Raw genomic sequence first — 114,899 nt, 5'->3', positions numbered from 1 at the left:
CATTGGCCCCATGATGGAGGCCAGACTGGTCTTAAGGCCCCATTTGAAGATAAGGAATCTGAAATCAAGGAAGTAACCATTATGGCCAACTTCATGCAAATAATAACTGGCCAGACCTGGGCTCAAACCATGCTGTCCAGCCTCTCTGTCAGCTCCACTTCCAGCTCCAGCCCCCCCACTGAGTCATTCTGGAATTGGGGGGAGGGCCCTTTGTTCCCACTGAAGTTCACTGGCTCATAGGAGGGTGGGGGGCGGGCATCCACTGAGGCCGGGGGAGGTGGGTCATGGAGGCGGGAGAACCAGGTGGTATTTCATTTACCCACCTTCTATCCAAGCAGCAAGGTCAGCATAACTGTTCATTAACCCGGGCCGATTTAGCCTTATAGCACCATGAGCTAAAGGAGAGTCGTGGAGAAAAGGGACAAAGAGGAAAAGGTTTCAGGAGAAAAGGCCCAGAGAGCTGCCCACAGACAGACCTTCAAGGGAACACCCCCACCTGGTGACGGGTTAGCAGATTCTTGCTTAGGAAACAAAGCCACATTGTGATTTTCTCCACCCACTCTCAATGATGGAGAGATGCAGTTAAGCTGGGGCTAAATCCAGTCAGTATCAAATTGATATTAAATATATTACAGATTCCCAGAGAGATTGGCAGGGGCTGTGCATGTGTGTAATAGAGAGAGAGAGAGACGGAGACAGAGACAGAGAGAAACTCTGTAAATCCAAGAGAGAAATCCTCTCTTTTACAACCACAGGAACTAAATCCCTGGGAGAAATGTCCGTCTCCTGCCAGGAGCACCCAATTCATTATAACCTTTCATCAGAAATTAAATATGTAAACAGGTCTTGGACAAGCCCTTGGTAAATCATAAAGGAGAGAAAGTTGTTCCTCCTGTGACACACCCTGCCCATTCACCCACCCTCCACCCCCCATCCCCACCCCTGCATTGTCACCACACTACACAGGGGTCACCCCAATTTGCTGACGTCCCTGCCCCCCACGCACCTGCTACACCTTGATGACGATAATAGTGACTAAAATGTGCACAGATCTTTAGCGTTTACCAAATTCTCCATTCATTTCACAAACTCCTTTAACTCGTAACTGAGTTAGGACAGGCTTGGCTATGCGGCGGTAACAAACCTCACCAATCTGTCACATGACACAGCAGGGGTTTGTATCTTGCTCATCGAAAGTCCACTGCGGGTCTGGGTGACTCTCCCGGGCAGTGGCCTCCAAATGGTGGCTCAGCAATGCAGTCTGCTGGGCTCCCGAGGTACCTCCATTTCATAACATGCTGCCGGATTGATGAGGCAGGGCCGGACAGTCCTTGAAGGTCTTGTGCTGCTAAGTAGGTGTTTTGGCCCAGAAGTAATACGCTTCACCTCTGGCTCCCAGACCATGGGCCAGAAGTAGTCACAAGTCCCTGCCTAACTGCCAGGGGGGTGGGGAAGGATAGCCCTCCTGTGAGCTCAGAAGAGACAAAAAGCAGATTTTGGACAAGCACTAGAATCCTCTACCACCAGGGGCCGAGCTGGGTGGACACAGGCGCTCTCTGGGACACTTCAGCCAGCGTTGTCAGGCTGTGGTGAGAGGAAAGGCACAGTCGGGAAAAGTTTTCCAAAGGAGGCGGCATCAATGCTGGGTCCCAAAAGGTGAGGAGATGCTTTCCAGGCAGGGCTGAGCCCATAGGCAGTTTGCAGAGGAATGGGGAGGTGGGAGAGAAGGCTGGCTCAGAGGACACAGAGACTGGGTGGTGGCTGAGAGAGATGCAGAGTCAGGGAAAGCTTCTCTTGAGATGGGAGAGATTTGCTAGGGCCAAAGGATCAGGGAGGCTGAGGAGCCAAAGAGAAGGACAGCTGCCAAGCAGGCTCCCTGAAGAGGAGGGGATGAGCTGATCCACAGTGGAAGCCAACCCCGGAAGGCAGCATGACTAATCCCACCTACAAACGGAGAAAATGAGGCCCCTTCCAGTTGTCATTGGTGCCTTCATTTATTCATTTAGTACCTGAAGTAGATGAGGACAAAAGATGACAAACACATGGTCCCTGTCCTTCAAGGTCATATAATTAGGAGCAAGAAAAAGGCCTTATCAGAGGGCAAAGTACAAGTGCTATGAGCTTATTTGGTTGAGGGGTCAGAGAAGGGGCTAGATTCTGGTCTTGTGGGATGGACTGCCTTTTGAGAGAATGCAGGCAGAGAAGAAGTTCCAGGGAGAGGTAAAGAAGCAGGAAAACCTGTGCAAGTTCTGAGAACTCACTGCACACAGGGTCCATGAAGGAGAGCAGAGGGAAGGCCGATAGAGGCATTGAGGTTCCTGGAGCATCTTGAGGGCTGGCTTACACCAGGCAGCGAGGGGTGGGGCCAGCCTGGTCCTGGCTCTGGGACAACGCCCATGCCCACCTCTTCCCACTCAAGGCCCGGAAGAAGGGCCTCAGAGCCCCAGCCAAGCAGTCCTAGAAGCTACTCCTAGCTCAGGGTCCCCTCCTGGAGTCTACACTGGGAAGGGGCTCCTGAGTGGGCCACGCCATACCCTCGTAAGCAGTCCTCTCGGTACTCCGAGCACACACCAGCCCTGCCCAGCACACTCACAGGGAGCCCCACCTTGCGTGCTTGGAGAAACCACGCGTGTTCAGCCTCCCTCTTGGCTGGTGCTCCAGGGCAGCCCCAGCCCAGGGTTGGATGGGAGCTGCTCCATGCCCTCCCACCTCCTCCCTCTCCCCATCTGGGTGCTGGGAGCTGGAGGCTTGGAGCTAGGAGTCAGAAAGTCTCCATCTCAGGGCAGAATGGGGCAACTAATTTAAAGGGGCATCTGTGGAGCCCCCCAATCTGTTGCTAACACCCTTCTCTTTGCTTTGTGGTCCATCAGTGTGCAGTACACCAGGCATCCCCTTTTATGGACACCAAATCCATAAAAGTGACCTCAAGGGTCCCATGTGGGGACCAACGTTTGTTGAAACCTTGGTCCTCATTACACCTCACAACCACCAGCTTACAGATGAGGAACTGAGAGGTCGGATGAGGCAGAAGCTTTCCCTTGGGTCCACACTGGGGAAGAACAGAAGCAAGTTTCACACTGTTTCTGTCTCACTCCTTGACCTGAGCCGCCTCTCCAGACACACAGGTTCCAGAAGGGCTCTTGAAGCCAAATTTCAACAGCCCAGGTGCGCGGAGCGCTCAGACACTGTCCTAAGTGCTCTGCGTAAGATGGCACCTTCAATCGTCACCACAGCCCTATGAGATGCAATCAGCACGCCATTTCACAGACGGGGGAACCTAAGGCACAGCGGGCTGCGGTCCTGTCCCCTGTTCTCTCATTTCCACCGGGAAGGCACGCGCCCGGAAGGCTCGGCACTGAGGTCTGCAGAGAGCGGCGCCTCGCCGGGCGCGGGAGCCAGGCGGAGCGGCAGTGGGCCACCAGGGGGCGCCACACCCCACCTCCGCCGGGCCCTGCAGTGGGATCCAGGCGGCGCCACGCCCCGCGGGCCAAGGGGACGCGGAGGAATAGGCTCGGCGTCCGACCGCGCGCTCTGCTGAGGGAAGCCTGCCACCCGGCTCTCCGCGGCCCCACAACCCTGCGTCCTCGGTCTTGCGGGGATCCCCACGCCCACCCCACTCCCGCATCCCCTGCTCTGGCCACCCCAGAGCAGCCAGGGTCTGAGCCCACCCAACAGTGCCTTGCGATCTCCGTCTCTCCTGCCCCCGCGACAAAGCACCATTTAGTCTATCTACATTTTCGTACGAAAGTGTAATAAACACATTAAAGAACAAGGAAAGGAGAGAGAAAGATGCCAGGAAGCACCGAGACGGCCCGCGGGCACACACAGCTTCCCCTACGCTCTCCCACCTGCCGTGAGCACAGCGGTCACCCAGCCCGCAGGGTGGGGTCATTCCCGCCAGGATGCAGTGACGACCTCCCCGTAGCGGTCACCATCTGGGAACCCCCATTCCGGACTGCAGGAGGTCAGGTTCTCCAGTTCCCAGAGCACCTCCTGAGGCCTGGCCCTGAGACAGGAGCAGGCATCAGAGAGAAACCGATGTGTGTACCCCGGGCACTGTCCACCGGGGGGAGTGTCCAATTCCCTTCCTGCCTGCAGACTGCAGCATCAGTCAAGTGCTGGGCACCAGGCCTGTGGGGGTGAACAAGACAAACATAACCCCTTCCCCCTTGGAATTTACAGTTTAGGAAGGAAGGCAGACCTAACCAAGAAGGCACACAAATTGTGTGGTTGCAATTGGCTAATAATCAATTACAGGTGCAATGGAGCCATGAAGAAGAAGCACAGACAGGCAGATAGACACCAGCCCAGGAATGCAGAGGGAAGGGGGGATGTGGTGGTCTCACAAAGTGATGGAGGCCAGTTCCCTAGCAGATTGGGGATCAGGAGTAGAGGAGGCGAACCCCAGTTAAATCTGGAAGGATGGGGCAAGTTTGTTGAACAGGGGCCTTAGAATGAAGGGGTTCTGGGCAGAGGGGACTGCAGGAGTGCAGACTCCGAAGTGAGAACGCTGGGAGAACCTACCCCTTGCCCGGAGGGCAGGGGGTAGGTAATGCAAAGTTATAAGTTGCGGGGCAGAGTGTAGCGGGAGGTAGGCTCTAGAGGGAGAGTGTACCGTGCACACCTCCTTTACTAACTAGATGCCGCCTGTGGGTACCAGGAAGCCACAGACAGGCTTCTAACAGAGGCAAGATGCAACCAGATTTCTGGGTTTAAGAGGTCACTGGGGCTGCATATATTCTTGGGAAAGGGAGCCTGGCTGGCAAAGGTAGGTTCTTAGGAAGGAGGCTTCCTTCTTGTCATTATGGCTGCTGGGGACCCTGGTACTCGAGAAGATCAGAGCTGGGATGCTCCAGTGGGTCCAGAACTGAGAGCAAGACCGGTGAGAACAGGAGCATCCCAGGTGCCTACAAGCTTCTGCCGCCAGGCTGCGATCTGCCCAGAGAGCTGGGCGTGAGCATGAAACCGGGCTGGAGCTGCTCTCCGCACCAGAATGTGCCTGGTTATAAAGCATTTGCTGGGAACTGGGCTGTCTCGGGTTCTAATGGGTACACATGACATTTATGTTTTTAAATTATCTGAAAACATTGGGAGAGTTTCAATCTCAGGTTTGTTTTTGAAAAAACCTTGGGCCAGCACTCCAGCTGGATGACAAGGGATGGAAGCAGAGTAGAGAGCACCCCTGCAGATGGTCCCTGTCCTCTTAGGGATGCTGCAGCCCCCACATCACCTGCTTAGCCCCTGTGCATATTTCAAGTTTCACACATACACACACCCTCAAAGAGGCAAGCGAAGCCACCAGAAATCCAAGTGACGGTTGGAAAGGACCGGTCTGGGACTGGGATCTGGAGGAGAGAAAGGCCGTGTTTGAGAAGTAACGACCTTGTAGATGACTGACAGGTGGAAGTTGTGAGGAACCACTGGTGGCTTCCAGGTGACTGATCTGGGCCTGCTAGAGAATGAAGTCCAAACTGAACCCCCATCTTTCTCCCCAAACCTCCTTTCCCTGACTTTCCCATCTCACTTAATGGCACTCCAGTCTTCTAGTTGATTAGACCCAAAACTTGGAGACGATAGAAAAATAAGCTTTTTTAAAAGTCAACTTTATTGACATACAATTTGCCTACAACAAAAAGCACTAATTTTAAGCCTACTTACTGTTCAATGAGTTTTGACACATGTATACAACCACGCAACCACCATTTTAATCCAGTTCTAGAACATTTCTCTGAGCCCCAGAAGATGTCTTAATACTCCTTTGCAGTCAATACCCCCTCTTCATGCGAACAATCACTGATGGGCTTTATTTCACTGCAGATAACTTTACTTGTTCTAGAACTTCATCTAAATGAGATCCTATAATACATACTCTTATGTGTCAGGCTTCTTTTGCTTAGCACGATGTTTTGGAGATTCACTCATTGGGCTGTGTGCATAAGTAATCGGTCATTCCTTTCTATTGCTGGTTAGTATTCCATTGGATGAAGACACTATAATTTGTTTATCCATTCACTTGGGCATTTAGGCTGTTAATTTTTTTACTATTATGAATAAACCTACTATGAACATTTGTGCACAAGTCTTTTTGTGGGTCCATGTTTTCATTGCTCTTGGGGAAGTGGAAGACCCCAGTAATGATCTCTTATGTAGACTACACTAACCGTAAAAAGATTGCTAAATTGAAGTACATTACAATTAAATACTTCTTTTCATCAAAAACACCATGAAAGCGTGAAACAGCAAGTCACAGAGAAGAAAAAGAGATTTCCAACTTATATAACAGATGCAAGACTTGTATCTAGAATCTGTATATAAAACTCCTATACACGTAAACAAGAAAAAGATACACCCAATAGATAAATGGGCAAAAGACTTGAACAGATACTTCACAAAAGAGGATACCCAAATGGCCAAGAAATATATTAAAATGTACTTAATATCATTAGTCATCAAGGAAATGCAAATTAAAACTACAATGATTCTACCACATCTCCACCGGAATGGCAAAGTTAAAAAGACTGATGATGGAGCTGGCCCGGTGGCGTAGTGGTTAAGTTTGCATGCTCAGTGTCCCAGGATTAGCAGGTTTGGATCCCAGGTGCACACCTAGCACCGTTCATCAAGCCTTGCTGTGGCTGTGTCTCACATACAAAAATAGAAGAAGATTGGCCCAGAGGTTAGCTCAGGGACAATCTTCCTCACCAAAAAAAAAGACTGATGATACTAAGTGTTAGCAAGAATATGGAGCAACAGGGAACTCTTCTACATTGCTCGTGGGAGTGTAAATTGGTGTGATCATTCTGAAAACATTTTGGCGTTTTCTACTAAAGCTGAACACATACATATCATCTGACCCAGAAATTCCACTCCTAGGTGTATACCCAACAGAAATACATCGTACATGTGAAGCAACATGTATAAGAGGCTTCATAGCCCCCACCTGGAAACACCACCACACACATACACGAACACACATATACATATACAATACATACAGCAATGAATACAAATGAACTATAGTAACCACAGCATCATGGATGAATCCTCCAAACATTTCAATGAGTGGAAAACTGAAACATCAAAGAATACAAAGCCAGGGATTCCCAAATCAGGCAAATTGAACTGCCCTGTTAGAAGTCAAAAATTGGTTACATTTGGGAAGGGAGGAAAGTTCAGTAACTGAGAAGGGCGTGAGGCGGCTCCTGTGACTGTAGCAATGTTCTACTTGAATTCCTGGTGGGTACACTGTTTTGTGATAATTCATTGAGCCGTACAGTTATGCCTTATGGACTTCTGAGTATTCCAGTTCACAGTATAAAGTGGCAAAACGTCATGTGTGCATCTCAGTTGAGCACTGTTATTACTGCACCATCACCACATGGATAAAACACAGACCTGTCAGAGGAAAACGCACACCTAAGATCTGATTTTCCAAAGGGTTACTTAATCAGGGGTTTTGAGTAAATTTTAGATTGACGTCAACATTCATGGTTTTATTATACAACAACAGGTCGCTATCTTTTTAAATAAATGGTCTTTGTATTGAAATGCCCTCAAATGGAAAGCATTTCCAGTTGTAAGACTTTTACCAATTTACCTTTACATTTATGATTTCTTTAAGTGAGAGCCAATATTCCACGTTGCAAGGCACCACTGCCCTGTAACTTATTTTAGACAGAGATGGCCTCAAGCCAAAAGTCTGATTTTTTTTAACTTAACAAAATAAAGAAAAGAAGTGACTTTTTTATTCCCCACTTCCTCAGTCTGCACTGTCTGATAGGGGAGAAAACAAATTATGTAAGAAAAAATAGGATTGTCAATTTTAACATTCAGCATAAATTATAATAACATTTTCATCTTTATTGTTCGAAATTCATCTGGAGCTTAAAATATTATAAGTAATAGCTTTTTACCCCAAACTATCTGCATATATTCGTTCTCTTGTCAGAGCACAATATTTACTTGTTAAATGGAAGCTTAATTATTAATACATAGTTTAATTTTACACTCACAAGCTACCTACTTTGAGAACAAAGATTTTGTTTTTTTAGAAAGCCAGGTCCTCTATCCATGAATTTTTAAAACTAATTTAATAGGCTTACACACATCTTAGAGTTTAAAAATCACACTCTTTGATACAGCTTTCTATGAGATTGCAAAGATGACCCCCTCAGGCCGGAGGGCACTGGAGGGCGGGGGGGGGGAGGGGGGGAGCGGGGCAAGGACGCATGTTCACGAAGCCTTTGGTTGATAAGGCAATGAGTCTGGAATCGACAAATCACTGTACTGTTCCTGTGAATCCCGCTGGAAAATTATTCCACATCTTTGGATAAAGAACCTCTTATGGCCGTGATTCATCTGTGCTGAGTGAGAATCCCTAGAGACACGCCCTCCCGTCTCCTCCCACCTCTCTGTGCTTGGGTGCTGTTCAGGGAGAACATCATCCACACTTAAACCCTGGAACAGATGTCCTCAACCCTGGCACAGCTGGAGAGCACCAGGAGGCGCTCTCCACCCACATGGTGCTGCCGGGACTTAGTGGAGTCCACTAGGGGGATTTTCTGGGGTGCAAAGCAGAAGGCACACCCAGAGAGGGGGCTACACATCTTGACACATACACAGCAAGCACCCCCTTTTTGTTCTGGCTCATAAATTGTGGGCCCCGTTCTTTAAATGTGAATCATGCTCCACACGAGCACAGGTAGGAAAAGGAAAGAGACACCTGTGCTCAGAACTGACTCCTGTTGAAACAAGTAGGGGCTGGAAGCATGAAAGCCCTACATCCGCCATTTGTGGATCAATACACCCCTTCTGCCTTCCTGTCCTCACCCAGGTCCAAAAGAGCAAACACACAGCCCAGCGGGTGTGGGCGTCTTCTCTGACCGAAGCTTTATCCTCTAGGTCCAGAGAGGCCTCAGGAAGGAGGCCAGCAGGTGGCGGGAGCTCTGAGGAGGGCAGAGGCCTCCGCCTGGGCTTCGGGCAGCGCTGGAAACCTCCCAGGTGGGGGCTTCCCAATTCAGATCACAGGAGATTCACACTCACAGCTTTCAGATGGAAACCTTAATTTATCCAGCATGAGGAGAGAGAAAATTTTCTAGCTCTTTCTTTATCTTACAACCTGTGATAGGCTAAATCATGGCCCCCAATGATACATCCACGCCCTCATCTCCGGAACCTGTGAAAGTTACTTTATATGGCAAAGACTTTGCAGATGTAATTAAATTAAGGATCTTAAAATGGGGAGATTGTCCTGGATTATCTGGGTGGACCCTAAACACAATCACAAGTGTCCTTTTAAGACAGAGGCAGAGATCGACCACACACGGAAGAGAAGGCAATGGGACGACGGAGGCAGAGACTGGACTAAAATGGCCACGAGACAAAGAATGCCCACGGCTACCAGAAGCTGCCAGAAGTCGGGGACGGGTTCCCCTCAGGGCCTCCAGAGGGAGTGCAGCCCTGCAATGTCTGAATTTCAGCCCAGTGATCCAGGTGTTGGACTTCTGGCCTCTAGAACTGCCAGAATACATTTCTGTTATTCTCTGTTGTGGTCATTTGTTACAGCAGCCGTATAAAGGGATACACCACCTCTCAGCCAGAACCCTAAATTCTTCGAGCAATCTTCCTCAAGATGGGTTTCTAAAATTTTGGTTCTCAACCCAGTTGGCCGGCAGGCAGGCATTTCCTCTGCATATATAATTTAGTGATTATAAAGGAAAATCAGCACCGTCTTAGCTTTGAGCTGGCAGGGGAGGATGCTGTGCTCCCAGCATCCCATCAGCTGCGGCTCGTGCTGGGCCAGCCGGGCATCCTGTGCCTCCACTCCCCACAGGTCTATAATCATCATAAAAGAGATTCTATGTTTTATTTAAAAATGACTATGCTACAAACCCTTGCACAAATATTTTTCAGGAAGAAAGCTTACCCATTAAATTTCTTATTCCTCAGAGCCTCTACTTAGTTTACCTACTCTTAGATTAATTATAAAAAGGTCAGAGGGGACACGGTCCAAAATTACTCATCAAGTGGTTGTGAGCAAATTCAATCTCCTACCACAAATACAGTTTGGCACTCTAGGTGAACATTCATAATTTTGTATAACAACCTTCTTAACTACACTTTTCTCTAACAAACATACAGAATAAAACAAGCATTACAGTTTCTATGGCCTTGAGATTAAGGGATACATTCCAAAGAGAATTAACGTAAGCCTATAGTGAAACTGAGGAAGGTTCGGGAACTCTCCTGCCGATAAACTACTTAAGGCGATGATGACAAAATGAGAACAAACAGACAATTAACTTTAAAAATTTTTCTCTTTTATATGAAGGAAAACCAGTATGAGTTTTGTAAAAAGAATGCACACTTACTATAAATTATTCAAGCATTTCACAGAGGTTAAAAAATTCAAATGCCACTCCTCATAAATAATTAGCATTTACACTAGGAGGGTATCATTCTAAACATCTTCTTATGCATGTGTTCCAAAAAGGCTGAACAGATATATTGAAATATTTTGACAAATACGTGATTGTTTTACATATGCTATTGGTAATGTTATTGCATTTAATTTAATTTGCATTTAAAACTTGAAAAAGAAATCAAAAGGAATCTGAAAGAAATAGAAAATTTCAAATAAATGTTTCTTCACCTCAAGAGAGTTTTTTTTTTTAAGTCATTCTATAATTATAAAAAGAGATTTTGGAGAAAAAAATACATTGATATTGGAGTAATTGCTTTTACATTCCATACTTCAGTTCAGGCACTGTCATTTGCTTCCCTGAGATGAAAGATAAGGACATTAGGTCCAGACCATCCCTTGCCCCTCCCTCACATCTTCACATATTGTGATATTGATATTTTTACATAAATAGTATTTATATTTTAGTTTGTAACTATATTTGTAAGTATTAATATTATTTCATGTTAAATGTTTCCAAATCTGACCCCAGTGTCTCCACTCCTGAAATCTTCATTTTGATTCACAAAAATTTAACTTCAAATAAGAACTTTACTCCTCTCAGCTAATGATATTATTTCTTAAATATTTTTATTCTCAAAGGAACTTATTTTCAACAATATTTCCCCTTCAATTTTTCACTCTAACTTGCGACATTTTTTTTCTTGAATATTTAAGTTTTTCCGAAGGCTTAGAGAAAAATTAAAAGATTTTACCCAGCGTCACACAGCTAGTGTACAAAGTCAGGATGCAAACACAGGTCTAATTTCAAAGCTCACCCTGTTATCTATCCATTATCCACTGCCCTCATTCTCTTATACACTTACTCATTATCCATTACTCCTCACCCATGTAGCTTCGTATCTATCCATCTGGTACACCCATCCATCCATAAACACCCACCTACCTACTTCTTCATTACTCAATTCACACACACATAATGCAGACTTCCATACATATATATGAAGCCATTCATCTATCTAGACATTCCACCTATTCCAGCGATCAATCCACCCATCATCCTTCCATTCACCTATCTATCCATTTATCTGCATTCATTTACTCCAATATCCATCCATCTACCCACACACGGATACATACATAGATACGTCCACTCATCTGGACATTCATCTATCCATCTCCTCACCCACAAAGCCATGCATTCACAAGCTGGTCTATTCCATCTCCCATGGATCCTTTTATCCTTTCTTTAATTCATTTACTTATCCAACCGGCTTATCAATTTCTCCAATTACTGATAACTCTGAAACCCAGACCATCCATAGAATAGGCAGTGGTCTCCTTCTAAGATTCTCTTCTGATCTCATTCCATTTCCCAGAAATCAAGAGAAGACCACAGCATTCCATGAACACAGTAAGGAGATCTGTGAGCTCACACCCTAATTTGTCTCTCACTCATATGAAAATTCTTGCAACAGAGACTGTGGGTCTTACGGTATCCTATTAAACATGGAGCCCTCTGCTAAAAATCTTCCCAATAATTTAAACTTTTAATCTTCTTACAGTAACCCATCTCCGCTTTATTGAAGAGTCATCAGCAAAGATTACAACCTCAGATCACGAGGCAGAAAGTTTGCCCATGACTCCTTTAGACCTCTTCCATCATTGGCCTGATATTTTATTTCCATCAATCCACTCACTGCTTAGGTCTCTGGCCACCCAGCCAGCACTGAATGTGACTTGCCAATTTACACATAGTTTGACATCTACCTTCCCCACTGGCTGGTAGTTTAAGCAGCCTGGAGGCCCCGCTTTAAGGCACCTCAGTAAGAACTTGACATGAGAGAAGCTCAGCTGCTCACTCAGATGAGTGATTCACAGCTAGACTGACGGGATCAAGGCTAGTCATGAAAAATACAAGTCAAAACAAATCAAGAGGAAAGGGTACAGAAACAAAAATAAACTTTAAAGACTCTCTTGCAGAGTAATTTGCAAAGTAAAGATAAGGGAACTATAGTCAAACCTAGAGTTGAGAAAAGGAGAAAGAGGAAGAGGAGAGGACATTAACAATGATGATCATAAGGAGTTCAAGGAGGAAGAGAAAGAGAGATACCAGTACCTGACAAGATAGTGAACCAGCCCTGTCTTCTGGTTGCCTCCAAAAAACACCAGTGATAGAGAAATTACTAAAATGAGTTGGAGGAACTAATATAAAACGGTGACTAACCCCTGGGAGACTAACACTGGAGTGAGCTGCTGTGAACGGTTGGTAGCAGTCTGAGGTGGGGGTGGCAGGTACAGAGGTAGGAAGAAAGGGTGGAGGAGAGATTTGAAGTTCTGTTCATTCCTCTCTCCCGTATTCCCAGGGAAGGTGACTGGTGGCCTCTGCCACTGGAAGAAAGAGATCAGTGGAAACAGCTTGGCTGCTCAGCTCAGAGCCATGCTGAGCTGAGATTCTGATAAAATCCAAGGCAGGCTGACCAGATGCCCAGGCATTTACTCTTCCATCCCACTCTCCTCCAAACCCTCACGGACGGCAGAAGAGCATCTCAAGGATGGTGGATGACCTCCTCACAAACGGTGGCTGACTAGTCTAAAGATTTTGTCTTCCTTCAGTGCTGCCTTTCTCAAAGAATTTAAAGAAGACTCTCTGACTAGAGAAATTGCTCTGTGAAACAAAAGCAAAAGGGATGTTAAGTAGCAGTTCTGGGGTTCCAGGGGCTCCTCCTCCTAAGGCTCATCCCCACTCCTCCTCCCATACCAGGAGGGACAGGAACAGACTTCATCAGATGCCTGACCCATTACCAGACGGGACAGCTGGTAACCACAAGGGAATGTGAGCTCACAAGACAAAATCAGCAGAGAGCTGAGGGGTAAAACCACCATAAAAGATGTACAACAAACTGAACACAATGCACACTGCAGACAGATCAACAGTGTCAGAGAAGCATAATAAACAGAACAAATATATTCAAAGATATAGGGGAGAATATTGGTAAACTGAAGAAGGAATGAGGAGCAATAAAAAAGAACCCTGTGTCTCTTCTGAGAGACTAGTTCATTCATTTAGGACACCAAGAAAAACTAGACACAGTTTTTAAAAATATACTTGAAGATATTGGAGAGAAAACAAAACAGTAAAGAAGTAATGGGTCTAGTCTTGGAGAAAACAGGAATCCAGAAAGACGTGCCCAACATTTGGACCGCTTCTGCCCTGGGAGCATTCGCCAATTCTGGACAAGTCAGCTGACAGCCTGAGCAGCGTTAGAGTCAGTCTCAAAGGAACGGGGTAAAAAGCTGGAGTCTAGGACTCACCAGAGGAGACAGCCTCACGTTGGGATGAGAACCGAAAGAACTGCAGCAGAGTTATCAATTTGGCCTGCAAACAGACCTGCTTTCACAGGCATTTCAGGCCAGCTTCACATCCTCTCAGTCTCTGAAACTGGATTAAAGAAATGTCAGTTTGCTACGATTCCCTAGTGCTTGGCATAAACAAATGCAAATCCTTCTTAGAGAAAGACGACGTCTTCCTAGGCCTAGGAAAGATTACACCTCCCTAGGCATCAAGGAAATGCAAATTAAAACTACTGCGAGAAATCACTACAAATCCACCGGAATATCTCAAATTAAAAGACTGACAATATTAAGTGTGGACAAGGATGTGAAACATTGGAACTCTCATATACCATGGGTGCTTTGTCCAACTACTTTGGAAAGCTCAAAATATTTGCTAAATCTGAAAATATACACACTCTATGGCTTAGCAACTCCACACTTAGGTATATACCCAGAAATACATACATATATACTTGGTATATATATTCACCAAAAATAAATATATACAAGAACTTTCATAACAGTAATATTGTAATAACCAAACACTGGCCACAACCCAAATGTCCCTCTACAATAGATGGATAGATAAACTGATATAGTCACACAATGGAACTACACAGCTGTGAAAACGAATGAACTAATACTATAAGAAACACCATGGGTGACTCTCAAAAACCCAACACTTAATGAAAGAAGCTAGAGGCAACTCAACTTACACAAAGTTCAAAGATGGGCAAAATCTATCCCTGGTGAGATACCTGAATAGCTCTTTCCTTGGGGGAGCAGTGCCATGACTGGGAGGGGGCATGATGGAGACTTCTGGGGTACTGGTAATATTCCTTTTCTTGATCTGAACGGTGGTTACATGGATATGTTCACTCTGCAAAAATTCACTAAGCTGTACACTTACGATTTGTTTAATTTTATGCAGGTATGTTAAGTTTCCATCAAAGTTTATATTAAAATATGTAGGTAGAGAGGTAGAGTGGACATATTTTTCTCTGTTCCTCCTGCTAAATACAACTGAACATTCTAAATATTAGGTATGAAACAAACATAAGAAAACTCTGAGAGGTGGAGAGAAGGCAACCAGCTTTGGACCTTGGAACCCAAGGAATGACACAGCGACACCTTCCCTGGGGTTTTCTTTTCAACTCATGTGTCCTGGACTCGGAGGTGAAGAAGCTGGCGACTCAGAAACGCCACTGAGCACTCAAAAAAAGCCCCAAATAAGACTTGCTTTCTCTAGTCAAAAGAGCAGCTTAGCAAGACAGGAAACTTTTAGACAATAATTGTTCTACTCCAGCCAAACACCACAGAGAAAACTGTGAGGTACCCCCACTACCTACCTATCCCAGCAAAGTCCAAGCAGCAGTATAGACTCGCACCACCAGCAAGCTGTACCAGCGTGCCTCAACCCTCCAGCTGGGATGGGGTGTCAGAGATGGCCAAGATGGGAGCTGGGCCTTTTATCCCCACTGGGCAGTACCAAGGTCTCCTCCCTGCAGGGTCAGTGAAGATCACGTGGGGAGTCTGGGCATCCACCCCTCCCCCACAGTAACAAGGCCCAGCTGATTTCTGACAAAGGTGCAAAAGCAATTCAATAGAGAAAAGATAGCCTTTCCAAAAAATGGTGCTGAAGCAACTGGACATCTATAGGCAAGAAAAGAACCTCCAGCTTAAGTCTCATACCTCATGCAAATTTAATTCAAACTGGATCATGGACTGAAATGTAAAACGTAAACCTATTTTAAAACTTTTAGAAAAAACATAGGAGAAAAATCTTTGGGACTTAAGGCTTAGTGAAGAGTTCTTAGACATAACGCTAAAAGATTCGTAAAAGGAAAAATCAATAAGATGGCTTCGTCAAAATGAAAAACTTTTACTCTGCAAAAAACCCTGTTAAGAGGACAAAAAGAAAAGCTGCAGAGTGGGAGAAAATATTTGCAAACTGCATACTTGACAAAGGACTAGTATCTACAATATATAGAGAAATCTCAAAACTGAACAATAAAAAACAAACAATCCAATTAAAAAATGGGCAAAAGACATGAACAGATATTTCACCAAAGAGGACATACAGATGACAAATGAGCACATGAAAAGATGTTCAGCATCACAGCCATCAAAGAAATGCACATTAAAACCACCATGACACATCACTACATACCTCTCAGAATGGCTCAAAAAATAAATAAACGGTGACAAAACCAAATGCTGGTGAGGATGAGATAGAGAGATGCTGGAGAGATGGAGTCCCTCATATGTTGCTGGCAGGAATGTAAAGTTGTATGGCCACTCTGCAAAATAGTTTGGCAGTTCCTTTAAAAAAACGAAACATGTAGCTGCCATATAACCCAGCAACTGCACTCCTGGGCATGTATCCCAGAGAAACAAAAACTCATGTTCAGAAAAACCTGTAGACAATTGTTCGCAGACATTCTATTTGTAATAGCCAAAACCCAGCAATAACCCAGATGCCCTTCAATGGGTGAATAGTTAAGCAAACTCTGCTGACCCATGCAATGGACTATCACTCAGCAGTAAATGGGAGCCAACTACTGATACATCGAACCTGGATGAATCTCCATAGAATTATGCTGAGTGGAAAAGGCCAATCCCAAAATGGTACATACTAGATAATTCCACTTATATAACAGTCTTGAAATGTCAAGATTATCGAAACGATCAGTTTAGTGGTCGCCTGAGGTTAGGAAGGGGGTGGGGCAGGAGGAAAGTGGGTGTGGCTGTAAAAGGAAATCCTCCTGGTGATGGAGACGTTCTGTATGTTGACTGTATCAATGACAATATCCTGGTTGTGATACTGCATTTAGCTTCGAAAGATGTTACCATTGGGAAAATCTGGATAAATGATACACAGGATCTGTCTTATTTCTTACAACTGCCTGTGAATCTGCAATGATCTCAAAATAAAGTTCCATTTAAAAAGTGTATATAACAGCAAAGGGCTGAGAATAGCCAGGACTTTCTTGAAGAAAATTAAAAATACAGGTGCAGATATAGAACTATATGACTTGAGGACTATCTTTGGAACACAGTTTGGCATAAAATTAAACATTTATTTGGTTCTACATCACAATTTATCCGCTCCATACGTATCTTGGAAAAACTTGAGGTGCCTCAGAAGGCACGTAAAGCATGTTCATAGCAGCATGGTTGGTAATAGCAGAAAGAAAGCTGGGTACATTTTCCAATGTTAATTTCCTGGTTTTACTAACGTACTCTGGCTATGTAAGATGTTATCACTGTGAATCTAAAATTATTTCAAATTAAAAAAATTTTTAATGGGACACATTTAACTGAAAATGATTTTAAAATTGGAGCATACAGTGGAATACTAAACAACAGTGAAAATGAAAAACTGCTACTATATGCGTCAACAGACCCATCTTAGGAACACAATGTTAAGAAAAATGCAAGTCATAGGAGAGAATATACGGCTTGATACCTTATGTAAAGTTCAAAAGATGCAAACAAAACAAAGTATTGTTGAAGGACATATCCAAATGTGATAAAACTCAAAGAAAAGCCAGGGTTCTGGATTTCTGCATTGGGAAGGGAGGAGAGGAAGGGAGTGCAGGGGAGGGAAACAACTGGAGGCCTTGAAAGCATTACAACGTTTGGTTTCTCCAGCTGGGTGGAGGGTAAATGGGTGTTCAAAACGATGGGTTTTCTTTACAACTTACATATGCGTACTCAGCAGGAAGCTTTACATGATTTTAAAGAATGGAACACAAAGGTGCCATGTGGAAGAAACTCATTCCAGTGGGGTTGCCAAACTGAGGGTCACAGTGCCATATTTCATATTTTTTTGCCACCTGGAGAAAGCCTGTCTGTTCCAGGGCAAGGCCCAAAATAAGGGGAGAAAAGAAATGACAAATGGTGGGGAAAGAGAGGGACATGGAACTGAGCAGATTCTGATTTCCACAGCACAGCATGATGACCACATTCTGTGAGCAACGCCAATATCTGCTCCAGCTGTATGAGCCAGCCCATGTCGCTGCGCTTAAAGTAGGTGGCGTTGGGTTTTTGTCATTTGATCTGGAAGAATCCTGGCAGAGTCCCACAAGGTATCCTGGCCCATAGTCAACCCAGCTGGGTCTGCTAAGCACCGCAGGATGACTTAGGGGCTTAGAGGTGCCCAGAGGAGCCCGTGTTCCATCCCTACCTCCCCTACGGCCATATCACCTTGTGTGTGGAGCACCAGATGATCAGAGAAGGTTCAGGACTTGCCCAGGCTTACCTAAAAGATGATACTCTCTCTGTCATGCCTCAACTGCTTTGTCTTGCCACCAATGATGTCCTCAGGACAGAATGACAGGATACAGGAATACAGCCCCAGGTGTTGAGAACGTACAGGTTGGAGGAGTGTCGCCTGGTTGGGTGCCTTGACCATAACCCCCCTGGCTCTTCAGAGAAGGGACCACTCATAGACGCAGGAAGCTTGGGAGTCTCCTCTCCTTCTAGAGCTTCCTTCAACCCCGTGCTGAACGAGGTTTCCTGAGAGATCAAGGACTCCAGAGCAAAAGGAGAGTGGGAGTTTGGAGGGTGACCCTGAGCCCGATGCTAGGCATGGTGGGGTAGACATTCCAGAGTGATGACCTACAATCCCTGGGGCTCCAAACCCAAGGTGACTGAGAAACAGGACAGTTGTTCTGATTGGGGTTCTAGACGTTCATTCAAACATTCAACAACTATCTGCCAGGCTCTCAGCTAGGTCCTTGGGATCCTGTAGCGGAGCCTCAACTCTTGCTTTCATGGAGCTCACTCTGGTTTTTAACAAGCAATGGGAGAAAGAGAGACTCCAGGTAAACGACACAGGGAGACAGGCAGGAAGACATCCTAAGCACGCCTTGTAAGTCAGAAAGAGGGGAACAAACGTCCCCTGGAAAAACACTGGTGATGAAGGTTGCTTGTCACCCCTCTGTCTCTCTGTATAAACACACACACACACACACACACACACACACACACACACAGAGCTTGTTCCCAAACGTTTGAGTTATAATCCCAAATAAATGTTCATTGAACATTAAAGAACAAGATCATGTGATGGTAGGACAGTAAGAAGCAGCTTTGTAAAACCTCCATTAACCAGAATGCCTTATGCTCAGGCTGTCCCTGGAGAGCTGCTAACGCTTGGCATCTGCTCCTTGCTCTCACCCACTCACAGCTTAGTCTGTGTGCCTCAATGGGTCAGGTGAACAGGGAGGCAAAAGGGAGGTTGCCGTCCTGTCCTCCACGAGCTCATAGTCCAGATACACCTAATTGCCAGGGCAAGCAGCGCCCTTGTCAGCCTGGTGGCCCCAGGGTCAAAGAACCCAGGGCACTGTCCGGGAGCCGGCCACGCTGATATTCCGCGGTCATTGCTTCTTCCCTCCCATGGGGCAGCAGATTTAAGATAAAATCATGTGTAGCAGTGGTTGGCTTGAGGCAGGCGCGCCCTGCACTGGTCCTCCTGTTTTGCTGACCTGAGGGGACACCTATGATCCCACAGAGATGCCCAGAGGAGGGATCTGGGCCTAAGAGGGGAGGGCGAGCCAGAGGCCATACGGGGTGACAGTTGAGCCATCTATGCCCACATGGTACACCACACCCCGGCTCTCCCCCACCTCCTCGGCTATGCTGTGCATCGGCGTCGCGGAAGGTGGAGGAAGGGGTGGCATCTAGGTTTTAAGACACCAGAAACAAATGTCCCCAGACAATTTCATGTCATTTTTCTGGATTCAAAGGAGGGGCAGAGTGGAGAAGACAGACGCAGAGGGGCAACGAGAGACCGCCCGATCGGGGGTCCTCTCGAAGGGAAGGCAAGGCCGTTCTCTCCCGCCCGAGTGCGGGCTCGGGGTGGGCGGGCGGACGCCCCCCAGCCCCGCAGCGCCTTGGGCCCCGCATGACATCAGAGGCTGGGGAGCGCGCAGAGCGCAGGCGCCGGCGCAGGAGGGAGGCGGGAGGGGGCGAGTCGCGCGGCTCGGGAGAGCGCTCCTCCGCCCCGCGCCGTCCCTGCGCCCCGCTCCGCCCGCGCCTCGCTGTCCGCGCCGCGCCTCGGGCGTCCAGAGCGCGCCCCTCGCCCCGCAGCGAGCGCCGCCCGCAGCAGCCCAGCCCAGCCCAGCCTTCCTCCTCCTCCGCCTCCTCCTGCTCCTCCTTCGCCGCCGGACACGCAGCCGCAGGCCGGGGCCGGGACGCAGCTGGGGAGTCAGGGACGCGCGCAGCCCGCCCTTCCCCCTTCGGCTCCCGCACCGCCGGCCGCCTCCCCTCGCCCTCCTCCTCTCCCCTCCCTGCTCCTTCGCTTCTCCTCCTCCTCCTCTCCCGGCCCCGGCTACCAGCACCATGTCCGCAGGGGGAGATTTTGGGAACCCACTGAGAAAATTCAAGTTGGTGTTCCTGGGGGAGCAGAGCGGTAAGTACCCCGCTTATTCTCTTGGCTGGGCACCGAGTCGACCCCCGCCGCCAAATCATCCACCCCATTGGGACCCCCAGCCCTGGTTGAGAAAGGCCCGTCCCTGCCCGGGTGGAGGGGAGGCATGGGGATGTGGAGGTCGGGGCCGGCTCGGGCGGGGCCGGGCATGGGAGGGGCTCATGGTAAGGACCGGGTAGGCGCTGGGGCCAGAGGTGGGGGTGAGGGTGGGATCTGGGGTGGGGGCCTGGGGTGCGGGTGCAGGTGCGGCGCGGCCGGGAGGTGGGAGGGCGGCGGCTGACTCGGCGGCGCCGGCCGAAGCGTGAAGGCGCCGGGCTCGCTGGCTCGCTCGCACTGCGGCACCGGCTGCGGGCGACCGCGCAGGTGGCGGGGTCGGGGGAAGGACGGGCGCCCCTCTTCGGAGAACGAGGCGGGGCTGGCGTCTGGCCGCCCCCACCCGGGTGCACCGGAGGGGCTCCCTGCGGCCCCTGCCCGGAACCGTGCGCAATTGCGGTCTCGTCCAGGCCCTGGGGCAGACGGCCGCGAGGGGAGGACCCGCACCTGTCTCCTCTGGGAAGAGCGGGTGCAGGCCTGGGGGAGCAGGGCGCCTACCTCCCCTGGCTTACGTGCGACTGAGCACAGAAGCTTCTAGACCCGCTGCCCTTCGCCGGCGTGTGTTAGCCTGTTTGGGGCTATGGGCGATGACAGCGAGGGTTCCCCAATGCGAAGTAGATTTGGGGGATGGTACAGGGGTGCTTCGTACCAAGAGGCCATGAAGCCAGGCGCTGGGCAGAGAAAGGACCAGGCGACACGCCCTGCCTGGCTTCCCACCACCGCTCCCAAGAGCGTTGGCGGTGGATTCTTCCCACCCCCACCTTCCAGCTCACCGCCCTTCTTGGGGGAGGGGAGGTCACTGTGGCAGCTGGCCAGGGGAGGGGGGAGGGAGAGACAAATGGCTTCGCTGCAGCCCAGCAGCCTCCCTGGGGAAAGCGTCTCTGAAACCCAGGTTGGCCCTTAGGTGGAGAGACGAGACTGAAGAGCATGGACCCCTCTGACACCTGTAGAAAGGCGTGGTTCTCAGAGCATCCCTCCAGAGGCCTCTTACCTGGGGCTGCAGGTGGCAGACTGGGCCCTGACCACCTCCCTCCGGGAGGAGGCGGTCCCTGGGGGCAGGAGCCCCCCCAGGCTCTATCTCTACAGACTGGTCCAGTTCACCTGGTTTGGCACCTGTCAGTACAAGGGCCCAGGACACAGGCAACTTTGGGAGAACCTGGTGGGCTCAGGGGACAGTGCTCTCATGCTGTGTGCCTATGCGCAGTCACCTGGCAGTCTCCTGTCTGCTCCTGCACATCACCTGGGATGGATGGTTTGGAGAAGGGTGTCAGGAGGTGGTCGGGCCCTAACATAGGGATGGGTCCTGGGGCCAGGCTGGGCATTTCAGAACAAGGTCAACTCAGCCAGCCCTGTGTCCTGGACTCTGAGTTTCTGATCTTAATAGATCCCAGTTTCAGAGCTCACTCTTCCCCTGCCTGAGGGATTTCGGGGGTCTTCACATCCCATTGCTAATCTTACTGGGCCTGGAGCCCTGGGAGAGGACTCTCCAGGGATCAGGCAGCCTGGAGTTGAATTCCTAGCTGTGCTGCCTTGTGTGGATTTCGAGGCCTCTCTGAGCCTCAGTTTCTGTCTTGATAAAATGATTGCTGAGGGCAATTCTCCTCCTCCTTCACGTTTCCCCAGTGCCTCTCAGAGGACCTGGACCCTGGTAGGTTCTCAGTAGGCATCCATTTATTCCACGTCTGAACATGCTTCAGTGAAGGACCTGGGGTTTCATGAGGAAAATGTCTCTGGTGAGTTTGAGTGAAAATTCTGGGCTCCCTCAGAATTCCTGATGGGCTGAGCTCTGCAAACCCCCTTTGCCCCTAAAATCACAGAAATGAGACCTTAAGCCCTCAGCGATGGAGCACGCACCTCCCTGGCATGTTTAGATGAGAAGTCTGAGCCCCAGGGATGGCCAGGACTTGCCCAGTGTCCCATTGTGAGTTGTCAACACTTTTGGGGCTGGAACTCACATCTCCTGTTCCCAGTCACTAACGTGTCATTGGGAAATAAGATGACCTTGAATTGGTGAAACCAAGACTTGGGGTGTCTTCCTGAGAGGAGGTGAGGGTTGCTCCTCTCTGGCCAGGCTTGTGACTGGGTTGGGTGACCTGGGGCAATGCTGGGCTAGTTGATTGGGGGCAGGGTTTGTGGGCCCTTGGAACACGGTCATTAGGGATGAAAGGCTCTGCCATCAGAGAGATTGGCTATTGGCCATTCTGGCAGGGAACCCTAGGGCACTGACAAGCTTCCTTCCACTTGGATGTGTCATTAGTCGGCTCTTTACCTTGGATTTTACAGCGCTTTTGGGGTCCCTGAGTTAGGTAGGGGACGTGTGTATCCTGATAGGCTGGGGAATTGCTGTTGCCCCTGCTGCTTCCATCTTGCCTGCACAGCGTTGTGCATGTGTTGGTCCTTTGTGCCACTGCAGCCTCTGCAGTGGAGGGAGCCCCTGAGGTCTGGCCATCACCCCCACCCTGGCTCTCCCTCTTTGTGTGACTTTGGAGGTCACTCACCTTCTGTATGTGGGGGACTTGGGCCACCTGAGCTTGACAGAGCCTTCTAGAGCAGCATGGGCTTGCCTGTGTGAGCTGAGTCCCCTAGAAAGGCCCGGGGAAGAAGCTGGAGGGATGCGGCCTTCTTTTGTTTCCTGTGCCTGGCATAGTGGTGACGTCTCCTTAGGCCAGTGGGTGAGGACAGCTAGATTCCCAAAAAGAGTACCAGCCTGAAGCCCAGTGATGAGGAGGATGCCCTGGGCCAGATAATTCCACGGGGCTGGGCATCAGGCCTTCAAAGGTAACAGGACGTGGTTTGAGTGGGAAGCCATTGAGGAGCCACTCTAGAGAGAACACCTCCAGCCCCCTCTTGGCAGCAGAATGACTGCTGTCCCCTGGACCATGGAATACAGGCTGGCCGACGGTGTCAGCCTGGCAGGGGGTGGCATTGTGGGGAGGGTGCTGTGGACCCAGGATGAAGGATTTCCTGCGGTAGGAAGGCTGTGCAGTCCTGCTAGTGCTCAGATGGCTGTCTCTGGGCCTGTTGGCCATGGCCTTGTGCTGATGGCAGCAGTGGGGGATACAGGGGAGTAATGGACACCAGTCCCAACTGCGGCAGTTGGTGGCATCCAGAGAAGGCAGGCACGAGCAGGTGTCGAAGGAAGGAGAGCAGGCCTCTGGGCATACGTCTTCCTCCTGAGTTCCGATGGCATTCTCTGGGGGCTCAGCCTTCACGAGGCACAGCCCGGGGGTGGTGGGGAGGGGGATGTGGGATTGTCTGCTGAACTCTGGCCTCTCCTGATCTCCTTTCCCTGAGACTCCTCCAGTCGAAGCAGGAAGACTGATGGACACAAGTTTGGTCTGCTTTCCCAGGATGAGGCCAGCCGGCCAGCATCTCCCTCTGACCAGCCACCTCCCATCCTGTCCCTGGCAGTTGTGCTGCTGGAGGTGCCATCCACATCAAGCACGATGTGAATGACGTCCCTGGAGTTGTGCAGCACAGTGACCCTGCATGCAGCTGCCCTTTGGTCGCTTAGTCATTTGTTCAGTCATCCCTCCCTCTCTCCCCCGCATCCCTCTCTCCCTTCCTCCTTCCATCATCCGTTCATTTATTTAATCAGATCTTTGAGTGTATCCCTGCCTCATGGAACTTATGGTCCACTGGGGAGTACAGGCATTTGTGGGCAGAATTACAGTAAAGGTCTGGGCGAGCCGTGACGAGGGAGGAACAGTTGCTGTAGAAGCACTTAGCAGGGCATCCTACCCACCTTTGGGGGCAGGTGCCAGAGATGGCTCTAAAGGCTTCAGAGGAGGAGATGCTTCTGTAGGCAACCAGCTGGTGCTGCTTCTTTGGGCTGAATGCAGGGATGAGGTCTTGCAAGGGGCCCACTCTCTCCGGGAGCTTTATCTGTTCTCCAGGCTCCAGGGGTGGGTAGCAAGAAGACAGGGTGACTGGTGTCTGGCTTGCTTTTACTGAGAAGGGGCTTTCCCCCCACTTTTGGCCCATTCCTCCAGGTTAAGGAGCATTCAGTGGCCCCCCACTGCCTGGAGGGCTCACCCTTCACCCCCCACGGCCTGGCCCAGCCTGACCCCTGCCCTCCCACCACCCACACCTCCCATAAGCACACAGGGAGCCCTTGGCTGGCTGGTGATTGTGCCTGAAGCCCATCCCAGAAGGTTCTCCTCCCCACCCCACCCCCAGACCCGCTCGCTCTGCCGTGCCCATGTGGGCACTCACTGTGGCATAGCTTTGTTTTTTTCTGAGCTTTTCTTTAAGAACAATCACACACTGCCCCATGACCTCTCTGTTATCTTAGGTACTCAAGATTTTTAAGCGTTTATTAACTTTTTTAGGTACAGAAGCCCTAACTGAATTTTAAGCCCCTTCAGGGTGAATTTCAGCACTTAAGCCCAGATCTGAGTCATCTTTTTCCCTCGTCATCTGCAGGAGGTTTGTGCTCATTAAATATCTGGATTGGAAAATGATGAGATTATCTTTGCTATGTGATATTTGCTGATGGCCCATCAGTAGATTAAAAGTGAAGGGAGTCAAGGCGGCTTTGAAATAGGCTTCTTCATCCTGACACCTGCCGCCTTCTCAGGAGAGAAGACTTTTACCAGCAGTACTTGAGAATCTTCCACAGAGGACTGGCTCACTTAGCCTTGGCCATGCCCAGCTCACAGTTCATCTCGAAGAACCCTATGGCACCCCCAGCCCCATCCCCATCTCTGAAGAAATATAAGAAAGCAGCAAGGCCACCAGAGGTGGGAAAGAGAGGACTCATCGGAACCCGAGGTTGCCAGAGCTCACTTTGAGGTCACCGGGCTGCTCTGGGCCTCAGCTGCTCGGTCTTGCTTCTCTCCTTCCAATTTTTCTCCCTTCCTCAGTGGCTGGAATGAGTGGGAGAACCTTGAATGTTGGGTACCAACCCAGAACCTTTGCTTTATTTAAAGAGGAGTGCGTGAGGTGAGAGAGAGCACCAGCCACACAGACCCCAAGATGAGAATTAACCTGCCCTTGGTATAAGAGAAGAGTGGCACCCTCAGTGCTGAGGATAGATGCAGGAGAAATAACCAGAACAGACAAAAGAGAGTGTTAGACTGTGTCCTGGTTGTGCGGATATAATTGTAATGACCATCTTTTGCATGATCTCATTATCATTATCATTTGCAGCCCCCAAATTGAGTCCCATTAAAATATAACAAAATAACCTCATTGTCCTTTTGTTACTTGTGACATCCCTGAAGTCAGCCCATGAATATTTATCCTTATAGGTGTTGCTCTGACACTGCGGACTCACCCAGGGCAGGCCTGAGGCTGGTACCATCTGTGTCCCGTCCAGGCTCAGTGTCCCTGTCCTCCCCACCGCGTGTCTTCCACTGTTGCTGAATGAATGAACCATTGAATGTGAGGGCTGTCTGGTCTCAGTATAAATAATTTAGAGAAGTTGTTGGACAGAACCATTGAGGAAGGTGAGGGAAGGTCAGGTGGAACAGCAGAATTCATAAGATCAGGGCCGGACTACTGGAAAAACTGTGCTGGGCGTGTCCTCAACTGTCCGTCTGTCTGTCATCCTCTTCCATTTCTCACCACAGGGAAGGGAAGATGGGGAGGTTGCCAGGGAGAAGTACCAGGCACACCCTGAGATGGGCAGCTGTTGTTAGAGCCAGAAAGACAGGCTGCTGGGAAGTGGCTGCAGGCGGGGCCTGGGGACGTAAGCCCTGAGGGGACTGAGATGGCAGACCAGTCTCTGCTTCCTGGAACAGGAAGGGTGAAGGTTCATAAGGCCCAAGGACTCCTAAGGTTCTTTTCCGTATCTTGAGCCTTGAAATTTCCAGTTCCCTGTTCTTTCTGTAACTTTTGCCCTAAACTAAGTGGAATGTTTTTTAAAAGTAAATGTTAGCTGCTGTGACTATTGTATTGTTTTAATAAAGTGACTTATTTTTAGTAGAAAAGCATATTTATCCTGGTCTCTTGGTAACAGGGCCAGTGGGAGCCCGAGTGACTCAACCATGTGTCCTGGGCCAGGTACCACCTGTTCCCAGGTGGTGACATACCCAAGGGACAGGCTGGGGTCCAGGAGAGAGCAGATGATACCTCACCCCTGAGGGCGGAAGTGAGCCTTTAAAGCAAAGTTTGCTTCCAGGAAATGCATGAGAAGACTGGCAGCCTGGAGCCCCAGCAGGTGCCCTGGGTTGGGGACAGAGAAAGACTTCAGCCATTTGCATTCTATGCTGCAGACCACAATTTTCTCCTGGAGCCTGGACAGTCGAGGAAGGGATGTGTTGCCTTAGCCGTGTTTCCCCAGAGAAAGAGGCTTCCAGTATTGGGGTAACCGGCTCACCCACTTTCCCCTGTGACTGAAGATGCGGTGAAGGCAAGTCACAGAGGCTGGCTCGGCCATGAGCTGGGACGACATTCTGAGGGAAATGGGGAACTGGTGGAGGATCCTTAGCTGGGGAGTGGCTCGGTCACATCCACACCTAGAAAGAATCCATCATTCTAGGGACTTGGAAAGGAGGATGGTTGGGGAGGGGTCCAGAACAAGCCTGCCCTTCCTGGGAAATGGAGCGGACCCTCCTGGGTTCGTGTGTCCTTCCTCCAGGTAACCTCAGATAGCAGTTAGGAACACCCACTGTGCCCGAGGCTCCGCACGGGGCACTTTGTATCTTCCCAGCACCCTGAGACAGATGCAAGATTCTCCCCATTTTGCAGGTCAGGAGCCAAAGGCTCAGTGAGAGTCGGTCACGCCCAAGGACTCACTGCTAGTGTGGCAGGATGGAATTCGAACCCAGATGACTATGAGAAACATAGTAATCTGTTAGGCCTTGTGCCTCAAAGGCAGGCTCAGGCCGGGTAGTGGGGAGGAGGAGACACAGCACTGAGGCCTTCTGGACACGAGGTCTGCCGTAAATGCTGCTTAGGAATTAGGTGCCAAGCTGTTTGCTGAGGAGGAGTCAGCAGATTGCAGTACAACGGTGGGTGGGAGGAGCCCTTTGATGCCCCTAGGCTGGCGAGGGTGCTGAGGCCCCGAGCAGGGAGGAGGGCAGCGGGTTCTAGGCAGGAAGCAGGGTCTCTGTGTGGGAGTCTGATGGAGCTGGGATTGCATGGCAGGCGCTCCATTCTTACACGGAATGAACTGCTTATCTGGGGTGGTTTGAAGGGAGTTGGTTGTTAGAGAACATGGGGGCAGCTGAAGTCCTCCCAAGTCACCCCTTGGCCCACTCCCATGGAGGAAAGATACTACCCAGGTTCTTGTTGAGAACTAATTACTAGGAAGGGGAGCACCATTCAGACCGAGTGGCTGGTTCCCATCTGCTCTGGGGTAGTCCTTCCCCTGGCCTCATCTTCCCTCCAGGCCTGGCGATGTCAGGGCCCTGGAGACCCTGACTCTGTCCTGAGTCTGCCACCAGCTGGCTGTGTGGTTGGATAAGCCCCAGCCCATCTCTGGCCTTCTCAAAGTGTCCCTGGAGGCTGCTGGATGGGGTGACTGCTTGGGCCAGTGGAGCTCTGAATCTGGTTCTATAATTCGGCACCAGCTCAGAGTATGATGCCAAGCCAGTAGCAGTCCCAGCCTGGAGACGGCACTGCTGGCTAGAGGGGTTAGAGGGGCTGCAGGGATCAGGGTCTCTGTCACCTGTGTCCCCCAGAACTTCCCTGGGTGGGCCCCAGTGCAGGGTCCTCCCCAGCCTGCTACCCCTTCTCCTGGGAGGCATTCTTGGCCCCCCTACCTGGGCCTATCCCTTCTGGGTGTGCTCCCAGGGTGCTCTGGCTCATCTTTGATGATGTGTTTGGCTCTTGTTGCCAGGCAACAGGGATGGGGCTGTCCTGCCCTTCCCGCTAGCAGGTGTTTATTCCACACAGAGAGGACCTATGATGAAGACAACAGAACAAGGTGACAGCTCCCAGGTACTCCTACTCCAGGACACTTTCGTCTTTAGCCAGGTGGGTGGGTTGTAAGCAGGAAGGGCTGGGAAGGGGCCAGCACCTAAGGGGGTATGCAGTGTCCCCACCAGACCAAGCCGGCTTCTTGACCCCGCCCCAGCTCCTCCTTCAACCCCATCACTTAGTGCTCTGGAGTCCTGGGCTTCCACCCTAGCCCTGCTCCTCATTGTTGGGCTGTAACAGGACCACTCATTTTCTTTACCAGAGAGCAGTGTAATCGTTACCTTGTTGGGTGTCGCAAAGATCAAATACATCCAATATATGACATGTGGTAGACGCTAAAGTGATAGTGTTACTGAAATTGTGACAGCAGCCCGCTCTTTGCAGATGGAGGGAAGGAGAAGTAGAACCCTGTGAAGTTTGGGGAATCACTGGTGGATCATTTTATGTAGTGAGATGCAAAGTATGCATCCTTGTGATCTGACAGGTGGAGCTGCATATCCCATTTTGTAGATAGATGAAGTGAGCTTCTGAGAGGTGGGGCTACTCCACAGATTGCAGGGCCCGGAGGGTTACCACTGAGCTGGGAGGAGCCCCCAGGTCTCTGACTCCCAGGCTGGCCTTTGCCCCGCTGCCCATCCTGGCAGGAAATGGGACAGACTCACTGTGTCCCACTCTGCCAGGGCCCCAACAGCTGCTCACGGGAAGAGCACCTCATCTTTACGGCTGTTCCATCACCGAGGACTGCAGCCCAGGTGGGCCGCAGGGGCAGAGGCTTTGCAGTGCTGTGATTAGAACAGAACCTGGCTGGAGCTAAGCAGGTAATAAATCTCAGCCAGGATTAATATGAATATTAAGCACACAACCAAGGCTGTGGGCGTGGTCTTCCCGGGGGAGTCAGGAAGGCTTCCCAGAGGAGGTTTGCACAGTGAGCAGGATTTCACCAGCGGACCACAGGGAGCATCATGGGCTTCCAGGAACTAGGCATGGTTCAAGGTGGCTGGACTGTGCCGGCGGGGTGGGGGGGCGGTGGAGGGGGGCTTGCTTCCACGTGCAGGAGTCTAGGTCTTCCCTCCAGGCGATGGGGACCCACTGAGGAGTTTTGACCAAGGAGGGACGTTCTCATGGATTAGAAGCCAAAACATGGGATATGGTCCAATTGGAGGAGGATATCCAGGAGGCTCCATCCAGGCCAGGCTGGGAATGTTCAGAGGACGCCGTTTAGAAGAGGGCTTGTGCCAGGTGTAAGCCTGAGCCCCCCACCCCTAGCTGTGAAGTTCAGCCCCACTGGGGATGTGTATTTTCCTGATTCGTTTTCTGTAGAGTGAGGACTTGGGAACAGTGAAGGGTTGTCTCCTCTACAAGGCCACACCAGACTCAGAGGTACCAAAACTGGCCACCTGGAGATCCTCTGTCCTTCCTGCCTCCACAATGCCCTGGGTCCCCTGACCGCTTCTGTCCTGCCAAGAGGATACTCCAGGACTGCTGGCAGCCTTCTAGACTCTTCCTCTCTGCCTCCTGCTCAGGGCAGGGTGTACCACTGGTGAGAAGCTAGTTACTAGGTGTCTGAGCTCCCCAGCCCTGTGGTCACTAGGTCTGTGAGCTCTCTCTGCCCTATAGTCGTTGGATGTGCAGTCTTCCCCAGCCCCCTGTGGCCGTTGAGTGTGTGAGCTCCCTCAGCCCTGTGGTCATTGGGTGTGCAAGCTTCCCCAGCTCCCTCTGACCATTGGGTGTGTGAGCTCCCCAGCCCTCTGGTCACTAAGTCTGTGAGCTCCCTCTGCCCTGTGGTCATTGGGTGTGCAAGCTTCCCCAGCCTTCTCTGGCCGTTGGGTCTATGAGCTCCTTCTGCCCTCCTGTGCAGCCTCCTGTCATTCCCTCTCTTGCTGGGCTCTTCATCCAGCAGACACTTGACATGCTTCCTCTGATTTCTCTCGTGAATTCCCTTCCTCTTCTCTGCTGTCTTCCAGCTCCGCAGCAAGCTCAGGGGTCCCTGAAGACTGGAGGGAAGGCAGTGTTGTGTAGCGGAGAGCCCTCTTCCCTGCCTTCGAGACAGAAACCCACTCTTAAGCTGGCTGACAAGAAGCAAAGGGCAAGAGCCGGAGTGGAGGCAGGGGGCTGCCATTCTGAACCCAGCCCTGGCCCAGAGAGGGCAGCCCGTTAGATCAGCTGGTGAAGTCCCCTGCCCATGGGCTACCCCGTGGTCTGTTCTCAAGACCTGAAACCCTACCCTGCAAGACCCTGGTGCCCTCTGCTCCCGGCCCCTCCTGTCTTCTGCCCAGACAGTGCCTATGGAGGTTACTGAGCACCACCTGATATTCCTTTGCTGGTGTGGGTAGTGGGTGGAAAATCTCCTAATTATCTGTCATCAGTGATCATAGCCCATTTCAGTCACAGTCCCACATTAATTGTCTGTGAGGTCAGGGTGTGCAAGGAGACCTGTCCCCTTTGCTGGCCCAGAGGAAAACTGGCCTGGAAGCTGGCCACAAGCAGCTCAGTTGAGCTTTGACATGTTAAAACCCATTCTGGTCCCTCCCGCCGCCCCGCCACTCCTGGGGCAGAGGCAAGACCAAGAGACCCATCCCTGGTTCAGGACTGGAGATCTGCGACTGAGGCCCCCACACCAGAGACCAGTCCCTCTGGGGGTGGTGTGCTAATTCTGGAAGGTAGAGAAAATGTTCTGTTCTGACCCTGTTGATGAGCAGAGAGTAAGCAGCACACAGAGAGTAAATTGAAGCATTTAGAACAAATGTTTTTTGTCTATTTCCCCGTCCAGTGAAAGGAGATAGCTAGGAGAAAAGAGCAGGGTGGAAGAGAGAGCCGGAAGTATTGAGATGGAGTGGGGAGGCCCTCCCACTGGACACAGACAGACCTAGGTGTGCTGCAGATGCACGGCCTGTTGGCCACGCCCTGGGGCCTCAGAAAAGCCAGGATGGGTTACAGCTCTAGGCAGTGGCGCTGTCCATCCAGAGGTTCTGACCAAATAGCATTAAAGGCTGAAGGTTCCCATGGAGGCATTGATGCATCCTGGGGCACAGGAGTGATGGGACCAATTCCGTATTTGTGTAGAGGACAAGGTGAGGAGCGGGGCTGCTGCCGTAAGTGAGGGCTGATGACCTGTAGCAAGCAGAGCAGGAGGAGCGGGGAGAAGGGCTCTTCCTCTGTCCTGAGGGTTGAGGGAGGACAGTCATCAGCCCCCTGCCTCAGTGTTGCCAACACCAGGCTTCGATGAGCAGACTGGGCTTTGTCTCTCCCTTCTCAAGGCCGACTGGCTCTGCCCCACCCAGACCTACAGTTCCCAGCCGGGGGCTGTGAGTAGGGTCGACCCTTGGGGTCAGGAGATCTTTGTTTAGTTCTGCTCTTCTCTGGGTAAAGAGCATCTCTAAGAAGGACTTCTTTTTAGGGAGAAAAATCCACTCCCAAATTAGCCACTTATTTTTAGGATATTAACAGATCCTACTTGTAGCACCAGGATGTGGAAATTTACCCCTGATTCTAATTAGTTACATTCCCCCTTCCCTCCCCACACCCAGGCAAAACACTGCAGTCTGCTGCCCAGATTAGAATGTGAAATGCAGACCTGAAAAGGTTCCCAGCTAGTCCACCCACCCTAATTCTCTCCCACCTACATCAGAAGAGGGCAGATCCCCAGATGTTGGGCCAGAAGCAGCCAGCTCCTCTCCTGCCTCCATCTTGTAGCAAGAGGGCCACTCTAAGCCCAAGTTCTGGTCTGGACAGCAGTGTCGGCTCGTCATACATCTCAGCTTGGGGGAGGGCTGGCTGTGATGTTGGGGAACTGGACAGGGTGGTGTGCAACTGCCTGGTGGTAGCTTCAGTCTTAAAGCAGAGAGACCTATGAGGTTCTGTTGCAGGTGACCAGCCACTTCCGCACCATAGGAGGGAGGCGGAGGTGGAGTGAAGAGTAGCAGGGGCATCTCTTAGGAACCTGTGGGTGTGAGATGGTGTGGGAGACCGTGACCTAAGGTGACCCTGAATGAATCACACCCTTGCATTGTCCCCTCCCTTGGAGTGCAGATGGAACCCGAGACTTGCTTCTAGCCAATAGAGTATGGGAGTGGTGATGAGATGTCACTCCCATGAGTTTTTCTTTAGAAGACTCCTCTTGCTGGCCTGGAGAAAGCAAGCTGCCATGTTGTGAGAGGGCTTGGGAGGGGGTCATGTGGCAAGGAACTGTGGGTGGCCTCTAGGAAATAAGAACAGCCCATGGCCAGCAGCCCCCAAGAGAATGGGCACCTCAGTCCTCCAGCCACAAGGAACTGAATTCTGTCCACAACCACAGGAGCTTGAAAGAAGACCTTGAACTCCAGAAAGTACTGTAGCCCAGCTGATACCATGATTGCAGCCTTGAGAGACCCTGATACACAGTGCCTAGACTCCTGCCCCAGGGAAACTCTGAGAAGATAATCAGTATATGTTGTTTTAAGCCACTAAGTTTGTGGGGCTTGTTACATAGCAACAGATAACTAATACAGATGTGGTGAAGATTTTCAAGGGAGGAGACGCCTTAGAGATGCCCTCATTTTGCAGACAAGAGTTGGAGCGGCCAGGAGGGGCTGTGACCTGACCCCGTTAAGCCGCTGGCTGGGGCCACCCAAAGCAGGCATGAGGGCAGCTCCTGAGGGCCGGCCCTTGGTTCTTGCTATGCTACTGCTCTCTCTTCAGGTGGCCTTGAGCAAACCCTCTGCTTCTTGGGCCTCCGATTTTTCCGGTCATGTGCAGAGCTGGATCAGGCACTCTTTAGCCGTGACTTGGTATTTTGAGGCCACTCTCGTCTCTGATCCTGCTAGAAGCCAGGCTTCTGCGCCTTAGTGCAGTTTACTTTCTGCTGCTCCTTGGTACCTCCCATGTTGCGTGTTTCCCCTGGGGCTTCAGGAAGCAGCGTCTTCCTGTCCCGACCGTACTTCGGTAAGCCTTACAGGCTCAGAGAAACCTTTGAGCTGGAGCTCTCCACTGTGCACTCGGAGAAATGTTGTCTGGTCATGACCTGGGTGTTGTGTGACCCTGGGCAAGTGGCCCCCCTTCTCTGACCTCACATCTCCTCAGCTCAGTCAGGGGCTTGGACAAGATTAACCCTGGAGTCCTTGATGGCTCACACCATCTCTGGTCCAGCTTTCAAGAGGGCTTCTTAGGGACCCAGGGCTTGTGGGAGGGGGACAGGGTAAGCCCAGCTGCCATCTCCCTGTCCTGGTTCTCAGGCTTCCAAGTCCGGGGGAAGACCTGGGTATTGACCCCGTTCTCTTTGCTTCCTCTCCCTGGCCTGGCCCCCTGGCCACACTGATGCCCGACCAGCGGTTGTCCCTGGTCCACAAGGGCTGGACACCCAGCGCTCCTCCCTGCTTGCCAGGTGGTCCTATGCCCACTCCCAGGTGCAGGGTCCTAGAGATCTAGAGTGCCTTTTCTACCCCAGAAACAACAATCTTCATCTCTAAACCGTACCTGGAAGACCCTCCCTACTCCCCAAGTGAATCCTGAGCAGGTGACCTTGAGTTCCTCCCGAGGGCCAGAGGAAGCTTCTTTCTGTTGACTGAGTGGGGAGGTCTGCACGTCCACTCTTCCCTCACCAGCTGGCTCTGGGGGGTGTGGCTGGGATTGTGCCCATTTCCTCCTTGTCAAAGCAGCAAGGTCAACAGCAGCGAGCAGGCTATGTGAGGGTGTAGACAAGGACAGGAAGAGAAGCGAGGCCAGCGAAGTGCCAAGAACAGCTCCCGATGCTCACAGAGACCTCCGAGTCAGTACCCAGGGCTGTCCAGCCTAGGGGTTCTCCTCAGGGGGGTGGGCATCTGGGAAGATGCCCTGCCTACATTAGCTTGCAATCTGCCTGAGCGAGCTTGGTCTCATGGCCCGGCCATAGCTGTGCCCCCATGGATGGGGGCTGTGAGTCTGTTTTCACAAGGCCCTCGGCTGATAACCTGGGAACACAAGCCGTGCCTCCCAACACTCTCTCTGCCCGCTCACTGCTCCTCTCTTCTCTCTCTGTTAGTAAGGCTGTTAACATTAGCACCACCAGCAGTTTGCCTTGAGAAGAAAGGATAAACATGAGCACGTATATTACTTTGCCAGACTCCATGCTGTAGATGGGCCAAGAGTTCCTATCAGTTAAATAAACTACCAAATTGCATTAACACCAGCCTTGTCAGAAGATCAGCTGCTGGTAGGAATTCAGCATGTGCTTCCTTCTTCCAAACATACTTATCCTCACTATGAATGAATGCTTCACAGCACCCATGCAGCTACCCAGACACGTAGATGTGATTGGCCTGTGTAGAGTCTGGCTGGAGTGGGGCTGAGCCCCAAACCAAGTGAAATAGAGTACATTCTGCCCACTTGGGTCTGGCTATCGAGGGAAGCCATGCCAGAGGGCAATTGTGTGTGCTGTGGGTGGGGTCTCCTGTTCTGAGCTGAGGGTGGAAGATGGTTAACACTTAAAACTATCTGGTGCTGATGCTGCTATTGGGACCTGGAGGGGAGACTCTACCCCTTTTTGAAGCTGACAAGAGTGTTTGAGATGACTAAGTGAGGCAGGGAGGGTCCAGACAGTAGGTGAACTGACTATGTTTGGGAGGAACTCTGCAGCCCACATGGGCTGTGTGGTTAGATCGCAGGCAGTTGTCCTGGACAAGGTTCTCAGTTTCACAGCTAAGGCACCAGGAGGACTAGAGAGTTCTCACACATCAGGGCTTCAGAGCCCTGCTGGATTGAGCGCGTGTGTGTATGTCTGTGTGGGTGTGTATGTCTGTGTGTGTTTGCATGCATCTCAGTGCACGTGCACCCGTGGTGGTTACACATGGGCTCTGCCCACTGAGCTGATGTCTCTAGGCCTGCTCTGTCTTCTGGCCTGTGGTCAGAAGGGCTCACAGCAGTTCCCCAGTGCCCAGCTAGGTCCTGGTTTTCTGGGAAGACTAAGTGGATGCCAAGTACGGTTATAGTCTAGTTCCTTAGGAAAATTTCATGTTGACCAGAATGTTTAATTGATCAGGACAAGCCATTTCCTGAATGTGCCAGGAATCTGAGAGACATAGATATGTGCACTTGTGTGCATAATTTAAAAAATTGCTATTTCTTTTTTTCCTTGAACTTTTTATTTTGACATAATTTTAGGCCTTTAGAAAAGTTGCAAGAATAGTACAAAGACTTCCCATATGCTTTTCTCCCAGAATGTTAACTTTTTACTGCTCTTATAGAATTCATAAGACTTCTGTGAGGTAGGCATTTCTGCCCCCATTGTACATGTGAGGAAGCTGAGCCTCAGAGAGGATAGTAACTAACCCAAGATCACACAGCAAATAAGTGGCAGAGCCAGGATTAAGCCCCAGGTCTGTCAGACTTCACAGTGCATCTGCTGACAGTGGGTGATATAAGTGTGAGATGGAAATCTTCTTCTCCTTCTGCCCAAAGAACTTCCTTTCTTGAGTGGTAGATCTGCTGGCAATAAATCATCTCAGCATTCGATTGCTTTATTTCATCTGCATTTTTGAGAGATTTTTGCTGGCTATAAAATTCTGTGTTGATAATATTTTTCTTTTAGTACTTCAAAGATGTCACGTCATTGTCTTCTGGTTTGCTTGGTTTCTGACAAGGTAAAGATTTTTCTTCTATGTTTTCTTAGATCTGTGATCCAATATATTGTTGTTCTTTTTTGTTTAAACAGTTATCTTTTAAAGAGATTTAAATAATACAAAAAAAATCCTACATATTTACCAGTGCAGTGACCAGTCCCATGGTCGTTGTTCCTTTGTGTAGACCCACATTTCCATCTGTGTCATTTCACTTTTTCCTGGAGGATTTCCTTTAACATTTCTCATTGTGAGGCTCTGCTGGTGAGGAATTCTGTTAGCTTTTGAGGGTTTGAAAAAGTCTTTATTCCCCTTTGTTTTAGAAAGATATTCAATAGTATATATCTGAAAGTTATAGAATTCCAGGTTAATAGGCCTTTTCTTTCAGTACTTTACAAATAGTACTCATTGTCTACTTGCTTGCGTTGTTTCTGAAGAGAAATTGCTGTCTTCATCTTTACTTCTCTGGATATAAAGTGCCATTTCCCCCTGGCTTCTTTGATGATTTTCTCTTTATCACAGATTCTCTGCAATTTGATTATGCAGTGCCTTGGTGTGGTTTCTCTTGTTTTCTTTGCTTAGGGTTCATTGAACTTTCAGATCTGTGGGGTTTATAGTTTTCCTCAAATTTGGAATATTTTCAGTAATTATTTCTTCAGATTTTTTTCTGTCACCACTGACCCCGCAACCCTTTGAGGACTCCAGTTACACGTATGTTAGTCCACTTGACGTTATCCCACAGCTCACTGGGGTTCCAATCATTTATTTTTATTCTTTTCTTCTCTGTCTTTCATTTTAGATATCACTATGTCTTCAGGTTCACTGATCTTTTATTCTGCAGTTAATCTGAGATTAATCTATTGTTAATTCCATCCAGTGTATTTTTCATCTCATGCATTGTGTTCACCTCTAGAAGTCTGATGTGTGTCTTTTTAAATGTCTTTCACATCTCTATTTAACTTTTTGGACTTATGAAATGCAATTATAATAGCTGTTTTTCAGTGTCATTGTCTGCTAATTGTAACATCTATGTGAGTTTTGGGTTAGTTTTGATTTTTTTTCTCCCTATTAGGGATCTATTTTATTGCTTCTTTGAATGCCTGGTAATTCTTTATTGGATGCTAGACATTGTGAATTTTGCCATGTTGTGTTTGGTATATTTTTATATTCTTATAAATATTTTTGAGATTTGCTAGCTGGGACTGGAGTGGTGCTCAGTCTGGGGTTAATTATTACCCACCGCTGGGGCTCAGCCTGTCTGAGTTCTCTTCCCACTGTCTGGTGAATGATGAGACTTCCCACTCTGCCTTGTAGGAACAGGCACCATTCCCCAGGCCTGTGTGGATGCCAGGCACTGTTTCCATTAATCCACTTGGGTAGTTCTTTCCCAAGTCTCAAGGAGTTTCCTTACACTTTTGCTGATCAATCCTCACTGAAGACTTGAGGGAGCTCCTGTGCAGACCTCTGGTGTTCTCTCTCTCTGCATCTCCCTCCTCTCGGGTACTCTGTCTTGTGAACTCTAGCTGCCTTGTTTTCTCTGGACTCTTTTTTTTTTTTTTTTTTTTTAAAGATTTTATTATTTCCTTTTTCTCCCCAAAGCCCCCCGGTACATAGTTGTATATTCTTCGTTGTGAGTTCTTCTAGTTGTGGCATGTGGGACGCTGCCTCAGCGTGGTCTGATGAGCAGTGCCATGTCCGCGCCCAGGATTCGAACCAACGAAACACTGGGCTGCCTGCAGTGGAGCGCACGAACTTAACCACTCGGCCACGGGGCCAGCCCCGTTTTCTCTGGACTCTTGACTCTATCTCCTCAACTCAGGGAGTCCACCGGGTTCTACCTGGCTCCCTGCTCCCTGTGCTGTGGCCTGAAATTTTCTCAGGGCAACAATTTGGGAGCAGGTGCATGGCTCACCTCATTTGTTTCATGTCTCTCAGAGTTTACAGTCCTTCACTGCATGATGTACAGTGTCTTGAAAATCATTGTTTCATGTATTTTGCCTGTCTTTTGGTTGTTTCAAGTGAGAGGATACATCTGGTCCCTGTTACTCCATCTTGACCAGAAGCTGAACTTTGGGGCCCTTGGTTTTTTATTTAGTCATTTATTTATAGGGACACTGGTCTGGACCCTTGCTATGGACAATTGACTTGGGCAGGGGGTGTTATCTGGTCTGGTCAGCATGTCTGATTTTCATCACCGATGTTCATCCAGTTGATGATATAAACATGTACATTTTCCCTTTAACTGGCCACACAATTTCTGCACTCTAGACTCTTTTCAAGAACTTTCTACTATCCAACTCTTATAAAAGCTCAGTATTAGCATCTAGTTTGGTTTTCTCTCATGAATACTGTGATTCTTTTAGTTGGTCATGTTTCCTTTTTTTGTTTTTTTGCTTTGACTGCCAGGGAGCTCAGGCTATTTCTTAGTGTGGCTTCAATGACTGGGTAAGATGTTATATGACATATTTCTGTAAATGAACTTTTTGCTCCAGCTTTCTCTTTTTAGCTTACTTATCCTTTGCCTTATACGTCTCTCAGAATTCTTAGTTGCAAACAAGAGAAATGTACTCTTGCTATCCAGCTGATTTGAGCAGACAGTGAATGTATCAGAGCAATAATTGGGGAGTTCAGAGTCTCTGGGAGGGTCAGAGAGTGAGGCCTGGAGCAGCAGCCTGAGTCACAGCAGAACTGGTCCAGGGGAGACATAGTTCCTGTGCTGAGTACTCACAAGAGCTGAGGCTGAAACCTATATGATGGCTGCTTCTGTATGCACAGCCCGGGGGATCACACACCTCACTAGATCCATGTTGGTCATTTCTCATGTGAACATGGAGTCTCATGTGAGCATCCGACAGGAGAAGCCTAGCTCATGTTCCTAGAACATAGCTGCAAGAGAGGCTCCTGTTGTGGGGAGGATGGCTTTGGCCCTCCCCAAACATAGTAGGAATAGTCAAAGGGATTGGGAGGCTATTCAGTATTATTATTGATAGGTGGCTACTATATCCTCATATTGTTTTAAACACTTATATTTTCAAAAATCACCAGTAATCCTTTTTGGGAAAAAAAAGAGGGGGCTAACCCAGGCTATCAAATACATGCAAGCACTCCTTGTACCCTGCAGTCACATGCCAGACAGCACAGCCTCTCCCTCCATGCCAGTGCACCCTCCCTGGCCTCAGTGCCTCTTGGCCCTCCTGCCAGAGCAGACAGCCAGAGCACAGCCCCTTGTTGGGCTCTCAGGCGCCAGGCCAGGTGGGGATGCGAGAGGGGCTGGGATGAAGTGTTTGAGGGTTATTGAGACCCAAGGGTCAGAGGGACTCCACCCACAGCAGGAAAGGTGCCGCTCTCTTGGTACTTTCATCCAGCCATGTTTCAGGCTTGGCAAGCCTTTGTCACTAGCCTCAAAGTGGAAGCAGGCCTTAAAGACCATCTAGGCCGACCTCACTGGAATAATGACCTCTTAGCCAGTGAGTGGCACAACTGAGATGTATGTTGGTGCAGGGGCAAGGGAGTGGATGACACCCCACAGCCCCTAACCCAGGGCAGGCTTTCCTGACGTCACTGGGCTTGGACAGAGGCGAGGGGGCGGATGGAGGACAATGAGGAAGTAGGAGGGTCAGGAATGGGTCAGGCTCCCAGCAGGAGCAGGTGAAAGGGCCTGGGCCAGCCCAGCACCCCCCACCCCCCACTGTCCTGCTGACCCCTCCTCTGGCTCCTTTCTCCCCTCCTCTTTCCTCTGTTCTGTCTTCCCTGGGTCCCTCAGTGAGGCTCAGGTGGCTGAGCATCCTTTGGCAGAGGGAATTAACACACTTAATTAAAGTGTCCAATGAAGAGCTTTGCATATTTCTTAATTACCGCCTGAGTCTTTGGGGGGATGGTTTGAAATGGGATTTTTCACGTGTTTCCTCATTTAGCCTACGGTGAGCCAGCCGGCCCCGCAGGGCTCAGTTAGAAGCTGGCAAAGCCCTGGGCTGGAGCTGCCTTTCTGAGCACAGGGTGGGATGTGGAGCACGGAGCCTGGCCCCCAGCCCCCAAGGCGTGTCCACTTTGCAGGAAGGATGGGGCTAGATTTTCTGTTTTGTGGAAACAGAACAAAAGGAAATAAGGATCAGACAGAAGTAGCTGGTGTCTGCACCTGTTCCCCTAGCCCCACAGGGCTGGGGCGCTGTGCCCCCCATGGTCATGCCAGTAAGGGGGTACTTTGTGGACAGGGGGGTGCAAGGGAGTGGTGGAGGCCTCTCCCCAGGCCTCTCCTGAGCAAGCATACTGGACCAGGGTAGCCTGGCCCCCCTCCCAGTTCCAGGGCAAGGACTGAGCCCTCGGCAGGCAGGCCCTTCCAGCACACACACAGCATTTCCCATCTGTGTTCTGGAAACTGAGCTGATGGGATATCTGAGTCAGCCGGGCCCTCCTGGGAATGGATTGCTGACCTGAGCCTTGGGGAAGCAGGCTTGCCTTTTCAGCCCCAAGGGCTACCTTCTGATAGCTGCGGACAGTCTGACTTGGGCCTGGCTGATGGGGGGCTATGGGCCAAGGATACAGACCCTTTCCCTGGCATGGGGACTGCTCTCTTGAATGCTCAGGCATCTAAGAGGTGAGCAGCTGGCCCAGGGCAGCCTAGAAATGGCAGTGAGTTCCGCTAGGTCTTTCCTGCCTCCCATTCTGGGCCCCAGCTCTGTGTCCCTGAGGAAGACCAAGCGGGACCCCACTGTCTGTCCAGCAGTGCCCCGGAGCTGGTGTGGGTGGACATGTGGCCGAGAGCAGATTTGGGGCCAAGGTTCTGGTTTGGCTGGGTGAGGGGGCTACCCCATGGGTGGTATGCACTCTGCCAGGTCTTAGCAGACCCTCCACGAAGTCTCCAGCTAATTTCTTGTGTTCTGCCCCGTTTCTGGCCCTCATGGCAATCTCCTTCCACACCTACACTCCGCACGGAGATGACAGGGCGGAGAGGGGTCCTTCCTGGAGGGAGACAGCGTCAGAGCAGGAGTCTGGGGGCTCACAGCCCACTCAGCTCTCAGCCTGTGGCCTGGAGACAAGCCAAGCCCAGGAGCCCTTGTAGACACCCCTAGGAGGATTTGGCTTCATGTGGCAGCCATTAAGAAATGTGCATAGCTGACGGTTGTATGCAGAGACACCTCAGCCTCGCATCACTGGCTCTGTGCGGTCCCTCCCCTGGGAACACTGTTCTTCCTGAGGCCCCGTCTCCACCAATCAAGACCCAGCCCAGATGTCGCCTCCTTCAGGAGGCCACTGCAGTTCCGCAGCAGAGGGTGGCCTTGCCTTCTTGTTGGCCTCTCCGTAGCCCCCTCCCAGGTGGCCTCACATCTTCTGTATTTGCACATCAGTCCAGCTCCACCGCCTGCTGAGCTACTGAAGGGCAGAGGTGCTCCTGCTTTCTCCTTGTGAACTCTGCCCAGCACCGGCCTGCACAGAGTCAGTCCCCAGGGGGTGTCTGCTGAGTGGGTAGAGAGGCCTCACGTCCGCTCAGCTACCTACAAACCACCCGAATGCACAAAAATCTCCCTGAGACCTGCACTGAGATGGGGCCTGGGGCCCGTGGGAGGTTGGTGGAGTGAGTGACCCCCATGGGTGAGGTCCAGCTGGGTGCTGATAGCTGGTTGTGAAGGGCCAGCATTCAGTCCACTCTGCACTGTGGAATTTCCAGGATGCGTGGGACTGAGCTCCTCTGGACAGCCCATGGGTTTGCAAGACCCCTGGGCCAGCAGCTCACACTCGAGTAAGAAATGACTGTTCCACGGTGATGTCAATAATGGAAAATAAGCTTAGATCCTCAGCTCACGAGATTGAATGATTGTTATTAATAATTATATAGTGATTTTTTTTCTGAATATTGTGCTGGTATTTGTCCTTTGGTCTGACAGTTTTGAAGTGTTTACAGGTGACCTGAATCCGGGGTGGTTACTTGGTGTTTGCTCCTCGTCCCGTTTGCTTGGGCTCCAGGAAGGGCCCATCATCTAGTCACAAAGGCAGGTGACCGGGATGCGTCCTGGGCTCTCCTCTGAGTCTGACCAGGGACTGGGTCCTGTCACCCTCTTCTGCTCTCTATTTCTCCCCAGCCCCATGGCCTTGGCTTTAACTGAGATCTGCCATCTCTCCCTGGACTCCTGCCCCCATCTGCCCCTGTAGGACATCCTCCCCCGTAGAAGTAGAAGTTTTCTTCCTGAAGCATAGGTCTGTTGCCTTGATTACTGAATGCTGTGTAACAAACCACCCCAAGACGGAGTGGCTCAAGACAATGAGAATATTTACTTTGCTGAGGAATCTACAGTTTGGGCAGGTCCTGGCAGGGAAGGCTTGTCTCTGTTCCACTCGGTGTCAGCTGATGGCTCCCAGGCTGGGGGCTGATGGCCTCCTTTTCTTGCCATGTCCGTGTCTCCATGTGGTCCCGCCTCATGGAGGCTGCGTTGGGCTGGGTTGAATGATGCTCCAGCCTGCAGAGTGTGAGGGACAGACGGAGGCTGTGCTGCCTTTTCTGACCTAGCCTTGGAGTCACACTGCCATTTCTCCACAGTCACGGGCCCGCCCAGACTCCCCCATAGATGGAGGATCAGGGGGACATTGTGACAAGAGCAGGTGAGATGGGGAACGTGGTGAGCCATCATGGAAATTATGAACTGCCCCTCCTGTTCCCACCACCTCTCTGTTGAAGGCCCTTCTGAGGCTCCTGCACCCTTGGGAGAGAATCCCAACTCTTCATGTGGCCCCTGCACCCCCGGCTGTGCCTGACCCCTCCCTCCCTCCACAGCTGGCTCTTGAGATAAGTTCTAGTTTAAATCAACCCACCGGCCACAAGGAGCTTCTTGACCGATGTTTGTCACTCACTCTTCTCCTCATACACCTGATCTGGCCCCATTTTTCTGGAGACAAAGATCAGATGTAGGGGCTCCTAAGTGTATGTCCCCCATGGCTCCTGGACAGGCTTCTGATCCCACCCCCCACCCGGCCTATAATCTCCTGACCCTTCTCAGGAGCTTTTATCTCTGCCTCAGTGTCTGTGCTCATTCTCTTACACCGTTGCCTCCACCTAGAATACCCCTTCTCACCCACCCTCCCCTCTCACCGCTTGGCAACTGCCCTACCCCTTCCTCCCGGACCTTCCAACGCCCCGCCCCCTCCCCTGACTGCCCCGCCCCCTGGCCCCTGCCTTTGTGATCTGCTTTGCTGCTGGTCTGACCTTTCCATAAACCAGGACTGCGCGTGGACTTGGGCGTCCCATCCAGGTTATACACCAGCCCCACCGCATACCAGCTCTGTGTGACCTTAGGGAGAATAACTCACTCATCGGGTCGTGGGGAGGATCTGTGAGGGAACCTACTTCAGTAAAGCCCCACATTTCTTGTCTGGCCCTGGGAGAAGCCCACTAAGAGCCTCCTTCTTTCTAGAGGCTCCTGTTAGACGCTCAGGAATGAGTTTTCTCACCCTCATTTGGTTGAAAGAGGGAAAATGCAAATCCCTGCTTAATCGTGTGGGACTAAACTGCCGAAAAATTACAAGAATATTGCTGAGCCATGAGCAGAGAGAAAACGGGTTCAATAATGATTTGCCTGCTTATTTTTAATAAAATCCTGCCGGTGGAGCTGACTCTTTGCCCTCAGAGAAAGCTCCGCTTTGCTGCAGTGTGTTCGAGAGCTGTTGTAAGAGGGATATGGAACGTGTGACCTTGAGAACAGAGCTGTGTGGGAGGCAGCTCTCTCAGAGGCTGCTGGGGGGAGCGGGGGGACCTCAAGGGGAGGTGGAGGGCCCCTCCCACCCACCCATCCCCGCTGCCCCTCTCGGACATCCCCTTGGCTATAGCCCAGTGGTAGTGCCCAGTCCCATGATGGCTCCGGCTGTCCTGCCACCCTTCAGAGTGAGACTAGCGGGTGGCCAGGTAGATGGGCTGTGCACACTCTCTGTTTCCAGATTCCAGTACCTTCCACCCAGCGCTGTTGTGGAGGCTGGGGTGAGGGAGAGGCTGCTGCCGTTTGTGGAGGAGAGGGGCTTGGCCCAGGGCAGCCCCTTCACTTGCTCAGCTCCTTTATGTGATGCCGAGGCAGAGTGGGGACAGCTGCAGGTGAGGGGCTCCTGTTAGTGAGCTCTGCTCGGGGGCCTAGGAAGCCCCCCCGGAGACAAAGTGTGGAGGACGCCTTTCCTGAAGTTCCTGTTGGCACTCTGCAGCTGGTCAGCCCCCTCGGGCCAAGGCCCCGCGGTCAGACTTGCTCAAGCTGGGGCTGGGATGGGACCCCCGCAGCCCCGTTACCTGCAGTGAAGAGTGCAGGTGTGCGCCACGGGGAAGGACGAGCTTCTGGATGGGTCTCAGCGGGGAGGCCACGCTGACTAGTTCAGACAGAGGCTGGGCCATTGTCCTGGCAGCCCTAGAAGGGGTTGGGTGGCCTTGGGAAGCTCTGAGGCAAGGAAGAGGAGGGCTTCTGCTCTGAGAAAGGAGAGGAGCGGGCCTGGAGGAAGAACAAGCAGTCGTTTGCTTTTGCAGCAGGTCGCTGATGAGCCCGTCGTTCTGTCCAGGCCTCAGGTGGGGTGCTGGGCCCCAGGAGTTCAAGACCACCCACCCTTGATTTCTGAGCCCTCCTTGTGCCCCACAGGGCACCTCAGTTCCTGGTTCTTGACCTTCCGGGTTAGGTCAAGCCCTGCTCAAGTGGAAAGAAGCCCCTGCCTCTAGCCGGTCCCAAGGAAAAGGTGTCTTGGCTTGGCGGGGCTCTGCTGGACTTCCATGACTTCCACGGTGGTGGCAGTAATGACCTGGCAGACTCCTGACAGCCAGTGTGACCCAGAGATGCCGAGGAGGGTCGAGGATAGGATCTCAGTTCCTGGTTGGGCCACCCACCTCATCCTGGCCCTGCTCAGCTCTGGGCCTGAGCAAGTAGCTGTCGACTCATTTTCCCTTGTAGAAAATGGGGTGACATGAGTACCCGCTGCAGAGTTGAGGACTAAACAGGCTGGTGCTGATGGCTTGGTACAGTGTTGCTGCAAGCACAGAATTCCTACGGCTTCCCGCGGGCAGGTGTCCCGTCTCTTATGTTCACTGCTGTCCTGTAAGTCTGTGCCTGGAGCATGCTCCATAAATACAAGGTTCACCTGTTGCCTATTAGGGTTATTGTGGGAATATTCAGAAATATTGTCACTGGCCAGGATCCCGTCCTTCAAAGTTTCTTCTGCACAGTCCCAAGAAGCAACTTGTTTTCTTGAGGTTTTCTCCTTCCGCCTAGCCATTACCCCACAAGCCAGTACTACTCCACTGCCCGTGGCTGGTGTCTCCAGAAGGGGTGACTTGGCACTTGCAGGGATTTCTGTGTTCTCAGCTACTCCACCAACCTCCTGTTCCTTTAGTGGCTTTTTGCAATTCTGCTGTCTCTCCTCCCCGCTGGCTCAGCTGCCCCAGGGAAGAACCAGTTGAGGGAAGGAAACTGGCGTCTTCCTGCCTTCTCCCCACACTGCTCCCTAATGCTCACCCTTCCCCTGCCAGGTGTAAGATGCGGTCTGTCACTGCCTCGGGAATTACCAGTGGGCCCTCCAGTCCTTCTCTTCCCCAGGACGTGGTAACTTTCCACTGTCTCTTGGAAAAGGAGGATGCTGTGTTCTCTTCCATTCTGTCTGCCTCTTGCTGGCTCTGGGTTGTTCCCCTTTTCACTCTGTGGTCCCCTTAGCAGTTTGCAGCCCGGCCTTTCTGTGTGGGAAGCCCCCACTGCTCACCCTCATGTGAAATTTAAGGGGAGGTTTAAAGCATTTGGAAAGGCATCATAGACTAAATGCCTCTCGGGAGCTCACAGGGCGGTTTCCAGGTAAAATTAGAGGAGATCTTCGGTGCGTTGCTGCTCACCCCCGAGGTGTTCAGAATGGAAATGTGGCTGTGCTGACATGAGCTGCCGTGCTGTAATTCAGGCCTGGCCCTACCACCCAGAGTTGGTGTCAGACTCCCCAGGCTTAAGGGCACAATCTCCAGCAAGACTGCCACCCACTTCAGATGCCAGCCACAGGTGGGGGTCCCCAAGGACGCTGCCCTTCTGACCAACTGGCTACAAATCTGAGGGGCTCTCATGGCCCTCGGGTCCCATAATTCACCAGAAGAACCACAGAACTCAGGGAAGCACGCTACTTAGGATTGCAGTTTATTATAAAGGACACAAGTCAGGAACAGCCAGATGAAGAGAATGACGGACCAGGTCAATGCAACAGTGGTGGTGGTATTTTTTTTATCTGATATTCTGGAAACAGCCTCAGCTCTTACTGACCTGCTACCTCCTTCCCGTTTTAAGCATTTCCTCTGTGCCTGGCACTTTTACTATCTTATTTAATTTGTGCTACTGCCCTTTGAAGTATTTGGTGCTGTTATACCCATTTTAAAATGAGGAACTGAGGTCCAGAGCGGCTGTGACCACCTCGAAATGACACAGCTAAACAGTGCCCCGGCTAGGATTTGAATCCGCCTGACCAATTCTGGGTCAAAGATGGGACCATCTAAATATGCCCCAAACATAGTCTGTCAGATATTCCTCTGGCTAGAAGATGATTGCCTACCCCTTTCAAATGTCGACTGTTGGCGATGCTCACTCTTGTCTCTCATGTGGAGCACTATTAAACCTTCGCACCTGGAAATGCACCTGTCCCAGAGGAGCCCAGCTGGATTGCCTGCTCCATCCAGGACTGACCAGCCACCAGCCAGGCCCAGCCTGTGGACACCCTGTCTGAGAACCGGGCAGCAACAGGATGGAGAACTCTCGGCACTGGCTCTTTTGCTTTGCCAGCCAAGGTTGTCTGTCTCGGGCAGCCTGGAGCACAAGGCGCTCTGAGCCAAACTCAGCTGGGCCGGTCCTGCCCTCGCTCCCAGGGCCATGGCAGAGACTTGTGAGACAGTATAGAGAAGCACCCCATGCTGGGCCTGACCTAACAGATGTTCCCTCATCAGCCATCACCTTTCCTCCCCTCCCAGATGGTCAGAAATGCTGCAGTAGGCGTTTCTGCCACTGCCAGGCCCCAGGGGACCTGCACAGGGTAGGTCAGAAGCCAAACCCTGCAGTTTGGGAAATTAGCAGCATTTGTAGGACTCCCAGGAGACCTTGGCTTCTCAGCCATATGGGTGGTTCTCGATTGGGTGTGTTACCGCCCTTCGAAGGCATTTGCAAATGTGGGGGAAGTCTGGGCTTGTCACAGTGATTGGAGATCCTGCTGGCATTTACCAGGGATGCTAAACATCCTGCAAGGAGCTGGACAGTCAGGCAGACACTACAAGAAATAGTCCTGCTGTGAGAGACACTGGGGAGTGACCCATTTACTTCCCCTGCCCCCGGGGGCCTTGGGAAGCCAGCCTCCCCCCAGGGCCCAGGCTGAATGGACAGGCAGTGAAGGGCCTGCCTCGTCGCAGCCTGTGATCAAGGGTAAGGCTGTGTTTCCAGTGAACAGGGGCCATGTGAGAGGAGCATTTCTCTTACACCCACTTGCTCTGAGTCTTTCCTTGTGGCCCTTGCTTCAGTCAGGCTCTTGTGGGCCATGGAGGACCTGGCTCTGGGTGGTGAGAGTTCACAGGGCAGGCCTCCTCCTTGGTGCCTGGCAGGAACCCCACTGCAGCCCACTCTGTAGACTCGGCCGCCTCGCCTCGGGTCCCTGTCCGGGTCGGCCTCCCACTTCTGTTGCTGCAGCTCTGGCCTTCTGTTTCGCTGTCTGTCTCCTTCGCATGAGGTGTGCTCAGAGGAGCCTGCTCAGGCCCGTGGCTGACCCTCTCTTCTTGTTTTGCAGTCGGGAAGACGTCTCTGATCACGCGGTTCATGTACGACAGCTTCGACAACACATACCAGGTGAGGTCCTGGCCCACCCCGCACCTGCCTGCAGACGGGACACCACCTGGGGACCACACCAGCCTCTCTGCAGGCGTGCTCATGCTGGGAGGAAAGGGGGGGCCCTGCATCCAAGGGTGTCCGTCTTGCCTTAGAGGAGCTTCCTGTCTGTGCACGGGCCCCAACCCAGCAAAGACCCTGAGCCCTTCTTTTGTTCTTTTTTTTTTAAAGATTGGCACCTGGGCTAACAACTGTTGCCAATCTTCTTTTTTTTTCCTGCTTTTTCTCCCCAAGTCCCCCCAGCACGTAGTTGTATATTTTAGTTGTGGGTCCTTCTAGTTGTGGCATGTGGGATGCCGCCTCAGCATGGCCTGACAAGTGGTGCTGTGTCTGTGCCCAGGGTCTGAACCCGTGAAACCCTGGGCTGCCAAAGCGGAGGGCGTGAACTTAACCATTCGGCCACGGGGCCGGCCTCATCCCTGAGCCCTTCTGAAATACACGCCTCAGTAAAGGAAATGTTTCCCAGGGAGAAATTCTAAAATAGAGAGAAGACAGGTTCCATGTGTTCTCTTGCTCCCCACGGGCAGGTGCAGACATTCCCGTGTTTGGTTACTTGGGGGGTTGTCATGTGGAGGAGGCAGGCGAGATGCGGAATGAGGGAGGGGAAGTTAGAGCAGGAGAGGACTTGCTCCTCAAGCCTGGTTCCGTTTGCCAGACCTTCACACACATGTATACACAACCCCCCCAGATCTTTACACGCGCACACATACAACCTGGACCTTCACACGTACACACATGAACATGAGACTTTCACATGTGGACACATACGTACCCCAGACCTTCACGTGCATGCGCACACATACACTGGACCTTCTTACACACATGCAGATGTGAACACTGGACCCACACACACACACAAACACACACTCACAGTTGCCGAGGCACTTCCTCCCTGGGGAGACTGGTGTGATGGGCTTGCAGTGCTCTGCATGGGCAGGAGGCCGGACAGAATGACCTCGGTGGCTCCAGGTGGCCCCAAGGCTGAGCTCCTGGGGGTCAGTAACATTCACTTTCCTGGCCCCACTGGTGAGTGGGGGGATTTTGCCAACAAAGTGAATTTTCCCTGCAACTGTAGCTTTTCACAAAAGGCACCAAATTTTATCTTTCAACTATTTTTAAGAAAAAAGATACTGTTTTCTTCCTTAAGATAGAGACAAACAATCATGCGTTTTTCTAAGCCAGTGGGTTCTATGAGATACTGGTTCCAGAGAGATGTTAGTAGGTGTTACTTGAGAAGAAAGCCTGGCAGGAAGGTTAGTGCTTGTGTGGATTCAGGGAACAGTGGTGACAAAAGTGAGTCAACCTCTCTGCTGCAGGACTTCTCAGAGCCTTTACTACAGCAGCGTGTGGTTTTGATTTGCTGAAAGAGGGATGTGGTGTGCACAATCTCCCAGATGTATTTGATCATGGAATCCTTTTGTCATCGAGTCCTCCAAGGACGTATAATTTATAGAACACACTGGGGACTGCTGTGCTGAGAGGTCCCTCGCCTTCCTGGACTCACAGAGGACGAAGAGCACAGCTGACTGCAGAGTACGGTGCTGTGTCTGCTCTTTAGTCTGTCTGTCTGCCTCTGGACCCATCATCTTCTTTGCCTCAAATACGGCCCTCCTCTCTGCCTCCCTGCTTTTCCTCTGCTGTTGTCTGAAATACCAGGTAACTAGTGGACTCGGTGTGAACTGACTCAGGGTGAGAACATGAGGCCCTGGGAGAGGGGCCCCGGGTGATGTGCACAGCCCTGGGCGTGGGCTTTGGAATGTCTCGGCCACGCTCTGTCGTCGTCATGTCCGCTCCGGGCCTGGGCTTGGTACCACTGCGGGCTTGCCTGAGGCCTCTCCTCTGATAGGGGAGTTCTACTGCATTCTAGATTACAGCTCTGACTGGCTGGTTCTGAAGTCTGACTTGGTATTCATTTATGTGTGTGTATGTGTGTGTCTATGTGTGTATAATCTCAGATATTTTATTAGTGTTTTTTTAGTATAAAGTTATTTATAATGCCTCTTGTTGGTATCCCATTGAAAACAGTGAGACTCTTGGCTGGTTGGTGTTCTTGATAGTAATGGGCAGCAGAGTGGCCTCAGGGCCTTTGCAGGGGCCCTCGTTGATGTGGATCAAAGCCTCAGCTCCTCCCTGCGTTGTTTGAGGCCCTCAAAATCTCAGCCCACCTCCATCTCTGGTATCATCTCCGTTGCCCACTGCTTGTCCTGCATCCCATGGTGCACTGGGCCTCCTGCTTGCCCATACAGTGACACCATCACACCTCCGTGCCTTACCTCATGGTGTCACCTCTGCCTTCCCTCTCCTCTTCTCTGCTGTGAAAAATTCTTCTGACTCATCAAGGCTCAGAGTACATGTTTGCTGTGCGGGTGGGGCCCTCCCTGTGCTCCATGCCCCCCGGGGCCCCCTCTCCCCAGCACAGCGTCCTCGGGTCCTCAGGGCTCATTTGGCCTCCCTGCTCTATAGGAACTTCCGTGTGCCCTGGCTCCCGCATGGGCTCTGGGCGTGGCTGAGGCCAGGACTCTTGGATCCACTGTGGCCTTCGGGGGCCCAGCACAGGGACCGTCCGTAGCTGGTGTCCAGTCCTGTTGATACCACAGTGGCTTGGAGAGGCGCCATCTGCCCTGGTTTTAGACCGCTCCAGATGGAGGGGCCACAGAGGCCGCATGTCCTGGAGATGTCCTCGCCCAGAGGGAAGCACGTGCCCTCCCCACTGCAGGCTTTCCTCACATTTTTTTTTATTGCAGCGGGTCGAATTTCTTTCCCAATACCCTTTAGTGGTAATTAGGCTGGGAGGCCGGGGTCCAATTCTGTGCACACACAGGCTCATTTTAATGAATTCTCTGGAGATGGAGAGGGGGAAATGTTATTTGTCTTTGTCTTTCTTAACATGGTGGCAGGGACATTTGGGAAGTAAACAACATCCCCGTGGGCTCTGGGGGATGTTCCTAGTCGTCCCCCACCACAGTAACCACTCTCCACCACCTCCCACAAACGTCCTGTCCTGTCCATCAGCCAGTACAGCCCAGCGGAGCCCCCACCTCGATTAGCAGAGATGCCCAGTCATTTCCCAAGATGGAGTCACCCTCCCTCCCTCCCATCCTTTCTGGGTGCCTCCTGCTCTGTCCCGGCCCCCCTCCTCGTTCACTCGTTCTGACAGCAGTCTGTCAAGGGCTGCACTCTGTGTCTGGAGAGACAATAGGAAAAAACGACCTGGTCACAGAACCTGGCCCTGCCCTCACCCAGGGCACGGAGGGCAGAGGGGGTTCAGCCCCATCCTGGGTGGCAGTCAGTGAGTTCCCCCTCGGCCTGGGGCTGAACATGCCTGAGGCCCCGAGGGGCTAGCCTGATGCCCTGTGAGGACCGGGGCATGCAGAGCTGGGTTCCCTTGCTAGACCTCTCAGAGGGTCCTGTCTGCCTGGCAGGGCCCGAGGAGATGCCACCTTGTCGGCCTGCGGGCCTCAGGAAAGCAGGTCTTCTGTCACCTCCTGCCTAGCACTCCTGCACATGCGCACCTTGTCCTCCTCTTGACACATCTGTTCCCCAGCCTCTCACTGCCCCACCCATCACTGCATCTAAATCCACTCACTTGAGGAAGTGAAAAATCAAGACTCACAAACAGCCTGGTGAGTGAGATTCATGTCTGCAGTGACTCTCTTGGATAAAATCCCGACTAAGTACTTCCTTTCAACATTTATTGTGGAAGACACCTTCTGGTGCCTGCGCTGTGATAAGACGTGACCCTCTGGGTGGGCCTGCCCCCGCCCCCGCCCCCCTCTCTCCTCCCAAAGACCAGATGAAACACACCTGCAGGCCTGGGCCTCGGGCCACCGGTTTGAAACCTGCACCGGAGCCAGAATGGGAGGTTTCAGGCCTCGGCAGGTGGCTGTAGGGGGAAGAGAGGGGAGGATTCAAAGCAACACTCTTCTGGGGTTTCCCATGGGTCCCTCCCGGGTTCTCTGTCCTGGCTGCACCTTAGCACTACCTGCTGGGGGGCGGCTGGGAGATTCACAGGCTGGCTGAGGCATGAGCATTTTTAAAATCTCAGAGGTGACTGAGGTGAACTTATAGCCAAGGCTGGAGCCGCCAGCCATCCCTGGACCTCCCACCACAGCACAAGTTAGGAAACCAGCCTAACTAGGAGAGGCCCTCCCTGCCCGAGTTCACCCGCCCGCTCCCAGAGTGGAGGCCCGTTTCTGGAGGACCGTGAGGCTTTGCCTGTGCTGGGGCCTTCCCTAGGTCCCATGGAGCCTTGGGGAAGGGAACAGGATGGCCGTGTCCACTGCACCCTCACAGACCCAGGGGTTGCTTGAGGAGCTCTCACCCCTCAGCCAGCTGCCTGCTCCGCCCTGAGGCTTTCCCCTCTCACCTCCTGAATCTCTCTTAGTTTCCTGGGGCCACCATAACAAGTTACCACAAACCCAGTGGCTTAAGACAGCAGAAATTCATTCCCTCACAATTCTGGAGTCCAGAAGTCTAGAATCAAGATGCAAGAGAGCCATGCCCCCTCCGAAGGCTGTAGGAAAGAATCCTTCCTTGCCACTTGAGCTGCTGGTGGCTCCAGGCGTTCCTTGGCCTGGAGCTACATAGCTCTAATCTCTGCCTCCATCTTTACGTGACTTCCTGCTCTCTGTGTCCCTCTTCCTCTTCTTGTAAGGACACCAGTCATTGGATTTAGGGGCCCACCCTAAATCTAGGATGATTTTTCATCTTAAGACCCTTAACTGATTACATCCACAAAGACCTTTTTTCCAAATGAGGTCACGTTCTGGGGTTCCAGGTGAATATAATTTTGGGGGGACACTCTTCAACCCTCTATGGGGTCCTTGCACCTCCCAGTTGGTCCCACTGGGGACCAGACTCTCTGGCCTGGGCCTCAGCATGGTCTGGCCCCACCTCACCTCCAAGCACAGACTCCAGGCCCCCAGCCCTTCGCAAGCTGCCGGCCCAGCATCTGACCCAGGGAAGCCGTTTCCTGGGAGCATAGCTTGGCAGCAGGTCTCTGTTCTCACAAGGCTTTTCCAAATGATCAGATGTTTCTTTGTGTAACATTTGTAAGTTGTTTTGATAAAGCAAATAGGTTTACTTCGGCCTGGTCAGTGACCCTTTGCAGCTGCCCATCGGGCCGCTCCGCAGCCCCCAAACCAGCACTTGCCCCCACCCGGACGATCCACCCCTGCAGTACAGAGTTAGCCTCTCAGAGGAGCCGAGCTGTGGCTGGGCCACACAGCAGCCCATCCCAGGCGCTCAGTGGGGGGCATTTGTGAGGGATCCTGGTGTGTGGGGAGCTCTGCTTTGTCCGGTGTAGAGTTTGGTGCTCTGAGGTCTGGGGCAGCAAGTTCTGCTAACACTTGTCCAGCCACACTCAGCCAGGTGGTCTGGGGGTTGCCCGGCTTGGGCAGCCAAGCCCCACACCTAGAATGTCCCCATGCCACCTTTGCTGGTGGGCCTGAAGTGGGGCTGAATGAGGAAAAAGGACCTGGGGATGGATCAAGCCAGAATTTTCTTTTTGAACACACACCCACACTCTCATGGACGCTGGTCTCTGGTCCCCTCCCCCACCAGGGCCAGGGGACAGGAAAGGGGTGGGGACTTTGGGGGTAAGGTGCTGATGGTACTGAACCCCTTTTTGTCTGTGGGTCACTGGAGGGAGATGAGTAAAGCCCCCACAGAGCTCACAGCAGCGCAGAGACAACCAGGTGGTTGTCATTCCCTCTGATGGACAAGGGGAGGAGCCCCGGGGTTCACCTTGATGAAGAGGCACAGTCTGATCAGAGGTGACAGTTCAGTGAATAGGGTCTGGGGGAGATGGCTTTTGTGGCCACAGCATGGAGCACTTGATCAGGAAGAGGCAGAGGCAGGAGACTCAGATCAGCCAAATCGCATGCTGTGCGGGCACCAGGGGAGGCGGCTGGGCCCTTAGCCCCAGGGCATAGGGGTGGGGCATCCATCTCACTGTCGCCAGTCCATCAGCCAGGGCATGTATGTGCACATCTTGCTGTGCTGGGCACTCAACTTTGAGAGGCAGCCAGGCTGCAGATCTGCAAGGAGCCAGATCCTGGGTGGGTGTGCTGGTAAAGAGGAGGGGGTGGGGCCTCACTCGGCGGCCTGGAGTGTGGTCCAGCGGTGCACATCATCACGAACACTGCTGTCATCCGCCTTCCTTCCTGCATATCCTCCCATTCTGCAGCAACTCTTGATGCTCCTGAAGAGTGGGAGGAGAACCCTATGCTAATGGAGTGGTCCCTGGGCATGTGGAGCTTCAGAGAAGGCAGGGATGGGTGGCTGTTCTAGTGGGTGAAGAAGGCTTTCTGGAGGAGAGGGCGGGGAGCTGAGTGGGAAAGGATAGGGCGGAAGTGATGCAGCTGTGTTGGAGAGAGGAATGACAGTGTGCTGACGGAGAAGCATTTGTGGAAGCCCAAGGTGTCACGATCCAGTGCTGTGCACGCATGGTGGAGGGGGCTCTCTCTGTTCGAGTGGAGGGTAGGAGTGAGGCCTGTGGGTGGATTATTGGCTGCATTTTGACTTTCATGTCTTAGGCACTTTTGCCTCATGGCACCTTGCTCCTTCCTTCATTAAAAAAAAATATATATAATACGTACATTAAAAATTTTATTTTACAACTGTGTTGTTATAACAATGAATATAATCCAGGCTGGATTCCTTGTTATTTATTCATTATTGTTATATTCATTTTTCTTTTGATTTAAAAGAAGTTAAAATTTAAAAAGTTAAGAAACATTTTTGTGGGCCCCTGAAAGTACCATGAGCCCCAGTCTGTGCCTAGTGGAGACGATGGGCCTAGATGGTTGGGACTGTGGAAGGCCCTGGAAGCTAAGGGGCTTGGGCTCATGGGCAGGAAATGGAGAGCTATTGAGGGTTCCTCAGGTGGGCATGATGAGATCACAGTCACCAGAGTTTGTGGGAGACAGGTGTAGAGGGGTGGGCCAGGGCAGGGGTGGCAGGTGGCGCGTACACAGCCTTGGATGCAGCTCTGTGTGGAAGGGCAGGGCAGGGGGTGGGGGGGTCACTGAGCAGTCGTGCAGGGCTGTGTGGGAGATGAGCGAGGGGCCTCAGCCAAGGAGAGAGGCACGTGGACAGTGGAAGGAGTGAGCGAACAGAGTGGTCTGTGGGGTGCAGAAGAGGGAGAGGCCTGAGTGGGCCCTGGGTTTCTGTCCAGACACCCTGGAAGAATATCAGTGCCATCAACACAAAGAAAAATGAAAAGTGGGGTGGGAAGTAATGATGGGACAGCCAAGGGAAGACATTTGAAAACGGCTGTGTGGACGGGCCGGGCCCGGGAGAGGTGGGGCAGAATCTGGATTCCTGAAGCCCTAGGGCTGAGGAATTTTCTGGGTCAGAGTGTAGAGAGGAGGTGGAGGACCAGAAGGAGGGGCCTTTCTCCGTAGAATCCAAGGTGCCTTGTGTCCCCATGTGGTGTTCAGCTAACCACCCAGCACCTGGGGGAGACAGGGACAGGATCTTCGGCCCCTAGTAGAGGTGGTCAGAGTGAGGTCACACACCACGGAGAAGGATTCAGCATGTCCTTTTACAGCTCCGCTCTTTTTCTCTCCTGCAGAACAATGCTGCCTGCAGAGGCCTGTGTTCAGATCCCAGGTCTGTCACTTAGGTGAGACTCTGGGCCACCGTCCTGGTTTCTTAGGATTGCATTCTTTTTAACTTGGAAATTATTTGGATGGGATTTAACCCCTATGTCACCTAGACCAGTGGCCTCAAACTTTAGCAGCAGAAATGTGGTTCATTTGTATTTAAACCATAGCTCATATAAGTCTTAAAGTCTAGATGATGGAAAATTACAGACCAAAAACACTGTCGATACGAATGTGCATTACTGTACACTGTAGAGAAAAGCAAAACAAGACAACAGCAACAACTCTACGACAAACCAAGGTGATAATGAGGAAGTCAGGCTAACAGCGCGTCCTTGTGGGAAGTCAAGGGCCTCCCAGCCATCCCTGCGTGTGCACTTGTGCAGTGCTTTGCATTCTGCCAGGTGACACTGGACCCCAGGCTTCTGGCAGAACCTTAGACTCCAGTCCTTGGTCAATTTGGGCAACATGATGATTTTATTATACTAATATAATGGAGTTCCATCTTTTGCAAACGTTGGTTCTATGGTCAAAATGAGAGGCAACAATCTTATATAGTGAAATCCCCCTGAATGCTTGTCAGCTTGGCAAGATGACCATGCCCTCAGGGACCCCCCCCGAGCACCGCCAGCCATCCACGTGCTCCCTTTGGACATTTCCCTGGTTCTGGTCTGAGGGTAGGCTTGCCCATGCTCTGACATCTTCTTTTCCCTCCCTCCTCTCCTCTGCCCTTCTCTCCCTCTCTTTTGTCAAGCATATACAAATTAGGAATGTGGTCACCTTCTAGTACAGAAAGCTAACTAACAGTGGCTTAAACAAAGAGGGGCTTTCGTTTCCCAGGTGCAAGAAGTTGTGGTGGGACTTGAGGTGGCACAGCTGTGCGGTGATGCCATCGGGCAGGCCCCAGGCTCTTGCAGTCATTCCGTCCTGCCTTCTTGCTGTGTGGGTTCTCATCGTCGTGCAGGCTGGCTGTTGCTGCTCCAGACATCACCTCTGCCTTCAAGGCAGAAAAAAAGCAAGAGCTTCCCTAGAGTCCTTTCCCCGTCTAGCAGACTGCAGCTTATGTCTTATTGGCCAGAAGTGGGTCACATGATCACCTTTAGCCTCTAGGGAGGCTGGGAAAGCAGAATTTCACTTTTACAGTCTCTAGGCAAACAAGGGAGTAAGAGGTTGCCAGTGGGCATTGAGTGAATCCACCAGTAGCACCTGCTACCTTTCATGAGTTAAATGGACCCAGGAATGCAATTCTCTGCCCTAAATTTTAGTAATCTTTCCTAGTTCACATTGTAGGTTACGCTTAGATAGCTCCTAGACACTCTCAAAAGACCACCACCTGGAGCATCCTTGGCCCTAATTGTTAAGGAGAGGGCTTGCACACTTGGGTCCATTTGTGACCCTTCAGGAGACCTCTCAGAGAGCTTCAGGCCACACATCCAGGGGCATCTGTGTGGCTTTTGAAGGAATTGACTAATTTTGATGAAACTTAATCCCTTATTTAAAGTTGGATGGTCCATCTTGTTTGGTTGATGTTTCAGACCACAGGAAAAAAAAGAGCAATCAAGAAATAGTTAAATTGGGTGGTGACTAGCACAGACCCCTCTCCACTGGGAGGAAAGTGGTCACCAGGATTGTGCAGACTTTGAGGCTGTGAGGTGTCTGAAAGAATTCAGGTACCTTTGCTGTGGCCTCCCGAGCCATCGTCCCTTCCCCCAGAGCACATTGTGGAGCTGCTGGCAAGGACAGACCCTGCCCAGCGTGTTTTCCAGAGGCTGCTGTCGCCTTCCCCCACAGCACCCACTTGCCAGTCTGAATCCTTAAGTTTTGCCAGCCTCATTTGCATGCTAATTTGCATGACTTTACCTGGATACTCTCATCTGATGGTTGTTGGCGCAGAGCACAGACAGCCCCTTCATTGTTGAGGGCTTGTCATGCCCAGCTGCTTTCTGCCACTTCTGGATGCTTCCCCAGCCATGGGCCAAGGCCTGGCGGGGGCTAAAAGAAGACACACATACACTCCTTTTCATGATTTCTCTTTCTGGGAAGAGAGTCTTGAGTCAATTTATGTGAATTACCATGCAGATTTCCATTGCAGACTTTATTACTGAGTCTTGTCAGAATGTGGATGCAAAATTATATTTCATAATAAATGCACATAGCAAAGATGATTTCAACAAGTGCCTCAGGAAACATCTCTTTCCTCGGGGATCCACTGGGCCAATGGCGCTTTTGTGCAGAAGGAGGCGTGTAATGTACGTTGTTCTGCACTACGTGCCGGAGTCCTTGTTGCCCCTGTTTAATACCACCTTCAGAAGAAGATGAATGTGGATGCAGCTGTGAAATCTGTGCTTGTGAAGTTTCCTCGTATTTTATATAAAATGAAGTGCCTGCCATTGATCATGAACAGTAGTTTACAAGCATGACGATATTAAAGGAATAAATAAGCATTGCTGGGTTTGGGGCCATCTAATCATGTAGAGTACAGCCCAGCCTCCTCAGAGGGGCACCGTGCAGACAGGAGGCTCAGACAGCACTGCAGAGGTGGGGGGCAGGGGTTGTGCAGATCCTGGACTGGCAGGAGAGTCCCCACTGTCAAGCCTGCTGCTCCTCTCATCTTGTTATCCTCTTACATCCCTGTGGAATAGTTACCAGCAAGAATACCTCACAAGAGGAAATGAAGTACACAGAATGAATGCTTTCACCAACATACCGTGGCAAGCTAGTAGAGGGATGTGGTCTCCTTTAGAACCCGACTCTTTGAGGGTCAGCCTTTCCTAAAGCTCAGGGAACACTAGTTTCCTGGGATGTCAACAGGAATTACAAGCACAAATGTTCCTAGGGCGAAGCAGCTTGGGAAACATTGGGTTACATGAAGTTGTTCATGTTTCTTCCATGCAGGACTTCTCCGAGCCTTTCCTATGCCTTTGTGCTCTGTGGCTCTCCACTGGGGGCTAGAATATGCAGCCTTTCCCAGAAACGCTTGAGCACAGTTTACTTTTATGCTGTAGATCACCTCATGGGGCTGTGTTGCCCATAACCAGACAGAAACATGTGGGAGGGTCTCCTGTGGGGTGGGTTTCTGCAGCTTCTTTTGGAGCTCTCTCGGTCAGTTGGTCAGTGCTCATTTTTGTTTATATAGAGTTCCTTCATGTAGTCCAACTCACTTGACCCAACAGTCCTTGAAGGAAGCTGTAATTATACCCTTTCCAGAGATGAAAGCTGAGGGCCAGAGAGGCTGTCGGTTTTCGAGGACACTCCCAATCCAGTGTTCTTCCCAACTCACCACAGAGTACTCAGACCCTGCCAAAGCACTGGCAGAGAGCACTGAAAACAGCTGGGGCCCTCTGGGCACATGACCCGACCCAGGTCCATTTGTGTGGGGGTGGGGCACCCTGCTACCTGCATGCCAGATCCTCTGGGGCTGGCCGTGGTCTGCCTTGGGAGGCATTGACAGGGAGCCTAGGTTTGCTGGCAGAAATCTGTCTCCTCTCCACCATCTTCCCTAGGGCCTATGAAGGCTCCTGGTCACCTCAGCCTCTCAGCCTCCTGGCGTGGCCAGGGCTATGTGCATATCATGGATCTGGGCTTTACCCTCAAAACAGAAGTGACTCCCTCCCCACCCCACACTCATCCTCACATAAGCATGATCTGCCCATTCCTACCACATAAACATACTGCTACATGCAAATAAATACACAGCTGCATGCACACGTGTGCCTCTCCACTCACCCGTGAGTCTACTCACATGCCCTCATATGCACGTTCCCATCAATACACGCTCACACACCTGTGTGACTCATGCTGGCCTTTGAGAGGGTTGTGGGTTGTGGCAGGTAACGGAAACACCATGGTTTCTGGGCCTTTTGTAGGCGAGCGTGGCCTACCCAGGTAGCTCATCGTTCTTTTCGTTTGGTGTCCCCATATTATCCTTTTGGATAACTTCTGTTGATCTCTTTGCAAGTTCACTGACCGTTTCATCTGTCTTTTCCTACCTACTGTTAAGTCCATCAGTAGTATAAAAATTTCAGATAGTGTATTTCTCAATTCTAAATTTGTATTTGATTCTTCTTTATACTTTCTCTGCTGAGATTTTAAAATCTGTGCCTTCATTATGAGCATATTTTTCCTTATGTATTGAGCATAATTATATTAGCTGCTTTAAGATACTTGCTACTTTGAATATCTAGATCACCTCAAGGTTGGTCTCTGTTTATTCTCTTTTTTCTTGAATATGGCTTTTACTGCATATGTCTAGTAATTTTAAGTTGTATCCTACACATTGTGATGAAGACTAGATTCCGTTTGTTCCTTTGGAAGAGTGTTGGTTGCATCCACTTCTCACTTCTCTTCCCTGTGGTGGGCAGCAGCTGAAAGTTCTGTTCAGATTTGTCTGTCTGTCTGGTTTTCAGTCTCAGGTAGGCTGCCTGGGTCAGAGATTTGCACAGCATTTATCTGCAGAAGTTGGGCTTCCCTCTCTGTGATTTTCTCACTCTAGGATTTTCCTTGCTTTCTGGCTGCCGTGGTAGCTTTGCGATCTGTCCTCTCATTTCTCAAACAGTTGCACCACGGCTTTCTTGCCAAGTTGTAGCCACCCCTCAACTCCCACCGGGACTGCCCTCAGGTAAGCGAGTGGTCCTAAAAACATGAGCCTCACCCAGTGCTGTTCCCTTCTCCTCCTCCAGTTTCTACCTGCTTTTGGTCCCTTTCTAGTGCCTTGAGAGAGATGTGTGTTAGATTTTGTTCAGAGTTTGTTGTAGTAATCCACAAGAGGGTTGGTCTGATAGGAGCTTGGCTATTACAGAAGTCAGCCTCTCCGCTTCCCTCCATCTGGGGTTTGTTCCCCATGCCTCCCATCCTCCAATACCCCCCTGACTCCCCCCTGCAAATTACGTATTCACTCAAGGACTTGGATAGTTGCCCTTTCTTTCCTCACGAAATCAGTCAGAAGCAAGGTCCCCCTCCTCTGGACCCTTAGAGCCCCACAAGCTACTTTCCATCCATCAAGGCCCACAGTTCTGCGTGCATATCTTAGCTTCTCCACAAGGTTGGAAGTTCAAGGCTGAGTCTTGAATTGTGAGTAGGTATTAACCATGTGGAAGAACATTCCAGAGAAGGGAACAGCTCCTTATGGGCAGGGACCAGGGCTTGTTCTGCTTTGTGTCTAACACACAGTAGGCACTCAAGAATGAGTAAGTGAATGAGTATTACTTACACTGTTTTCCAGAAAGGAGCTGCCCAGGGGAGATCGTGACCATCTTCTCCCTGCAGATCTGCCTGGCTGGAGAGATGGGCTCCAGCTGGCAGTAGTGTGGGGCCAACTGCTTGTGCCTATGTCTCAAAAAATAGATGATGCCAAGGAGCTAGAAATTCTATGGTAATGAAGTCCCAGCCAAGGCCATCTTAGAAGTTTTTGTTTCTGTTCTGTCCTTAGAGAGCCAACTTTGGTGGTGGTTGTTTTTAAAATGCAAATGAACTTCCTCTTAAATGTGTTCTGCTGAGCTATTATGGCTAATGACCATAAGATTCTGACAGTAGGGAGCCAGCCACCATGTGACCCCATGCAAACTCAGTGACAGCTTCGGGGCACGGTGACAGCTTCAGAAATGAATGGATTTCAGGAAGCAGAGGGAGTACAGCTGAGCAGTCGAAAGCAGGGGCTTTGCAGTCATGGAGACGTGGGTTCAAATCCTGCCTGTGTCACCACCGCCCATGTGACCTTGGTTTCTTCATCCGTGAATAGCACCTTCTGCATGCCCGGCTCTCACCCTGGGCAGGGGACCTGCCTCTCCGCCTGGACGCCACAGCCTCAGACTGACTACAGCATGAGCTCCGAGTCTAGGCGGTTGTTTGCAAACTTGACTGCCCATCTGAGTTATCTGTGCTTGTCTGGAATTCTGATTCCCAGACTGACACCCTAGAGATTGTGATCCTCTCTGCCTGGGTGGGGCTCAGGAATCTGCATGCTTAGCAAGCTCCTGAGAGGATTCTGAAGCCAGTGGTCTGTGTTGAGAATCCTCAAATCACTGACCAATGGGAAAGACTGACCAGTATGAGGTTTTTCCAGTTTAGTAGAGAAACTGTTAAATGAGGGACCTGAGGCTAAGCTGGGGGCTCAGAAACTGACTTGCAGAGCAGCTGAATCTTGAACTCTGAATAGGTTTTAACCATGTGGAAGAGCATTCCAAGGGAGGGAACAGCATTAGAAACAAAGTGACTTATGTATGTGGAGTCCTGACCAGAGTATTATTACTAAAGTATAAAGTGCCAGCTGGGCAAGGGAAAATTAGGCCATAGGAGGCAGGGGGCAGGCCCTTAACAGTTTGTAGGCCAAGCTGAAGGTTCTGGACCATTTCCTAGGGAGTGAGGAGTGCTAGGGTGAGATTTCTGTTTTAGAAAGTTAACACTGGTGCTATATGAAAGACTAGTTATAAGGGCAGAGCCTGGGGGCAGAGGGACCTGGCAGGAAGCTGTTGACGTTATTCAGATAAAAGTTGGAGGTCTTATCTGGGGCAGTGGTGGTGGGGATGGAGAGAAGGGACAGGTGAGACACTCAGGAAGCAAAGTAGTCAGCTCAGTGATTCATTTGATGTGAGGGAGCGGACGAGAGAGCAAGTGAAGAGGGGGGACTCAGGAGGGCCTCCAGGGGCTTGACACCTACGATGGTAGAGGTACCACTCACCAAGGTAGGGGGAGTAGAAGAAGCAAGTTTGGAGGGAGATGATGGGCTCCGTGTGGGTCACACAATGTTTAGTGAGATGTCTAGAGGACAAGTAGATGGAGATGTCTAGTCAGCAGTTGGATACCTGGATCTGTGGCTCAGGACAGAGGTGAGGCCTGGGATGTAGATTCGGAAGCCATCAGCACATCCCATTTGAAGCTGTGAGATAAAGGATGTCCCCTGATACAAAACAGTAGGGAACACCGATGTTTTATGGACAGAGAAAGGAAGATGATCCTGCAAGAGGCCGATAAGGAGCAACAGTTAGAGAGGCAGAGAAAGCGAGAAACAAGTAGTGTCAAGAAAAGGAAAGGAAGAAAGCATGTCAAGGAAGAGGGTTGGTCAACAGGGTCAGGTGCATCAAGTCGAGTCTGGCCTGTGGACTGTCCTTACAGTTTGCAGATGAAATGGCTACTGGCGACCATAGTGAGAGCAGCCTCAGTGGGCAGAGGGGCAGAAACCAGCTCACCCTAGTTAAGCAACAGGTGGGAGGAGAGGAAGAGGAGACCGTGGGTTTGGGGTCCTTTTCCAAGAAGCATACCAAGTGAAGAGAGGTAAGAGAGTGGCAGATAGCTAGAGAGCTCCTTAGTGACAAGGAGGAATTTTTTTTAACGATGTGAGAACGTTGAGAACGTTTCTTGGATGAAAGGTAAGAGTAGAGAATGAGAGGTTGAAGATAAAAGAAGAGAAAGGCAGTGACTGAGAGAGCGTCATCTGGGAGGACCAGAGCCCAGAGGACCCCAACAAAGAAGCTTGCTTTGAACAGGAGAAGGAGCAAATACTCAGAGCCCTGAGGGATGTGGGGATAAGGCTGGACACATGGAGACAACTTTGCAAATATCTTTTGAATCATGGCTCTGCCACTTCCAGCCGTTGATGCTGGGCAGCTAACTCAACATCTCTCATACTCAGTTTTCTTAGCAGTGACATACAAATCTAAAGAACGTAACTCATAACAGGTTATCAGGATGAAATTAAGTGATGCTTGTGAAACACTTAGCACAGTAGCTGGCAAATGATAAGTACTCAGATGTTTAGTCATTGTTACTGTGGTTATCATTGTTTTTATATTAGAGCGTAAAACCAAGGAATTGAAGTGGTTTATGCCTAATGTTGTTAAAGTAAGATTTGAGGCCATCTTCTGAAAGTGAGCCACGCTAAGGATGGAGCATGAGCAGAACAAAGGGCCTGAGAATGTTCTGAACTATTGCTGATACAGATGGAGGTAGGAGGTGATCAAGGACAAGTCATATGATTTTTGTATTTACTCGTAGATTTACCATTTCTGGTGCTCTTATATTCCTTCTTTAAAGATTCAAATGTCCATCTGTAAAGTTTCTCTTTAGCCTAAAGCATTTCTCATAATGAGGGCTCACTGGTGACAAATTATCACAGATTTCCCTTATCTGAAAATGTTTTTGTTTTGCCATCATTGTTGAAGGAAATTTTCACTGGCTATAGAATTCTAAGTTGACGTGATGGTTGCCATTTCTTTTGAAACTTTAAAGATGTTGTTCCATTATCTTCCATTGTCTTCTGTCCTGCATTGTTTCTGATGAGAAATCAACCATCATTCTTGTCATTGTTCCCTTGAATATAATTTGTCTTTCTGTTTTCTGGCTGCTATTAAGGTTTTCTCTGTATCTTTGGTTTTCAGCAGTTTGACTGTAACATGCCTAGGTGTGATTTTCTTTGTGTTTACCCTCTTTTAGGTTCACTGAGCTTCTTGGTACTGTGCGCTGATAGATCTTAGAAAAAATTCATTGGGGAAATTTTTAGCCATTATTTTTTCAAAACTTTTTTTGCTGATTCTGTCTGCTTTCTTTGTGAGACCCAATTGCATATGCGTCAGATCACCTGATATTGTCCTAGAAGGTCTTGAGACGCTGTTCATTTTTGTTGCATCTTTTTCCTCTCTGCACTTCAGTTTGAACAGTGTCTTTTGGCTTCTCTTCAAGTCCACTCGCCTGTCCTCTGCAGTGTCCTAGCTGCTGTTATTCAAATCAAATGCATTTTTATTTCAGATATTATATTTTTTAGTGTTAGGATTTCCAGTTTTTGTTTTAGAGTTTCCATATATCTCTTGAAATTCACCCATCATATTCATCTTTTCCTTTATATTTTTAACATATTTATTACAATTATTTTAAAGTCCTTCTCTGCTAATCCAACATCTGGGTCATTTGAGAGTCTGTTCCTCTTGATTATGGCTAGAATTTTCTGCTTCTTCACATGTCTAAACCTTTGTTGTTGTGTACTGGACATTGTGAATAATAAGTTGTAGAGATTCTTAGATTCTGTTACCATCCTCTGAAGAGTGTTGAGTTTTAATAGACAATTAAATTATGGGCAACTATTTTTTTTTGGAAGGGGTTGCTTACCGTGTTTAAACTTTGTTAAGATAGGTCTTTTTTGGTTTCTCCCTTAGTCCTCTGGTGTAACCCTTAGTCCTGAGATGATGTCCTTCCTCCCAAAGTTGGCCCTTCTTGGGTTCCAGTGGAAAGCCTGAGGTGTTTACCACATCCTTCTAATTTGGTGGGACTAGGGAGTTACCTCAGGGGAAAGATTGGTTAAATGTAGGATCTCACTTTGTTCTCTCCCCTTCCTTAAGAGATTGTAACCCCTCCATTTTCTGCCTTCTTTTGGTGACTCTTCAGTGCTTGCAAATTGTTATTTCTTGTATTTGTCCAGAGTTTATAATGGCTATCTGTGGGAAGGTTAGTTTGATGCCAACTACTTAGGCATTATTGGAAGCAAAACTTAGGAATGTGTTTTTGAGCGGAGCCAATGGCTCAGCCATACCGCAGGACTATGCCTGTGTTTGGCAGTCTGTACAATTGTGGGAAGGTCTGCGGTGGCTCAGTGCCTGGTTTGGTGGGGAGTGTGGTCAGAACAGGTCTGAGAGAGTAGGCAGTTGAGGAACTGGACATATATCTGATGTAGGAGCAGCATGAAAGGGGGACTAAAGGTGGGAAAGAGCTGGAGAGAGGCAGTTGGCATCTTTCAGTCTTAGTTTCCTCATTACCACCAATTTGGTCAGGCTGTTGTGAGGGGTAATAGAGAGAAAGTATGGGAATGTCCAGTAAAGGGTGTTTATGATTCCAGAGGCCACTGGGTTGAGCTTTGCCAGGGCTTGGTCCAGATGGCACAATTCCTGTCATGTCATCTGGTGACTTGTCTGTCCTCATGGAAGCAGAAGTGCCTTCTGTACATGTGGGGTGAAATGGGGTTGTCCTTGTCACATTATCATCAGTAACGTCACCGTTACCATCCTTGCTGCCTACATTTGAGGGATACATTTCCCCATGGTTCTCTGTTGTCTTAGCTAGGATATAGTTCGGCTGTGTTTACAGAAACCCAAAATAGCAGTGGCTTAAGCAAAATAGCAGTTCAGTTCCCTCTCACACAACAGTCTGCGTATTCCAGTCCAAGGCTGCTGTGGTGTCTTCCCAGAGTCAGGGCCTCAGGCTTCCTTTCTCTTATTGATCTGTCATTAGTACTCTGTCACCCTCATCTCTGTGGGCCACTATGACTCACCACCACCTATCTTCACTTGAAGCAGTGGGAAAGGGAAAGGGGGCAGCTGTGGGCATCCTCCCCCTGTAATGAAGGACCCATACCAGAATATGCGTACATCACCGTCACATCCCATTGACCAGAACTTAGCCACCCAGCTGCAAAGGAAGCTGGGAAATGTAGTCTTTATTTGGGGCAGCCATGAGTCCATCTACACATTCAGAGTCCTGTTACTGTAGAAAGGGAGACTGTATATTAGGGGACAGCCAGCAGTCCCTGCCACCAGTCCTGAGCTCTGCACCCAGTTTTTAGCTCAAGAGTCACTTTACAGGAGCGTGGCACTCCTGGGGGAGCCCATTCACACTGATGATTGAAAGATTTCCGCCATTTTTCCTCAAGGGTATCAGAAGATAAGGATTGTCACTCTAACATCTACCAATGAATGGGTGTTGTGTGACCGTTAAGGAACAAGGCTGAGTCCACAAGCCACTCGTCAATTCCAGACCTGTTCCCCAGTGGCTACTCCATGCAGGAAAGGTGTGCGAAGCTGGGGTGGAGAGAGCCCAGGTGATGCCAGGGTTTTAGTGCTGAGCCTCCCAGCTCTGCCACGGATTGTCAGAGTCACCCTAGGCATGTCCTTTAACTTCCCTGGTCTTTTCTTTTATCTCCAGAGTAAGGGATTGGGTCATATCCAAGGTGTTTGTCCACCGCCCACGTTCTAGAATTTTATGATTCCTGTATTATAAGGCAAGCTCCCAGAGGGCTGCAGCCCCTCTCACTCATTTCTGGAATGAGTTGGGGGTATGAATGGATGTGCACATGCTTGTAGTCAGCCTGGGGCACCTGCCAACGTGGGTTTTTGAAAATTTCCTTGGGCTTTCCTTGGCTGTATGTTTTAGAGTCAGAAGTCACTGAATAATTTTCCATACAAATAAACTTATTTTTTAAATTTTATTTTTCTTTAAAAATGTTTTTTTTTCTGCTTCTGGAACTATTATATGTTCCTTGTAGAAAACAGAGAAAACATAATGAAGGAAAAATTTGCCCATAATGTCACTATTCAGACTGGCATTATTAAGACTTTAGCGTATTCCTTTCACTTTAACGTCTAAGAAAATATGAAAAATACTTATATCTCTACTTCAATTAATCAAATTGGGATCACAATATGCATGATGTTTTATAATCTGCTTTTTTTTGCTTGATGACGATTTTCCCCAAAACCTTAAATATTTTTCGAGAACATGATTTTTAATGGCTGCCAAGGATTCTCACCACATGGGGGTCCCGCACTGTACTTGACCGGTGCCCTGCACATGCAGGCTGCGTCTGAGTCCTCATTACTACCAGTTACGGAGCAATGACTACAGTTCACACTGACGGCATCTTAGCTCCTGTACAGACACTGGGTGCAGGTGAGGCCCAGCGAGATTGGGTGGCCCGCCCAAGGCCACACAGTGAGTAAATGACAGGTCCTGGCCATCTGGCCACAAGGTTGACTGCACCCTCCCCAGCTGCATCTCCCTGATGTCAGGACAGTGTGGGCACAGGTGTCGCATAGTGGTGCTTGGGACAGCTGGCTCCCAGTGTGTTGGTTTGGGTGTGAAAGAGCTGGTGGGCTTCCCTAGCAAGATGCTGCTCTGGGTGGCCTGCGATGCCCCTGAGGGAGGCGGCTGCGCTCTGGCCCGACACAGCCGGCAAGCTGCCCTGGTCCCCTCCGCCCCCACCTGCTTGGGGCAGTGGTGACCCCAGCCCTGGCGCCTGGCTCCAGGGCTGAGGGGAGAAGCTTGGGAGCCTCCAGGAGAGGCTGCGAGAGAGGGAGGCAGGCAGCACCAGGCTGGGGCAGGGAGACCACCCGCTCCTGCTCCTCAGGGCCCCCCCGGGGAAAGGGGCACAGGAGATACGCATTCCAGTGGCCTCCTTCCTGGGGAAGCCTCCTCACCCCGCTCTCTCCTCCCCTTCCCATAGCACTTTTCTCTCCCTCTCCAGGAAGTGTCACTCTTGAACAAACCTGCCCTCATCCTTGTTTAACTCAAACTTACTTTCCCTGAGAGGGAGGATTGGGTTCCCTGTTGAGTGGAGGAGGAGGGGCGGGGACAGCAGAGCAGGACCCACCTTGGCTTCGTGTGAAGGTTGCCTCTTTGGCTGGTTGTGTCACTACTTTCTGTCTTGACCTTTCTGTGCTTTTCTCGAACAGGCAACCATTGGGATTGACTTCTTGTCAAAAACCATGTACTTGGAGGATCGTACGGTGAGAACTGGGAGGATGGGGAGGGCTCCCTCGCCCGTGCCTACCCGAGAGCTGGCAGTGCCGGGACCCCCCCCCCCCCCCCGCCCCAAGGCCCACTCCCACCACAAGGATCTCACTGCCCCTGCTGACGCCCTGCCCTCCCTACAACAGGTGCGGCTGCAGCTCTGGGACACGGCGGGCCAGGAGCGATTCCGCAGCCTGATCCCCAGCTACATCCGGGACTCCACAGTGGCCGTGGTGGTGTACGACATCACAAGTGAGTGAGGGTCCTGGGCGGCTCCCAGGGTCTCCAGGCTGCAGCCTCAGTGTGTGTGTGTGCGCGCATACGCGCTCATGTACTTGCCCTCTGAATGCAGGAAGGCAGGTGCTCGGGGGTGGGAGGTGAGCTGCCTTTGAACACTGTCGTGTTTTCCCCCTTCCCCATCCTTCTGTGGCAGGCACTGGTGTACAGGACTGAGTTGGTCCTGCTCAGGGCAGGGGTCTGGGTAGAGGAGAGCACAGACTCACAAGGCTGGCCCTTCTCCCAGCCCTTCTGTGTACTCCCTGGCCCTGGCTACTAGAAAGATCTCTATAGAGTGACTTCTTTGTGTCTCTGTGTCAGGATGGGTGAAGATGCTGGTCCCTGGGCCAACCTTGACCTGGCAGCCATGGTTTTGTCAGCTGGCATCCCAGCTCTGTACAGGGCTCCCTGGGAGGGGAGGTCAGGTGGGTCTGGCAGAGCTGTGGGTGAACTGCTCTTCTCACACACTGTGGCTCTTTGGAAAGCGGCTGCTCTTGAGAGCAACTACACAGCCCTGAGGGAGGCCTGTGGGGCTGGGGGGTAAGGAGGCGGGGCCTGGTGCAGAGCCCCAGCTGCCCAGGCAGGTATAATGGAACACACCCGTAAGCCCGTGGGCCGCAGTCATGCCTGTGGTAGGTGGATACCCCGGCACTGCCCCTGCCTGCTGCCCCTGGCTCTGCCCGCCCCCTCTTCATGACTGCACACTCCCTGCACACCTGAGTGCAGGTAGGAGCTGGGCCCCTCTGGGCCTGGCCTCCTGTGCCTGATGCTGAGCAGAAGGGAGATCAGGCTACAGGAAGCAGGCTTCCCAGGACAGACCGCCTCCCCTCCCTCGGGCGTGCAGGCTGCTGCGTGGTGGGCCTCATCCTGCAGCGACTGCTGTGCAGGTCTGTCCCGTCTTCTGACTGAGGAGAGGGCTGCCCCGAAATGGCCAGGCCTCTCCTGCTTTTTTCTGCTCCTCTCGCCGCCTTTGCCCCTGTCTTACTTGCAGGGCCTGAGGGTTCTCTTCAGAAACCCCTCTGACCTTTCTTGAGCCCCGCTGAACTCCGCTCAGTGGGAGGCCACTCTGGAGAGCCCTCCCCTCCCAGGGGCTGCTGTAGGCAGCCCCCCCACTGTTTCCAGGCTCAGCTGAGTCCAGTGCACCCACTTCCCTCTCTGCTCCCCTCTCTGCTCTGAGCCTCCAAAGTGAGGTCGGCCCCTCAGGTGGGCCCCTAAAACCACTGGTCCATGCAGCAAATCATGACACAGTGAGCTTCCAGGTGGGGGTGACTTCTGTCCCCAGAGGGTGGCTCAGCAAAGGCGAGGGTCTCTCCAGGCCCCCAGGCAGCAGCTCCACAAACACACGTGGGCCTCCTCTGGAAGACCCAGACCCACTGGTCTGTGTGGCCTGTGCTCCCACCCCACCCAGCTGTCTGAGCGCGCACTACCTCCCTCCCTCCTGCTCCTGGGCTCACAGCCCTTCCCACCTTTCCCCTCTCCCACCCGGCTGGTGCTCACTCCCAGTTTTATCCCTCCTTTCCACCTCCAGATCTCAACTCCTTCCAGCAGACCTCTAAGTGGATTGATGACGTCAGGACAGAGAGGGGCAGCGACGTCATCATCATGCTGGTGGGCAACAAGACGGACCTGGCTGACAAGAGGTAGGTGCGCCATCACGGAGGTGCAGGGGCTGGCCAGCCAGGCCCGCCCTCCGTGTCTCTACAGCTCCTCCTGGACAAGGAGTTCTGGGATGTGTGGGTGGTGAGCACTCTGACCTGTCCCCATGCATCTGGGAAAGGCCCCCTGGGTGCACTGGAGGTAGCCAAAGCACCTGGTAGGCCCCTGCCTGCCTACAGGAGTCTCATCTCTGAAGCCGCACCTTCTGTGGCTGGCAGGGGCACTCCTCTGTGCGCAGTCTGCATGGAGCCCTGTGCGCCTGGCCCGTTCCAGCAGTGCATGATCTGGAGCTCGGCCACGGCACAGCACAGCTGCAGACACAGCAGTCCCTCGGGCTCCCACCGGCCTCTGCTTGTACTTTGTGTCTCTGCCACTGTGAAGTGCCTGCACCGTGTCAGTATGGATGTGAAGGTCCTGGAGCCCAGGTGTGAAAATGCACAATTTTCTGGTCCATCGCTGTGTCTGGGTGTGATGCTTCCAGGGCACGGGGCTGACTGAGGTGCTGCTTACATACATTTATCCACTCATCTCATGGGACCCAGCTTGGCCAGAGAAAGCAGCAGGTCATGGACTGTGGCTTCCTGAAATGTACTCTGACCTTTTCAGGAGTAACCTGATTTAGAGCCTGCTCTATTAGAATCCTGTCCTTGAAGTGAAAAAATGGGGCTCAAAGCCCAGCTCCTTTGCTAAGTAGGTGACTTGGGGCAGTCACTTAACCTTAACCATTTTCTCCTTTGGAAAATGAGACTGATGATACCACCCAGAGGCAGTACGTGGCTCAAAGCGCTGTACAAGTGTAGGCTTGGCCGTGGCGACTATTGGGAAAGGCAGGTGTGGGCCTTCTGCTAAACTGGAAGCTGCTACAGAAGGAATAGGGAAAGGAGCTGGTGTCCTGCTGTGCCCTGTGCCCCCTTCATCCTGGAGGGAGCCCCGGGGTCAGAGCCCTGTCCTCAGGGCTGACTGAGGGGCCTGGTCAGCTCCCTTGCCCTGCTGGGCGGGCCCTCCTCATCTCGGGCTGCTCCCTCCACCTCCACCAGGGGCTGATTCTCCCCTCTTCCCTCATCTGCAGGCAGATAACCATCGAGGAGGGGGAGCAGCGCGCCAAAGAACTGAGCGTCATGTTCATCGAGACCAGCGCAAAGACTGGTTACAACGTGAAGCAGGTAGGAGGCACCTGGTGCTGACCCCTGGCCCAGCTCGGCCACACGTGGCTTCCAGCATGGTCACCCACGGGCTCAGCCTTGCCGTGCCCTGAGGGGCTGGTGACTGAGTTGGGGCAGCCAACCAGAGCACCCACAAACCTATGTACTGAGGAACAAACCTCCAGAGCTGGTAAAGCATGCAAGAGAGAGGGAGCACCCACCCTCAGGGGGTGGTCAGAGAACGTCATCATTAGCCACCACACAGCAACCCCTCACGTGGCCCTGCCGTATGCTGTCAGCATCCAGCCACCCACTTCCAGGTGGCTGAGAGGGCAGCATTTCCCCAGCATCTTCCCTCACTGGGATTGGGGTGCAGGCAGCTCAATCTGATCAGCATTTTGGGGTTCGTGCCTTGTGCTTGGCAAGTGCTCAGGGCTGTGGAGGGCCAGGCTGGCTTCGAGAAAAGAGCCCACTCGTGGTGCGGTTGGAGCTCGCAGGAGGGAGAGACCTAGTGAACCAAAATCGTCAGAGGAGTGGTGGAGAGGTGGGGCTCGTGCTGAGCCCAGAGCAGGGGGACTTCTGGGTCCACAGACCCCCAGGGAGTCCCTGAGCGGAATTCAGCAAGTCAGCAGCTGGGTTGGAAAGGTCTAGGCCTTTGTCTTCACTAACCTCTAACCGATCTCTAGCGTTGCTTTTAGCCATGAGTGCGGGCCGCGAGCCTCCGTGCTAGGCGCAGCGCCTGGGGTTTATCACGATAGAAATCTCAGCAGTTTGCTCATCATCTCACAGTGCTTCCAGGCTGCTTGAACTTGACACGTGTCCCTCCCTCGGCATCACAGTGGTCATTAGGCCGACTGCTAGCTCTTGCTGTTTAACGTGTTCATAAGGAAGCACGAATGCTGCTCCATCACACTTTGTGTCTTTAAAGATTTTAGAAGTGTGTTTCGAGGCTGAATGGTTTCCTTTATGCTTCTGTGTCATTGATCTTACACACTTGAAAAGAGTCCGTAGGCTTCACCAGACTGCCGAAGGGGTCTTTGGGTCAAAAAGGTTAGGAACCCCTGCCTTCAAGGAAGAGATGACTTGGCAAAGGGACGAGGAGGAAGGACATTCAGGCAAGGGCAACAGCATGAGCGAAAGTGCCTGTGGCATGGGAAGGGGACGCTGAGTGAGGAGCATGGCTTGGCTGCGCGTCGCTTCTGCCCTGCCGCCCCAGAGGTGCCCTAGAACACTTGGTGAGCTGCCTGTGCAGCAGATGGCCTGAGTGTAGGGATGGCTCACCCCACGTGGCAGTGCTGGTGGCAGTGGGGAAGGTGGCAGAAGAGCAGGAGGAGACAGTGGAAGGCCCGGAAGCTCCCAGGACTCAGTGTCCCCACCCCAATTGGAGTGCCCTCAACATGGCTCCATTCACTCCCACCCCCTTCCCAGGCTCCTGCAGTATAAGGCTGGGGCTGCCATGGTGTCTACTGGAGGAGGGAGCTGCCCCTCCCCGGAGGCATGCAGGAGACACTGGGCTGCTGCTCTCTGCAGCCCTCATGGAAAGTCACGGGGGACAGGAGAGCAGAGGCACTGCCAGGACATCCACAGGGCAGGGAGCCTCTGCCCCAGGGTCAGGGTCAGGGAGATGCTGATGTTTCCCTTTCTCGAGTGCTCTGGAAGCCAGGCGATGGTCTCAGCAGGAGTTAAATGTGGTCAGGTCACACCTGGGCGGTTCAGAGAAGGAGTCTCATGCAGTGCAGACTCCTGGCATCTAAACATGATCATATCTGCTCTCAGAGATCCATGTGTGACCCCAAGAGCTTCCTTCCAACCGGCACTTTGGCCCTCGGCAGAGGCTGTGACCATTCTGACAGTGAGAATGGGGCTGCCTGGGGCAAGGCCGTGAAGGAAAGCCCAGGAGGAGTGACCAGGCCCTCTGCACCCTCAGCCGCTTTTGCCTGCCCCACTCCAGAGTCCCCTCTACAGCCCACCCACCAGCAAATTCCCTGTTCGGACCCTCACTGCCTCTGGCCCTGTCGCTGAGCCTGGGTGCTCTGATAGGGCTGGGCTCTGGGTGAGGCCGTGAATAAGACTCATCCTGTCCTCGGAGGGCCCGCACAGTAGAGAACTTACAAGCCCAGAGCCCACTGAGATCCTGCAATTGGTGTTTGTGGGGAGGGGGCAACATGCACAATCTTCGGGTTCCTTGTACTTGTTGTCACCTCCTAGGTTCCCTGTCTGCCAGCACCCCACCTGACACCCCGCCCATGGCTGCCCCAGAGCACACACACCACAGAGTTCTCCCCGTGTGCTTACATAGACTTACACGCACAGAAACCCCACACGGTACACATACCTTCCTCAACGTGTTTGCACAAATTCACACGCACACTGACACCACACATCCACATCCACACACACACCGTCCATAGTCCATACACGCACCTCTATACTCAGTATACACATCACACTCACACCCGCACCCCAGCAAACCCACAACATCACGTTCGCACTCTCATGTCCTTATTCTCTAATTAAAGTCTCTCCACTCTGACTGTGTGGCCCTGGCTGTGTGGCACCCCATTGCCTCAATGCCCGTGGACTTGCAGGACTCCCTGTGCAGAGGTCATTTGTCTCAAGGGCCGGTTGAAAGTCAGTTCCCCACACCTGGTCCCCACATAGGCAGTGGGACAGAAGCTCACTTAAGCGCTTGTCTCCCAGGGCTTAGATCAGTTTCTGCACTGGGCTAGGTCCCTTGCAGTCACCATAGCCCACGCTCAGCCCTTCGTGACCCCGTGGAGAGCCTGCCGGGGTGAGAGGCCTGCCAGGACCCAACGCTGTAGGTGGCGCTAGGGGTGGGAGAGAGAAGTTGGGTGCGGCCTGTGCCCCCCAGGGCACGGTCAGCAGAACAGACAGGAGGGTGAAGTCCAAGGTCAGGATGGGAGGAGTGAGAGGGTGGAGACAGGGAGGAGGGACAGGCGCAGGGGCTCATGCTGCATCTCACCCTCTCCAGCTCTTCCGACGCGTGGCATCGGCTCTGCCTGGAATGGAGAATGTCCAGGAGAAAAGCAAAGAAGGGAGTATCCTTTTGTTTGACGAGTGGGTGAAAGATGTGCTGGAGAAGTCACTTATCTGTCAGCTGGTTCACTTAGTATTTCAGAACAGCGGCCTCACCTGCCCCTAGCCCGGCCTTTCCTGCTGATGGGGGTGGTTGTGGGGCCTCTTCTGTGCAGGGGTGAGGCTGAACTCCAGGGGCTTTGAGTCCCATCCAGCTCAAACCATCTAAGCTGCTTCTTCCAAAACAGTGTGGGACACCAGAGGGATGTGTAGGGAGTGATGGTGTGGGGCAGGGAGTGAGAAATAGTAACTCCGCCCTTCTTTACGGTGAGCGCCGCCTTGCATGTCATGGGGACAGGCAGACTCTCCACCGAAGGGAGGGCTTCTAGACACTGAGATATGATTTCAGCCTGGTTCAGCCTACTCTACACGAGACGGCTCCCCCAGCGGGTGCTCCTCCCCGGTCCTGCCAGCTCCCCTGGCCCAGCCCTGCACAGCCCCGAGCTCCCCACAGCTCTGTGGGGCAGGGTCTGCACGCCACCCACACAGTCCACCCCAAACCTCAGGCAACACCAGAAGCTGAGGTTGAGGTTCAGAGAGGTGTTCCGGTTCGCCCAGTGGAAAGGAAGGCAGGCGTTTATTATGTATTTACTAGTTTATTTATATGCTGCCATGTTATTAAAAATGCATTTATGTCTATACTCACACACATGCACACAAAACAAGGTAAAAATGCACGTGTGTGTACACGCACACATAAGAAGATTGAGGTGTAGTGAACATAAATGTACGAAAACAAGGAAAAGTCAGAGACAAGTCATCTCAACATATACGCCATGGCTGAGAGGCCAGAAAGTGACCAGGCGGGAAACGTGACCTTTAAGAGAAGCGCAGCTTTTTATGGGACTTAAAGTCGAAAGAATCTCCCCCCTCCCCACCACCCCACCCAGCCCCATAGCACGCCACAAACCCACCCAGGAGGAGCCCTTCTGTGCATCCTCAGCTGTGATCAGGCCTGGCATGAGAGGGTTTTCAGTCTGGGGAGGGCAGCCTGGCTGTGTGTTTTGAACCTGCTCCCCTCCCCTGGTGGTTCTGATTGGTGCTTCTCCAGCCCACAGTCCCAGGGCACCAATGGAAAGGGCGCGGAGGGACTATGCTGAGGCCCTGCCCAGGGATGTGGCTTCTCAACGGCGGCAACCTCAGGTCTAAGTGACGCACTCTTGACTACAGCTTGAGGCGTCGATGTTGCTGCGGCTGACTAGGGCAAGGCCCATGGAGCCCTGTGCTTTGAGTTGGCCAGCCAGCTCTCCACCTCCAGTGCACTTTGGGGTGGGGCTGACAGGCAGCAGGCCGAGGCCTCGGCTGGGAGCCGGCATTCCACCACCTGTCACCAGGAAGCTTCTGAGAAAGGGTCTGTCCCGCCTGTGTTTAGATGGTTGTCCCATAGCCCAGGACAAGCTTGGCTTTGAGTGGCTAGGGGTGAGGTGTGTGGGAGGGTCAAGAAAGAGGAGGAGTGGGAACTGGTGACCCTGCATCCTTGCTCCCCAAGGCAAGCAGAGAGCCGAGTCCCTGGGTGTTTGCAGAGGGACAGAGGGGCCGCACAGGGCAGCTGAGGGGTGCATAGGGGCGTGAGCTGGGGTGGCAGCCTCTCCGTGAGAGTCGTCTTCCTTAGCCCAGCCCCTCGCAGTGATCGACATCAAGCTGGACAAACCCCAGGAGCCCCCGGCCAGTGAGGGCGGCTGCTCCTGCTAATGCAGCCGGACCTGCCGGCTTCCTTCGACACTACTCGCTTGTTGTGTTGCTTCCTATTGGTTAGCTTCCTAAGGGGGGTGGGAAATGAGCTTATCAAGAGGGGAGGACTTTTCTTTTCTCTCTGTCTCTAGGAGTAGGGTGGGTGGGGAGGGAGGCTGGGCATCAGGGATCACGTCACTCTTAACAGCTGTTACTTAAACAACTATTTTTTGGTTTGGTTGTAATATATTGTACTTTATTAAGATTGCCAAAAACTGTTAAAATTTAAAAAAAAAATTTAAATCATGTGTATACAACTTTTTGCCAGATAAAAATGTAGTCATTTTTATTTGAAAGATGTGCTTTTTTGTTTTTGTATATTTGTAAACTTATAGAGAACCTTTCCCACACACCTCCTCCTTCCCGTCCTCTTTAAACTCTTCGTCACCTCTGCCCTCCTCCCATCTCCAGCCCCGTAAATTAAAACAATTAACTGGGCAGCTTAATTTGGCTCCAATCCTGGGCCATCTGGCCCCGACCAAGCAGGCCCCACCAAAGAGGCCCTACCAACCTGCTTAAATCAGACGCTGATGGAACAACACAGCCTCTGCAGAGGCAGCTCTGTCTGTCCTTCCTCAGCCAGAGTGGGACATCAGCCAGGGCCCTGAGCTCAAATTAAGGCCTTGTGGCCTGTAGGGAGCCCAGCCGCAGGCCACATTGGAATTATTTTTGCCTCTCCTTTCCCATCCCTGAAAAGCCTCGAAGGGGGAGGCACTTGCCACAGGCAACCTTGTGTGCTCTGTGGTCCGCCCAGTGATTGGCTGTGTAAGAGGTCATCAGAAGGAAGGACGGGGTGCTGTAGGCTGTGTCACTGTGTGGTTTATAGACTTGGGGCACCATGCATAGTTCTGAATATGTTTTAACCAACCTGCCCAGTGATCAGAACACATGTCTTGGTTGAATCTAAGGGAAGGGCAAAAAGAAACTCAGTGTGGGCCCCCCTGAAACCCTCCTCTTTGGCCATCAGGGAAGCCGGAGCCTGTATCCCATGGTATTAGTCTGTCTGTGAGTGGGGAAGGGAGGGTTGTCTGCAGAACCGCCACCTTGAAGATGCATGTTCTCAGATCCTCGGTTGCTGATACTGTTGAGTGCTGTTCTGGAAAAGCTGACTTCTTGATGTGTTTTCACCCCACTGGTAGAGTGCAGTTGAAATGTTTGTGCACATACCTTGGTGGACACTGTGTCAGCACTGGTTGCCTGAGGGTCGGGCTGAGGTGAGGTCTCCAGAAGGCTGCCCAGAGAGCCATTCTTGCCATTTTTGACTCATTTCTGAGAAGGGCTTAGTCCCGAAGACCTGTAAATTCTCTGAAGAGAGCTCTCTCTTCTCACTAAGTGATATAATCCACGTGGCCCCCATTCCAAATAGACCCAGACTCACCAACCCTGAGCCTGCACAAAGCCAGGCGGTGGGCACCAACTCTGGTGGAAAATGATAAACCCCACCCTCCAAGCTGGCTTTGACTCTTCCTCCAGGCCACTGTTGGGCATGTCTTAAGTGAGCTAAATGACCATCTGGGTGTGGTAGGAGGTGAATTCCTCCACAAAACAGGGCTCCAACAAGTCATCGCAGTGAATCTTGGAACTTCTCAGAGATGAATCCAAAATGGCAACCAGTAACTGCATCAGAACCTGGCAGGACTCTCTGATCCTTGTCCAGTGGGCCTGTCACACACTGTCAGCTAAGGAGACTAGACCTCAGAGCTGATCCTTAGAGAGGAATTCACCTTCAGGTGAAGAAAAGAGGAAGCCAGAGTCCCACGCAGCTCCTCTTCCAGAAGGCAAAGACCAATGTACGAACATAATTCCAATGTCGCGTGTTTAGTTTTTATATGTGTGTACAGAATTATATATAGAGATAGACTTGTGTATACACCTTCCACACACATTCTCACAGAGATACATGTGCTCAATGTATATTCTTGTTTTCCCTGCTCTCAATTTGGAGCTTGCATTGTGGTAACAGTTTTGGAAATTCAAAAGTACTGCAACGTGTTGAAATAAGAAATACTTAATATTGTCCAAAAAACTTGTGATTGTCTTGCCATCAATAAAATAATACATAGATGTGTTAAACTACAGGCAAAAATAGCCCACAGGAATATGTGCACCATTTCTCTCTCTATGTACTTATATGCACGGGTGTGCACGCCCATGTGGGCCAGTATCCCCCACCATGGCACACCCCCAAGTGGTGCTTGTTGGAAGAGTGCTTACTTACCTCGGGAGAACTTACAGGAGTCCATGTTCCAGCATCTGGTCTGGTTGGCATGAGGGCCATTGCTTGTGGCCTCTGGGATGCCCCATTTACAGGGATCTGCATTAGATCCCAGTGAATGAATGTATGGTGGATTTTTATTTTCTTGGTACTAAAGAGTAGCTTTTCTTAAAACATTCCTGTAAAAAAATAAGTAGAAACTCAGCTCCCTTCTCATATGTGAAGGCACCGTGAACTTTTTTTCCAGCCTAGAGCAGTAAGAGACACAGTAGATATTGTTTGGCTTGACATGGCCTCGGTGAGCCCTGCCTGTCTTAGCATGCACACATCTTCTTCTCTCGAGTCCAGGCTCTCCCCAGCCCCAGGGCCTCTGCAGGTGTGGGCAGTTGCCTCCTCTCGTCCTCCCATCTCAGTGGTGCCCTGCTATTCCATGACCCTCTTTTCCGCAGGCCTGATTTCCACCCCTCATTTTTGGGGTCTGTTAGGGCAGTCAGACCTAAGCACACTGGTTCCTTGGCTCTCGTTTTGAACAGGTACCACCACTGTCCTCTTGCTTGTAGGTGGGATCTTGACTCAGATTTAAGGCTCAATGATAAAATGATCAGGTTCCTTTGAAGAAGATGTCATGAAATTGCCTCAGCATCCCCAGTGAGGGTAGAACATTTTTGCTGAATCCATATGGCCTTGCACAAGGCCAAGTGAGGGAATTCTTTTTAGGAAATGACCTCAATTTAGCCAGTAGTTCAGAGCCTCTCCCCAAAGACTACCCTAACCTGGGAGAGGAGCAGGGTCATCTTTAGGTCCTCTTTTTGTCTTTGGGGATCTCAAAGAAAACCTGTCAATAAAGCTCCTGTTTTGCAAGCATCTGAAAAATTGAGCATAAGATGGAAAAAGCAGACCGCATACTTATAAATGCATACAAGTGCCAGAAGAACGTGTGCCGTCAGCAGCGGGAGGGCTCGACCTGCAGTTGTGTAGTCCAAGGTTAGCAGGCTTGGTGATTATAAGCTAGTTTCTTTTGGTCAGAGGCCTCCCTGTGATGACTGTCAACACTCTTTTCCTGTCAGCATCCTCAAACATTCTGTAATATTCCCAGGTCCAAGGAGCAATGGCCAGATCAGTTCAGGCATCTCAGGCAACAGAAACAAGGATTGAAAGGTGGTAGCTAAGGGTGCAGACACAACTTGAGTGCGTCTCTGTCCTCCCGGTGGCCAGCTAGTGCTGGGAGCCCCTGCCCTCTAATACCAGGTGTGACAGTAATGGCACCGCTGGCTTCGGTGTCCGGCAGGCAGAGCAACCTCTTTCCTGCACACAGTGGAAGGCAGGTGAGGATGTCAGGATGTGAGACAGGTAGCCAAGGACTGAGGCGTGTCTGAGCCACATGAGGGGCGGCTGAACAGAAGTATGGTGCATCGACCAGGCAGGGTTGTGTGCTCACTGGTTTCCAAACTACCTCTCCCCCAAGAATGTGAGGCATTGTCACCTGGCTACAGCAGTGTGAGGCAGAGGTCTCATAACCCTTCCTGTTCCACAGGCAGGAAAACCAAGACAGAGAGGGGTGACTTGCTTATGATCACCCAGCAAGTTGGAAGCAGTGAGAACCAGGGTTTCCCTTCTTCATCCGTCGCTGACCTGTGTGTCAAATGTGACTGTGCACTTGCACTTAAAGGGCTGCTGTGCATGGGTGCTCCTCAGACCATCTCTGCTCTGGTTAGGACCTAAGATTCTGTCCAGCGTGTCTGAGTGAGCCGGGAAAGAATCCACGTACATTTCAGGCTCCTCTATTGCAGAGGAGAGCCCGTCCCCAAGTCCGTTCTGATTGTTGTGGGCACCCCACAGACCAGGGCACCCTTATATTTTTGTTTGAAATGAACTATGTAGGTGTTCCAAAGCCCTGGGCTCTCAATGTGTAAACTCCCTGGATGCCAGGCCCCTGTGTGGCTGACCTTCCTGGCAGGGCATGGTTTTTCCTTCCAGTGGGGTTTTGATGGTTCCTTCCGGTGGGAAGCCTCCGTACGTTGAAGGCCAGCCTGTATCACGTGGTGTGTGTCAAGTTCTCCCCTCACTTTCCCTCACCCATCCCCATAAAAGTGATTGGCCATGACGAGCACAGAGGGTGGCATTTCCATCTCTTACTGGCTCAGCAGGCATAAATGGGCACATTGACTTTACGTAAAACTGTGTAAAATGTGGAAGACTCAGCATGTTGATCAAATAAACTGTCCTAATTCTCAACACAAAGCTTCTTGTCTAATGTTTCTAAGTGGTGCGATCATATATGGGGGGAGAGGGTGTGCAAAAATAGATTTCTTCAAGTGCGTGCTCCACGAAGACTCTCCTCTCTTGTCTGGGTGGTATGTCCACCACCCAGAGCCCTTTGCTTCTTCCTCCTGCTCACCTGGGCTCTCCACCAACTTGGAAGGGGGGATGATACGACACACTCAGCAGATTAAATCCACACTCGTTTCATAATCTCCACTCTGCCTAAAGGCGGATGGGAAGGGAGACTCCAGGCAGAACTGAGCCTGGGGATGTGCTGTCTGCTCTCATCCCTGCTCTCCACTGCCATGGCTGGGGGTTAGGAAAGGTGGGTGCAGGGACTGGATCTCTATTCCTTCTGGTGATTTCCACAAAGCCATTTCAAGGCAAGAATTTCAGGTGAACCATAATCACCTTTCAGGTAACACCAAGTTGCCACATACTATCTCCAGCTTCACCCCACACCAGTTAGAGAACATCCCTGAGAGGTCCCTACCGGTCTCAGTCACCTCCAGACTAAAAGATGCCCTGAAGGTCAGGAGAGTTGTGGGACTGATCCAAAGAGGACACAAAGGCCACGATCAGGCACAGAACTGCCCTGGCCTGAGAATGCTGGGATCCTGGGGCTGTGGAGTAAGCCAAGTTTGCCAGGTCTCGTTCTTCAAGTTCAACTTCATTAACTATCTTTCCCCTTTAAAGGTTCTAAAGTTTCTAGAACACCCTCCAATCTGCCACCCCAAGGAAACCATCTCTGATTAGGAGGGACAGGAAATAGATGTCCCTGCCCACTAAGCCTAACTTTTCTGGCTGCCAGATTTAAAACGTGAGGTAGAGGAGGTACAGGGAATGTCAAGGGGCAGAGGCCGGAGAGCCAAAGCGCAGATGCTTGTCTGCTCCCGAGTGAAGCTATTCCAGGACAAGAGGTCATTCCCCAACATTATGGTATTCAGGGCAAGATGACTTCACACAGCAAAGGGAGTGAATAATCTGTGTATGGTATTTGCACGCACGGCTGTCCAGCAGCCCCTTCCCTTGCCAGACGATGGGAGCACTGTTGGGACTGCCCAGATGTGAATGTGAAGATTCCAGAGTTATGGGTAAATGTCCCACCTGACCCCGCATGGTATCAAGGGATGCTGTTCACGGTGGCTTTCCTGATCACCGTAGCTGTGTTTTGCTGTGACCAAGAGTGCAGAAAAGAGCGTTGATATCCATGCTAACCTCAATTTTTTTTAAAAAAGCATATTTCAGTTGAAACAAAAGGATCTTAAGGCAACAGAACACCAAGTGCCTCATACATAATGATAAGGACCACAGGGGGACACTGAAATCCCAGGAAGCACTGAGTCACAGGCCATGGGAAGAAGTGGCAGTCATGTCAGGGCTGCATGGCTGGCACAGCCGCACAAGAAAGCAAGGAGAGCAAAGGCAAAGGTGAGGGCAGCACTGAGGCAGCTGACCTTGGGGCCCACACAGTGCAGCCATGATGGCGTTCAGGCTAACAGGATGAGGGGAGAGCAGGGGCGCCACGCTGAAAGACCACCTTTCTCCACCTCAGAATGGGACGATCCATCTCGGGGAGGAATGGTGCTTTATTCGGCATTCCCACAGCCGGGCACAGTGCTTGGTGTTTTCTGAATGAATGAACGCCATACAAGGCTCTTGTGAGTCAGCAACAATTTAGGGCTTTAGCAGTGAAAAGGAAATGGGGTTACTTCCTATGCAAAAGCCAGGTGTAGTAGTCACCTTTCTTCATGTGAAGGGCTGAAACAGAGGAGGTAAGCATTTTCATTGCTGCTAATATCCTTCAGGTGAGAATGGGCATGAACCCACTGAATATTGATAATTCTCTGCTAAACTCAAACCTTAAAAAAAAAAAAGCAGCATAATATTCTGGCTGAAATGATCTCAAGTGAACGGGACATGGCCAAGCGTCTCCCACATGGCAGGACCACGGAAATCCAGAGGCACTGACAGAGGCCAGGGAAAAGGGAAGTGGCAAACCCCAGGAACTCCGACCACTAGCAGCTGTTTTTGATCAGGAACTAGGACCCCAGTAAACTGACAAGTGCTGGCAGTGGAGGGGCTACCAAGGCCCCAGAACCCATGGAAAAGAGGCTTCAAAAAGCTGGAATAAAGAACAGTGCAGTCTGCCTAGACCCTTGGTCTGCATGTGTGCTCCACACGCCTTGAAGATTCCATTCCAGAAGCGGGCAGCATCTACCAATGGAATGCCCAGGGCTTATGCGTCACAGCTGCCCCTCCACAACAGCATCTCACTGTGGCCTGCACCTCTCCCTTAGCAAGGAGCAGGGTCATTCACATCGGGAGGCAGATGCCCTGGGAGCAGGTCTCAGTGCCCATACACACACAGCGGTTCAGACACTGCCATGTTCCCAAGGAGGAGGTGTTTCAAGCCACAGCTGCCTCATCTATGACATACAGTCAGGCTTAGTCTGCTGGTCCTCATGAGCTGACACCCATCTTTGCACTCTGGACACACTTGCCCCTCAGCTGATAAAGAAATGGGCCGATTTTGGCTGAGTGGCTTCAGGGCCACAAGAGGATACCACCAGAGTAGAGAACACATTTGACCTCCCATCAAAACCCCTTCCCAGTCCCCAAGGACTGGTCACCTTGACCTCAGCCTGGCCCAAACCTACAGGAATGGGGCGTAGCACAGGAGTGGGAAGAAGGCTGAACACGCCCAGGAGGGATTCTATCCTGCTCGCTTGCTTCACCCTGCAGGAAAAACTACACAGGGCTTGGGGCCCAAAGGACAGAAAAACACAACATACTAAAGGCACACGTGCTACTCCAGGCCACTCGCTTCTGAGCGTGATCCTAGGAGCCCCATGGGCCTGGTGAAGGACACGTTAAGCATGCAGATCCCTGAGACCACAGCAGATCTGCTACTGAATTGAATGTTTCAGAGCAGGGTCCTCAGATCACCTGTTTAACAAGCATCACAGGCAATTCTGATGCACAGCAACATCTGAGAATCAGTGTTTGAAACAGAACTTTCCTGCTTCAGAAGATCATCTTTAGGCCCTGAATAAAATTCAACCTTGCTCCCCTTCTTCAGTCACTTTTTTGGTGTATTGCTTCTTCCAATAAAGTGAAAACACTTTATGAACCAGAAAAAACAAACAAAAAAGCTGAGCGAACACAAGGCTCTCAGAGAAGTGTCGAGCTCTAGAGAAGTGTCAAGCCACCGATTTTTACTGACATGAGCCCCCACTATGATGTGAACAGGTCACATTCATCACATTCCTTTTTGATTTCTGGCTCACTGTTCTTACCTACTTCCTTAAATTACTATTTGGTTAACAAAGAAAGGGCAAGAGCACAGTAAGAACACTAGCAGCATGAGGCTTTTGAATGAGAATCCTGCCAGGGTCAAGGTCTAACCTCTTCTCCGTGTCAGCAGGCATTTATTTCATACACCCGCAGCAAGGTGTATGACTGAGGGTTTGGGGCAAAAGGAGGAGGGGAGCTGGAGTACTCACTCAGAGCCAGAGTGACCTACAGGAAGGGGTGACAGCAGGCAGAGGCTTGGGCTGTAGACGTGGAGACCATACTCACTGGGGCGTTATCAGCCCTGTGTTTCACTCTTGTACCCTCCCTGATCCCTCAAGGCCAGGTTCGGTGCCCCTGCTGGTGCTCCTAGAGCACCCTGCGCCTCTCCTCTTCGGGCTCTTACCACCCTGTTCTGGGGTTGGGGTTAGCTTCTCACTTATCCACAGCCACCCTCGTCTCCTTTTAAGCTTTAGTTGGGCTTGTCCCTGGGTGTGTGAAGTAGGGATAGAAGAGTTTGCTCCTGGGTAAGATGCAATCTTGAGGCCCTAGAAACTTGGAGTCAGGCCTGAATCCTAACACATGCTGCCATTTGTACTCCCTATACCATTCTATTTAATTGCTTGGAGCCAGACAGGTTGTTTTATTTACCAAGAAATGTAGTAATAATTTATAAAAGCCATGTTTACGAAGACAGCAAAGCATACCACTTTGAAAAGGCAGACTTTTTTTTAGCCATCAGTGAATAAGCACTTCAAAGATCTACAGAGAACTTTTTTCAATTTGTATTTGTTCCACAGCATTCTAGCTAAGAGTACAATGTAGGGGCAGATCAAACAGCACATGAAGATAGCTCAGGAGCCCCCAGCCCTCCAGAAACACGGAAGAGCTTCTAAATCCCCATCTGCCCCCAGTTAGGGAAGACTGCTAGAACACACTAGACTTGGCATCTGGGGATTTAGCACTTACAGTTCTATCATCTGGGAATGACTCCAAGAGCTCATGACATGTTTTTGAAACCTAAGTGCTATGAGGCTGGAGTGTGGACAAGTCATTGAGCTGATGAAGAACAGACCCACTGTCAACACAGCCTCGCTGTCTCCTACCTTTCTTCACATGTCGGGAGACCGTACTGTAACTGTACCTACAAATCTGAGAAGGCACAAAGGACCAGATGACATACTGCGCAAGAATGCCAGGGGCAACTGGAAACCAACCGATTCCATACACAGGCAGGTTTGTTTCCAGGAAAAAGGGACCAAAGCACAGAAACAGAGGATAAGAAAACTTTTCAGATGATAACCATATTCTCATGATAATATCCTAAGTGGAGTCCACTTGTTATGGCACAAAGACCTTGACCCTATGTCAAGCATACACTAAAGGGATGTTACATACACTTTAACAAAGGGAAGACACACAAGTCAAATAAAAGTGACCAGTGTGAAAGCAATAAGGGAGAACAGAACTTAAAAAAATTCCAAGCTGGTTTCAACAACAGGTTGTTCCAGAACAAGGAAATATTTCTAACTATGTTTTATACCCCTTCTTTATCAACTGCAGGCGACCATACCCTTTTCCAAAACTGGCAGTCAGACACATACACATCCCTGTCTTGTGCTTGGACCAGCTGCTCAGGCGATTTTAGCCAGCCACTTCTCCAAGTCCTGGATGTCAGCAGAGCCAGCGTCTCCTCTTCCACCCTTGGCACTGCACTCCAGGAACTCCACTTTGAGGGGCAACTGTGAGAATTCAAATTCTTTGCCTTTCTTTCCCAGCTGAGCAGGGGCAGTGCTGGAACTGTCCAGTGTGCTGGGGGCAGCAGAACGGGTGACTCGTAGAGTGTTGCTGTGAGGCAAAAGGAAAATAAGAAGCAAAAAGAGCTTAATTTTCATAGCAATTAAAGGTCTTTAAGAAATCATATTAGTTCTTAAATATTTCAGCACTCATTTAAATACTTAACCATAAAACTGTCAATTATGCTATTAAGATTGTTGAATAATCCTTTGCATTTATAGATCATCCTCTTGGACAGACAGGAGACAGGCATCCAACCTGACATGGCCAGATGACATCAAGTCAGTAATGGACCCAGGTCACACCAACCTTCTTTCAGCCCTGGGCCGGAGCTCCCCTTCCACTAGGATCTCCTGCATGATGCCATTTTTAAATACATGCTAAAGGTTATAAAAATTAAGTTTCTGAAAGTTGAGGGTCGGTAGATAGGGTATTTATATTTATCTTAGGTCTATGTGGATATAGAGCTTAGAAATCCACAAACTCCAGATTCTCATATCCAGTTTGGGCACAATTATTATTCTCTAACCTCCTTAACCACCAAAACCTTCCCAATTTAAGTTGTCTTACTGCCACCTGCTGGCCCTAATAAAGAGTGCATAAGCAACGCTCATTTGTCTACTTCTCCCATCCTTTCTGCTAACAAGCAGCAGAGGAATATATGCTGCCAATCTCTTTCTTACAAAATAAAGCATTTCTTGGTGCTGTAAGATTGCATCAAAACTAGTGAAGAATCCACAGGAAAAACTAAACAATACCTTGTTTAGAAGACACACATATATGGAAAAAGTATTTTAAAAAACAAATAATACAAAACTCAAGATATTAATTACCTCTTGAGGGAAAGAGGGGAAAGCTTTTGGGGAGGAGCATATAGGGCCTTCTAAGCAAGGTGGTGGGTCCATGGGTATTCATTTTAGTATTGCTTAAGCTCAATATATGTGTCATACATATTCCTTTATAGGTAAGATATTTTAGGGAAAAAAAAACTTTAAAAAAGCCAAACATTACATGTACTCAGCTCTTGCCATAAGGCCATGTAAATATAGTAAACTTTGTTATTTAGAAGACTCTGAAATGCTTCCAAGCTGATAGGGCCTAATTCTCACAAACATGGCATTAAACTAAAATTAGACTCCTAATTGAACTGACATTAACTTTTAAAACTTTTTAACATTTCACTTCCCTGCCTTATAATACAGCATTTCCTTCTGTACTATTTTTCTAGAACTCTTTAGAGTCTCTAAAGAGCTATACTGTTGGACTATACTGTTAAAAAAAAAAAGGGGGATATATAACTAACATTATGATCGTTTTTCCCAAAGATAATTCCCAACAATTACAACAGAATTTTTAGAAAAACCAAATCATATAATTTTTCCAATTCCCTTAGCCTAATGACAAGCAATTCACAGTCTCTGGAGAGTGAGCATCAAAAGTATGGGACAAGATGACAAACAGGCATCTCCAGAATGGATAGAAACCACTGACAGAGGGACACCAGCAAGATGGCCGAACAGGAGTTTCCAGCACAAGTCCTCTCACAGAAAAATCAATCTGAATTACCAGCCATGCAGGAAAATACCTTCATGAGAGCTAAGGAATCCAGGTCAGAGACTACAGCACCTGGGTGTAGCACAGAAATAAGAAAAGACAAGCTGTAGAGGGTAGGAAGGACAGTTTCACATTACCCACATTACTTCTCCCACAAGCTTGCACAGTGCAGCATGGAGAGAGATATGCTCCTAGTGGGGGAAAGAGAGTGAAGTGAGTAGACACTGTGCCACGGAACCCAGCACCCCTGCACTCCCCAGTGGACCTCAACACCAGGCCTGCCCCAAAAGACCCAGGCACCTGGCCACACATGACAGATTCAGGCTCCAGGCCCACCCCAGTGGACCCTGGTGCCAGGCCAGCTTCCATGGACCCAGGCAGTAGGCCCACCCTCCCACAGACCAAGGAGCCAGGCCAGCCTGCCCAAGGACTCCAGCAGCAAGCCTGCCCAGAATCTCTGGCCGGACTGACTGCAGAAGTGCTTTCTTCAACAAAGCTAGTCTGTAAGGCCTAGAAGAGGTGCTTATTTTTTCAAATGCGCAGACACCAATGCAAGGACACAAGGATCATGAATAATCAGGGAAACATGACACCACCAAGAGAACAAAATAAAGCACCAGTAACCAACCTTAGAGAAATGGAGATCTACAAACTGCCTGACAAAGAATTCAAAATAATCGCCTGAAAGTTCAGTGAGATGCAAAAGAACACAGATAGACAACAAAATCAGGAAGCAATATATGAACAAAATGAGAAGTTCAACAAATAGAAACCATAAAAAAGAACCAAATAGAAATTTTAGAGCTAATGAACAAAATGACTGATGTGAAAAATTCAGACAGCTTCAATAACAGAGCTGGATCAAGCAGAAGAAAGAATCAGAGAGCTTGAAGACAGGTAATTTGAAATTACCCAGTGAGAAGAACAAAAAGAAAAAAGAAAAAGAATACAGAAAGTCTGTGTAACTTATGGGACATCATTAAAGGACCAATATATGCATTATGGAACTCCCAGAAGGAGCACAGAAAGACAAGGAAGCTGAAAGCCTATTTAAAAAAACAATAACAGAAAAACCCCAAATCTGGGGAGGAAAATGAACATCAAGATCCTTTAAGCCCTAAGAACCCCAAACAGATTAAACAAAAAGAGAGCTTCACCAACATACATTATAATCAAACTGACAGAAGTCAAAGACAGAGAATTTTAAAAGCAACAAAGAAAAGCCAATTGTCACAAACAAGAGAAACCCCGTAAGACTAAAAGATTTCTTAGCAGAAACTTTGCAGGCCAGTAGAGAGTGGGATGATGGGGGGGAAAAACTGCCAACCAAGAATATACTATACCCAGCAAAGCTGTCCTTCAGACATGAAGGAGGGAGAAAAACTTTTCCCAGACACATAAAAGCTGAGGGAGTTCATCACCACTAGACCCTCCTTACATGAAATGCTAAAGGGAGTTTTTCAAGGTGAAATGAAAGGACAGTAATTAACAACAGGAAAGTATACAACTCACTGTAACACTTAAGAATATACTCAAATTCAGAATACTCTAATACTGTAATGCTCACACATAATCACTTTTAACTCTACTATAAAAACCAAAAATATTAAAAATAACTATGGCTACCATGGATATACAATATAAACTAATATATAAGGTAAACTAATATAAACTAATGGGTGCACAATATAATAAGATGTAAATTGAGACATCAACAACATAAACTGTGGAGGAAGGAGGCTAAAGTGTAGAATTTTTGTATGCAGTTGAAGTTATCAGCTTAAAAGAGACTGTCAGTACTATAAGATGTTTTATATAAGCCTTATGGTAATCACAAAGAAAAAACCTGTAGTTGGTACACAAAATAAAGAGGAAGAAAGCAAAACATAACATCACAAAAACCATCAAATTACAAAGGAAGAGAGGAATAAAGGAACTATAGAACAGTCAGAAAACAATCAACAAAATAGCACAGAAGTCCTTACCTATCAATAGTTACTTTAAATGTAAGTGGTTTAAAATCTCCAAACAAGACGTGAAGTGGATGAATAGATAAAAAAACAAGATCAAACTATATGTTGTCTCCAAGAGACGCACTTTAGATTTAAGGACACACAAGGGTTCAACGTGAAGGGATAGAGAAAGATATTCCATGCAAACAATAATCAAAAGAGAACAGGACTGGCCATATTTATATCAACGAAACAGACTTTACTTCAAAAATTGTCACAAGAGACAAAGAAGGTCATTATATAATAATAAAGATGTCAATTCACCAAGAGGATATAATAATTAAAAACATATATGCATCCAACCCCAGAGCACCTAAATGTGTAAAGCAAATATTAACAGAACTAAAGGGAGAAATAGACAGCAATACAATAATAGTAGGGGACTTCAATACTCCTCTTTCAACAAAAGATAGATCATCCAGATAGAAAATCAAAAAGGAAACAGCATATTTGAACAATACTAAAGACCAAATATACCTAAAAGACATATACAGAACATTCCACCCAACAATTGTATAATACATTCAAGTGTACACAGAACATTCTCCAGGATACAGCATATGTTAAGCCACAGAACAAGTCTTAACAAATTTAAGAAGACTGAAATCCTATCAAGTATCTTCCAAGCATTAGATGGTATGAAACTAAAAATCAATAAAAGAAGGAAGAATCAAAAGCCAAATAAAAAAATATCTTGACACAAATGAAAATGGAAACCCAACATACCAAAACTTATAGGATGCAGCAAAGGCACTTCTAAGAGGGAACTTTATAGCGATAAACATCTACACCAAGAAAAAAGAAAGATCTCAGATAAACAACCTAACTTGAGGGCCGGCCAAGTGGCACAGCAGTTAAGTTCTCACATTCCGCTTCTCAGTGGCCCGGGGTTTGCTGGTTCAGATCCCGGGTGTGGACATGGCACCGCTTGGCACGCCATACTGTGGCAGGCGTCCTGCATATAAGTAGAGGAAGATGGGCATGGATGTTAGCTCAAGGCCAGGCTTCCTCAGCACAAAAAGAGGAGGACTGGCAGTAGTTAGCTCAGGGCTAATCTTCCTCAAAAAAAAAAAAAAAAAACCACCTAACGTGACACCTCAAGGAACTACAAGAAAAACAAAGCCCAAAGTTAGCAGAAGAAAGGAAAAAATAAACACAAAAACAGAAATAAAATACAAACTAGAAAAACAACAGAAAATATCAGTGAAACTAAGAGTTGGTTTTTGAAAGATAAAATTGACAAAACTTTAGCTAGAATAACAAAGAAAAAGAAGACTAAAATAAATAAAATCAGAAATTAAAGAGGAGACATTACTGATACCACAGAAATACAAAGGATCATAAGAGACTACTATAACAAATTGGATAACCTAGAAGAAATGGAGAAATTCCTAGAAACACACAAGATACCAAAATCAAATCATGAAGAAACAGAAAATCTGAACAGACCAATAATGAGTAAGCATATTGAACCAGTAATCAAAAACCTCCTAACAAAGAAAAGCTCAGGACCAGATGGTTTCACTGGTGAATTCCACCAAACATTTAAAGAAGAACTAACACCAATTCTTCTCAAACTCTTTCTAACACTTAAAGGTGAGCTAACACTTAGAAACTCATTTTACAAGGTGAGCACTACCATGATATCAAAGCCAGACAAAGACACTACAAGAAAAGAATATATTACAGGCCAATATCCCTGATGAACACAGATGAAAAAATCCTCAACAAAATACTAGAAAATCAAATTCAACAGAACATTAAGAGGATCATATCCCATGATCAAGTGGGATTTGCCCAAGAAGCAAAGATGGTTCAACATACACAATTAACAAATGGGATACACCAGATTAACAGAATGAAGGATAAAAATCATATGATCAGAAAAAACATTTGACAAAATTTAACATCTTTTCATGATAAAAACTCAGCAAAATAGTTATAGAAGAAATGTACCTAAAATTAATAAGGGCCATATATGACAAGTCCATAGATAATATCATACTCAACAGTGAAAAGCTGGAAGCTTTCCCTCTAAGATCTGGAACAAGACAAGAATGCCCACTCTCACCACTTCTATTCCACACAATACTAGAAGTCCTAAACAGAGCAATTAGGCAAGAAAAGAAAGAAAAGGCATCAAAATTGTAAAGAAAGAAGTAACATTATCTGTTTTCAGATGACTTGATCTTATATATAGAAAACCCTAAAGATTCCACCAAAAAGCAGAATAAACAATAAGTAGCAGAATACAAAATCAACATACAAAATCAGTTATGTTTCTATACACTAATAACAAACTATTGGAAAGAGAAGTTAAGAAAACAATCCCATTTACAACAGCATCAAAAACAATAAAATACTAAGGCATAAATTTAAGGAAGTAGGTGAAAGATCTGTACATTGAAAACTATAAGACATTGATGAAAGAAATTGAAGACAAAAACAAATGGAAAGATATTGCTTGTTCATGGATTGGAATAATTAATATTGTTAAAATGTCCATACTATCCAAAGCCATCTCTAGATTCAATGCAATCTCTATCAATATTCTAATGGCATTTTTCACAGAAATAGAAAAAAATAATCCTAAAATTCATATGGGACCACAACAGACCCATAATAGCCAAAATAATCTTGAGTAAAAACAACAAAGCTGGAGGCATCACACGTCCAGATTTTAAATTATACTACAAAGCTATAGTAATCAAAACAGTATGGTACTGACATAAAAACAGACACAGAGACCAATGGAACAGAATAGAGGCCCAGAAATAAAGCCTCACATATACAGTCAACAATCTTCAACAAGGATAACAAGAATATAAAATGGGGAAAGGAAAATCTCTTCAATAAATGGTGCTGGGAAAACTGGATATTCACATGCAAAAGAATGAAACTGGATCCTTATCTTACACTATACACAAAAATCAACTCAAAATGGATTAAAGACTTAAATGTAAGACCTGAAAACCATAAAAAATCTGACAAGAAAACATAGGAGAAAAGCTCACTGACATTGGTTGTGGCAATGAGTTTTTGGATATGACACCAAAAGCACATGCAACAGAAGCAAGCATAAAGAAGTATGACTGCATCAAATGAAAAAGTTTCTGCCCAGCAAAGAAAACAACCAACAAAATTAAAAGATAACTTATGGAATCGGAGAAAATATGTGCAAACCACATCTCTGATAAAGGTTAATATCCAAAATATGTAAGGAACTCATACAACTCAATAACAAAAAGCAAATAACCCAAATGAAAAACAGGCAAAGGACCTGAATAAACATTTCTCCAAAGAGGACATATAAATAGCCAAGAAGTACATGAAAAGGCGCTTGACATCACTACTAACCAGGGAGAGGCAAATCGAAATCACAGTGAGCTAGCACCTCGTTCCTGACAGAATGACTAATAGTAAAATTTTTAAAAAAGATAAGTATTGGCAATGATGTGGAGAAAAGGAAACCCTGGTACACTGTTGCGGGGAATATAAACTGGTACAGCCATTATGAAAACAGCATGGAGATTCCTCAAAAAATTATAAATAAAACTACCACCGTATGATCTAGGAATTCTACTTCTGGGTATTTATCCAAAGGAACTGAAATCAGGATCTCAAGGAGGTACCTGCACCCCCATGTTCACTGCAGCATTATTCACAATAGCCAATATATGGAAGCAACCTAAATGCCCACCAAAGAATGAATGGATAAAAAAATGTAGAACATATACATAATGGAATAAGATTCAGCCCTGAAAAAGAAGGAAATCCCGCCATTTCAACAACATGGATGGACCTAGAGGACATTACACAAAGTGAAATAACAGACACAGACACAGTGAGACAATACTATATGATCATACTCATATGTGGAATCTAAAACAGACAGAAGCAAAGAATAGAATGGTGGTTCCTAGGGGTGGGGGAGAGGGGGAAATGGGGGAGATGATGGTCAAAGGATTTAAAATTTTAGTTATGCAAATAAATAAGTACTAGAGATCTACTATATGGCATAGTATCTGTAGTTAACAATACTGCATTGTATACTTAAAATTTGCTAATAGGGTAGATCTTATGTTAAGTGTTCTCATGAAAAACACACAAAAATAATAAAAGGGGCAGAAGGAATCTTTGGGAAGTAATGTATATTTTTATGGCCTTGATGGTGGTGATGGTTTCACAGATGTATACCAAATGCATCAAGTTGCATATATTAAATATATGCTGCTTTTACATATCGATTATACCTCAATAAAAGGTATAAAAATTTCTTTTGATATTCAATTTGAAGACATGAAGTCTGATAAATATGACTGAAGGGCTAACTTGACTCTTCTATTCATACATTAAAAAGTTTAAAGCATATGGAATTAAATATCATTCCCAATTAAAAGAAAAAAGAAACCACAGAAAATGACAGACCAGGGCTGGTAAAATTTTTCTGTAAAGAGCCATAAATTAAATATTTTGGACTTACGGGTGACATTTAGTCTTCGTCACATATTTTTCTACTTCTTCTTCTCTTTTTGTTTTACCTGTCCTTTGTTTTTTATTTTTTTTTGAGGAAGATTAGCCCTGAGCTAACATCCACCACCAATCCTCCTCTTTTTGCTGAGGAAGCCTGGCCCTGAGCTAACATCCGTGCCCATCTTCCTCTACTTTATATGTGGGATGCCTGCCACAGCATGGCTTGATAATCAGTGCGTAGGTCCACACCCAGGACCTGGGCCGGCGAACCCCAGGCCACCAAAGCAGAGCCCGTGAACTTAACTGCTACACCACCGCCACTGCCACCGGCCGGCCCATTAACCTGCCCTTTAAAAATGTAAAACTGCTCTTTGCTCACAGACTCTAAGCAGGAATTTCCCAACCCCTGAAGCAAACCATACTCTGCTAGACTCCAAGCTCCTGAGTACAGAGCGACAGCACATTTCTGCCACATCCTGACTACAGGGCTTGGTAGATTCTAGATGAGTAAGAGGTGCCTGTTAAATGAATAAAGCAGTAAGTAAAGCATACTGAGGAAAAAATGTGCTAAAAGCTGAATTTATACAATTTTTCCTCATCAAATCCTTTAATTTAAAAAAAGTCTATACACAACAGCAATAAGAAAACATAATGTGCTTTATTATAATGTTGATGGTAACTCCTGTGTAAGCAAGCTGTTGGCTAACTCTTATAAACTGGCAGAACACAAAGACATGCTAGGTTCCTTAAAATTCAAAAGCTTATAGCTCAATTTACAAATTTTTAAACACTAAAACAAGCTAAATAACATTGCCATGTAGCCTGAAAACAATAAAATAAGCTATACAATAGTATCATAGATTTTTATATTCTCCTAAAGTGTTCCTTTCTTATTCTGTCAACAAAAGTTTCCATGGCTTTCAAATTTTTTAGTTTTAAAATCTTTGATATCTACTATATAGATGAGCTAAAAACAGTAGTAAAATAAATTGAGTTTATGGTCTCAATAAACCTGAGATCTTTTTTCTATGAAAATTTAAAATATCTATAAACATCCCATTCATGCTTTTTATAGTTCCATTAATTCTTTTGTCAATTACTAAATAAGTATATTTCACACTAATCTTCAGACTGATTGTGATAACCATAAACAACCAAAGACCTTCAGCAGTATAATCATATTTCCTAATATACAATTAACCAATAGGACTTAATCATACTTACAGTTCTTTCTCAAGCTGCTGCTGAATTAACTTTGCCGATTTTGCCATTGTAATGTCTGTAAAGAAATAAAGACACTGCAGTGGTTTAAACCAGAAAGGGTCTTTTCCCAAGACTTCTTGCACATATGGAAAATTCCTATTTAAACCAGTAAGTTTCTTTTCCCTTTTTATTTTTTTAAAAAGAGCTTTTTATTACTAGTAGCTTCATTATCAAAGTAAGCTTTATATTTGCATGTATGGGTTTTCCTAACATAATACTTACAAATATATTAAGCTGGTGACCCTAAAATTGACTAGCTCTTTCATGAAAGTTTTCCACACCTTACAGACCTTTTTAATGAATATATATATTTAAGTCAAGCCAGTGTAACAAAAAGAAAACCACCAGCTTTGTGACTGTAACAAGAGCCTTCCCTCCAACAGCTAATACCTTACCTGTCATATAAAAGTTAACTAAGCCCTTTTCCAGCTGATATTAAGATGCTATGTTAAAGTATCAAGGACATATGGGTAAGAAACAAGTGCTGGTTTGGCACACAGTAGAAACCAAATTAGTATTACCCCTCTCCTTATACCGAAGCGAGGAAACAAAGAGAAGGTCAGAAAATGCCCCTAAGACCACATTCCTGACTAGGCGGTGTTAGAGTTAATACCTGATCACTTCTGAGAAATGTGCTGGGTTCTTCACAGAGTCAAAATTTTACATCTGCAAGAGGCCAGTAGAGATCAACTAGTCCAACTTATTTTAGAGGTAATGAAACTGAGACCTACTTTTATTGGGTGTGACTAAAAAGTTTTTAATGGCTATCAGGTGAAAGAAAAACAACTTCTGCAAACTCCCCTTGAGGAAATGTGCTGAATGGTAAATGTGTTTGAAAGGAGACGCTCCACCCTGTCCCTCCACAACTGTGTAACTGAGACGACTATGGTCAACCTGATGAACTTAACCTGGTAAAGTAAAATGATTTATAATTTAAACAAAATGAAACAATTTGCTAATAGTCACTCCTTTGTTATCCCTCAGAACAGCCTGGTAAAAAGATGAATGAAGATGCAGGAGTATAAATAAATTTTAAAATTTAAAATCCTTTAACTTATAGGTTATTAGCAATCATCTCTCATCCTCAATAATAACAATTGCAGATAATTGTATTAATTCTTAGTAGCAATCCCAGAAAAAAAATCTCCATTATTATTGCCAAAATACATGATGGCACCTTGCTTATTGCAGGCGATTAAGAATGACGGTGTGTTCTTCAGACCCATACTGTCAATGAGGACTTGATACAGGAACTCGGCCACATCTTTGACCTCTCGCTGGAAGGCTGCACTATCCACAACAAACACGACAGCCCTGGAGGGGGAGAAAGAAAAACCGACAGGTGAACACGAAACAGTGCAGCATTATCCTGAAAAACTCTATCCTCCATTTTGTCCAATTCAATCCTACCGAATAACACACAACAGACTCACACGCAGGTGTGTGCACATATAGTCACACAACACAAATACTCACTAAGCAAAGGACTACTGAGTGCTACTCAGTATCAATGATTGTATCTAAACAGATAATAGGGAATAAGGCCTGCCCTCAAAGTCCAGGAAGTCAGCATACACACAACTGTGATAAAATGCTACGACAATTATTCTACGGCTGCAACAGGAACAAAGAGGAAGATCATTTACATGAGAACAGGAGAGAAGACTTAAAGGAAGATGTCATAGTTGAGCTGAATTTTAGACAAAAAACTAGGGGGCAGACTGTCTGGAAAGAGGATGTGCAGGGCACAAAGGAGTGGAACACCACACCCTGGAGAACTCGAGGTAAGCCGGTACACAGGGAGGTGGAGAAACGGGGGGAAATCAGGTCAGGTGGCAAATGGGCGTGATACACTGACCTTTGTAGCTCGTGCTTTTCTGTCTTACAAAGAATACTGGCGCCTAAATGGAAGACAAATAAATCTAAGAGGGTAATCAAACTAGAAGCAACGTGACCAGGTAGGGCCCAACCTAAGGCAGCCAACAGTGAGAATCCTCGTGTGCCAGAAATAAAGAGGTATCAAAGCTAAAGCAAAGCAGTCCAGGAAAACAGCAGATAACAGGCCTCAGGGCCTCACGAGGGTCTGAACGCCCAGGTGGAGATGGAGACATGCAATGGCCAACATGCAACTGGGGAGCTGGAGCTGAACACCCTGCACAAAGCCTAGAACTTAAAAGCAGTCTGATGGAGGGCGGTGTGGGAAAATAATCCAAGAGGAATTGAAACACCAAGCCTCCTGTGCTGCACATAGATATGGGGTAGAATTTACACTCTCATGGTGCAAGATCTCCAAGCAGGAAGATTTATATAAAAATTGGGTCAGACTCAATGAACCCCTATGGCCCCCAACAGAAGGAAAGATGAACCCCTTTTGGAGAGAGGCTTTCTTATCCTAAAGCAATAAAAATTAGCAACCACAAAAACATCAACAACAAAATCCAACCCTCTTGAACAGGGGTTCTAGATCAAAAATTACAAAACACAGAAAACAAACAATTATGAGAGAGAATAACCACAAAGATTAATTGGCATCCCAAAACTAAAAATAATAAAGCAATCAGTAAAATACTTAAAATTATTTAATACTAGAAACCATAATAAAAGAATAAGATAGTATAAAAGAAACATGATTTGAAAAGATAGGTTTTCAGAAGTAAAGAATAAATTAAATTAATAATAACTCAATGGAAAAGTTAAACAGAGAATACAGCTGAAAAGGATATAGTAAACTACAAAACAAATATGAGAATATCACACCATATGCCAAGTAAAAAGACTTGGAAGATATGATAGAGAAGGAACAAGAACAACAGAAATGATAAAGTTCAATGATGTCAATAAGAGTTCCAGAAGGTAAGAATTGACAATTTGGAAATCGAACTACCTAAAAAGATAACACTGAGAATTTTCCAGAACTGAAGATGTGAATCTTTCAAGTCAAATAGTACAATTGAATTCCAAGCATGATAAAGCTAAACCACCCCGAACAGAAGAAAATCTACCCCTGAACAGAGAGGAAAGAAGACAGATTATACACAATGAAAGAACAATTAGACTGCCCGCTGCATTCTCATCTACAACAACAGATGTCTGAAGTAGGAGTAAAGCCTTCAAAGTGATGATGGAAATCACCACCAGCCAAGATGTTACACTCAGCTACGATAGTTATTCAAAAATGTCGGCCAATGAGAAACAGTTTTAAATGAACAAAAGATGAGAAACTTTATCTCTTGTTCACCATTTTTGGAAACACATCTAAAAGATTTACTCAGCAAGGGAAACTGAATCTAATAGGAAAGGGTAAGAGGCAAGAAGCAATGGAGAGCAAAGAAATGTGTAAACATCCTGGTAATTCTAGGTGCTCACTGAATGGAGAAAATAATACTAATTGTTGGGGCTTAAAAAGGAGAAAAGAAAAAGAAAACCAAAGGAAGATGTGAGGAAGATCAAAGTTAAAGTGTTTTAAGATCCAGGAAAAGAAAACTGATATTGATTTTAAACTTGTGTTAAATAATCAATGTTAAAAAAAAAAAAAAGTCGTAGGGGGTAACAATGAAAAGAGTAGAAATAGCATACTTTCAAACCAGTAGGGGCAAAAATGAGATTAAGGAAACTTGATTAACTCAGAAGGTAGGATTAAAAACAATGGGAGCCAGGGCCAGCCTGGTGGCGCAGAGGTTAAGTTTGCACATTCCACTTTGGCGGCCCGGGGTTCGCCAGTTCAGATCCCAGGTGTGGAGATGGCACCGCTTGGCAAGCCATGCTGTGGTAGGCCTCCCACATATAAAGCAGAAGAAGATGGGCACGGATGTTAGCTCAGGGCCAGCCTTCCTCAGAAAAAAGAGGATTGGCAGTAGTTAGCTCAGGGCTAATCTTCCTCAAAAAACAAAACAAAAACACAAACAATGGGGGCCAGCCCCAGGGCCAAGTGGTTAAGTTTGTGTGCTCTGAAGCCCAGGGTTTGCTGGTTCAGATCCTGGCCTCGGACCTACACACTGCTCTCATCAAGCCATGGTGTGGAGGCATCCCACAGAGAAGAACCAGAATGACCTACAGCTAGGATATACAACTATGTACTGCGGCTTTGGGGAGAAAAAAAAGAAAGGAAAAAACAAGGAAGATTGGCAACAGATGTTAGCTCAGGGCCAATCTTTCTCAAAAAAAAAAAAAAGAAGAAAGCTCCAAAAATAAATAAATAAATAAAATGAAGGTGCAGATCAATATAGTGAATGTCTTGTGAATCGCATGTATCGCGATTACGATTTATCTGAATTCATTTGTATCTTCATATTCTGAATGTTTTAGTGACCCAAAATACGTAGATCAAAGAGTAATTATACTACAAATTGTAAAAAATTTATAACTGAAAACAGAAAAAGAGAAAAAAATTTTAGAAATTAAAACCCAATTATAACAAAATTTACAGTTATGGCTTTGTATCAATTGAGGAATAAAAATCACAAAACTTCCAGTTTCCAGTCCAACATGAAAGAAACTGGAAGTCATCACTCCATTCTAACAACAAGTAAAAAGCTGACCAAACTGAAAAATCAACAGCACTGGCTTCATCAGAGAAGTGCTATTACAGGGCAAATCGCTGCCCCCCAAACTGGAGAGAACACACACGGGGAGACCTGAATTGGAAGTAATGAACTGCTGGAGGCTCAGAGTAAACAAGTCTGAGCTATAAAAACTCCAGAGGACCCAGTCTTGGGAGCCCCACACTTTTGTACACTTTGCCCCCAGGAGCTTGACCAGGTTTTTATTGTAAATAGCGGAGAAAAATCCCCTCATGCTCTGGCAGGGGGAAGGGAAAAGGAATCATTTTGAAATATGCCAGAGCTTTCAGTTCTTAACAAGGGCTACCTCAGAAGGTACACCAGAGCCTAATTTGCTGGGGTTTTATCAGAGCCTAACTGACCCAGGGGAGGGTAATATCCAACTCCAGCCAGCTCTAGAATTCCAAGTGGGAAAAAAATAACCCCCAACTCCATCTTATCCCACCTAAAGTGTAGGTGGGAATCAACTGAGAAGCATGTGTGGTTCACAGTCCAGACATACAGGCTCACTAAAGACTGAGACCTAATCATAGGCCGCTTCCCCTCCCCTCACATTTCACCACCAAATTACTAAAAGCCTATTTACAGCAGCTCCTTTTACCCAGTACATTATGTCTGGCTGTCAAAAAAAAATCAGAAGACATATTAAAAAGCAAAAACAGTTTGAGAAGGGACAAGCAACAGAACTAGACTGAGATATGGCAGCAATGTTGGAATTATCAGACTAGGAATTTAAAACAATTATGATTACAAGGCTAAGGGCTCTCATGGATAAGGGAGACAACACGCAAGAACAGACTGCAAATGGAAATTCTAAGAAGGCACCAAAAAGAAATGCTACAGATCAAAAACACCATAACAGAAATGAAGAATGCCTTGGATGGGATTATTAGTAGACTGGACACGACTGAGGAAAGAATCTCTGTGCTTGACGATTCTCAGTGGAAACCTCCATAAAAAGCAAAGAGAATAAAGACTGAAAAAAAAGAACAGAATATCTAAGAACTGTGGGAGAACCACAAAAGGTGTAACATACATGTAATGGGAATTCCAGAAGGAGAAGAGAGAAAGGAAGAGAAGAAATATTTGAAACAATGACTGAGAATTTCCCCAAATTAATGTCAGACACCAAACCACAAATCCACAGAAACCACAGGAAGCTCAGAGGATGCCAAGTAGTATTAATGCCAAAAGAACTACAGCTAAGCATCTCATTTTCAAACTGCAGAAAATCAAAGACAAAGAAAAAATCTCAAAAGGAGCCAGAGGGAAAAAAATACCTTACTTATAGAGGAACAATCTAAGAATTCAACTTCTCCTCAGAAACCATGCAAGTGAGTGAAGTGAAATATTTAAAGTGTTGAGAGAAAAATCCCAACAGTGTAGATTTTATACCCTGTGAAATTTATAGCGCTAAATGTATACATTAGAACAGAAGAAAGACCTAAAATCAATAATTTAAGCTTCCAGGGGCCAGCCCGGTGGCACAGCAGTTGGGTGTGCACGTTCCGCTTAAGCAGCCTGGGGTTTGCCGGTTCAGATCCCGGGTGCAGACATGGCACCACCTGGCAGGCCATGCTGTGGTGGGCATCCCACATGTAGAGTGGAGGAAGATGGGCATGGATGTTGGCTCAGGGCCAGTCTTCCTCGGCAAAAAAAGAGAGGAGGATTGGCAGCAGTTATCTCAGGGTTAATCTTCCTCAAAAAAAAAAAAATAATAATAATAATAACAATCTAAGCTTACACCTTAGGCAGCTAGAAAAATTAGAGCAAATTAAATGTAAAGTAAGTGGAAAAAAAAAGAATAGAAATAAATGAAATTGAACACAGGAAATCAATGGAGAACATCAACAAAACCAAAAGCTGGTTATTTGAAAAGATCAATAAAACTGATAAACTTCTAGCTAGGCTAACTAAGAAAAAGAGAAAAGACACAAATTGCTAACATCAGAAATGAAGGGGATATCACTACAGATCCCATAGACATTAAAAGGATAATCAAGGAATACTATGAACAACTCTATGTCCACAAATTTGATAACCTAGGTGAAATGGTCCAATTCCTTGAAAGACACAATCTGCCTAAACTCACACAAGAAACAGACAACCTGAAGAGGCCTATATCCATTAAAGAAACTGAATCAATAATTAAAATCCTTCCAAAACAGAAAGCACCAGGCACAGATGAGTTCACTGGTGAATTCTATCAAACATTTAAGGAAGTTTACACAATGTTGTACGTCAAATATATTCAATTTAAAAAAAAGCCCTTAAGGAAGAAAATATACCAATTGTCTACAATCACTTTCAGAAAATAGAAGCAGAGAGACTATTTCCTAACTCATTCTATGAGGACAGCATTACTCTAATACCAAAACCAGACAAAAACATGACAAGAAACCTACAGGTGAATATCTCATGAAGAGAGATGCAAAAATCCTCCATAAAATATTGGCAAATCAAATCTAACGATGTATGAAAAGAATAATACACCACAACTAATGAGTTCTGGACCCAATTCCAGTGTGGGGAGCAGGGGTTTCTCCCACCACCCAGCAATGCTCCTGACACCAGCTGGGTGTCCTACAATTCAACTCAATCCTAACACTATCTACCTGGAGACAGCATCAGACTCCACAGGTTAAGGGCTCAGTCCCACAAGACTGCCCTCCACTTCAATGCCAATCACAAGCCCAGGTTGTTCCCTGTGCTTCTGACAAGCTACAGATTGGAGGTTCCCAGGACTCCCTCCTTGGGTTCCATTAATTTGCTAGAGCGGACTTCAGAGACACCAGTTGCAAGTTCAGGTTATTACCTGTACTTCTGACTGACTGGCAATAAATCAGATGTTCCCATGAACCCCTCCTTGGATTCAATTAATTTGCTAGAGCTCACAGAACTCAATAAACCCATTTACTCACTAAATTACCAGTTTATTACAAAGGATATTAAAGGATAAGAATCAAAAGCCAGATAAAGAGATACACATGGCGAGGTTCTGAACAAAGGAGTTTCAGTCCCCACGGAGTTTGGGCCCTGCACAGTGGCACGTGCAAGTGTTCTGGTTCCCCAACCTGTAAGCTCTCTGAACACTGTCTTTGGGTTTTTATGGAGGCTAATTTCATAGGCATTGATGAGGATCTTTAGGCTGCTTAATTTTAAAAACGGTTTATGATGAGGATTTTTAGGCTGGTTACTTTTAAAACTGCAGATGAGAAGCAGGCTCCAAGGACTGGAATTTTGCTTGCCCTTTTGAGAGACATTTGCGTTTGTGAAGGAAGGGGGGATGACCTTGTAGGGACCTGAAATTGGCCACCACAGGATGTGTCTCTTTGGCATCAGGACTGTTTGGGGCTGACTGCTTTTGATAACAGGGACAGGGAAGGAGGCTCTGGGGAATGGAACTTGCCCTTGTTGGGACACATTTACATTTGTAAGGTAAATCTCTATCTGTAAAAGGTGCCTCCCTCTCTGTACCAGGAAGAAGAAGAGAGATGACCTTATCCCTAGAAACTCTTAATGGGGAGGGCAAGAACTTAAGTTGGTTGCTGTCTGGCAATCTCATGTAACTGATTTAGGGTGGTGGCTTCTAACCTTTCTAACCTTTACTCAATCTGATTTGATTCTTGTCTAAAAGTCATGGGATCACCCAATGACCAGACCCCACCTGCACTGGTACCATTTTAACTTTTTTTTCCATGTTCTTTCCTTTGTCTTGTAAAGAGATGAATCACATACCTATGCCTTAAATTTAGCTCTAACCCTCAACTTGGGGCAGCAGCAGGAGCTCTGACTGCCCATGGGCCCTGTCCCCAGGCACCAGCTCTGCCTGCCCATGGGTCCTGTCCCCATGCCAGCGGGGACAGCAGAAGCGGCAGCAGCAGAAGCTCTGCCTGCCCATGGGCCCTGTCCCCATGCTCTTCCACACTATTCTCTAAATAAAAGAGCACTACTGCCATATCTTGAGAGTCTAAGAAATCTTTCTTTCGACTCCTCGGCTCACCGACCCCACATCAGGCATGATTGATTTTATCATTGGCCACTAACAAGTGATTCAACCTCCAGCCCCTCTCCCCTTCCTGGAGGTCAGGGGGATAAGACTTGAAAAGTTCCAACCCTCTAATCACGTGGTTGGTTCTCCTGGCAGGTGGCCCCCATCCTTAAGTGTTTTCCAAAAGTCATCTTATTAACACAACAAAACACACCTTATTCACTCTCATCACACAGGAAATTCTAAGAGTTTTAGGAGCTCTATGCCAGAAATGGAAATGAAGACCAAACACCTATTTCTTATTACAAATCACAATATCACAACGACCAAGTGGGATTTATCCCGGGTATGCAAGGCTGGCTCAACATCAGAATATCAATTAATATAATCAATCACATCAATAAACTAAAAAAGAAAAATCACATGATCATATCATTAGATGCAAAAAAGCATTTGACAAAATCCACCACCCAATCATGATAAAAAACTCTCAGTAAACTAGGAATAGAGAGGAACTTCCTCAACTTGATAAAGATTATCTACAAAAAACATATAGCTAACATCCTGCTTAACAGTGAGAAACTCAAAGCTTTCCCACTAAGACCAGGAACAAAGCAAGGATGTTCCCTCTCACCATTGCTTTCGCAACATACTGGAACTCCTAGCTAATGCATTAAGACAAGAGGAGGAAATAAAAGGTATATAGATTAGGAAGGAAGAAATAAAAATGTCTTTGTTCACACATGAAATTAGCATCTACATAGAAAATCTGAAAGAACTGGCCAAAAAATTCAGGAACTAATAAGCCATTATAGTATGGCTGCAGGATACTAGGTTAATGTATAAAGTCAACTGCTTTCCCAAAGATCAAGAATGAACAAATGGAATTTGATATTAAAAACACAATACCATTTCTATTAGCATCCTAAAAAATGAAACTTTGGAATAAATCTAACAAAATATGTACAAGATCTACCTGAGGAAAACTACAATACTCTGACCAACAAAATTGAGGCAGACTTAAATAAATGGAGAGGTATTTCACACTCATGGATAGGAAGACTGAATAGTGTCAAGATGTCAGTTTTTTCCAACTTGATCTTTAGAGTCAATGCCATCCCAGTCAAAATCTCAGCAACTTATTTTGTGGATATTGACAAAGTGATTCAACAGTTTATATGAAAAGGCAAAAGACCCAGAATAGCCAACACAATACCAAGAAGAATAAAGTCGGAAGACTGACACTACCCAAATTACTATGAACCTATAGTAACCAAGACAGCATGGTATTGGTGAAAGAACAGATCAGTAGAACAGAATAGAGTCCAAAAGGGAGACCCCAATAAATACAGTCAAGTGATCTTTGACAAAGGGGCAAAGGCAACACAAGGGAGCAAAGATAGTCTTGTCAACAAATGGTGCTCAAAGAGCTAGACATTCACATGCAGAAAAATGAATCTAGATACAGACCTTACACCTTTCGAAAAATTAACTCAAAATGGATCACATACCTAATGTAAACCACAAAACTATAAAACTCCTTGGAGATAACAAAGGAGAAAATCTAGATGATCTTGGGTGTGGCAATGACTTTTTAGATACAACAGCAAAGGCACAATCCATGAAAAGAATCGATTTACTGGACTTCATTAAAGTTAAAAATTTCTGTTCTACAACAGTCATCATCAAGAGAATGAGGAGACAAGCCACAGACTGGGATAAAATATTTGCAAAAGATATATCTGATAAAGAACTGTTATCCAAAATATATAAAGAACTCTTAAAACTCAACAATAAGAAAACAAACAACGCAATTTAAAAATGGGACAAAGATCTTTACAGACACCTCACCAAACAAGATACACTGATAGTAAATAAGCATATGAAAAGATACTCCACATCATGTCATTAATTTGCAATGCAAATTTAAAAAATTAGATACTGCTATATAACTATTAGAATGCCCAAAATAAGGAACACTGACAACACTAAATGCTGGTGAAGGATGCAGAACAAAAGGAACTTTCATTCACTGCCAGTGGGAATACAAAATGCTATGGCCACTTTGTAAGAGTTTGGTGATTTCTCACAAAACTAAACATACTCTTACCATGATTCCGCCATTGCGCTCCTTCATATTTACCCAAAAATCTTATGTCTACATAAAAACCTGCACATAGATGTTTATAGCAGCTTTATTCAGAAAAACTTGGAAAACTTGCCAAAACTTGGAAGTTATCAAAATGTCCTTCAGCAGGTGAGTGGATAAACTGTAGCACAACCAAACAACGGAATATTATTCAGCACTAAAAAGAAATGAGCTATCAAGCAATGAAAAGATATGGAAGAAATTTGAATGCATATTAGTAAGTGAAAGAAGCCAATCTGAAAAGGCTACATACTGTATGATTCCAACTATACGACATTCTGGAAAAGGCAAAACTATGGAGATAGTACAAAGATGACTGGTGGGCAGGGGTTCGGGAAGAGAGAGGTGAACTGGCGGAGCACAGGATTTTTAGGGCAGTGAAACTACTCTATACTACAATGGAGACTACGTGTCATTATATATTTATTCAAATATGTAGAATGTACTACACCAAGAGTGAATCCTAATATAAAATATGGACTCTGAGTGATTATGACATGTCAATGGAAGTTCATCAAGTGTAACAAATGAACCACTCTGCTGGTGGAGGATGTCAATGATGGGGAGACTATGCATGTGTGGGAGCAGAGAGTATATGGGAAATCTCTGTACCTTCTGTGCAATTTTGCTATGAACCTGAAACTACTCTAAAAAATAAAGTCTTTTTTTTTTTTAAATCACACAACAGCCTTATCTGTGACAGACTGCTCGTCACCATCATTTTGTGGGCAAGGAAGCAACAGCAAAATATAAGTCAAGACATCTTTAAAATTAAGGAAAGAAACAACCACCTGATTCCATCAAACCTAAGATTCCATCAATTAAAAGACATGTTATGATTTCAGGTACAACTAAGAAAGAGAAGATATTGCCAATTGAACTATGGCACCACAACCATAACTAGCATTCCAATGTCACAGATATTAACATGTGTCTTAAAATCAATGAAATGTGGTATATTGGTTTTCCTCTCAAGTTCTTATCAGTGTAAGAGACTAAAGAATAAAACATCTTAAACTACAGCACAAGGATTTTAGGAAATAAGAATCAGCTAACACTAGGATAATATTAAAAGAAATATGAAAATATTGTTCTGTACCTTTGAAGCATTGATTTTAGGTAATTTAAGAACAGAAATATATAATGTTGCATTCTAATAACTTCTGGAATTCCACCTAGCTTTAAAACTCTTTTTTTCAGATTTTAATAGTTCTACACATTATTACGTTTGTCCTTGGAATAAATGAAAAATTTACTAACAATGACAATAAGGGTTAACACTTTCTGAACACTCTGAGAAAGACTTTTAAACAGTATCTCACATAACCCTCATAAAATCCTAGTGAAGGTGGGCTTGCAACACAGAAATGGCTGAGCACAGGGTCCATGCTCTTTCCACTCCAGGACACCAGGCTGCCTCCTGCATATCACCACAGCAAACAATATAGGTGGTCTAGATGTACAGATTTCAGACAAGCCCATTTCACTCCCTACTTACCTGGCTGAAGCCTTAAACCGCTCTAAGAACTGAAGTCTCAAGCTCTCATGGCCAGGGAGGTCAATCAAGGTCAGACTAGCGCCCTATGGATGGCAGCAACAACATTGTATTAATGTTTCAGTCCTCACTCACGTTCACAACATCAACTTTTCATATCAGATTTCAGGTACCAGAATAGTGTCCAATTAATTAATGAGTCAAATAAATGTTCATGGAGCATCTTCTATTTATAAATCATCAGTTGAGGCTCTGGGGATATAACAGTGAGCAAAACAGACATGTTCCCTGCTCTAACATGGCTTATAATATAATCAGAAAGATCAACACAATGTAAAATTACATATATATGTAAAATTACAACTTTGATCAGTGCTCTAAAGGAACCTGTCTGAAGGAGTCAGAGAAGTGTGGTCCATCTGAGGCTGAGGAAATATGCCAGAACGAATAAAAGCAGAAACATGTGAAAAACAGTAATAAATATTCACAAACGAAATAACTTAAGAACCTACACTTTATCATATAGCATATTACCATTATAGGGATCTCCAATCTTTATAACAACCAAACATTCTTTTACATTTCCACTGTTAATTTAATTTTTATTTGTCTACTAGACACACTATTGATTTATTCCAACCCTGTCAATATTTTGTGTCAATTCTTGATCCAGATGACAATCCTTGAACAAGGATGGGTTGTGCCCCTAGTGAGCAAACTCATTAAGTACCCACTTAGGAGCTACTCGTTCTTGAGATCAGACTCCACATAGACGTAGCTATGCTCAATAAAGACTCTCGGATGTAGCCCTGGTACATGTATCAGAGCCAGGGATCATTCCTCAGATGTTCTCCCTTATCCACAGCCAGTCTTAACCACTGTTCAGCAGGAGGGAGTCAGCATCATGCACAAATCTGACATAATTACAGCTGGATTCATTCTAACCTGTCACTTAGTCTGTGTAGTCTTTTATGGGTAAATATACGATGTGTATTAGCCTTTTTTTTTTAATACTGGTAAGAGTCTAGGGACCTCAGGTTGGAACCCACTGCCACCTTTCATAATCAGCACTGCACCACACACTACAAACAACTCAGAAGATACAGTACTAGCTTGAGAGACCCTAGATCCAAAACCTAAGGGGAGTGGGAGAGGGAGTGAAAAAACAAGGGTGGAAAGTTCTACACAGTCAATAGAAACATGGTTTCATATGTAATGCTCTGATAGCCATATTAAAAAAGTAAAAAGAAATAGACAAAATTAATTTTGATAATGTTATTTAATCCAATATATCTAAAATATCCTTTTAACATATAATTTAAAAAATCAAGAAATTATTAATGATATTATACATTCTTTTTTTCATTCCAAGTCTTCAAGATCTGGTGTGTATTTACACCTATAGCATCCCTCAGTTTGACTCGTCACATTTCAGATGCTCAACAGTCACACATGGACAGTGGCTACTCTATTGGAAAGTACAGGTCTAAAGCATACCCTGGAACACCCCACTTAAAAAATCTGGTACAAGTGCCCCAAGACTTAAAGATCTGCCAAACCTGAAATTTCAGAATCTTGGAAGTTTAAAAAGGACTGGAGCAGAAAGAAGGCCATTATTGAAAAAAAGCAAAAAATCTCTAAGATATTTAAAAAGATGTCCCTTTATCTTTGCTTACAATATTTAATTCTGGAGGCATCAGAAAACGGAGAGGGTGGGAGGCAGAATCAAAGGAGAAGGGGAACGGTTTCTAAGATCACCATTCTAATCCATCCATCTATTCATGACCCTCCAACCAGCCACCCAGCCTTCCCTCCACTCACTCACCAAATACTTATTAAGCACTATAATCAGCTCGACACTCACTGTCTACATTCTGGAGCTACATAGGTACAAAAAAGTCCTTCTCGTGACTCTTTATTGGTATTTGTGAAATAGACCCATGTATACGCTTTAAGATATCCATTACAACATTGTTTGTAAAAGCAAAAGACTGTAAGAACAAACAAAACTAAATGTCTGTTATGCGGGTTCTGATTAAATAAAAACTTAATTGCATGGTACAGCCACATAATGGAACATGATGCAGCTCATAAATCAACCAGGTAGTGCTAAGGGTACAAACGAGGGAGAAAAACAAAAAACAAACCCAGGCTATATCAGTCATATTGTTAAACTAAAAAAAAAAAGGGCAGGAGGGAAAGAACAGAGTGTTAAAAAAGAAAAAGCAGTAAAGGATATATTCAGATATGTTTGTATATGCACAGATCACCTGGAAGGAGATACAGGAAAACGGTCACAGTTACCACCTTTAAAGAGAAGACGGTAGTAGGGACAGGAAAGGCAAAATTACTTTTCACTAAATCTCCTTTTTAACCTTTTGAATTTTTGTCCCATATACATGTATTACCTATTTAAAACATAAATGAAAAGAAAAAGGCTTAATGCTCACCCTTGAGAACTTGCAGTAAAGTTGAAAAGAAGAAAAAGAAACAAAAGCTAATGAAATGTGATGCAGCATCAGTGTGCATGAGGTACAACAAAGCAGGCGAGGGCAGGATTAAATCCATGGCTCAGATGGTCGAGAGCAGAATTTGTCACGTGGACTATATTTATCCATAAAAATAAGCTACAAATGGTACCTATACCCTCACACTAATTCATCCTAGAAATGTCCTTTCCTGACACACCACAGTAAAGCAAAACTGTCAGACTCCCAACATTCTAGGAACACCTTACCCTGGTATTGTTGACTCTGTACACAGCAGAGCTGTCAGTGATGGAAGTCTGAGTATCTCTGTAAAGGCCTGTTAACAACTGTGGGGAAAAAAAAAAAAAAGACATGGGGGAGATCAGAGTAAACATATAAATAGCAAACCTAAAGAGTAATTCTGTTCTAACTCTCCTCGGTGTCAGGTCAAATAAATGAATGTTGCTTGCAAAAGCTGAAAAGGACCATGATGATTAAATTTTTTTTTTTTTTTTTTTTTTGCCTTCCGGGGCTGGCCCCGTGGCCGAGTGGTTAAGTTCGCACGCTCCACTGCAGGTGGCCCAGTGTTTCATTGGTTCGAATCCTGGGCACAGACATGGCACTGCTCATCAAGCCACGCTGAGGCAGCATCCCACATGCCACAACTAGAAGAACCCACAACGAAGAATATACAACTATGTACCAGGGGGCTTTGGGGAGGAAAAAGAAAAAAATAAAATCTTTAAAAGAAAAAAAAATTTTTTTTTCCTTTACTTGTAGAAAAATCTAATTAATTGCAAACTTCATTCCCCTCTCCCCAATGGGGGGGTAGGACACCTATTATTTTCAAATAATAGTTGAAATGGTTACTGGCCAAATTTACCAATTTTCCATAAACATTTTTAATTATCAAAAATGAGATTATATTTCTTTAGTGGAAGGGAAATAATTTATACTCTCACAAAGAAGGATAAAGAGAAAACCTCTGCTACTCTCTGTAGCAAAAAACAAAGTTAAAAATACTAAATAGATTTAAAATAACTATTAGTGAAAAGAAGCCTAAGTGGCCCACTATGTCAAAGAAGAATCACCCTTTTAAAAAATCCCTTTGACAAGTTCTCAGAAGAGTTTGTTACACAACAAATTACACACATCACTTCTGCTATTTTTTTGGCTGTTCTGGCAGCCTTAGCCATAGCATGAAAGGAATTAATAAAACCCATAAATGTGATAAGGGCTAAATGTCAGCATCTGGTAAGTGCAAGAAAACAGAAATGGTCAAGATATTCCAGTTTATGAGTTTTTTAAGAGTCTCTTTGTCCTCCCACATAAGTCAAGAATTAACTCCCCAATTTGTCAGCATCAGCCTCTTTTCCAAAATAAACCATGACCTCACAGGAATAATGGGATGCCCTAAAATTTCCTATCAAGTTTAAGAAAGGTGTAAATCAAAGCATTTACTCTGACAAAGAGCAATGTTTTCCCGGAGTCACAAAGGCCAACCAGAAGAACAGCTCTCTGACTGCTCCTTCTGCTCCGGATGAACTTCCAGAACACTGTGGAATAGAGAAAAACAACCAAAATTATGCCCTGATTATCAATAGTATGCACGTACGCTTGGGGTGGGGAAATTAACAGAAGTCTACCACAGAATACCTCATTCACCTGGAACTTAACTTTTATTGTTATTACCATCTTTAAACCGTTATTGTTGTTGCTGGGGACCCCACCAAGTGCCAGCCACTATCAACTGTCAACTTTTCTATGTCTGCACCCCCTACCCCAACTGTGGACTCTTCAAGCCCAATCTTGTCTTATTAGCTTCGGATCCCCAGCGCCCAGCTCGAGAACACAGGCCCCTCAAACTTGGAGTAAAGACCCTGTGCGTCTTAGTAAGAGCAGTGGAAGTGGGGGATAACAGGGGCCGATGAAGGAAGAGTGACTCGTGGCCCAAGGGCCAGCACGTCACTCCAGGAGTCGCGGATGTCCCCTTTAACGCAGCGCTCCTTCAGGCAGGAGAGCAGGGAGGTATACGGGGTGAGTCTCGCTCTCTAGACGCCACCCAGGTGCCTTCTCCAGCCGCGGCCGCGGTCTGTACCAGCCCAGTCCAAGCCCGGACCCTCGCGCGCCTGCCCCCACCATATCCACCGGCCGCCTCTTTACCCAGCGTCAGCAGCACGGCGAGAAGCGCCACCACGACTGACAGCAGCGTCCGGTCGCTTTCCTGCAGCTCCTGCCGCAAGGAGTCTAGGTAGGGCTGGAAGGTGCCCCCGACCCCGCCGCCATTCCCCATCCGCCGCGAGTCCACGGAAGCCATGCCTGCGGTGCGTGGTCTCCGGCGCCGCAAAAGCAACGTGGCCCTAGGCTGTGCGCAGGCGACCGGAGCGGAGCATCACGGGAATGGTAGTTCCTAAGCTGCGTTCCCTCCTTCGGGGGCGGGGATCCCGAAGGTCCTGATGGGAGTTGTAGTTCTCTGGGACACTGTGCTCCTGAGGAACGAGTGGGGAGTCGCAGGTATTTCACGAGTGACACGCTCATCCTTTAAGATATCAGCCACATGTGGCCGCCCTCTTCATGGTTGTTGATGGAATGAAGAATGAGTAAATGGCTCAAGAAATCTCCACTGAGGATTTCCAGTCGCTCAGTTCTTGAGGTGAGCTTTGTGAGGAACTCAAACACAAACGTTTAATCTGAATGTAATGCGGCATGGGATGTGACCCAGGATGTACGGTGCGATATGGAAATACAGAAAGGGACGCTTAGTCCAGCACAGGTTCAGAGAAAGGCTCCTGGAGGAAAGTGACAGGTAGTGAGACACAAAGGTTTTTAGCTTCCGCAGGCATAAAAGGAGAAAGGAAGGATGCTCTGTGCAGAAGAAAATGAGCAATGCAGTGTCCCTACACTGGAAATCCAGAGATGCCACTGAGTATCTACGGGAAGGGAAGCACCCAGGAAATTGAATGGGGGGGCGGGGGCGGGGGCGGGGGCGGGCGGCGCCGGGGGTAGTCTGTTGAAAACTATGGTTGTCATTCCTGCCGAAAGGGGGCAGCCACCACTCTGCGAGGTAGATACGTGGGACCACGGTGGCCAGTTCTTAGGTTTTTCCAGAGAAGCCTGAAAGACAGGTTTTATGGGAAATTTTTCACTTTTCAAGATTCAGCAAGTTATGGAAAACATTCAAAAACTTGTGACCCAAATAAGACACCTCGGGCCGGCTCCGTGGCCGAGTGGTTAAGTTCGCGCGCTCCGCTGCGGCGACCCAGGGTTCGGATCCTGGGCGCGGACATGGCACCCCTCGTCAGGCCACGTTGAGGCGGCGTCCCGCATCCCACAACTAGAAGGCCGTGCAGCTAAGATATACAACTGTGTACAAGGGGGGTTTGGGGAGATAAAGCAGGAAAAAAAAAAAAAAAAGATTAGCAACAGTTGTTAGCCCAGGTGCCAATCTTTGAAAAAAAAATAATAATAAGACACCTCATCGGCCAGCCGTGGCCAGCCTAGGGGCTACCAGTTTGCAGTCTCTGTCATTAGGCAAGTGTCATTTCGGCAGAAGTGGCAGGAAAGGTTGGCAGGAAGCAGACCTGATGGGACTGTCTGCTATGCTGAGGAACCTTGACTTAATCCAGAAGGCAATAAGAAGTTTCAGTTGGGGATGACATAGATGATTGGCAGATCTGTGGAGAACTATGATATGAGAGAGAAAAGACTGGAGGCAGGGAGACCAGCTGGGGGCTGTTGCAGTGTCTTGGCAAAAGATGCACATGGTCTGAACCCTGCACAGAGGGAGATGTGGAAAGGAGGGCACAGATTTGAGAGATGTTTAGAAGGAAAATATATAGGATGTGGTGATTAATTGGACATGCTGAGTTAAGGAGAAGGAGAGTTATCAAGACTGCATCTGAAGCAGTTGGTGGGGGTTACTGGGAAGATAAGAGTGCATAAAGTGAGTTAGAGAACTCGGTCGGAGGGACTTTGGAGCTGGGAACATGCCCAGAATGAGACTTGCCTCTCTTTTGTATATATTGGTTTCAAGTGCCTCTGGGAAATCTGAAATCTTATGTCAAGAGGGTGCTATAGTAAACGAAAGTAAAGTTTCAGGAGGCCTGCCCCATGGCCAAGTGGTTAAGTTTGCATGCTCTGCTTCGGTGGCCTGGGTTCACCAGTTCAGATCCTGGGCGCGGACCTATGCACCTCTCGTCAAGCCATGCTGTGGTGGCATCCCACATAGAACTAGAATGACTTACAACTAGGATATACAACTATGTACTGGGGCTTTGGGGAGAAAAAAAGAAAGGAAAAAAAGAGGAAGATTGGCAACAGATGTTAGCTCAGGCCCACTCTTCCAAAAAAAAAAAAAGTAAAGTTTCAGCAATAGGTGCTAGATTTTCATTTGGGAGTCATACATAAACAAGTGGTCATTAAAATCATGGAGAGCATGAAGAGTGAGAAGGAGATAGGAACCCGCAAAGAAGCCTAAGAAGGAAGAGTCAGCAAAACAGGAGTAAAACACGTCCTGGAAGTGGTCAGCAGCATCTCTTGTAATGAGAGGAGCTCCTATGATGAGGGCTAGAATGAAAAGTGAGCTCAGGGGAACAGCGGGGTGAGGGTGGGGGTGAGGCATGGGTGTGGAAGCAAGACTGAGGTAGGTGGAGTAGAGGGTGGGGAATGAGGGTAATTGCTAACATGAATGAGTGCTTGCTAGTGCCAGCCTTTATTCTAAATACTTTTGATTTATTAATTAGTTTAATCCTCATAATGACTTATTATCCCAATTTTATGGAGGGCAAACTGTGGCAGGGGTTAAGTACTTTACCCACTGATCCTAGGCAGTTGGGCTCCTTTATGCTTAACTGTATGTTCTCACCTAGTACAATTCATTTACCAGGGGTTTCATTGAGAAGGTAGGCAATAGGGACTCCAGATTAAGGAAGGATGTTTAGGATGTGAGGTTAAAGTAAGTAAACTGACTTCTTTATTTTAGATTAGCATTATCACTTAAAACTGTCAAAACTGGCAGAAGTCTTACCACATTCTATTTCTTTTCTTTCTTATGTGGTCTTGACCCCTGCTCTGTATCCACCAACCCAAACACATACATACACACACACACACACACACTCACACACACACGCACACACACACAGCTTCTTTATAGTAACCATTAGTTCCTCTGTTAGGGACTAAAAGTGCAGGGAAGGAGGTGGGACCAGATATGGATAACATTTACCATAATTGTCCTAATATAAGGATTTTTAGTCAGAACTGTGTCAATGAAAAACGCTGCCTTGGTGGTGAAATTTGGGAATGATGAAAGAAGGGTTCAATAAGACACAGTTATATATATATTTTTTTTTTCAATTTTTCTCCTGGGTATTATGAGGGCAGAAGAAATGTGCAGCCCTTCCACACTCAAGTGAGAAGGTGGGGCCGCCATTCCCAGGAATGAGGGCAGGATGGGATGGGATCAGCTGCTTCCTGTCCTCTCACAGCTCCACCTCGCGGACCCCACAGGCTTCCAGGAGCTCTGTGGGGCTGAATGTAGAGGACAGAGGACGGACATGCAGATACTGACTGCTGCTTGCTGACAGGGTTCCGCTCCCTGATTCAAATAGCGGATGGAGAGTTACGACGAAACAAACACAGCCAGACAATTTTCATTTCTCTTCCATTAATTAAAATGTCTCATTCACGAGACACGTATTTCCCTCCTCTACTGTTCCCAATAGTTCCATCCTATAGATAGAACCTATCTCAGACTTAAGGACACCAATCGTGTGATTTACCTACTCTGGCTTCTCTCTTTAACTC

General features: G+C 48.1%; 2 protein-coding genes across 2 annotated transcripts; one reads left to right on the top strand and one right to left on the bottom strand.

Moving 5' to 3' along the window:
• The first annotated feature begins 19,698 nt into the window (after nt 1-19,698).
• On the top strand, nt 19,699-80,015 carry RAB6B (RAB6B, member RAS oncogene family). The gene is made up of 8 exons (XM_044754433.2): nt 19,699-20,174; nt 47,468-47,526; nt 67,601-67,654; nt 67,805-67,910; nt 69,463-69,574; nt 70,660-70,753; nt 73,725-73,791; nt 75,456-80,015. Exons 1-8 carry the CDS (start codon nt 20,105-20,107, stop codon nt 75,518-75,520), a joined length of 627 nt encoding a protein of 208 aa, XP_044610368.1. The 5' UTR covers nt 19,699-20,104; the 3' UTR covers nt 75,521-80,015.
• Nucleotides 80,016-84,093: 4,078 nt separating this feature from the next.
• SRPRB (SRP receptor subunit beta) lies at nt 84,094-111,522 on the bottom strand. The gene is made up of 7 exons (XM_014828733.3): nt 111,255-111,522; nt 110,553-110,647; nt 109,361-109,438; nt 106,627-106,709; nt 95,607-95,743; nt 94,391-94,445; nt 84,094-85,178 (listed from the first exon to the last, which is right to left on the bottom strand). The coding sequence occupies exons 1-7, from the start codon at nt 111,406-111,408 to the stop codon at nt 84,965-84,967; spliced, it is 816 nt and encodes a 271-aa protein (XP_014684219.1). The 5' UTR covers nt 111,409-111,522; the 3' UTR covers nt 84,094-84,964.
• Nucleotides 111,523-114,899: the final 3,377 nt, after the last annotated feature.

The sequence above is a fragment of the Equus asinus genome, chromosome 21 (genome assembly GCF_041296235.1).
Source record: "Equus asinus isolate D_3611 breed Donkey chromosome 21, EquAss-T2T_v2, whole genome shotgun sequence".
In the NCBI taxonomy this organism is placed as follows: Eukaryota; Metazoa; Chordata; class Mammalia; order Perissodactyla; family Equidae; genus Equus; species Equus asinus.
The sequence above is the reverse complement of the archived record's forward strand: the minus strand, read 5'-3'. Positions and strand labels throughout refer to the sequence as shown.

What these genes read in the sequence shown, in the direction of transcription:
- RAB6B (XM_044754433.2), top strand. Translation starts at nt 20,105, where the DNA reads ATGTCCGCAGGGGGAGATTTTGGGAACCCACTGAGAAAATTCAAGTTG. An exon ending in ACGGACCTGGCTGACAAGAG is followed by an intron (nt 69,575 to 70,659) that starts GTAGGTGCGCCA and finishes CCTCATCTGCAG; the next exon opens with GCAGATAACCATCGAGGAGG. An exon ending in CTGGTTACAACGTGAAGCAG is followed by an intron (nt 70,754 to 73,724) that starts GTAGGAGGCACC and finishes CACCCTCTCCAG; the next exon opens with CTCTTCCGACGCGTGGCATC.
- SRPRB (XM_014828733.3), bottom strand. Translation starts at nt 111,408, where the DNA reads ATGGCTTCCGTGGACTCGCGGCGGATGGGGAATGGCGGCGGGGTCGGG. An exon ending in CGCCGTGCTGCTGACGCTGG is followed by an intron (nt 110,648 to 111,254) that starts GTAAAGAGGCGG and finishes TCTATTCCACAG; the next exon opens with TGTTCTGGAAGTTCATCCGG. An exon ending in AAACATTGCTCTTTGTCAGA is followed by an intron (nt 109,439 to 110,552) that starts GTAAATGCTTTG and finishes TTTTCCCCACAG; the next exon opens with TTGTTAACAGGCCTTTACAG.